General features: G+C 37.5%; 9 protein-coding genes across 14 annotated transcripts; 4 read left to right on the forward strand and 5 right to left on the reverse strand.

The window, feature by feature from the left end:
• Positions 1–14,364: 14,364 nt before the first annotated feature.
• LOC128202663 (toll-like receptor 2) lies at positions 14,365–21,316 on the reverse strand. The gene is made up of 2 exons (XM_052903701.1): positions 20,507–21,316; positions 14,365–17,022 (listed from the first exon to the last, which is right to left on the reverse strand). Exons 1-2 carry the CDS (start codon positions 21,128–21,130, stop codon positions 15,562–15,564), a joined length of 2,085 nt encoding a protein of 694 aa, XP_052759661.1. The 5' UTR covers positions 21,131–21,316; the 3' UTR covers positions 14,365–15,561.
• A 5,498-nt stretch (positions 21,317–26,814) lies between these two features.
• On the reverse strand, positions 26,815–36,242 carry LOC128246566 (uncharacterized). 4 transcript variants are annotated; one of them, XM_052964843.1, is made up of 2 exons: positions 36,056–36,242; positions 26,815–28,949 (listed from the first exon to the last, which is right to left on the reverse strand). In XM_052964843.1, the coding sequence occupies exon 2, from the start codon at positions 28,925–28,927 to the stop codon at positions 28,361–28,363; it is 567 nt and encodes a 188-aa protein (XP_052820803.1). In that variant the 5' UTR covers positions 28,928–28,949; positions 36,056–36,242; the 3' UTR covers positions 26,815–28,360. The 4 variants fall into 4 exon arrangements, with proteins under 4 accessions (XP_052820803.1, XP_052820797.1, XP_052820812.1 ...); XM_052964837.1 differs by lacking the exon at positions 36,056–36,242 and adding an exon at positions 29,752–29,831; XM_052964852.1 differs by lacking the exon at positions 36,056–36,242 and adding an exon at positions 29,607–29,656.
• Positions 36,243–39,404: 3,162 nt separating this feature from the next.
• Positions 39,405–54,958, reverse strand: LOC128218505 (serine-rich adhesin for platelets-like). 2 transcript variants are annotated; one of them, XM_052926188.1, is made up of 5 exons: positions 54,920–54,958; positions 54,340–54,579; positions 50,504–50,778; positions 45,596–45,796; positions 39,405–45,097 (listed from the first exon to the last, which is right to left on the reverse strand). In XM_052926188.1, exons 2-5 carry the CDS (start codon positions 54,570–54,572, stop codon positions 42,828–42,830), a joined length of 2,979 nt encoding a protein of 992 aa, XP_052782148.1. In that variant the 5' UTR covers positions 54,573–54,579; positions 54,920–54,958; the 3' UTR covers positions 39,405–42,827. The 2 variants fall into 2 exon arrangements, with proteins under 2 accessions (XP_052782148.1, XP_052782139.1); XM_052926179.1 differs by having other exon boundaries at positions 39,405–45,796.
• A 3,425-nt stretch (positions 54,959–58,383) lies between these two features.
• LOC128242310 (isovaleryl-CoA dehydrogenase, mitochondrial-like) lies at positions 58,384–70,616 on the forward strand. Of its 2 annotated transcripts, none has more exons than XM_052959422.1 (12): positions 58,384–58,540; positions 61,536–61,625; positions 62,293–62,344; positions 62,819–62,988; positions 63,578–63,671; positions 63,987–64,123; positions 64,725–64,821; positions 65,172–65,265; positions 67,805–67,886; positions 68,384–68,488; positions 68,988–69,060; positions 69,612–70,616. In XM_052959422.1, exons 1-12 carry the CDS (start codon positions 58,400–58,402, stop codon positions 69,743–69,745), a joined length of 1,269 nt encoding a protein of 422 aa, XP_052815382.1. In that variant the 5' UTR covers positions 58,384–58,399; the 3' UTR covers positions 69,746–70,616. The 2 variants fall into 2 exon arrangements, with proteins under 2 accessions (XP_052815382.1, XP_052815375.1); XM_052959415.1 differs by lacking the exon at positions 65,172–65,265 and adding an exon at positions 65,654–65,747.
• Positions 70,617–74,505: 3,889 nt separating this feature from the next.
• LOC128245774 (uncharacterized protein C16orf52 homolog A-like) lies at positions 74,506–77,067 on the reverse strand. Its single transcript, XM_052964007.1, has 3 exons — positions 76,796–77,067; positions 76,278–76,490; positions 74,506–75,515 (listed from the first exon to the last, which is right to left on the reverse strand). Exons 1-3 carry the CDS (start codon positions 76,896–76,898, stop codon positions 75,328–75,330), a joined length of 504 nt encoding a protein of 167 aa, XP_052819967.1. The 5' UTR covers positions 76,899–77,067; the 3' UTR covers positions 74,506–75,327.
• A 157-nt stretch (positions 77,068–77,224) lies between these two features.
• LOC128225266 (peroxisomal membrane protein PMP34-like) lies at positions 77,225–85,877 on the forward strand. The gene is made up of 9 exons (XM_052935379.1): positions 77,225–77,474; positions 78,411–78,471; positions 79,007–79,073; positions 79,472–79,626; positions 80,598–80,723; positions 81,067–81,215; positions 81,991–82,089; positions 82,808–82,869; positions 83,454–85,877. Exons 1-9 carry the CDS (start codon positions 77,343–77,345, stop codon positions 83,608–83,610), a joined length of 1,008 nt encoding a protein of 335 aa, XP_052791339.1. The 5' UTR covers positions 77,225–77,342; the 3' UTR covers positions 83,611–85,877.
• Positions 85,878–90,172: 4,295 nt separating this feature from the next.
• On the forward strand, positions 90,173–96,608 carry LOC128221701 (cytochrome P450 3A4-like). The gene is made up of 10 exons (XM_052930306.1): positions 90,173–90,266; positions 90,555–90,651; positions 90,982–91,131; positions 91,527–91,723; positions 92,325–92,473; positions 92,709–92,836; positions 93,104–93,435; positions 94,328–94,468; positions 95,266–95,428; positions 96,229–96,608. Exons 1-10 carry the CDS (start codon positions 90,220–90,222, stop codon positions 96,310–96,312), a joined length of 1,488 nt encoding a protein of 495 aa, XP_052786266.1. The 5' UTR covers positions 90,173–90,219; the 3' UTR covers positions 96,313–96,608.
• A 207-nt stretch (positions 96,609–96,815) lies between these two features.
• On the reverse strand, positions 96,816–100,672 carry LOC128221713 (L-xylulose reductase-like). The gene is made up of 7 exons (XM_052930317.1): positions 100,526–100,672; positions 99,883–99,980; positions 99,419–99,573; positions 98,787–98,829; positions 98,184–98,348; positions 97,568–97,685; positions 96,816–97,069 (listed from the first exon to the last, which is right to left on the reverse strand). Exons 1-7 carry the CDS (start codon positions 100,575–100,577, stop codon positions 96,966–96,968), a joined length of 735 nt encoding a protein of 244 aa, XP_052786277.1. The 5' UTR covers positions 100,578–100,672; the 3' UTR covers positions 96,816–96,965.
• Positions 100,673–113,297: 12,625 nt separating this feature from the next.
• On the forward strand, positions 113,298–116,105 carry LOC128242496 (transcription factor Atoh8-like). Its single transcript, XM_052959663.1, has one exon. The coding sequence runs from the start codon at positions 113,728–113,730 to the stop codon at positions 114,826–114,828; it is 1,101 nt and encodes a 366-aa protein (XP_052815623.1). The 5' UTR covers positions 113,298–113,727; the 3' UTR covers positions 114,829–116,105.
• Positions 116,106–119,783: the final 3,678 nt, after the last annotated feature.

Here is a 119,783-nt window from a genome sequence, read left to right on the forward strand (position 1 = left end):
ATAGTCATAGTGAAAACGTACATGTAATACTGATACGTGCTGATCTGGATGACTATTACAGTTGTCATGAAGTGCAGTGCTCGATCTTTGTATAAATATGTACGTGGTATCCGCTCTATGTGTATTGAGGTTACTGTAATACCTGCTCTATGCATATAAACCTGGCCGTAATGCCCGCTCTATGAGTATGGAACTGATGGTATTGCCCATTCTATGTGTATGGTCGTGTACTCTCTCCGTTTTGCCCGCTGTATTCAAATGGACATGACCTTATTGGCCGCCCTGACGTAGACCATAACCCCGTATATAGACCCGATCGTAGTCGTCGATGTAAGGTCCTTTCTGTTTTGTGGACCTAAACGTAGTGATCTCTTTACGTATACGGACATGAACGTAGTGCTCTCCCTTTGTATGTGGACCTGAATGTAGTGCTCGCGCTTTGTATGTGGAATGGAAAGTAGTGCTCTCTCTCTTTGTATGTAATTTTCAAATAGTGCTCTCCCTTTGTGTGTGGAATAATTGAAAGTAGTGCTCTCAATCTCTCTCTCTCTCTCTCTCTCTCTCTCTCTCTCTCTCTCTCTCTTTGTATGTGGACCGGAATGTAGTGATCTCTTTACGTATACGGACATGAACGTAGTGCTCTCCCTTTGTATGTGGACCTGAATGTAGTGCTCGCGCTTTGTATGTGGAATGGAAAGTAGTGCTCTCTCTCTTTGTATGTTATTTTGAAATAGTGCTCTCCCTTTGTGTGTGGAATAATTGAAAGTAGTGCTCTCAATCTCTCTCTCTCTATATCTCTCTCTCTCTCTCTCTCTCTCTCTCTCTCTCTCTCTCTCTCTCTCTCTCTCTCTCTCTCTCTCTCTCTCTTTGTATGTGGACCGGAATGTAGTGATCTCTTTACGTATACGGACATGAACGTAGTGCTCTCCCTTTGTATGTGGACCTGAATGTAGTGCTCGCGCTTTGTATGTGGAATGGAAAGTAGTGCTCTCTCTCTTTGTATGTAATTTTCAAATAGTGCTCTCCCTTTGTGTGTGGAATAATTGTCTCTCTCTCTCTCTCTCTCTCTCTCTCTCTCTCTCTCTCTCTCTCTCTCTTTGTATGTGGACCGGAATGTAGTGATCTATTTTTGTGTATGGAAATGAACGTAGTGCTCGCTCTTTGTATGTGAGCCTGAATGATGTGATCTCTCTCTCTCTCTCTCTCTCTCTCTCTCTCTCTCTCTCTCTCTCTCTCTGCAAGTCGAATTGAACGTAGTGCTCTTTTATGTGTACCAGAATGAAGCACTCGCTTTTTATTTATATTGAGATGAACGCTGTGCTCTTTCTTTCTTAGTGGACATGAATGCAGTGCTCTCTCTTTGTATGTAGACCTATCTTGAGCCGATCATATTTCCATTTTCTTTGAATGTCGAGATGAACCGTATTGTCCTACTGATCTTTATATATTGATATGAATGCAGTGTTATTATTTTATAAACCTTGTTGTATGATAGCATAGTATAAACCTGACCATAATTTCCTCTATCTGGTAAATATATAGATCTGCTCGTAAGCTTAAGTGTGCATATATGAGCCTGGCCGTAGTTCCCTCTCTGCGAAAATAATCAGAACCATAATTCCCGACTACGAATATATGGACCTGGTCGTAGTTCCCTCTCTGCAAATATAATCAGAAACCTTATGCCCGACTGTGCATATACAGACCTGACCGAAGTTCCCTCTCTGTGGTGAATATACAGACCTGACCGAAGTTCCCTCACTGCGAATATAGTTATGACCGTAATATCCGACCGTGCATAAATGGACCTGACCGTAGTTTCCTCTCTGTTGTGAATATATAAACCTGACCGTAATACCCGACCGTGCATAAATGGACCTGACCGTAGTTTCCTCTCTGTTGTGAATATATAAACCTGACCGTAATACCCGACCGTGCATATATAAACCTGACCGTAATACCCGACCGTGAATATATAAACCTGACCGTAATACCCGAATGTGCATATATAAACCTGACCGTAATACCCGACTGTGCATATATAAACCTGACCGTAATACCCGACCGTGAATATATAAACCTGACCGTAATACCCGACTGTGCATATATAAACCTGACCGTAATACCCGACCGTGCATAAATGGACCTGACCGTAGTTTCCTCTCTGTTGTGAATATATAAACCTGACCGTAATACCCGACCGTGCGTATATAAACCTGACCGTAATACCCGACTGTGCATTTATTAACCTGACCGTAATACCCGACTGTGCATTTATTAACCTTACCGTAATACCCGACCGTGCATATATAAACCTGACCGTAATACCCGACCGTGAATATATAAACCCGACCGTAATACCCGACCGTGCATATATAAACCTGACCGTAATACCCGACCGTGAATATATAAACCTGACCGTAATACCCGACTGTGCATATATAAACCTGATCGTAATACCCGACCGTGCATATATAAACCTGACCGTAATACCCGACTGTGCATTTATTAACCTTACCGTAATACCCGACTGTGCATTTGTGAACCTGACCGTAATACCCGACCGTGCATATATAAACCTGACCGTAATACCCGACTGTGCATTTATTAACCTGACCGTAATACCCGACTGTGCATTTATTAACCTGACCGTAATACCCGACCGTGCATATATACACCTGACCGTAATACCCGACCGTGCATATATAAACCTGACCGTAATACCCGACTGTGCATTTATTAACCTTACCATAATACCCGGCTGTGCATTTATGAACCTTACCATAATACCCGACAATGCATTTATAAACCTGACCGTAATACCCGACTGTGAATATATTAACCTGACTGTAATACCCGACTGTGCATATATAAAACTGACCGTAATACCCGACTGTGCATTTATTAACCTTACCATAATACCCGGCTGTGCATTTATGAACCTGACCGTAATACCCGACAGTGCATTTATTAACCTGACCGTAATACCCGACTGTGCATAAATTGATCTGACCGTAGTTTCCTCTCTGTGGTGAATATATTAACCCGACCGTAATACCCGACTGTGCATATATAAACCTGACCGTAATACCCGACCGTGAATATATAAACCTGACCGTAATACCCGACTGTGCATATATAAACCTGACCGTAATACCCGACTGTGCATGTATAAACCTGACCGTAATACCCGACTGTGCATTTATTAACCTTACCGTAATACCCGACTGTGCATATATAAACCTGACCGTAATACCCGACTGTGCATTTATTAACCTTACCGTAATACCCGACTGTGCATATATAAACCTGACCGTAATACCCGACTGTGCATATATAAACCTGACCGTAATACCCGACTGTGCATTTATTAACCTTACCATAATACCCGGCTGTGCATTTATGAACCTTACCATAATACCCGACAATGCATTTATAAACCTGACCGTAATACCCGACTGTGCATATATAAACCTGACTGTAATACCCGACTGTGCATATATAAAACTGACCGTAATACCCGACTGTGCATTTATTAACCTTACCATAATACCCGGCTGTGCATTTATGAACCTGACCGTAATACCCGACAGTGCATTTATTAACCTGACCGTAATACCCGACTGTGCATAAATTGACCTGACCGTAGTTTCCTCTCTGTGGTGAATATATTAACCTGACCGTAATACCCGACTGTGCATATATAAACCTGACCGTAATACCCGACCGTGAATATATAAACCTGACCGTAATACCCGACTGTGCATATATAAACCTGACCGTAATACCCGACTGTGCATATATAAACCTGACCGTAATACCCGGCTGTGCATATATAAACCTGACCGTAATACCCGACTGTGCATTTATTAACCTTACCGTAATACCCGACTGTGCATATATAAACCTGACCGTTATACCCGACTGTGCATTTATTAACCTTACCGTAATACCCGACTGTGCATATATAAACCTGACCGTAATACCCGACTGTGCATATATAAACCTGACCGTAATACCCGACTGTGCATTTATTAACCTTACCGTAATACCCGACTGTGCATATATAAACCTGACCGTAATACCCGACTGTGCATTTATTAACCTTACCGTAATACCCGACTGTGCATATATAAACCTGACCGTAATGCCCTACTGTGCATATATAAACAATTTCCGACTGTGCATATATAAACCTGACCGTAATGCCCGACTGTGCATATATAAACAATTTCCGACTGTGCATATATAAACCTGACCGTAATGCCCGACTGTGCATATATAAACCTGACCGTAATGCCCGACTGTGCATATATGGACCAGACCGTGGTTCCCTCTCTCTGGTAAATATTTAAACCTGACCGTAATGCCCGACTGTGCATATATAAATCCGACCTATAAATATGGACGTCACCTTATTGCCCGCTTAACGAATATGGAAGTGACCATATTGCCCGCTCTACGAATATGTACCAGTCTGTTATGGCCCTCTCTATAATGGAACAGTCACTTCTGGCTCGGAACTTTGTCCTTGGATCTCCACTGAATTATGTTTTGCCTACCCTGACGTACATACGCGAAGTATTGGGCATTTGTCACCTTGATTTGTTGAAGCAATTTTATTGTATTTTTGCGCAGAATGTCTCGTACTACAAAAAGTACCCTACGTTGTATGCTTTCCTCAAAATTTGGAAGATATCCACCGAATGTCACACTATCAACTAGGATGAAATTTTCTGGGGTGAACTAGTTTCAACCCATGACCCGAAAAAGGGTCTCATTATTTATTTACATATGTTACAGAACCAAAGGTTTGTTTGGACTTATCAGATTAATGTAATACTTAACTCAAGTATTGTTTATGTTTATTAACACTTAACACCTAACCACACTGGGGTTCTTGAAAGGAAAGTTAGTTTACTATCAAACTCTACTGAGGACCATTTTCAGTATACATGCTTCGATTCAATAAGGAACAGTTGATGTTATAAAGTTTATAATTAATCTCATTTCAGCTATTGTTTTTTACGTTGTATCGTTTACTTGTGTGCGCATGTATATTAAGGACAAGTGTGTTTTGTTTCAATACAATAAAATGCTACAACGATGCGCTCTGCGTTGATAAAATATTTTAAAACTCCGAGTTATTTATTGCATCATTTGACCACATGTATACCACACAATAAACGCAGCTAATTGAAACCTGTCCTTCAAACAGCTAAGCAGCTAATTGAGATTTAAGCCTCATATGCGTACATCAAACCAGTATTTCTCGTATTGTTGTGTACGTCCAATTACTGATTATCCTTAAATGTGTACTTTCAATTCCTTTTTAGCATATTATTGCTGTATGATTATCTACTTTAGTTGTGACTTTCTAATACAGGGGACAAATAATTAGACCATATCACCACCCCGAAAAATCAGTTGTAGAGCGTTCGCTGCAGAAGGCCCCGGTTCATTTTCTGACCCTGTCATACGAGTGATATCAATAACCATTATAGAAAAGCGATCGTTTGTGTAAAACAATTTTCATATTATATTTAAAAGCAATGTTTTATCCATTTCGTTATGTCTACATGATGGTTTTTATTTTGCGATAATTTCAAATGACTTCAAACATGGGAAACAATCATTCCATGACTTACGTGATTTGTGGACTACTCAAAAGCATTTGATTACGTTGTAAGATATAACATTTGGTACATGCTTTACAGGCTCGGAATCAAAGAAAGATGTTTTCATGTAATTAAATGTATATATAGACATGTGAAAAAGTCATACTTATTGGTGAACTTGGGGACATATTTATAAGCGGTCTATGCGAACGACAAGGTTGCCAATGTACATCAAAACGTTTTAGAATAAAGATGCGCTCAAGGGATTTATAAAGAATTGTTAAAATTCTTCTAACTGATGTAGACCGACGATAAAGAGGATATTTGTTTATTTCAGTGTAAGATCGTATTTTAATTCACGAGTGTCATAGAAAACATATGTTCACGAGTGGGTTAGCCCAGTGGTAAGCACACTCGCTTCCCATCAAGGCGTCAAGGGCTCGATTCCCGGCCTGGGTGCCTGTGAGTAAGGTTGGTGGTCACCATGCCAGACAATTAGGCATTCTCCGGGTTCTCCGGTTTCACGCAAAACACAAGCTCACACTCTCGCGCAAAATCGTGACAACGGTGGCGACTAAGTATAAGTTAATAATACTTTCTTCAAAACACATAAAAAAGATAAACTTATAAATGGAGATAATAATACTGAAAAATAATCGCAATAAGTTCATTATTCTTAAACCATTCAGAATACGGTGTCGAAATCAATACAGACATGGATGTATGACATATTTATTATTTCAAGATCATTGTGGGTATGTTTGCCAGTTTAAATTTATTTGTTCAAGTGTTTTAAATGCTACGCATGTTAGACATTTTATATCACGAAGGATAACACAATGGCGTGTCTTATCAATTTATTCGTTATGTTAAAGGCGCACAATAGAAGTTCCTGACAAAATTATTTATTTTTTCAATTTTATCCATTATCGAGTTTAACTTATTTGACTTTAATGATCAAAACGAAAACAAAAACATATTTTGTACAGATAAAAAGATTAGATTATTATAAATATGGTTTTTAGCTACGTGGCCACATAATCTCCAGTAAAAACGCCAAATTATCGCTAATAATTTGTTTTTCTCTGTACACAAATCGTTTGAATTTTTTTGGTTTTTATCATTTAAGTCAAATGAGTTTATAATGGTAATGCATTGAATGAAAAAATAGCTCGGCATCAATCCATATTGAGCGCCTTTAGGTACGTATCGTATCATGTTCCTTTATGATACGTATCACACAGCTTAAGGTGAGCTTTGCCTAATTGAAGCAATTAATTTCATGCTTGAATCAATTGAAATTTTCTCCTAAATTATGTATATACAATTACACAGTATTTGGTGAAGAAAGCAACAACGGAGAAGGGGAATCAGTGCAGCGTAACATTGTTTAAGTTCATGTAAAATAAGAACATAAAACGAGATTTGGCCAAGGGTTTTCCACCATCAGTTACGGCCCTTTCCCAAAACGTAACACGATAACCAAAATGAGAACATTGTCACAAAAGCTTTGAAAACAAATATGAGCATATGCCTAAGGCTGCCCTTGACCTTGAATTTAGGGCTTAATTAATTGAAGTTTGGGCTTGAAGCAAATGAGGCTTCATTCTGAAATCAGTTGTTGTTGTTTTTTGCATGAAGTAATCGAATTAGGGATTAAAACAATTGAATTTTAGGCTTGAAGAATTTGGATTTTCGGCTCGAAGCAATTAAACTTTGGGCTTAAAGCAACTGTATTTTTTGGGGATGAACCCAGGAACTAAAACGGTACAATAAAGTTTGATCACGGATCAGCACGGAGCCAACACGGATTACCCCGGTATCACCACGATCGTCCCGGAACCATAACGGACCAACAAGATGTCAACACTAATGGCATCCCGGACCGTTGCGGCCCATCCCGGATAAGCTACGGACTGTCCCGGACCCAAAGCGGACCGCCCGGTGTGTTTCGTGTCCAACACGAGATGCTGGATCGCCCAGCATCAACACGGCCACTACGGACCTTTCCGGAGAGGCCACGGTCGCTACACTGACCGTCCCGGACTACCCTGAATTGTAAAATCCTCCCGGATGGTCCCATACGGTACCAGGTGACCATTTTAAACTGTTTAAAATTGCCGGGGTGGTAACTCGGACAATCCAGAACCAGCCCGGACAGTAATGAATAAGACCGGGCCCATCACGGTTCCAACACGGATCTGATCCCATATCGGCCAAACTTCAGTCCGGGATGATCCGGGACAGTCAGGGAGATCGATGGGAATGGTATGTGAGTTTTGCATTCATGTGGCCTTTATTCGAAATCAACCAAGACCTAATCGGGTAAAATTGTAGCCTTCTGGTCCCAATTTCTCGAAACTTCTTAACCTTAATGGGCTTAAATAGCTTTATTGAAAAAGTCAAAATACAGTCTTGAATTGGATTTTGATTAATGATTAATGGTTTATATTTTATAATGATTATCATAACGATTTTTCCTATTTAAAGTATAAAACTCTTAAAGAAGTAAATATTACGCAAATTATTGGAATACAAAATTAGTGAGTTTAGCTTAATCCTGTTGTAAGGGACTTAAGAAGATTCGAGAAATTGGGGCCGGAGTGTTAGTGAGGTTTATTTTATTTCAAATAGTTGACGTATTGCCCTTCTTTCTTATCCGACACGATCAAGATGGTAGGACAAACATTCTGTACCTCCGGCAAGACCAATAAAGGCTTTTAATGGTTACAGCGGACTACATGCGATAACAATACTTCACAATAGCTAACATTAATTTCCAATAGCTAACAATATCTCAAAACCGCTTACAATATTTCATACTAGCTCACAAAGGCTACACTACCTTAGACTAGTTGGCAATAGCTTGAACTAACTCCCAATAGCTAAACAAATAGGTTAAGTGACCTAGAAAGGGCAGTATCAATCAATGTAACAGGATCGTCCTCTTTGAAGAATACGAGTATTAATCATACGTAATTTGAAAAACAAGAAGTTGAGTCCGTTGAGAATACATACAGCATCTCACATCGACCATGGTCTGGAAACTCGGACACGAACAAAAAAGTAACCTTAAATATAATACATTGGCTGACATCATTTTTTACCTAATGGGATGGCAGTATCTTTCGAATTATTATACCTCTAAAGAGCGTATATATAGTAAAAAACGCCAGGGCAATATTTTCGACTATTACCCTGCACATTCACCCTCATCCGCACTGTTAACCTCTGACGGCATTAAATTGACAATACGCTACAAATACGCCGCCATGTTGGATGTTAATGTGAAAATACATGATTAATAAAAACTAGCGTTGCAACCTTAAAAGACACGTATAAGTATACCTCACTTCTATAAAACATATAGAATGGGCAATACGCTCCAAATACGTGATTTACTGATAGTATTTTACTTAAAGTATATATCCCCTGAGCGCTTTGTTAATCAGCCGACAATTGTTCCACAGTTTTTGTTCGGTATAATGAAATATATATTGACTTCTTTGAGGGTGACAGTGCATATTTATATAATATTCGACTTTTAAATTCCATATTGATCAACGTTTTTCTTACAGTACGTATTGAATGAATCGCCAATATGTTGGCCGTTCACATTAAAGTGATTAAACATAAAACAAAATAGTTTGTCTGATTATTTTAAGACGTTAGCGTCTTACTTCTATAACAGTAATCTACGAAGTACGCGGGTATTTGCAATAATTCCGTTCAGCTTAGACTACACAATAATTTAAAATGCTAATGTAATTTTGTGGTGAAACTGACTTTTAATTATATGCAAAAATCAACAACAAGAGTTCTGTATACAGACAACAACGCTCGACTGTTAGTCAAGGAGCACAGGTCAATATCTATTTTCGCCTGATTAACTCATAAGAAATCAATGAAAACGGCATTGCTAGTCTTTAAGATTCATATTCAGTTATGGGACTAGTCTTACAGTTACTTTTTCGTGACGACAACAATGCCACTTCGGCTGCCATGCATGACAACCAAGCCTACAAACAGCAACAACACAATCTTGAAAGCGACATAATAAATTAACAAAGAAGAAAACAAAATGCCAAGAACTAAAATTGTATGTTTAAAAAGGACAAAGCATACCTACATGTATTAATATTGCTTAAGTTATATACGCGTACACACGACACAGTGATGAACTAAGCTCCCAGGGAACTCACTTGGGAAACCGTCTTAGCGTTCTTGGATGATGTGTTGGTCCATGGTCAGAGCTTCGCTTATCTTCTTTTAAGTTTAAGGGAGTCTTTGCAGCGTTTCCAGAAGTATGGGTTAAAGTTCATGGCTATGATGTAACGCACTGTGTCGATGTTACGCATCGTGTCGATGTAACGCATCATGTCGATGTTACGCATCATGTCGATGCAACGCATCGTGTCGATGTAACGCACTGTGTCGATGTAACGCACTGAGTCGATGTAACGCATCGTGTCGATATAACGCACTGTGTCGATGTAACGCATCGTGTCGATGTAACGCCGTGTCGATGTAACGCATCGTGTCGATGTAACGCATAGTGTCCATGTAACGCATCGTGTCGATATAACGCACTGTGTCGATGTAACGCATCGTGTCGATATAACGCACCGTGTCGATGTAACGCATCGTGTCGATGTAACGCATCGTGTCGATGTTACGCACCGTGGCGATGTTACGCACCGTGTCGATGTTACGCACCGTGTCGATGTAACGCACCGTGTCGATGTAACGCATAGTGTCGATTTAACGCTTCGTGTCGATGTAACGCACTGTGTCGATGTATCGCACCGTGTCGATGTAACTGTCGATGTTACGCACCGTGGCGATGTAACACACCGTGTCGATGTTACGCACCGTGGCGATGTAACGCATCAAGTCGATATAACGCATTGTGTCGATATAACGCACCGTATCGATGTAACGCACCGTGGCGATGTTACGCACCGTGGCGATGTAACGCACCGTGTCGATGTTACGCATTGTGTCGATACAACGCACCGTGTCGATGTAACGCACCGTGTCGATGTAACGCATAGTGTCGATTAAACGCTTCGTGTCGATGTAACGCACTGTGTCGATGTATCGCACCGTGTCGATGTAACTGTCGATGTTACGCACCGTGGCGATGTTACGCACCGTGGCGATGTTTCGCACCGTGGCGATGTAACGCACCGTGTCGATGTCACGCATTGTGTCGATACAACGCACCGTGTCGATGTAACGCACCGTGTCGATGTTACGCATAGTGTCGATTTAACGCTTCGTGTCTATGTAACGCACTGTGTCGATGTATCGCACCGTGTCGATGTAACTGTCGATGTTACCGTTGTGTCGATGTAACGCACCGTGTCGATGTTACGCATTGTGTCGATGTAACGCATTGTGTCGATGTCACGCATAGTGTCGATGTAACACATAGTGTCGATGTAACGCATCATGTCGATGTAAGGCACCGTGTCGATATAACGCACAATGTCGATATAACGCATAGTGTCGATATTACGCACAGTGTCGATGTAACGCATAGTGTCGATGTAACGCACCGTGTCGATGTAAGGCACCGTGTCGACGTAACGCACTATGTCGATGTAAGGCACCGTGTCGATGTAAGGCACCGTGTCGACGTAACGCACTATGTCGATGTAACGCACCGTGTCGATGTAACGCATCATGTCGATGTTGCGCATCATGTCGATGCAACGCATCGTGTCGATGTAACGCATGGTGTCGATGTAACGCACTGTGTCGATGTAACGCACTGTGTCGATGTAACGCATCGTGTTGATATAACGCACTGTGTCGATGTAACGCATCGTGTCGTTGTAACGCCGTGTCGATGTAACGCATAGTGTCGATGTAACGCATCGTGTCGATGTAACGCATCGTGTCGATATAACGCACTGTGTCGATATAACGCACTGTGTCGATGTAACGCATCGTGTCGATATAACGCACTGTGTCGATGTAACACATCAAGTCGATGTAACGCATCGTGTCGATGTTACGCACCGTGGCGATGTTACGCACCGTGGCGATGTTACGCACCGTGTCGGTGTAACGCACCGTGTCGATGTAACGCATAGTGTCGATTTAACGCTTCGTGTCGATGTAACGCACTGTGTCGATGTATCGCACTGTGTCGATGTAACTTTCGATGTTACGCACCGTGGCGATGTAACGCACCGTGTCGATGTTACGCACCGTAGCGATGTAACGCATCGTGTCGATGTAACGCATCGTGTCGATGTAACGCATTGTGTCGATATAACGCACCGTATCGATGTAACGCACCGTGGCGATGTTACGCACCGTGGCGATGTTACGCACCGTGGCGATGTAACGCACCCTGTCGATGTAACGCATAGTGTCGATTTAACGCTTCGTGTCGATGTAACGCACTGTGTCGATGTATCGCATAGTGTCCATGTAACTGTCGATGTTACGCACCGTGGCGATGTAACGCACCGTGGCGATGTAACGCACCGTGTCGATGTTACGCATTGTGTCGATGTAACGCATTGTGTCGATGTCAGGCATAGTGTCGATGTAACGCATAGTGTCGATGTAACGCATCATGTCGATGTAAGGCACTGTGTCGATGTAACGCACCATGTCGATATAACGCATAGTGTCGATATTACGCACCGTGTCGATATAACGCATATTGTCGATGTAAGGCACCGTGTCGACGTAAGGCACCGTGTCGACGTAACGCACTTTGTCGATGTAAGGCACCGTGTCGATGTAACGCACCGTGTCGACGTAACGCACTGTGTCGATGTAAGGCATCGTGTCGATGTAACGCATAGTGTCGATGTAAGGCACCGTGTCGACGTAACGCACTATGTCGATGTAACGCACCGTGTCGATGTAAGGCACCGTGTCGACGTAACGCACTATGTCGATGTAACGCACCGTGTCGATGTAAGGCACCGTGTCGACGTAACGCACTTTGTCGATGTAAGGCATCGTGTCGATGTAACGCATAGTGTCGATTTCACTCATCGTGTCGATTAAACACATCGTGTCGATTTTAACACATCGTGTCGATGTAACGCATAGTGTCGATGTAACGCATCGTGTCGATGTAACGCTTCGTTTCGATGTTAACGCTTAGTGTCGATGTAACGCATAGTGTCGATGTAACTCATCGTGTCGATGTAACGCATCGTGTCGATGTAACGCATCGTGTCGATGTAACGCATCGTGTCGATGTTACGCACCATGGCGATGTAACGCACCGTGTCGATGTTACGCATTGTGTCGATGTAACGCATTGTGTCGATGTTAACGCCTAGTGTCGATGTAACGCAAAGTGTCGATGTAACTCATCGTGTCGATGAAACGCATCATGTTGATGTAACGCATCGTGTCGATGTAACGCATCGTGTCGATGTTACGCACCATGGCGATGTAATGCACCGTGTCGATGTTACGCATTGTGTTGATGTAATGCATCGTGTCGATGTAACACATCGTGTCGATGTAACGCATCGTGTCGATGTTACGCACCATGGCGATGTAACGCACCGTGTCGATGTTACGCAACGTGTCGATGTAACGCACCGTGTCGATGTAGCGCAGTGTCGATTTAACGCTTCGTGTTTGCATCGTGTCGATAAAACCTATCGTGTCGATGTTACGCACCGTGGCGATGTAACACACCGTGTCGATGTTACGCATTGTGTCGATATTACGCACCGTGTCGATGTAACGCACCGTGTCGATGTAACGCATCGTGTCGATGTAACGCATCGTGTCGATGTAACGCATAGTGCCGATTTAACGCTTCGTGTCTGCATCGTGTCGATGTAACGCATAGTGTCGATGTAACGCACAGTGTCGATGTAACACACCGTGTCGATGTAATGCACCGTCTCTAGGTAAGGAGGCGCAAGATTTGGTGTATACATGTTTAACTATGAATTAGATAAGTCATTTAAACGAGTTACTAAGTCCTTTTAACGAGATAAAAAATATACGTTTGTCGAACTCGCCACCGTAGACCAATTGTTCAGTCGAATTATCTTCAGTGGAACTATTGCTTAGATTTCAACGTTTATATTTGAGTAGTCGCGATTTATTTAAAATTGCAGTCACATACAACTCATGTCCCGTTGGATATTAAATGCACTCGTGAGAGGATAGCTCAGTGGTAAAGCGTTCGCTTCGGGGCGGAAGGTCGTGGTTTCAAACCCCGTTCGCATAAAAACGAAAGACTTTAAAATGTGGTACCAGTAGCCTCGTTGCCTAGAGTTCGGCGTTCAATGGGTAGTACTGGGGATTCAGAGTAAAACATTACTGGTTGAACCTAGGAAAGTTTTATCCCACTTAGCGGTGCTTTATATCGAGCACGTGAAAGAACCAAGAGGTCTCTTCGCAAGGAGCAAGGGTATTAAACCCGGATAGCTTGTATCTCACGCTGCTTCTTAAAGTCTTCTTATATCCGGATTTGACTGGGAATTTCAGTCAGTTCTTTCTCATGTAACATATGGCATTTTAAAACAATTTATATCGTGTCTTCGTCACGGCGGGGGTCAAGCCATTATACAACCCATAGGCGCGGGCAGATAAAGTCAAATTAACAAATCAATCAGGGGATGCACGGCATGACTTCATATTCTCTTTAAAAACAAACTTAAACCTGGTGATCTGAATACCTTCAACAAAAATGATCATAACTAATGTTGGTATTGATTGTCTCACACTTAGTAACTAAAACCACAGGAATTATAAATTGATTTATTATGTTAATTAATATATCAAATGCATATAAAACTGTTTGCAATATCACAAAAACATATCATTTTGAAACACACAACACATTTGCATTTAGGTTGTTTACATTCTTGACAAAATATACACATGCACGCAATGAAATAAAATTAATATAAAGTATAAAAAGTTAACAAATATAATGCCATCTACATGTTATTGCTTAAAGTGACACTCTTATTCAAAATCTATACACACACATGTATAACAAACATAAATTTTGAGTGATAAACCAGTAACTACTTACTAAACAATGCATTTATGAAACAAAACTGATAACAAGATTGTGGCGGTGTAATTAATAGCAAAAAACGTAAAAATATTAAATGACTAGTGGGTCCTAAAAGATTTACTGTGATCTACTATGGTCTCATAATGGAAGAAATACCGTGTTTTCTGCACCTATCTTTCAAATTGGAATCGGTATCCTTCATAGGAATCATTGTTTTCATCCTTTTTTGGTATATAAAACAATTGAATTAAAATCTTATTTGGGAGTAAGAGCGCATCTTTAAGGAATCCGATCCACAAATAAGCTAGTTCTCTGAAAGCGCCATTAAACTTTATGTTACATTTTGATACATGCTGACCCCATATAACTCTGATATTATTTGAAAGGTGTTCGCTTGCTGATTATTTATGTTTAAATAAATGACAAAAAGTACAATATACTCGTACATAGAAGAATTGAAGTTTGTATTTTTTGCTATTTTTTCAACTAAAATCAGACGTCTAATTACATACAATCGACCCCCGTTGGCTCGAACACGCATGGCTCGTATTCCTCGTTGGCTCGAACTGGATGTAAAGGACCGATTTCTATAAACTGAAGGTAAGCATTCCCAATCAGTTCGAATATCCCGAGGCTCGAGGTGGTTTTGCCGGTCCCTGGGAGTTCAAGCCAACGCGGTTCGAATGTACTTTATAATCATATAGGCGAAAAAACATTTGGTTTGTAATATGTTCGGGCTTTGTTTATATTCCTTCTGCACAAAAACATAAAAATGGGGTCATTATGAATATAAAATTAACATTGGGGGTGCTTTTATGGTCAGTTATTGTACTGGATATGCAATTTTTCGAATGTCCTTGTAATACTGTCTGATAACTTAGAAGCGGCTATTTTTATTTATCGAAATCATGTTTAATTCTAAACCTGGTACATATCTTGGTCAAACTTATCTTGGTGTCGCTCCCGTGCAGTTTTTGTTGGAGTCTTTTTGCATGGTTTCACAGGGAGTTCATATCGTAACTTTGACCACAGCATCTTATCGTTGACATTGAACACTTTTCTCTCCTTAAGTTTGGAACATAATGGTTCTTCCGTAGATTTTTTCATAGATTCCTCATCATACACAATAAACATCACCCTTCCTTCGTTCTGCTCCAGCCTCTCTGCGTGACACAAGTCGTAATCATTCCAGCGATGATGTTCGTAGTTTCTACTTAAGATAATCAAAAGTCTTCTACTTTTGTCTATTAGATCTATCCGACTTTCCGCCTCAGAACCCGCTTGTCCGTCTCTGATCGGAGTGCAGAGACGGTATAACGGCTTCTCATTTTCTAACTTCTTGAATAATATTTTCTTCACCCATTGCCTGACGTGAATGTCGTTGCTATCGAAGGACACGTACATATCGTACTGCATGTCGGTGATTTTGTCAACCAAATACTTGTCAGATGGGTGGATTCGTAACATCTTGTACAGGAGAACTTTTGTCTCGTACGGACACCGTTTGGCGGTGATTAACAATCCGATCACAATGACTAACGCTACAGAGAGAATGACTATGATGATTATGATGCTATGGTCATCACATTTTAGCGTCCCTCTGTCCAACTCCGAAATCGTGTGTACCTTACCCTCGAACGTGCAGCTTAAGCTTTTATCAGCGTGGTTGGGCGCCAGGTTGATCCAATCGACCATCCACAGCATGTCGCAAGAACATTCAAGATTGTTTCCATCAAACAAGGCGTTCTCGAACTTGATGTTCTGTGTACTAACTGGAATTGTTCGAATCTGATTATTCCTGAAGTCAACATCAGCGTCGTCATCCTTTGCAATTGTTGCCATGGCATACTCGGGTAGCGCGGCCAAAGAATTATTAGCCATTGTTATTTCAACGACTTTACTCAGGTAGCTTACATTCTTAAACTCTGTAATTTCATTGTGATCTAAACGTAAAACATATTTGTCATAAGTTGTCTCCGGTAGAGTGTTAGGCATTTCCCTCAAATGCAAATTGCGACAGTCAACGTAAAACCTATTTTCAGCGGGTTGTTCCTGGCACAAACAACCAGATGGACAATTGTCGGTTATATTGCAGACCAAATCCCTCTCTAATACGTCAATAAATATATGTTTACCAGCAAGTTCAGGCGGGGAATGACACTTCAACTTCAGGTACGGATTATCGCTGTATTTGTAAAATGACTGGCCGACAACGACGTTCACGTTGTAGAAATTGCAGTCACAGTGTATGGGGTTTTCGCGAAAGTCTGTGAGGAGCTCTACCAGCGCCGCCTCTATGGTTCCCGGCCCGGTTTTGTACTGCATTAGGTACCTGTCATGCCAAGTGACCAGCTGGTTCCAGCGAAGATCCGTACTGGCCTGAAAATAAAACAACATCTTATTTCAACGAAGTAGTTTACTAAAACGCCTTAATCAAATCTTAAATAGTTGATATTAAGCGTCGGATAAACGTCCTCTATCAAGTTTGTTTTATCTTGACCAATACTGTGATATCATATATATTCGTCCATAGAAAGTTCGATATTTTCGTCGAACAGAAATTCGTGATTTTTTTTTTTTTTCAAAAAAAAAAGACAAAGAGGCGAGAAAAATGCAACCCAAAAAAGCGTGCGACAGTGAAATAATAAATTATCTACAATATCACCAAACGCCGGGCGCATGACTTTCTTCATTTACGTCACGCGACTCACTATAGTATAAAATCATGCTAATTAATAGTTTTCCTTAATTACAGTGGCATTAAAGCTCTGATGAGCAATCCAGAGCCATCTGGTTCTCTTTGTTTTGCAGTCAGCTCCAGTAAAATGGAAATATATTAAAACATTTCTCAGCGCATGGTTTAGATGGTTGATTAATTCTGACGGAAAATTTTCGTAATCAATTTCATTCAAAAAGTACATCTTGATAAACATGAGACAAAACAATTGACCGAAACAGAACTGCAACCATTTTCTGCTCTCTCTGTTTTTAGACATAACAGGATTATACTTTTTAAGTTCGAGTCCCTGCACAAGTTATCTTTAAACAAACAATAAATGTTCAAATATTCGTACTTGTGACACTTAACACATACGATCAATATAGAGATATAAGTCATTCATCATGTCGTAAACACATACGATCAATAAAGAGATATAAGTCATTCATCAAGTCGTAAACACATACGATCAATAAAGTTCAATGAAGAGATATAAGTCATTCATCAAATCGTAAACACATACGATCAATAAAGAGATATAAGTCATTCATCATGTCGTAAACACATACGATCAATAAAGTTCAATGAAGAGATATAAGTCATTCATCAAATCGTAAACACATACGATCAATAAAGAGATATAAGTCATTTATCAAGTCATGAACACATACGATCAATAAAGTTCAATAAAGAGGTATAAGTCATTCATCATGTCGTGAACACATACGATCAATAACGAGGTATAAGTCATTCATCAAGTCGTGAACACATACGATCAATAAAGTTCAATAAAGAGGTATAAGTCATTCATCATGTCGTGAACACATACGATCAATAACGAGGTATAAGTCATTCATCAAGTCGTGAACACATACGATCAATAAAGTTCAATAAAGAGGTATAAGTCATTCATCATGTCGTGAACACATACGATCAATATAGAGATATAAGTCATTCATCATGTCGTAAACACATACGATCAATAAAGAGATATAAGTCATTCATCATGTCGTAAACACATACGATCAATAAAGTTCAATGAAGAGATATAAGTCATTCATCAAATCGTAAACACATACGATCAATAAAGAGATATAAGTCATTTATCAAGTCGTGAACACATACGATCAATAAAGTTCAATAAAGAGGTATAAGTCATTTATCAAGTCGTGAACACATACGATCAATAACGAGGTATAAGTCATTCATCAAGTCGTGAACACATACGATCAATAAAGAGATATAAGTCATTTATCAAGTCGTGAACACATACGATCAATAACGAGGTATAAGTCATTCATCAAGTCGTGAACACATACGATCAATAACGAGGTATAAGTCATTCATCAAGTCGTGAACACATACGATCAATAAAGTTCAATAAAGAGATATAAGTCATTCATCAAGTCGTAAACACATACGATCAATAAAGTTCAATAATGAGATATAAGTCATTCATCAAGTCGTGAACACATACGATCAATAAAGTTCAATAAAGAGATATAAGTCATTCATTATGTCGTGAACACATACGATCAATAAAGTTCAATAAAGAGATATAAGTCATTCATCAAATCGTAAATACATACGATCAATAAAGAGATATAAGTCATTTATCAAGTCATGAACACATACGATCAATAAAGTTCAATGAAGAGATATAAATCATTCATCATGTCGTGAACACATACGATCAATAAAGCTCAATAAAGAGATATAAGTCATTCATCAAGTCGTGAACACATACGATCAATAAAGAGATATAAAGAGATATAAGTCATGCATCAAGTCGTGAACACATACGATCAATAAAGTTCAATAAAGAGATATAAGTCATTCATCAAGTCGTGAACACATACGATCAATAAAGCTCAATAAAGAGATATAAGTCATTCATCAAGTCGTGAACACATACGATCAATAAAGAGATATAAAGAGATATAAGTCATGCATCAAGTCGTGAACACATACGATCAATAAAGTTCAATAAAGAGATATAAGTCATGCATCATGTCGTGAACACATACGATCAATAAAGTTCAATAAAGAGATATAAGTCATTCATCATGTCATGAACACATACGATCAATAAAGTTCAATAAAGAGATATAAGTCATGCATCATGTCGTGAACACATACGATCAATAAAGTTCAATAAAGAGATATAAGTCATTCATCAAGTCGTGAACACATTCGATCAATAACGAGATATAAGTCATTCATCAAGTCGTGAACGCATACGATCAATAAAGTTCAATAAAGAGATATAAGTCATTCATCAAGTCGTGAACACATACGATCAATAACGAGATATAAGTCATTCATCATGTCGTGAACACATACGATCAATAAAGTTCAATAAAGAGATATAAGTCATTCATCATGTCGTGAACACATACGATCAATAAAGAGATATAAGTCATGCATCATGTCGTGAACACATACGATCAATAAAGTTCAATAAAGAGATATAAGTCATTCATCAAGTCGTGAACACATACGATCAATAACGAGATATAAGTCATTCATCAAGTCGTGAACGCATACGATCAATAAAGTTCAATAAAGAGATATAAGTCATTCATCAAGTCGTGAACACATACGATCAATAACGAGATATAAGTCATTCATCATGTCGTGAACACATACGATCAATAAAGTTCAATAAAGAGATATAAGTCATTCATCATGTCGTGAACACATACGATCAATAAAGAGATATAAGTCATTCATCAAGTCGTGAACACATACGATCAATAACGAGATATAAGTCATTCATCAAGTCGTGAACGCATACGATCAATAAAGTTCAATAAAGAGATATAAGTCATTCATCAAGTCGTGAACACATACGATCAATAACGAGATATAAGTCATTCATCAAGTCGTGAACACATACGGTCAATAAAGTTCAATAAAGAGATATAAGTCATTCATCAAGTCGTGAACACATACGATCAATAAAGAGATATAAGTCATTCATCAAGTCGTGAACGCATACGATCAATAAAGTTCAATAAAGAGATATATATGTCATCCATCAAATCGTAAACACATACGATCAATAAAGAAATATAAGTCATTCATCAAGTCGTAAACACATACGATCAATAAAGTTTAATAACGTTATATAAAGTAACTCACCAAGTCGTAAACACTTCTAGAGGTGTAGTTCCAGTTGTCGTTGTTGGTGAACGTGGAGATGATGTTGTGGGTCAGGTTCAACACGCGGATAGGCGTCAAGGTATTCGCGAACGCCCAGGGCTCGAATGACGTTAGCAAGTTGAAACTGAGGTCAACTTCCTTGATCGAGGGAAGGTTATATTTTGTGAACACGTGAAGTGAGATATGTGTTATAAAGTTCGAAGACAGATCCACTTTTTTCAGATTTGGTTTATTTCCGAAAAAGTCCAGCGGTAACGTAGTCAAGTTATTATGAGAAACGTTCAAATATGTCAAGCTTCTCATTGAATAGAAAATTGACGGAGGGATTTCCGGAATTTGATTATGACTGAGATCCAAGTTCTCAACATTCCACAGTATAGAGAAGGATTCGTTGTTGATTTCCTGAATGGCGTTGAAGCTCAAGTTTATATGGGACGCCGCGACGCAGTCTCGAAACATCAAGTAGTGTACCTCAGTAAGGCTTGCATAGGTCTGTGTGAAGCCTCTTTTATCCGTGGTACACGTGCTTCTCACTAGTATAAATACGGTACTAAGACAACATAAAGTAACTGCGAGTTTTAAAGGATGTCCAAAAGTATCCATTTTGCTATTCCACTTATAGGTAAATTCTAAAATAATGTTATATTGGAAATGAAATGCTTTATTATTGAAATTGCATGTTGTAGCAATTTCTTTATTAAATAACGTTTTACATTCACTAACATAAGATATGTAAAAGGCAAAACCTAATGTTAAGTCTTTGAAAGATATCGAACAATATTTACTTGAGTGATATGGCACACTTTTAACTTTAAGATAAGTTCAGTACACGGGATTGGATAGGTAAAATCCCATCTGAAGGTGATTGGAAATTGATCGATAAACCAACCTATCATGAGGTTATGAAATAAGGAAGTAAACTTTTGAAAAGTCGTCTGCAATACCTTAACAGGGGTAAATCCAATGAGATTTTAAACCAGCTTATCTTTAGGGTATTTTCCCGATGATCGAGCGAAAACAAAATCTGATAACGCTACTTCCGTGTGTGCTCAATGCGGTATTTTTAGTCCTTCATACTTACGTTGTGAAATAGTCACAATTAAAAACAGATCAGGATAATTAGCACCTAGTGGAAACTTTCATAATTAAATATCTTAATGATTAGTTGAACTGTAACATTGATTTTTTTTGTGTTTATGTGTAAACGTCTTTGAAATAATCAACAATTGAATGTTATTGTCACTCAATCTCGAGAAAAAACCCCTCATCATTTGAAGATCAGAACTTCAGTAAACATTCGCAGGGTGATTGTTCGCATAAAATATACACGTCGAATGTGACTACATAGAAACGTACATGTATTATATTATTTATTGTAGTATCTTAAGTGCATTTCTTTCCATATTTTATCAAGCAAATGACGTACTTAAGTGTCCATAACACATACTTTTTAAATCTTGACAATTATATCTCGACGTTTAGATAACAACTAGACATCAATATATTTATATTTATCATATATCTACTATTTAACAAAGGGTGCCATTCAACTCAGTCTGCATGATATTACTAAGTCTATCATTCCATCTTACAGGGCTAGTTGGTGACCCGATATGGGATATATGGGGCAAAGGCAGGATACCATAAAGAGCGAAGCGCGAACCCGAATACGGTTTCATGCGCCCCGTATATCCCATATCGGTTTACCTCCCAACCAGGAAACGTAAATATCACGTCGACAGCCTGTTAACATTAATCAAGACGCCAACACTACCGGGGAAATGTTTCATTTGTTCATCGGAATCGGAAAATAGACGCCAATTTGGTACGATATAAAAAATCGTGAACCAATATGGAAATGAAAGACTATCTGCGGGCAAATATGTGAGAGCTGCAAATGTGCCGAGGGCCAAGAGCGCTTTTGCCCACACTGGGCGAGGAAACAACAACATCTTTACCTATTTTATGGCTTCTTGTGATATTTTGTTTATGTGAATGTCACTTCAATCGTCGTAAACCCCCCTCCCCATGTATTTAATGTGACAATGCATGCTAAAGATTTTTCGTTGCTTTTATTAGATATCATACGATAGGAAAATACAATACATCATATATCATTTCCTTTAATGAACATACACGTTTTGTTTAAGGAAAATCATTTTTTTACAAACATCTTCAGCAATAATTCCATTCAAGATGCACAGCTTATCACTTAAGTCGACGTATCCCCATGTATTTAAAGATACAATCAGAGGCGTAGCCAGACTTTACCGAATGTTACGCACTAAAGGGGGGGGATGGGAAATATCCCTGTAGCCGGTTGGGGGTTCGGGGGGGGGTCTACCCAGTGGAAAACAATGGAAAATGGAACGAACATGTTGAGCTCTGAGGTGTATTTGAAGGGATTAATGGGTTCGAGGCCGCCGACTTTGTAGTTACCAAGTGATTGATTTCGGCTTAGAAAGCTATCTATCACAGGGAAGCAACGTTTACTTTGGCTGCTCTTCCTTTTATTCTGATATCAATTTTTAGCTTAGCCCTCGACCTTTCATTTTTCAAATTAATGTTACGCACATGCGTAAGTGCGTAACGCTGGCTACGCCCCTTACAATGCATGCCCCTTTCAATCGCTTCTAAAGATTTTCAGTGCTTTGATTATATATCATACGTTATGCAAGTTTTATGAACATATAATACACGTTTTAACTGTTTAAGGAAAATGATTTTATTTTTACGAATAACTTTAGCAATTATTCCTATCCGATTGAAAATGCAGAGCTTATCAGATGGTCGTTTTCCCGCGATGAGCGTAAACATGTGGTCAGTTAATGTATGTAGAAACTATTTTTAGAAAATCAGTCAGTAAATGTAGTTGAAACTATTTCTAGATTATCGGAAATTGTCTGTTCTAAGAATGGGAATATGATTGTGCCTTTTCAAGTATTATTGATAAATAAATGTTTATGTTTTATGTAAGTATCTGTGTAGAAATAATACTAGTGCTGTTATGAATGCTTCGCAGTCTTTGGGTGTTTTACAGGTTAAATCCGCACTACTTTCTTCATCAAAAGTATGCATAACTCACTGTCGTATCAGGGAATGTGTGTTAGAATAAATTGAAAGGCTAATGTCCAAAACTATGCCAAGAATACACCGGAACGAAGCTTTATCGCAAAAAATGTGAACATCTTATTAGAAAAATATACGCCTAAAAATCATAGAATGAATAGTATTTTGTTTTTGTATAGCAGGCAAATCATAGTATTTGAAGCATTAGCAATGCGAAACCTGGGATACAACTATTTTGACTTTCAGACAATCATTTTTGTTTCTTATCTCATAAAAGTTATATTAGAAATACACCCTTACAAATAAGCGTGCTTCATGGTCACACAAGGTTATAATAACAAACCCTGCAGGCGATGGTACACTTGCGGTCGGTAATAATTTCTAAAACATCTTGGTCTGAACTCAGAGTGAATATCAGTATGTTACCTTCCTACCAGAACATCTTTTATTTTGACCCACACTAATCTGATAAATATAACGATCTATAAATAGGTATATTCTGCTAAAAATAAAACGCCGGAATACAGATATACAGCGCGGAAATAGCCGAACAAGCAAGAACTCATACTCGGATAATCTATTTTTATGGTTTCGACGTCATTCTGCTACTTAACATAGAGCGCATTGAGACAAAAAATGGGTTAAAACGACATGAATAGAAGTAGTTCTTGGGAGTTTGCGGTCTTAAGAATACTTGCGCGCATGGGCAGATAGTCTAAAAATATGGGACCAGTCCTGGACCAATGGCGTTGCGTCATTCATGTTGGAAGCGTGTTCTAAATATGTACAAACATTCGAAACCCGTTGGCTCGATATCGCTTGGCTCGATTTCCTTGTTGGCTCGAACTTGATTTCAAGGACCGATGTTTTTTACTCTAAGTTAAGACGCCCGTTTGGCTCGATATTCGCGAGGCTCGAAGTATTTTGGCCGGTCCCTGGAATATCGAGAAAACGGGTTTTGACTGTATATCTAGGCACGAAAGTGAAACGGTTATATCCGCTTCGTTATTTAATAATCATACATCATAATCGTTTTGCTTTCGCCCTCGATATGCAATCAAGTCTTTCGTTCCGAAACGGTACAGCGTTATATCGATGTAGAACCTAGGAATTAAGCCAGATGTTTTTGTTTGTTTGTCTTTCACCAATGATACGGCCCCTGTTATATAATCTTGTCAATGATAATAATTGACGAAACAAAGAGAACATCGATACCTCAATAAAACACGTTCATGCTGCTGTTTGAATAAACAACAGCATTGCACTTTTTTGTAGAATTTATCGAGAACAATCTCTTGCTTTTTCTCATAAATCTTCGCGGAAAGTAAACTGGAAAGAGATAACAATTGTAGAAAACAGCAGCAATCAATGCCTGCATACGGTGTCCCTCTTTGAATTGTACAAGTAATTAATACTTCATATTTTTCTCGCAATGCAGTTGTATGATATACTTGTTTAAGACTATTTTTATTTATTTTTATGATACCCGATTCTTTAATCGTTAAGTAGTTGACGTGTAGAAATACCAGTACCTCGTATTGCTAGGTATTGCGTGATGCGAGGTTGTGTTTCTATGGAAATACTTTCAGGCTCGTGTAATTAAGGATTAAAGGTGGTCGTCTGGAATTCATGTCACGTCTGATTAAAAGAAAATACAGAAGAATCATTTACATTCGGAAAAATGGTTCAAACTACTGAAGAGAATAGCATAGATTTGAAAGATGATGTCGTGTGTTTTATTACCCCAGAGGTCATGCGATTCGAGTTGGGGTATTTTATCCCCTATTTTCTCGATCAAGTCCCTTATAACAGGATGAAGCTAAGCTCACAATATTGGTTTTGTTATAATTTGTGTAATATTCTCATTTTTGAAGACTTGTAAATGAAATTATTTTGATGATAATCACAATAAACTATTTTTTGTTTTTACAGTAAATATTTAGTAAGTTTTTTGGCTAAATGGAATAAGGGTGGTACGGTCGTTATGCTAAAACTATTTCGAGAAATTGTGCTCACATGACGTCATGAAATCGAGTTCCGTATTTTGGGGCAATCCGTTGAACTACTGTAAACATACGCTTATTTCAAGAATTACCCGACCAACTAGGAATAATGCCATGCGTCTTGAACTCTTGCCTATAGAACTTGGAAATATTAAATATGAGCTGTTATATATTCTCCACGGATACCACGTCTTGTTTTTCAAACTTTGTATGATTCATTATCTTATTCGCCAAAGCGGAAGATTCTGTTGCATTGATTAATAATGTACTTCCTTAAGTGCACACTAGACGTGTTTGTCCTTATCAATCATAGATTATTGTTGAATCTGAATAGTAGGACACAACTCAGACCAATGCATTGTAAAGCGATGGAGCCTACACTTTTACCTGATACTTAGAAAACTTGCATTGCGATGTTCGAAAAAAGTCGGATAAGTTTTAAATTCAGGTACCCATGTCAAGTATATGAACAATTTAACCCGTCAAAGACAATGATTTACATGCATAGTTGGGGTTGTATGCACAGATATAGGTCAACTCAGTTTCAGTTTCAGCAAACTATGTATTTGTGTATTATCTGAGAGTAAATAAGAAAAAAAAAATCAATGTAGTTTGTAAGATATGTATAAAATTATCATGATCGTCATGAAATTGAACAATGTTGAAATTTAAACAATAACAAAGTAAACCTTTTCACCTTTATTTTTACCAATATGATTTTGTATCCTATGGTTCGTCAAATTTAGATATAGTCAATAATGTACAAAACAAATTCCAAAAGCAAACACGTCTCGCTTTTTTAGAACATAACATATTCTGATGTAAGCATGTACATCTTATTATCAATTACACATTTGTTTTCAAACATACATGTATTTAAATGGTATACAGACAAACTATAACATAAATAAGATACAAACAAACAAATAACAACTGAACTTGGAAATGCGGGCACAATTCCCTCAATTTCTATCAGTTCGTGCAAGCCTATGTGTCTCTTGGTCTGAAACCATCGTAAGTTCAGTGTAAGATCTCTCTTCAATTGACCGTCCGCTAAGTGCAGATTTTTAAATTCATCAAAATTTAATGTCCCTTTTCCAGTCACGTCCGATGCGTTCACAAGCTTTGTGGTGACCGCTTTAACAATCCTATGTATGACTACCCCCCACCCCCACCCCTCCCCTGTCTGACGAGAAGAGAGAGCGTCTATGAAAATCGTCCAGGGTTAGACTCCGACACCAGTCTTCCAGTACGTCCAGGAAAAGAAAGATGGAAGTATAATTTTCGGAATGTAGCTTTGGGTTATATAGTTACATACAATACATTTACTTAATGAACAAGACATGGAGTCAGCTTAAATGGGCAAAATAGTGTTGCCCATTGTTTTAGTCAATAGGAATTCGTGAAGAAATTCAATAACATTGTATTCCTAGACCCTTGCGTGCTATGAGGGTGTTCTGCTATAAAACTACTTGGTGGTTCGTGTAATTAAGGATTAAAAGCGTCATCTGGCATTCACATCTGGTTTTATTAAAAAAACATTTCCAGCACGAAAAACAACTGATGCAACTCCTCGAGACCAATACCATTTTAGTGGGCCGCTAGGTCGGGATTTTTTTTGGACTTAGTACTAAACGTGTGAACAACATATATTTACACAGATCGGATTTTTTTGCATACACAATAGGTCATAAAACTCAAGTTGCGTATCTTAGACAATAGACGGATTGCCCGGCTCATTGTGATCACAGTGACTTGGAGGGAATGTGCTGAATATATATATATATAAATAGAGTAAATTTAGACAAATCGAGATTTTCTGACTTTGCAAAAGTGCCGTAATTCATAGTCATTTATGCTAGATAGTTGGTATGAGTGACCCCTTTGATGAATCTGAAGAAAAATATATATTTTAGGTTTATTTTAGGTAAAATGTCACTAAATTTTGTAGAGGTCAAAATTCAGCACATCCCCTCCAAGTCACTGTGATTGTGAACACTGACAAACGATTTGTCTATTGCCTACACGTGTTATTATATTTAGGATTGTTAATTATGACCTGTTATATATTATCCACGGAAACAAGGTCTTATTTGTTTCAACTGACGTATGATTTATTATCTTTTTCTCCAAAGAAAACGATGCTGCTGTATTCATTTTCCGTGCAAATGCTCTAGCAGCCAGATTTATCAGATATAAAAATTAGAATTCGTAAAATTCATTTACAAGTAAGGAAGTTAAAATTAAAATGAGTTCTAAAAATCTTAATATAAACACAGCATTTACAGCCAATAAAATCTCCTGATGGCCCCCAAAAAGAACCATGCTTAATTAATAATTATTGCAGTCTTACAAGGTAACAAAACAAAAGTGACGTCATAATTTGGTTCCGCGCTCGCTGAAAACACGTTCTAATCACTAATGTTAAAGCAATAAGGAGAAACACATTGTAGTTTAAAATACCTGTTTAATAATAATAATCATCGTGTCCATAGCTTAAATTTGATGATGTTTTAGTTTAAACAATCACAACTATTGACTTCTGACACCATTATTTTTCACCGATATGATATAGTTTCCAACGGAACGTGAAAGTAAAAATAGACTAAACATATAAATCGAGTTAAAAAAAATGATAAAGCAACGTTTTTACAAACCATGTATCTATTTGAAGAGAAACAAATAGATAATTGAACATTACATTGTGGATACATGTTACTGAAATTATATCACTTTCAGCAATGCACATCCGCTGTCCCCACTACACGAAGCCAGCAGCGGCGAAGGCGGAGAGATAGCGGTCATGTTTCTCTTGATCTGAGCCCATCGTCAGTTCAGTGTAGAACTCCTCTATCTTTTCCGCAGGAACATTCCCGTCGGCGTCGGATTCGATCGTGTCATACATTGTCTTAATGAACTTCTTGTCCGTTTGACCAGCCGCCATGTGTAGATTTTTAAATTCATCATAATTGAATTTCCCTTTTCGGGTGACGTCCGATGCGATCACAAGATGTGTGGTGGCCTGTTTTACGATCCCGTGTATGGCGGCCCTGTCTGACGAGAATAAAGCGCGTCTGCTTGAAATGAAATCGTCCAGGTTCAGACTCCGAGACCAGTCTTCCGGTCCGTCAAGGAATAGCGACTTCTTCCAGAAAGCATCCAGTTCCTGCATCATGTTTCCGGCCTGGGCCTCATCCGGCTTAAATATGGCTTTAAACGCCTCCTTGCACGCATCCTTGTCGGCAACGGACAGGACGCCATCTTTGTTGAAGTCGAGCAGTTTGAAAGCAATCTGCCATTTCTGCGTCATCATCTGACCCTCAGCCATATTGGGCGTGGTTTAGAAACTTCTGAAATAAGACTGATTTATGAAACAATCGTATTGACTTCGGAATCAAACTTTATATAGCTTTTAAAAAAAAAAACATTTACTTAATGAACAAACAATTAGATCGGCTCAAATGGGTAAAAATGTGATGACCTCTACTTTTCCGACATTCCAAGTTAACTTTAATTATAAAGTAGTTTAAAACGTATGCACGATTAATTGCTCGATTTAATTTCCGAACATAAAACCAGTATGCATTTATAAACTAGTGATTTTGTCAGTTTTACTTGCAAACCCATTCAGATATCTAAGGAACTGATTCGATCCTTATATTTAAATATTTGATAAATTCTCATCATAATAAACACAAATTGTGCAGCTAAATATTGATTGTTAAAGAAAGGGAATCGAAACCTTCGCTCGAATAAAAGAATAGTCGTCAATTGTTATGGTTTTGAATCATTGGTATGACGCGCTTATCAATTCAGAGGGCAATAACAAATTTGATATTGACGAATTACTCCTCGCGAGTTTTGAGGATTATTCACTCTGAAAGTCAGGTTTTCCGTTAAAATAACGATTGCAAAAATAAGGCAATACAGTATGTTCTCTTACATACGCAACACATCAAAACCTTGAAAAAATAAATACAATCCAACCCAGCAATCACAAATCGTACTTGTAGATGATATCCCTGGTGATTCAATCAATACGAGTATGATGTTCTAATTACATTATGCTTCATCAAACACTAAAGAACAAATGAAAAAAATAAACAAACAACCACAGTCAATATTACTTGTAGATACAAGAGTCTTAATTACTTGTAGCCGGTAGATCCTGAAGCAGGTGTTGCCTGATGTTGTATCCCCGATGGTAGAATCACATATGATGCGTTCAGCAGTTGGATAGCAGCCACGCCGGTCACACGACGAATATATTAATGGCTTTCATTGTCTCATTAAAGTTGCATAGAATCACGCACTTGGGCCAAACATTGGTACCAGATACTTTGACAAATGCGATTTTGTTGAAATACAGGACACCGTTTGTAAACAAATACCCTTTGTTGGACGTGTTCATATCATTCTAATGAGGAAACTGATGCCTGTTTACTGCGTTTGAAATGTAAAGACAATACGCTAAACAAAACAGATTGTAAAATGATGAAACGCGCATACCTTGTGTTTTACATGATCCCTGCGCTTGATATACAATATCGGTGTTACATGTTTGAACTGGAGTACAATTACGTAAATCTTCGCTGTTAATCATACTGACTTATGTAGCCAATTCAAAGGCATTCCTGCCGAATCTCTTTTTAAAAAGGGATTGTTCTGCATATGTGCACAAGTATATCGAGGTATTCACATACAATTTCTATAAATGGTAAAAAAATGCATTAGGTATAACGAACAAAACATGCCACAATTCTCCGTTAAACTGCTGCAAACTTCGCGTTTGTGTTTACTAAGCTATTTGGTGGTGTATATGAGAAGCTTGTATCGTAGCTAGATTTGGTTGCATCAATTTTTAATAGGTGATGGGGTGGCATTGGTTATAGTCATATATAGCTTTATGTTCAGTTGTGTCGTAAATACTACCAAGTGAATTATACTTGCATTCGGCTCGTTCCAAAATGTAACATACTGAAGTATTCTTAGTATAACGGTGCAGTATTTCTTTTCAGTACAGTGTATCGTGCCACTACGGAGCTTTTTCAAGCTTCTTAGACTTTTCTTCACCCGTAATTATTGCGTATAGATGGAGACCAGTTATATCATAACGCTATTATGGTCATGAAAATCACAACTAGGCACGCCTGAGTGTGTGTATAATCCAGAAACATGTATTACTAGTAATAGGTTTTGGCATAACATGCAAATTTAACTGAATGCCAGTCTTTGTTAAGCAGCAGATATTGTGTTAGCTAATTACTTTGCGAGGTGATTGTAATTAACATGAAAATCAATACGCAATGTTTTATGCAAGCAGTTTGCTTACGAAGAACAAGTAATTTTCTAAGGTTTGGGGTGAGTAGCGATAACATTCAAATTAGGTAAGTATGACATACTGTATATTTCCATTTTTTCAACTTATTGAAACCAAGAGTGGGTCCCGAACCGTCCCAGCGCCACGCGTAAAAACAATTGAAAACAAGCTAATGACAACTGTTTTGTGTATTACAAATGACAGACCCCCACCTCCGCTGTCAACAATGTATTGTATAACAATTGTTAAAATATACAACAGAGGCAATATTACAAGAAAAAAGGAATCAATATCAAAACGCGGTATGCAAACTAACACGCAAAGCTTGGATGTTTCTTTTTCTATTACCATTTTCAAATCGTGCAATTAAGGATTAAAGGGGTCGTTTGGCATACACATCTGGTCTACAGTAATAAAGATTAAACAACCTCTTCCATCAGGAAAAGGTTTCCAACCACTGGGGCAGTTCCTCGAGACCAGGACCTTTCAGTGGGTCGGTAGTTCTGAAATTATTTTCTAGGACTTATTACTAGGCGTGTGAACAACACATATTTAGACAGATCGGATTTGTATGCTTGCACTAGAGGTCATAAAGCTCGAGTGGTGTATTTTAGCCAGTCTGGACCAGTGTAAATATACGCTTGTTTTAAGGATTGCCAGACTCACTGTCAACAATGATATGTGTCTTGGACTCTTGCTTGTGCGTGTTATGGTACTTGGAATGTTAAATATGAGACGCTGTAAATTCTCCACGGATAGAATGTACAAAACGATCCTGTGACATCGATTAATTTTGCTCTTTTAACTCGACTAAAATTAGCCCGAACCATTTGTGTTCGTCTGTCGTATTTCGGAAACAGTTCCCGTACAAATACTCCAGCAGCCAAATTTACTTACAAACTTATAACAGGCACATGAGCTGCGGTATATATATCAAATAAATAAAAAAAACGTAAAGAAATGCGTTTACAGGGAAAAAAGTTAGTCTTGAAATGATTTCTAAACATCTTAAAATAAGACACCTACAGGGTGAGGAATCACGTGGATTCACAGGGGTTTTCACAGTGGTCACCACGGGACTCAACCGATGTAAACAAACAAGTTAGTGACGTTAATTTCTAACTACAGAAAATATATAAAAATATTTCTTAGCGTAAAAAAGACTATGCTATTTTCTGCTTCTACACGTGTAAAATATTTTAAATTTGCTTGAATTTTGATGGTGCAAACCTTGGCAAAAAATAACTTGACAGATTTTTGTAGAACTATGCAATGGTGAAATTTTGGCAAAGGATTGCATCATTAAGATACAAGCAAATCTAAAATATTTCACATGTGATTCCCCACCCTGACTATCAACCAAGAAAATCGCCTATCGGCCTCCAATAAAATCCATGCGTTATCAGTAAGAATTGCAGTTTTACAGACATGACGTCGTAATTTGGTTGAAAAGCGTTCTCGTTGAAGTCAGTTGGAACATAGAAGTACTTAGTGCAAATGGAACAACACAATGTTATTTATAAGATGTGTATAATGTAATCATCTTGTAAAAATTGAATAATGTTCTAATTGGAACAAAAACAAAGTGAATTAAGTACATCTTTATTTATACAAATATGATATCGTTTTTAGCGGAACGTGGAAGTATATATATACATATATACATTGACCAAAGCTTTTTTTCTTATAAAGCGAGTTCGTAAAGTCTAATTAAGCAACATTTTGACAAAATGTGTCTCTATTTTCAGGAAAGCAAACGCATGATTGATAATTATATATCGGGATCATAACGCTGAATTGATATCACTTCATATAAGTCCGATAGTCTCTTCCGCTGTCCCCACTACACGAAGCCAGCAGCGGCGAAGGCGGAAAGATAGCGGTCATGTTTCTCTTGGTCTGAGCCCATCGTTAGTTCAGTGTAGAATTCCTCTATCTTTTCCGCAGGAATATTCCCGTCGGCGTCGGCTCCGATCGTGTCATATATCGTCTTGATAAAATTCTCGTCCGTTTGACCCGCCGCCATGTGTAGATTATTAAATTCATCAAAACTAAATGTCCGTTTTCCAGTCACCTTCGCTGCTTTCACAAGATGTGTGGTGGCCCCTTTAACTATCTCGTGTATGATGCCCCTGTCTGAGGAGAAGAGAGAGCGTCTGCTGGCAATGAAATCGTCCAGTGTAAGACTCCGAGACCAGTCTTCCGGCCCGTCAAGGAATAGCGATTTCCCCCAGAAAGCATCCAGTTCTTGCATCATGTTTCCTGTTTGGGCCTCATCCGGCTTAAAGATGGCTTTAAAAGCCTCCTTGCACGCATCCTTGTCGGCAACGGACAGGACGCCATCTTTGTTGAAGTCGAGCAGTTTGAAAGCAATCTGCCATTTCTGCGTCATCATCTGACCCTCAGCCATAGTGGGCGTGGTTAAGAAACTTCTGAAATAAGACTGGTTCATGAAACAATCGTTGCTAATGTTAAAGCGATCGATGAATCTTGGAATGTAAATAAATTTGATTAAAATAATTTGTATACTTGTTGCTGTAGTGTAAAACAAAACATTAAAGTTGTTTACGTTTTTGAGGAGGAAACGAGCTATACCATTGGAAAACGGTATTTTTGTGTCGTTTTTCACAAAATTAAGGTTTTTCATTTTTAATAATTAAGTAGGTTGGATACACTCGAAATTATTTGAACCATTTGTTTGTGGGCTTTAATGACTGCGACAACAATTAAATATGGTTTTACAAACAAAACTTCTTCACTAAAAAAAACATTTGGGAAAATACCCATACTTATTTCTATTGAAAACATAATCGAATATCGGCTTTAAAAATCGCCGATAAAAACCTGAAATAAGTTTCTTCGGAATCGAGCTTTGGTTTATATCGTTATATATACTACTCAAAATTTGATAGGGATCATGTTTTTTAATATAAAGTACATACGTATTTCGAGAAAACGATACATCAACACTAAATGTTATCAAATGGCATTGTTTCAGGTTTCAAATGTCATAAGATATCAGTACCAAACCAATTCTATGAAAGCGTAACGGACTCCTAAACATGATAGGGGACAAAATCAGGCCTATATCAAGTTGTCAACAAATTTAGAAAGTCAACAGAATATCTTTGAACTTTTCTTAAACCAATGTTAGTAGCGTGTGTGATGTCCAGGAGCCTCAATAACAGCTTGACATCGCCTCCGCATGTTGCTGATAAGCCTCCGGAGCTGTTGCTGAGGGAGTCTGGCCAATTCCTCATGAAGCTCTGTTCTGAGCTGAGGAACCGTTGTTGGCTGGACCGGACGAGCAGAAACAGCTTTCTGAAGCATGTCCCAGGCATGTTCGATCGGGTTCATGTCGGGGAACGAGTTGGCCAGTCCATTCTCTCGATGATAGCATTTTCCAGAAATTGGTTTGTGATGTTTGCTCTGTGTGTGCGCGCATTATCATCCATGCGAATGAAATCAGGACCGATTGCACCTGCATACGGTCGAACATAAACGTCCAGGATCTCGTTACAATAACGAACAGCCGTCAACGTACTGTTTTCAATTACGTGTAAGACTGTTTTCCCATGCATGCCCATACCATGACTGAGCCCTTGCCATAACGGTCATGTTTGGCGACACAAGCTGGAGAAAAACGTCCATTACGTCCCCTCCACGCTCTGGAACGTCGATCTGTAAAGTCAATACAAAACTTTGACTCGTCTGTAAAAAGCACTGTGGTCCATTCGTTTAACGTACATCCAACGTGTTGACGTGCCCAGTCCAACACTCTTGGGTGTGGTATCGGGTCAATGGGATGCGAATTGCCGGTTGTCGTGCCATCAAGCCAGCACTATGCAAACGATTTCTGATGGTTTGCGTTGAAACTCTTACGTTTGTGGCGTTCTGGAAGTCATTACGTAACTAAGTGGCGTTACGAAAGCGGTAACGTCTGGCTAAAACCGCAATGTAACGATCCTGAACGTCAGATGTAGCCTTTGCACGACCACCACCATGTCGATTTCCATTCGTTTGATAACGATTCCACATCCTGCAAACTACACTTTGTGACACATTCAGGTGTTCTGCCACAGTCCTCTGAGACAACCCTGTCACCAGCATTACAATGCCAACATGCATTTCATCAGGAGTTAAACGTCTTCTGTTTGGCAAACACAATGTGGTAGATGGTCCGGGAAAAAATCGAATACACGAAGCGAAAAACAAGAAATGACCACATGTTTAAGTTGTTACATGTATGCCAAAATGCCTTATTTCGTGGGTATGCAGTTTTCCGTGCCGCCCGTGCACGCGCTGGTAGCAATACAATCAAAATAATCGAACATTCTAGAGGCCTACGAAGGAATAAAACTAATGCTTTGAAATTAAATAAGCATGCTTATTTGGTTAAGTTTTTATAAATAACTAATTAAGTGATCCTTATCAAATTTTGAGTAGTATATAATATATTCACCTAATGAAGAAGACATGGAAACAGCTTAAATGGGTTAAAATGTGATGACCTCTTTTTTTCCGACATTCCAATCCAACTTTAACTATAAAGTAGTTTAAAACGTATGTATGATTAATTGAGCACTCGATTTAATTTTCGAACATGAAACCAGTATGTTTTTTTTTAAACTACTGCGTTTGTTTTACTTGCAAACGCCTTCAGATATTTTAGGAATGAAAGAATTCTCTTATTTACAGATTAAATAGATATTCGTAATGATAACCAATATTTATATTTTCGGCAGCTGAATATTTATTGTTAAAGAATGATTTTCGACAACATGCGTTTCGTATAAAATGATTCATTAAAGCTGGGCTTATCAGCAATATCGGCGTCAATCCACAAGGGCATTGATTGTTTAATGTGAACGTCAAGATATGTCTATACAAAATACCTGCTGAATGATAATATGAAACAATACATTCTTACATACGCTATATATCAAAACCTTGAATAAATCATCTTAATCCAGTAATCATGAGAATAATTCTTGTGGATGATATCCTGGGTGATAAAATGTAAATCAATCAATATTATGTTCTTATAACAGTATGTTTCATCAAACACTTAATAACAAACTAATAAATTGAAAAAAGCAAACGCACCAATATAACTTGCAAATGTAAGAGTCTTACTTGTAGCCGGTAGATCCTGCAGCCTGTGGAGTCTGCTACTGTATCCCCGATGGTGGAATCACAAATGATGCGTTCAACGGTTGGATAGGAGCCACGCAGGCCGCACGACGAATATTGATAGCTGACAATGTCTTATCGAAGTTGCACAGAAACAAATAGTTGTGCCAAAGTCCTATGCAGTAATGCATTGATACTAGAGACGTTAACACGCCGTCAGGACACCGATTGTAAACAAATACCCTTTGCGGAACATTTCCTGATTATTCTAATGAGGAAACTGATTCCTATTTTGTTTGTAAAACATCTTAAGGCAGTATAGATTTATCAAAACAGCTTGCACAATGGTGAAAGGAGGGTAAGGGTTATCCGGCTTGCTATTTTGATACGCAAGAAACGTTGTCACATTTCTGAACGGATATGCAACTAATTAAGTGATTTTTGCCTGTTAATCTTTCTGCATGAGCCAGAAAATTCAAATGCATGCTAAATCTTTTATAATCAAAAAGCAATTTTTCTGCATATAATTATGTAAACCGGTTGTATCAATTATTATGTTCCTATACAGTCAAAGTACGCGTATATGAGGTATTACAAACATTTCAAAGAAGTTCATGGACATTCTAAAGCAGTTGTTAAGAGTCATGGACGTGTATTTAATTGTGACTTTTGAGATTGACCCAATGAATTATTTATGGTAATCAATGACTGCATATGACACAAAAGTCAATATGTCTAGGATTATTTTTTTTAAATGCACTTATTTTTGTATGATTAAATAATTAAAGTGTGGCAAATCATTGGGAGTGTTAAAACAAAGTTACTGACGGCTGAAACACTTCAACAAGTGTTGATATTGATATTGTTCCATGTTTCTTGTCTGTGATTTCTTTGTTTTTGTGTTCTATGTCTTTGGCGTTTACCCCGAGCCATTAAACGGGGTTTATGTTTAAGCTTTTGGCTACTGAGCTTGCTTCTGTGGATTTTCACATACATATTGTCTTCGAGGTCCACGAATTTGAACGCAAGTAACGAATCGAGTCATACAGCTCCCCAGTGTTAAGTCATCAGATACTACCTAGGTCAATGTTGTAATCATTAGACTTGCTTCATGAGGCTTATACTTTAAATTATGTTATTTTTTGTAAATGTTGGAACAAGTGTAGGTTACGTTCATATAAACGAGTTCAAACCCAGTAGACCCGACAGTTTCAGTCATGTTCTTTTTTCACTGACGGTAATCCGATCATGTATCGGTAAAGCTATGTTTGATGCATGTGTGGCCGGTTTGGGGTGTTTGTATTTGTGTGTGTGGTGTTTATACGCGTGTATCTTTAGTCAATTGTCGTTTGGGTCGTTGCCTTAAGTCTCTAAACAGGTTTAATTACATATTTATGCACCAGTCACTTGTAACCGCGGCCCCCAGGTCCGGAGAATAGCGGGGACTTTGACTTTCGGTCCAACCAAGCCCGGGTAAAATCCCCTCCCTGCGGGGACAAACTGCTGGTAAAATCCCCGCCAAATGCCCCCGCACCCAAGGGACCCTAAGTAAGGATCATTCCCCGAAATTGTTTGCGCGAAGACAAAACCACCGCATTCACCCGGCACTGCGGGGCCACCTAAAAGGTAAAAAACGGCCCACTTCCCCCGGTATACCCCCGGACCTTAGGGGGGGGGGGGGCGTGGGTTACAATTGACTGGTGCATTAAAGCTTGACTATGGGGCTAGTTTATGTAGTTATCATCGCAGTATTGTTCCCCACTGTAACATAGTCAGAAATGATGACTGCTATATTATTATGCACCAGTCAATTGTAACCACGCCCCCCCCCCCCTCCCCGGGTGTAGCCAGGGATATGGGCCGTGTTTTTACCTTTCAGGTGGTCCCGCAGTGCCGGGTGAATGCGGTTGTTTTGTCTTCGCTTTAAATATAGCGGGGAATGGGCCTTACCTAGGGTCCCTGGGGGGCATTGAGCGGGGAGTTTACCATCTGTTCGTCCCCGCAGGGCTCGGATTTTAGCCGGGGTTGGCTGGACCGAAAGTCAAAGTCCCCACTATTCCCCTATGAATAACCCCACTATGTGCATTGTCATTGTGCCACTGCTACGTAAGGGCGCCGCCTGATTCAATACAGAAACTAAAATTGATAGGTTATGTTATATCACGCAAGATGAATTGCATGTCAGCCTTTGATAACAGAAGATATTTTATTAGCTAATTATTTTGGGAGCTGATTACTGAGATACGCGTAATTAACACAAATGCAATCTATGCTCAGTTGAATACAAATTGCAAATGAAGAAAAAAAAATGAACTAAAAGATGCTTAAAAGTAATTAAATATGGGATTTCTTTACCGTATAGTGCCCATTGAAACAATTTCTCTTATCATGAACATGTACATTTCTTATAACGCTTTACACCTTACCGATAACATTTGATTGATTAGGTCATATGTTCATTACAAACGCATGATCTTCCATTTGCTTATGTACATGCAGTTGTATTACCGCTAAAAATTAGCACATGCGGCAGTTGCATAAACATGACCCACCCTTTGGACACACACCTCTCCTAAATATCATTCAGAATTGTATTGCGTTTTTAGTGTACATATATTCCAAAATGCACTAAAATTCCCAAATAGAACTCTAATAAAATGTTCCCAAAGATAAACTTTGGGCAAACTTACGGAAAATGAACGCCATGTTGTCAGGAATATTTGGACAATTGAATGAAATATGCATGGACCGAAATGACAGCTGATTTGTAATTGACATTGGGTGCCTTCGAGGGAGGTTTTAAGAGAATGACTATTCTAAGTGTGAGTATAGAAGGTACAGTTTTTAATCATGTTCAGATGATGGCTGATATTTGCAGATAAACATCTATCCCGTGTGCAGCAGGGAAAAAGTATATATGACGTCATTTTAACGACCAATACGAGTTGTGACCTTGACCATTGACTGTATAACCTCAAAATCAATAGGGATCATCTTCTGGTCACACCTACCTAAATGTCAAATTTGAGGGCCATGGGTGTAGGCGTTGTCGAGTTATCACTCGGACAAGCTTTCTGCTTTCAATGTCACAGTGACCTTGGCCTTTGACCCGATGACCCCTAAAATCAATAGGGGTCATCTACTGGTCAACCTCAAAGTCAAGTTTAAGGGCTATGGTTGCAGGCATTGTCGAGTTATCACTCGGACAACCTTTTCCCATTCAAGGTCACTGTGACCTTGACCTTTGAGCTGATGCCCCCTAAAACCTATGGGAGTCATCTACTGTTCAGACCCAGCCTTCATGTCAAGTTTGATGAAAGCAAAAAAGATGAATGTAAAGAATAAAACAATATTCTATATGGGTCTAAAGAATATTATTATTATATACATAATGAAACTTTGGAACATGATTTAACAATGTATGGCAGTTCAGCAATGGTCAAGATCAGGTTTCTGTAAATCTGGTGTACAAACATGTTCTTGTTTACTATTCTACATATACAGCATAGAGTAACAGTGCATACAAACATACATGAGAGTATAACACCCTACCCCCTACCCTTGCGTATAGAAAACTAATGGATATTCCATTTTGTATTATTGAACAATTTTGAGATGTAATTATTGCCAAATTGGAGTTTATGCGTACATCCCAACAAAACTACCTTGAATATTGCTTACTCAAAAGAGGGGTTACAGTCTGAAACAAGTGAAAAATAATGTTTCTTAAAGCTGCACTCTCTCAGATTGAACGTTTTGACAACTTTTTTTTTGTCTTGGAATGAGCCAATTTTAGCGAAAATGCATGGACACCAGTTATATAAGACTGCTGACAAAAAATTACATGCCAGATTTTTATATTTCAGTTCAAAAATTGATGATTTATGCATTTTTCTTAAACGGTTTAAGCCATAAAACATTAATTATCAAACGGAAATATGAAAATCTGCGATTTGTTCTTTGGTCATAAGTCTTAAATCACTGGTTTGCCAATATTTACGCCAAAATTGGCTCATTTCAAAGAAAAAGAAAAAAAAAGTTGTCAAAATAGTAAATCTGTGAGAGTGCAGCTGCTTTAATAAAGAGAACTAGCACATACATGTACTTAACAAACATACTAAACAAGAAATTCTCTCAGTAATCTTCTTTATGTAACAAGGTTGAAAAGAGAATTTAAAATCAGTTTCTTTTGTTCGAATGACAATTCCATTGAAACGCTTTTAAATATTTATTTATTTATTTTTTTTTAATCAATTTTTTTTTAGCAATATTACCATTTTATCTGACATATGCCTGTCCAGGTGCTTACAATTTATGAGGTCATGATTTTATCTGAACATTCTATTCCTGCATACAAAAATGATAATTGACAAAGATAAGAAAATATTGACAAGTATTCTTCACTATGGTTATAACACGATTACAACTCTTGAATAAAAAACAGCAACGTTTCAAAATCATTTACATAAGACCTGTCACTTTAGTTTTCATATTTTGGTAATAATCGGTCCTAATTACCATTGTTAATGGTTTTACTATTGAGCAATTATAGGAAGAAGCAAAACAAGCCATAACAGTTTTATTCCTTTAAAGACATTACTTCTTCAAGATGCACTCTTACTCCCAAATAAGATTTACCACAATTAATACTCTTGTTTTATTATTCCAAAAAAGATTAATAAATGTCGAAAACAGTGGTTCTTATGAAGGATACCCAGTTTAATTTGGAAAAAATGTGCATAAAACACGGTATTTCTACCTCATGAGACTTAAGTAGATTACAATAAACCTTTTAGCATTCACCAATATATTTAATATTTTTGTGTTTTCTGTTATTAACTACAGGGCTACAAACTTGTTACCAGTGATAAATATTTTCCATAACTGCAATATTTAGTAAGCAGCCAAAAGTTTATCATTCAAAATTGATGTTTTTTATACATGTGTATGTACTGATTTTGAATAAGAGAGTAACTTTAAAAAAAAACACACCTTAGTATGGAAGTACAACAGAGTAAGAGTTAAACATCTTTAATCATATGTGGAACTATTAAACTAGTCAGGGGTTCTAACAGCTAATAAGTGTCAATTCTTAATGATAGCTGGGGGTAAGTTTGAGTATGAGGGATTCATGTCCTACTCTGGGTAAGGGGCTTATATCTGTTTTAAAATTGTTCCAAGTTATTTTTATATTAATTTTAATGTACTTACAATGCTTTTGATGCAAATGTCTGAGAAAAAAATCAACATTTGTACAATAGTTTAAGTTAAAATCATTCAACCTGGTTTTAGAATTGATCCTGAACTTAAGAACTCCTGTCTAGTACTTGCTTCAAGACATATTGCACTGGAATAGGTTTTTCTTCTTCTATATCTATCTACTGAAAACAGTGTTTTCATATCTTTCATGGTACGATGAAAGAGATCCATGACAAAAATTGCGACACAACTTGTGAAGCCCCAATTATATTTCTTTCTTTTTTTGGCTTAATTTAATTATAAACAAACTATTGATCACACTAATTCATAGACAAATAACAAAACTCTAGACAAAAACACTAAGAGGTCCTCAAATAAATAGTCAGTAAATGGAAAATTGCTGTTTATCACTGAGGGCTTTCTAGTTTCTTTATTACAATATTGTGGTTTGTCTTGAAGTAAAAGGTTTTATAATTGTGAAATAACTCCACATTTCCGAATATAAAGTAGAGCAACTATAAATACAAAACTTTTAAATGCTTCTATGAGTAGAAGCAAACAAAATGAAATGCTAACATTTTAAAAACATATGTGTATACTGGCTTGTTAACATCAACATTGAAAATAACGGGTTAATTAAAGACATTTCAGGAACAAACTAGCAAAGGTCTTAGTTTCCATTATTCATTCCCCTTTCCTTTATAGAAAAGTGGACATGGAATACTCCCCTAGTTAGGACCTCTTTTTTAAAAATGGTATCTATGACTTTACAGATAGAGATGTAACAAGGCATACCGGTAATATGCATGAAGAAATCTTGAATCTCAACAAAATCAAATAAGCACTTTGGCAGATATTGGTATAATATTATATGTATGTACACATTTGTATGTACATATGTAAATATCTTAAAGGAAAAAACAACAACAATGCCAAGCCTGCCCATTCCTTACACAGCAGTTAATAAGAATTTTTCAAGGTCATGACATAACTGACATGATGTTAAACTATATTAGGACCACCCTCAATAATCACCTTCTTTGTTAAACAAAAGAATACATTGAATCCAAGTCCATGTACATCTGGTGTGTCAAAGATCATCATGTGAATGGTAAATCTATAGAGTAGTTATATGTATATCAGGGTGGTTTGCTGTCATGACAATTATGTCAAGTACCTTGACTGTGCTGTTTAAGACATGATCATCCAGGAAAATTCCAGCTGCATCAGGGTTCTCCATAAACTTAAAAAAGTCCCAAAGCAAAATTTCAGAACAAAAACATGAGGTGATCATTATTCATGTGATATGAAATATTCAAAAAGTGTGAGTCCCACAGCAAAAAAATAGTACTAGAGCAAAAGTGTGAGTACTACAGCAAAAGTATGATTTTTAAAGCAATACTGTGTGTCCAGGGACGGAAAAATGAAATTTGGTGAGAAGTCACTGAGAACCCTGAGCAAATATGTGAAAACATGGGAAATATTGCATAAATAAACATATGTGAATATAATCATATGTAATGCATGTTTTTTTTAATTGCAAATAAATAAAAAAATATCATTATTATAAGCTAATTTATGCCATTCCAAAAGTCCAGCTTCCGTCAGAGGAGTCGGAGGCGTACTCTTCCAGAAGGGCGGCTGTGGACTTCGGGACCTGGACCTCATAGCTAGAGTCTGTCTCACACTCGCCCCCCTCCGTAATGCTCGCGTCTGACTCCGTTGCAAGCGATCCTGGTGCCCAAGTTGCATCCGAACTGCTGTCTGAATTATCCTGTTTCTCTTCGGAGTGAGTCATATTGTTTGGATTAATGATTGTGTTGGATTTATTTGCAATACTTAAACTAGCAGTGGGTCGACTAGGACTAGAAACATGGCTTCGATTAGATGAGTTTCTTAACACTTTTCTGTTTTCTAATCTGTTAGGACTCGAACGTTGCCTATGACTAGAATTATTTGTATTTGCGTCACTTTGTCTAAACAGGCTTTTATATGGTGTAGTGGAGCGTCCCGGTGAAATGTTCGCACTACTTCTTACAACTGTTGCGCTCGGCACGGCCGAGCTGGGCTCTGTGACAAGATGACCAGAATAATTTATTAATGACAAGTCTATCTTAACGTTCAAGCTCTGTCCATTAGCCTCCTGTTGAATACCATCGCTCTGTACGGTACTTGACCTTTTATGACCCGACCGTGTTTGACTCTTACTTGAAACATTCAAGGAGTCCTTATTACTTTTATACCGTGTCCCTCCATGACTGGGTGAATACCGTGTCCCTCCATGACTGGGTGAATACCGTGTCCCTCCATGACTGGGTGAATGCTTGGATTTTGTAAAAGTCTCTTCAAGTTTCTGTTTCTTACTCTGACTACCAGCTGAGAAATCGTCATGTGTTCTCTTTCTAAAAGAATATTGCTTAGACTGACTTTGTCTACTGGAAGAGTCACTAGCTTTAGTCTTGTCAACTTTCTCATTTTCCGCCCTCTCCTTCCTAGTTTTTGACTCATGCTCTTCAGGTCGTAAACGTTTGGTAATATATTTCATTGATTGGTCACTATCACTTGAATCGGACAAATAGTAATTGTGTGCTGAACGGTCCGGTGAGTCACTTGACCTCCGTGTTTCAGACTGGGTAGGTCCTTGGGTACTGTCCGGCTCGCACTGGTTCACATGTGCTTGGTCCATACTATTGCTCATGCCTGTATTCCTTGGATTTCCTGAACCTGTCCCCAATGCTGTAGAAGAAGTTGATGTATGTGACTTTAACGGACTAGTGCACTGTGTGGAAGGCATGGCACTCACTGCATTACATCTCGTATATTGGTTATCATATGAAGGATGCAATTCGTTATGTAATGTAGAAGCACTACTTCTTTCCTTTCTCGTGTTTTTATCAAAAGTATATCTACCCGAATGATTGTCTTTATCTACAATATTTGTGTACGTCTTATGACCGAGACTAGACGGTTCTGAATTACTCCAACCCTCATAACTATTAAAGGACGAGTTTAAATCTATGTGGTCACCAGTTTGATCTTCCCTGTCACCAGGTGTTGAACTAACATTGTCCTCATGATCATCATCAGTATCATCATAACTGTAATTAAGTTCAGTTTCACTAACATCTGTTTCACCAGCGCGTACAGTATTTTTTTCATCAAGGCTACTTGCTACATCACTGTGTTCATCAACATGTTCATCATGTCCTGACACACTTGGTGTATGTATTCGATCTTGAACATCATTTTCTGCTGCCGAATCTGTTGTCCCAATAGTGAAATGCACAGAAGAATGATCTTCACTGTTATAATTTACAGACTTAGCTTCTGAACCATCATTATCACTACTTCCATAATCAAAAGTATTGTTGTTGTCACTAGGAATTCCATTACTTTCATCACAACTAAAGTCTGCCCCGACAGAGTTAACAGGACTGTCTGGTAGCTGGTAAGATGATACGCTACTGTGTCTGTCAGAGGTTATAGGAGACAGAGACCTTGCCCTTGACTGCATAGAGGCTATAGATGATACAGGACTTGATACGGCTGAAGACAAGTTGTCCGGTGAGTGTGGATTGGAGATTGGAGAAGAAATTGTAGGTATACTTGATGAGTTGTCAGAGGTCCAGGACAGTGTCGGTGACCCTGGGGGTGATGTCAGTATCACATGGCTGGACATGGACTGGTTTAGTGGCTGGTCATTGTAGTCCCTATGTGAAGGCGAGCCAGAATTGCTGCCTGTCAGGCTGCTTGCATCATCTTCACCGAGGCTTACATCATGACCTTGATCCGAACTTTCACCAGCATGACTGGGAGTATTCTGTTGATGGCTGTCTGATTCAGAGTCTGAAGGATGATAAGAGGATATTGAAACTGAAGGAATTGGCTCAGTTTCTGCATTGTGATTTTGGTACTCAAAATTGTCATCTGAATCATCACTACTACTACTTTGCATAGTAGCAGTCGCTGTTGCTGTAGCATTAGTGGAATTTCTGTGGTTATTTAAATTACTGGCACTTCTATTCTGGTTAACAATAGAATCAAGTGTTACAGAGGGTAGTCGGACTTCATCATTAAGGTGACTTTGCTCCTGCACCAAGCCAGAATTGAGAACCGCTCTCATCTGGTTTCTGACCCTCTCTAGGCGTGAAGACAGCTCAAACAGACTGTTCACCACCGTTCTCTCTACCTGTTCAACGACATCAGCACCATCATCATTGCCTGCAGTATTTGAAGCCCCAGTGATGTGACCCTGTGGTGCAGAGTCATTACCACTCCTTTCATTATCATCGCTGACATTACCAGCAGAATGGTTAGACAGAGTGTCAGGAAATGAATGCTCACTGATGCTGTCTGAGAAGATATCAGACATATCAACAACATCATCATCGCTGGAATCACTGCTGGAGTCGAATAGGGAGGGAAGGTTTGGGGGCCGCTCATTCAGCTGCTGTCTTAACTGCTCTAGCTGGTCCTTCAATGACTGTGACAAGTTGTTCAGCTCCTGAAGCTTGGCTTTCAGGATCTCTATCATGTGGTTTTTCTCTGAAAACAAAGATGGTAGTTGTTTTATTTACATCTTAAATCTAAAGCATTAATGATACGATGCCGTTTGAGACTAGATTTTTGGATTAACAAGCTCAAATTTTTGCAATGTCTTCTGTAACATTAAAACTTAAACAAGGCTTCAATTAGATTTGAAAAAATAGGAGGTTGACCTTCCTGATATTGCAATTTATATGATGTCGTTAAGGATCCAGAATTGTTTGAAACAAATAGGAATATTAAGAGTAAGATGAACAAGCTTGTATATGTCTCAGGACTGAGTCTGTCGAGTTTGTTTAGAAATTATTTTTTATACACTTCACATCTAGATATACCCATTATTTGTAAATCCACCTGATATGGCTGCAATTTTAAACAATAATGTTGGAATACACAAATTGTTTTGGTAAGAAGTAAACTTTTTGAAAGAATGATTTTAGAAAATAACTATATGATGGTTTGGGACCTCTTTTCGAAGGAAATGGAGGTTATTCGGGAACAACGTGATTATATAATTCGTAAATTATAATCAGAACAAGAGCTGTCACAGTATGTGACGAATGCCCCCGAATGTGACATTGACCTACGAACAAGGTCAGTACATGAAAAGTTGATCTTGCCTTTACGTGTCAAATACATATGGCAAGTTATTTTAAATTGCCTCTGAACATAAAAAAATACCACCCATACTTGACAACCTACACTGTTATGTCCTTATATTCAGAATTCCCTTGTGAACAAACACTTAGTGTATCTTTCACCTTAGAGGTAGGGACATGGGTCTTGCTCACGACACGTCGTCTTCGTATGTGGAACACATGTAGCAAGTTATTTTAAAATCTGTCCATACAAGAGAAAGTTACAGCCCGGACACGACAATCTATACCCTATGTCCTTGTATGCAGCACTCCATTGTGAATAAACACTAAGTGTGACCTTGACCTTTGAGGTAGGAACACGGGTCTTGCACGCGACACGTCGTCTTGGTATGTGGAACACACGTGGCAAGTTATTTTAAAATCTGTCCATACAAGGGAAAGTTACAGCCCGGACACGACAACCTATACTCTATGTCCTTATATGCAGCACTCCATTGTGAATAAACACTATGTGTGACCTTGACCTTTGAGGCAGGGACACGGGTCTTGCACGCGACACGTCGTCTTGGAATGTGGAACACATGTGGCAAGTTATTTTAAAATCTGTCCATACAAGAGAAAGTTACAGCCCGGACACGACAACCTATACTCTATGTCCTTATATGAAGCACTCCATTGTGAATAAACACTAAGTGTGACCTTGACCTTTGAGGTAGAGACACGGGTCTTGCACGCGACACGTCGTCTTGGTATGTGGAACACATGTGGCAAGTTATTTTAAAACCTGTCCATACAAGGGAAAGTTACAGCCCGGACACGACAACCTATACTCTATGTCCTTATATGCAGCACTCCATTGTAAATAAACACTAAGTGTGACCTTGACCTTTGAGGTAGGGACACGGGTCTTGCACGCGACACGTCGTTTTGGTATGTGGAACACATGTGGCAAGTTATTTTAAAATCTGTCCATACAAGAGAAAGTTACAGCCCGGACACGACAACCTATACTCTATGTCCTTATATGCAGCACTCCATTGTGAATAAACACTAAGTGTGACCTTGACCTTTGAGGTAGGGACACGGGTTTTGTACGCGACACGTCGTCTTGGTATGTGGAACACATTTGGCAAGTTATTTTAAAATCTGTCCATACAAGGGAAAGTTACAGCCCGGACACGACAACCTATACTCTATGTCCTTATATGCAGCACTCCATTGTAAATAAACACTAAGTGTGACCTTGACCTTTGAGGTAGGGACACGGGTCTTGCACGCGACACGTCGTTTCGGTATGTGGAACACATGTGGCAAGTTATTTTAAAATCTGTCCATACAAGAGAAAGTTACAGCCCGGACACGACAACCTATACTCTATGTCCTTATATGCAGCACTCCATTGTGAATAAACACTAAGTGTGACCTTGACCTTTGAGGTAGGGACACGGGTTTTGTACGCGACACGTCGTCTTGGTATGTGGAACACATTTGGCAAGTTATTTTAAAATCTGTCCATACAAGGGAAAGTTACAGCCCGGACACGACAACCTATACTCTATGTCCTTATATGCAGCACTCCATTGTAAATAAACACTAAGTGTGACCTTGACCTTTGAGGTAGGGACACGGGTCTTGCACGCGACACATTGTCTTGGTATGTGGAACACATGTGGCAAGTTATTTTAAAATCTGTCCATACAAGAGAAAGTTACAGCCCGGACACACCAACCTATACTCTATGTCCTTATATGAAACACTCCATTGTGAATAAACACTAAGTGTGACCTTGACCTTTGAGGTAGGGACACGGGTTTTGCACGCGACACGTCGTCTTCGTATGAGGAACACATTTGGCAAGTTATTTTAAAATCTGTCCATACAAGGGAAAGTTACAGCCCGGACACGACAACCTATACTCTATGTCCTTATATGCAGCACTCCATTGTGAATAAACACTAAGTGTGACCTTGACCTTTGAGGTAGGGACACGGGTCTTGCAGGTTTCACGTCGTCTTGGTATGTGCAACACATGTGGCAAGTTATTTTAAAATCTGTCCATACAAGAGAAAGTTACAGCCCGGACACGACAACCTATACTCTATGTCCTTATATGCAGCACTCCATTGTGAATAAACACTAAGTGTGACCTTGACCTTTGAGGTAGGGACACGGGTCTTGCACGCGACACGTCGTCTTGGTATGTGGAACACATGTGGCAAGTTATTTTAAAATCTGTCCATACAAGGGAAAGTTACAGCCCGGACACGACAATCTATACTCTATGTCCTTATATGCAGCACTCCATTGTGAATAAACACTTTAGTGTGACCTTGACCTTTGAGGTAGTGACACGGGTCTTGCACGCGACACGTCGTCTTGGTATGTGGTACACATGTGGCAAGTTATTTTAAAATCTGTCCATACAAGAGAAAGTTACAGCCCGGACACGACAACCTATACTCTATGTCCTTATATGCAGCACTCCATTGTGAATAAACACTAAGTGTGACCTTGACCTTTGAGGTAGGGACACGAGTCTTGCACGCCATAGTCGTCTTGGTATGTGGAACACATGTGGCAAGTTATTTTAAAATCTGTCCATACAAGGGAAAGTTACAGAGCCGGACGAACGGACAGACGGACAGACGGACGGACAGACGGACGGACGGACGGACGGACGGACGGACGGACGGACGGACGGACGGTGCGATTTTAATATGCCCACCTTCGGGGGCATAAAAACTAAGGCTCCTGATCTAAAATTCAGATGGTAAATTTATGTAAGTAACAATGTATGTTTATTTAAAGAACAAATTTACATGCCAAACTTAATACCAAAGTCCCAACGAAATGTCAGTACACTGCACCAAAAATTTTCAACTGTAGAAAAGTGGAATTATTTGAAGAAATCTCAAAAAAGTTCCCGATTGATTCATTTTAAACAAAATATCATTTGAATGCAAAACAATCACAGAAGAATTGCATTATAAGGGTTTTGCATCAGGGGCTTTAAAATGACCTGGCAGCTGGGTTGAACTGGGCCTCATCCCTACCCTGCTACCCCTTTGAAACCTCAAGTGAAAGGCCATCAAATCCCAGTCTACTTTCAGATACAGTAAAACTGCGATCGCTCGAGGTCGCCAGGGGCCGAGCCAAATCCTCGAGGGAACCGATGTTTCGAACGACCCAATTATCAATTTTCCAGTTTGATATGAAATATCTTTCAGTGCATTTTAAGTTTTGAAGTCGTCAAACAGACTGTTTACTAAGACACCGATTACGTGCTAATATGTTCAAAGGTTGTCGTAAACTAAATGTAAAACGCAAAAGAAAGAAAAAATGAATATATAGAAATGTTTATTTAAACAAAGAAGCACATTGTCGTAACAAGCAATATTTGAATGACAGTAAATATCGTGGTATTAGTCAGATTTAAGTTTCGCAAAATCAAGGATTGTTAATTGGCGCATCTTGTCGGTTTCGCGAAACTGTTCAATCGTAAGGTGATGCAAAGTGACAAGAGGGAAGTCCTTTCAGAGATTCTGATGTTGGATCGATATGGTAGTGTTTTATTCATATTTTTATTACTCATTTAAATTTATCACAATTAACTTCTCGTCATTAACTTCTCATAATTATCATCTCAAATGCCCATATCAACTAATATCAGTCCTTCACACCATATCAAATTGCCTTTCAACTGTCATTGCAATTTTTACAACTTGCGAAAATTTTAATACCTAGCAATTGTTTGTTTATTTTGGAACACGCGTTCGGGAAAAAGTGTGAAATTATGTCCTCGAGGGAGCCATAAGGTTTTGTGCACGATTTGTGTACTTGGGTCCGAGGATATTGCTCGACTGCTCGACATAATTAGGTTTCGATGCAGCGTGGGTATATTTTATATGAAAATAGAAGGAAAAAAGTTCGGGACCAAGCTCCGACCTCGAGGGAACGCCGGTTCTCGAACGACCGCTTGTTTGAGGGAACGCAGTTTCACTGTATTATCCAACTACTTTCAAACCAAATGAAACCTCTGAACAGGGTAGGCGAATTATAGGTACAGGTCAAAAAGTGGTCCATAACCAGTAAATAAATATGAACAAACCATCAATGTTTTCCTTGAGAGCCCGTACACAGTTGTGCGAGGGCTGATCACTTAGGGCCACCATCAGTCCACATTCTCCCGTACAAAGCATCTCACGGTGATCACAGCTTGATGTTTCGTGTGCCTCTATCTCTCTACGTTGTAGCTGGCGCCCACACTTGGTGAATCTGCACGTTCTCATTTCAAAACCACAGTTTGAAACATGGCGATCAAAATGCTCCAACATAATCTTCTCCACGCAGCCATTCATCCGGTTATCACATATCATCAACATTCTGCAAAGGACACAGGTTCATCACAAAATTGAATGAAGGATGGTTTCAACTTAAAGCCATTAACTATATACAATTTCAAATAATATTCTCACTCCTCCCAAAGCAGGACAGATATGCAAAGAATACCAATTAAACTTTCTCATCATGGATATATTAAGACAAGGTCCAACTGAAAGTTCAAAATTAGATACATATAATTTTTCGAGAGAAAAAAGCATAAGGCCAAATAAAAAATAGGTGCGTTTCAGGTAACGCTGCCAAAAAAATAGGGTAGGTAGGTCGGAATATTTTTTTTATTTTTTATTTTTTATTTTTTTTAAATATTGATTTCAGTAACTGTTGACTCAGAAAGTAACAAAAATAAAAGTCATCAATTTTCAGGTTTATCAGTAGTTTTTAAACATGTTCCATGCTTCAAAGGAAACATTCTTTATTTGTCTGGTTAAATAATTTGACAATGATGGTTGGATTTCAACTAAGTTATGGTACATCACTCTGCTATTATTTAAGACTTTCCAGGAACGGTTTTACTTTTCTTTATGCACCCTTTTGCTTTCAATCACCCTCTGTAAAATGCTTACCTCCCTGTAACATAATAACATGAAAAGTGGGACAGCAAATTTACCATATAAGCCATCAGCCAAGGAACCGCAATGCTGTCAAGAGGACCTGGGGGTTCAGGTTTGAAGAACAAGTAACATGCAGGTTTTATTGCCAAAATTGCACACTTAAGTCTGACATATCAATCCGAAAGTCAGTATCTGACACATTTGTATCTGACAAGAAAATATAGTTCAAGAATTAAAATATACCTGCCACACAGGCACAAACTACCGGTAATTCACCTTAGAGTTCGGACAATCTAATAATTCGGACATCCATTATTATTTTCAAAAATAATTTATTTTAGGTACCTAATTTTCGGACACCCAAAGGACATCGATTGTAACTTTTACAGTTACTAAGTCTCACAGACAAAAATTATTGATCTTTATCGTTACAATACCTGGCTAGATTACCTAACCGTATACATCACTGTGATAAGTATTTTTACTTTACAGCGTTTCGCAGTATAGCTGGAAAGTATTGTCTTTACTGTACGGTCAGTTTGACCACAGTTGACCAATAGGTGATCGAGTTTTGTTATGAGGGGTCGTGTTATCCAATAGAAAAGATTAACGGTATAGACCGTGATTTTGGAGTCGAAAATTGATTCAGTTCTAGCATGCACAGTAGTCTGGACATTTCGGTTTTCTTTAATTTTCAAAATTGATTTTGTTGAAAAATGTATGTTATATTGATAGCTTTACTAATTTTTGGGGTTTTCTGTTTTTGATAAATACATGTAGTATAATTGTTTAAGAAAGGATGCCTTAGATATATTAGAATAATATTAATTAGAAGTGTTAAAAAGAATAAACGGGTGCAGTTTTCCAGAGCATTTTTACACCATACTATTTGTGTGAATTTTTATCTCTGGTTTTTACTCTGGCCTATTGTATAGGAAAAGCTTTCATTTGAATATATATGTTTTCAAGATATCAGTGATTTGTGTACAAGAAAATTTGGACTAAACCTACTTTGTCATATTGTCAAGGAGCATGTTTCATGATTTGTATGCAACTGTGAAAGCTCTCATAAATATATAGATTTATTATCTATACATATTCCGATATTGACAGACATGCTTGCTGAATAAAATGTGCTTAGCATTTGTGCACGCTATCGGCCAAACAGATATATTTGTTGAGTTGTTGATTTAAGTATAGATATTAGGGTGAAGTAAAGTATAAACTGAGTAATGGAAAGACAGTTAGTTACTACCCATCCTAAACGATTTATTGCCTGTTGAAAAATATGAGTGATATATCTAATGGAGGATTAAAGAAACAACAAGGGCAATCAAGAGATTAAGAAAACACAGACATGACATGTTTGTAAAACGATCCGCCAATAAACTTTGAAACTTGTACCACACTTTAAATATAGACTTTATGAAGCAATAATCGTACAGTAATACTCATTGTGACATCAAATCGACACATTCAATGCTACAGGTAACTATATAATGTGATGAATTAAAGTTAGAAATGAAATACTTAAGTTACAATCGAAAACACCACTCAGAAACATTAATCCTGCATAGCAATATGCATGCTCTCCATGTCAGAGATCCTCGTGGGTATAACTGAGAGTTATGTGACGTCACACAATGTGACTGTTTGATCTGAAGCCGATAAAAGGTGTTTATTCATTTCAATGCATGTATAAAATTGTGTTGAATGGGATTTAAATTAACTTGATGAAGGAGTTACACTTATAGGCGTAATAACCATTGATAACTACGGATACATTAATAAGTGGTAAAATGGCAAACATAAAGAAAAAAGGCAGGTTTACCATAATGTAAAAATGGTTATTTTCTATGAATTCGGAGAGCGAAAAATTAATTATTTTAAGGTGTCCAAACTCTAAGGTGAAGTACGGTAAATACATTCAGAAATCTAACTCTAATATTGTCAACTTTACGTACATACATTTCGTAACAAATGCTTTTCGTACCCAAATCACATTTTTTTCAGGGGAAAATAGGTTAGGATCGGCGGGAAAAAATAGGGTCGGTCGGGTAACTTGAAACAGACCTATTTTTTTATTTGGCCTAAGCCTGCAAGCCATGCACTAGTAAAATGCTTCATGGGTTTGCTCAAATTCTGGTTTTTATATAGCTGGCTTTGCTGAAATTTATTAATGGCAAAAACTAGTCAAGTCAGGTATTTTCTACAAGTCTGACTATCGGACCCATTCCCCTTGCAAAATATCTATTTTACCCATTTTAAGAAATCTTCCAATGTAAATAAAAAAAAAAAAATGAAAAATGATAAACTTTTTACTTGTAATTTATCATTCAGCACCCTCATCAATTGTGTGATGTAAAGTTTTGAGGATATTTGAATTCAGAATTCTTTGTTTTGCATCACATTCATGATTCAGAGATCAGTATGCAATATTAACTGTCTTTTTGAAGCAGAGATTTACAAAGGTCTAATATTGAAAGGTTAAAGAAACTAATATTTCAATAATTTCCTCATTTTTCTCAGAAAGGCTAGTTTCCTATTCTTTATGAATCAGAATCAGAATACGTAAAGCAATTATTTTTTCTCAAAAGCTTTAGTTTTCACAAGCCAGATGTAGTATTCATTCTGTTTTCTAAATCAAAATCACTGACTTTTGACAAGACCCTGAACCATGAAATATTTTTCTGAAAGTCTAAAAAAGAAACAACCTTCATGATTTTGTTTACATCATATTCATCATTGTTCTTAAATGAAAATGCAAGGGATTTAGAAATTCTACTGCTTTTGAACCCAATCAACCGGCTTGGAGACCCAAACCTCTCTTTCTGACATTGCCAGAGGTTGACATGTCTTCAAAATGTCATACTTCAAGCCACAAATTTTCCCAATAATTATGTCAAGTGTCTTTTTCCCAAAATTGAGATAAAAAAGACTAACAAGTTTAATTTCAATGCCTGCAATGTGGAATGACAATAGTGAACTAAACCTGTTGAGCATATTCTGGACGAGAGGCAGTACAGGTTTGAGGTCCTGTTTTTTCGTCCGTGTGCGGCAAGTGGGGCAGGTGTGCCGGTTCGTAAGCCATCGCTCAATGCACACCTGACAGAATACATGCCGACAAGGGCACTCCACTGCACGGTCTAGTACACACTGACAGATACAGCAAACCAGGTCAGGATCTGGCGGAGGATCAAACTTCTCGATGTCATACCGTGACATATTGGATCTGTAAATATTAGAATAATCGCAAAATTACCATCAGCTGTGCTAAGACTTTTCCTGTCAAAATGTATAATTTACAAATAACAATATTAATTACACGTCTAGTTCTTTAAAGTAATAGAAGATCCTTTCATAGTATCATAGTGTTAAAAACGTAAAAACAAATCTCCCCACCCACTATCTCGATATTGAAACCAATTTCTCACTATTTTATTTCGCCATTTACACAAAGCTATCACCGCAATGAGTTAATTAATCGTAAATAAATGGACATTCCTGTTCATTGTATTGGTTCTTTTATATGCTGCTGTTTTAAACTTTCAATAAATATTAAGAAAACTTACATTAATCAATGCATTTCCGTCAGTTTTTTTAAGGTTACGTTCCACTCTTTATATAGGGAGCAGCCAACAATTTTAATCCATATTCAGCAACATAATTATAGCAGTGGTGAGCAAGTAAAGTCTGTGCAATGTCAAATTTTGGAGTTAAGTGAAATGATTTTGGTGTTTAGAATATTGAAGTGAAATAAGTCTTTAATTTTTGTTTCAAAATGCATGTATTGCAGGCACGCAAATTATTCGTAAATCGATGCCCAAAGGCATTTTTCTTTTGATATACAGTACGGTTGATGAGTTTTGACATTTGGGTGCCCATGTATTAAATGAAATTAAGTAAAAGCGAGAAGTACGTGTATGTTCAGTGCATGGTTTGAAGACATATAAAACAATGTGCATGTACCTAAAGCGATTGCTGTTAGCCAGATATGTGATAAAATGATGTCCATGAATACTATTGATTTGCACGACTCAATTAATAGGTCTAGAACGAGGTCTGATTTGGAATTCACATGCTAAATTGATATATTGTACAGTTCATGCTAATATAAGAATACCATTATTAGAAAAGGCGAATACCATTGACTAATTAGTCCGGAACATTTCTGAAAGAGATAAGCTGTCTTTTATTAATACACCGTATGTTTAGTAATAGGATGTTACACGTATGTATTGTATTAACGTAATGCATTTTAACCTTTAATATTTTGCTATTTTTCGTCAATATTGTGCGGCGTGTACCATTAAACTGATGACAAAACTAACAAGAGATGAAACTATACAATATTTTTCGTCAAGGTTACTTAATCTTTGTGGCTTTTTGCCTATGATTGATTTTTAACAGTAAATTGCCAACTTTACTGCTATTAAAACTGCTGTGAATTAACAAAGAAATCTGGGCTTTCTTGGATGAAACACGGAGCTGTAACTTGACTGTTTTTATTGAGTTGTCACTCTTTGAAAATCAGAACGCTTAATGATAAATAAAATAATTACGAAATACCAGACAGTCGCGCTTTCTTTGTATATTTATACATAATGGAAGGTTACTTTCTTTACTACTGGAAACACTCTATCTATAAGTACGCTCCAACTATCTCAAATAGGAAAGAAGACCTTTTTCTGGAAGATCGTTGCAACTCACTATGCCTCACAGGATAACAGATTTCCAGCAAGAGCATAGAAGTGTAGGCTTTTAAACAAACTATCGTACCTCTCAACAAAAACTCGGTCCAGTCGTCAGCTATTAATTAAACAATACGTCAAAGCTGAGCTTTTCAGTAAAGACAGTTAATAATTTAGATGAGCGGCTACAGTTCAAGTCGACTTATACTAAATATTGTTTGATGTTCAGAGGTTGGTGGCTGCATCTAAAATAATATATATATATATATTATATATTAAAACTCGGCTTTATATAGGCCGCGTAGAAGCGCCCGAGCAACGCGATGCTTTCATTGGTTATTAAAAATAAGCGTCGATTGGTTGAAAACCAAGCACTTTGATTGGACGTAATCAGCATTCTGGTTGGTCAAAACGATTCTTATAAAAATAACTATCAAAGCCGATTCTGGCCTGCGATATTCTCTATGTACACGGCTGTGGTAAAATTCGTCGCAATATTAAAATGAGTGCTAGTCAGTTCATCTTAAGTCTGACGCGATGATAGCGATCTTTACTTTCATTTTCTAATTATGGATGCTAGTGCGGTATTTTAAGTACTCTTACTTCTTTGTTTTAATTAATTTTTATCAAGATTTTATCTTTTTTAGTTTCTTATTGTTTCAATATCCATACATTGCAATCACAATCCATCGCATTAATTTATGTTATACAGTGTGTATATCAACCGTTGATTGTAATTGTAATGTTGTATATAGTGTTGTAACTATACACATGTAGTCTCATATAACTTATATTTTGATTGGCAATCAAAATCACTGTTTCTAATCAAATTATGTTGTGTTGATGAGAATTTAATTAACTAATCAATTTAATGTCTTCTGCATTGTGCGAGTGCGAGACTACACTGAAAAACTCCATTTTAAACCAACTACGATAAAGTTTGCTTGTTGTTTTACTGAAGTTGAGGATGTTTAGTTTTCTGTTCTTGAAACTGATGGTCTTGTTTGATCTAGTTGATATAATGTTGATTTGTTGGCCCGAGTTGTATTCACATTTGAAGAGTATCCCGAGTCTTTGGCAGAGTCGACATTGCTAAAGTTTTTGTAGTTTATACACATACTTGATTTGACCTTTATGCCCAAAAGGTGGACATATTGAAAAGTCCACCGTCCGACCGTCAATCCATCCGCCAGTGCGTCCGTTATTTCCGGCCATCCTTCCCGTTTTCCGTGTCCGGGGTGTCACTTTGCCATGCACGGAGGGGTTCAAAATAAATTGGCGCGTGTGTTCGGTACATACAGGCGATATGTCGAGTGCAAGACCCACGAACCTACCTCAAAGTTCAAGGTAACACTTAAATCATTATGGCTTGCTGCGAGTATACACATAAATAACGTATATTTGGTCGTGTCTGGGCTGTAACTTTGTCATGCACGAAAGGATTTTAAAATTTGGTAGCACATATGTATATATAGACGACGTGTCGCGTGCAAGACCAACGCCTTTACTTCAAAGGTGAAGGTCATACTCACAGGTTTATCATTATGGAAACCGGCATATACATGTATGCAGATAGTTAGTCTTATTCGGGCTGTAACTAAGTAAAATACGGCGGACTTATATAATAAATTGGCACATGTGTTAGGTTCGTACAGACGAAGTATAACATGCAAGACCTATGCACCTGCTTCATCACTTTCCTACACTTGAGGTCAACCATCATTGGGTTAAGCGAGGTCAACCATCATTGGGTTTAGCTAAAAAAATATTTTATCTCTTCCTGAATGGTGTCATAATTAGTAATTACATAATCCATTGAACTGAAGCGGACAGTGATTGTACTTTCTGGATATACAGAACAGAACATTTATTGTTAACTTGAACATATATCAGTGCATCGTTATTACAATAACGTAACACATGACATGGCAATAGTTGATAAATGCGAGAGTGCATACACATATATATACACATATAAATTATCAATGATTTGAACATGTTAACAGCAATAAAGTTAAGCATTATTATTTAAAGCATTATATCGTAGCTTATATAGTTACCACCAGGCGCTTCTAGGGGTGAAAATCCATTTTCAATTGTTGCTCCTACCTTGCAAGTGTATCTATGGTTTATTGTAGTAATCTGCAGTTTGATTCGGGGGTGATTGCTAGGTAGTGTATATTACCATCACCAAAGAGATGTACTGTAGCTTGAATGAAACTAATATAGTACTTAAATTTCGACTTTTATACCTAGCGATCTACATTACAATACGTCCGAGGTCGCTTTAAAAACTGTTGCATGCTGCCAATCTTTTCGACCGATTCGTACAAAGCCGACTTGACTCAAGTTGGAAACAAAATGGCTGCCTTACGAAAGCTAACCTTGTTGGGGAAATCTAGCCTTTCAAACATAAATAGATGCTTTAAAAATCAGATACGACTCTCTTCACATTTTCCAATTGATGATAATTTATATGGCCTGTCAGATGAACAAAAACAGGTATGCTGTCATCTTCTTGATCATTCAGTGATGGTGTCAAGATCTTGTTTACTAAAATAAAACATGCAAACACAGTTACCTAGTACAGGGGACAGAGGTTTATAAAATGAAATGTGTTTTTGAAATCACTGATGTATAAAAGAATCCACTTTTGTTCAAATTGTAACATGCAAGGTCAGCAAGGCCAACACATCCCTTCAGAGTATAGCATGCTGAACCCTGAAGGCTGAAGGGGTCGTCTGGTCTTATACATATATAGACCCTAAACCTCCACACGGTGAACTGGATAATGCAATTTGCATATAACCAACGAAGGACACCATCGTTCTAAGAACTCACTTCACCTACAGCACTCATCAAAATTAGACTTTTGGATCAACAAGCCCGAATTATTATACTATACTGGCTAAGGTCACAAATCCGAACACTTCTTGAGGTTTTTCACAATTATCTTGGAGAGTTTTTGTTGTAGTAAGTTAAAACTGCGTATGAAACATCTTTGGTTAATGTGACAAAATCTGTCAAAGTACAGATTCATGATCTCATCAATTTTATGTCGAAAATCGTTCAGTTTATGGACAGTAAATCACCCTTAAATTTATGCTATGGAGGGCACAAACACCGAACACTTGCAAAGCGAAAATACATGGTCATACAATTATAATTTATAAGTATGCTATATTAAATAAAAGCTGTAAAGTTATTTATTGTTGCCGATGTTTTTCAAAACATGCAATTCAAATGTAAAGCGTGATTTCTATTTATAAATATCTTGAATGTGGGTCAACATAACTGCAAAACCTAAAGATGTGCGTGCACTCTCTGACGTCATTCCCCCATGTGCTACATTTTGATCTTTAAGCGTAAACACACTGAATGGCATTTTTTAGAAAAATACTTAACAAAACAAGATGAAACTTCGCAAATGTGACCAAGGCAAGCCTCTGTATTGATCTAGATCATTGAATAATCGATCACGTTAAACAAACGCGTGTTTTAGCCGGTGTTCGGGATTTGTGTCCTGTTCGGAAATGTACCGTCAACCAGTAGCTTGGCATCAATTTTTTTAACTAGCCCTGCTGTATAAAATTCAGAATTTGAGCAAGCCCGAAAGACATTTTACCAGTGCAGGGCTTACGGGCTTGTGCTTATTTCGACCACTGCCTACAGCGGAACATTATATTACTTTCCCCACCGAGAAGACTCATACAGAGTCTTAGCCAGGGAAACTTGTGGGTAAGGCAACTCTGATCTGGCAGTTATCTTCATCCAAATGCTGCCACCGTTTGTAACGTGGGAGGCCAGCCAGGCCAACAGGTCCCTTCAGAGAAAAGCATGTTCAACCCTGAAGGGGTCGACTCGTCTTATATATGTATATAGACCCTAAACCTCCACACTGAGAACTGGATACTGGTTGGGAAGCAGTTTCCGACGGAAAGCAGTTTCCGACAAATCACATTTTCGCGTACTTTCTTTAGATCTTCATAAAGAAGGTACTGCAATTCAACTATATGGTAACTAGGCAATCAAAAGTTGAAATTTTTACCGAGACACGTAAGTAACTTTTATTATGATTTAATGTTTAATGGTTTTTTTTTCATTTTGTACACAAACTTGCACGTGGGGGATCGACACGCGCAGCGTATTGCGCATGCGTGTGAACCTAATTTGCATATCTATGAATAGCTACAAGGTTTTCCTTAATTGACTTATACAAACGATGATCAATGAAATTGTGTACATTTTTGTGAACATTGGTGTCATGCTTGTTTCGCACCCGCATTCACTTAAATGTATCCAAACACAAGTTTCTATCAGAAATGAATCAAAATATGATTGATATTCAGTGTCTGCCTGATTTCGAGTATGAATTGACGGTCGTAAATTTTAAAGTTTAAATTTTTCGTAAATGCTGAAAAATTAAATAATATTTCTCTTTTAACAGTCTTATATTTAATATATTAAATAAACAGATAATAAAAACACATAATAGGCACCTTAAATCTGCCCCGAATTCGATTTGTCGGAAACTGCTTCTCATCACAAGCTAATCAGAATAGTGTAAGTACCCTCTTTGCGCCCCTATTAGATACACTATATGTGACGTCACACATGTGAAAAATATATCGACAAAAGCAGCTTGAGCTGTAGTTATCTAAAAAGTGAACAATTTTAGTAGGTGTTTAAAAACGTATCAATAATTCAATAAAAACGTATAAAAACTGTCGGAAACTGCTTCTCAACCAGTATGCCAATTTGCATATTACCAACCAAGTACACCAACATACTATGAACATAGTTCTGCCTACAGTATATTCTGAAATAGTTAGATAACATGAATTTTAATCTTAATTATTAAGAATGGGGGGAGTGAGCTAACGATTGAGCCATTCTTAATCATTAAGATTTTAATTCAGGTCATCTAACTGACTAAGAAGTCAACCTAATTAGCTGACACATTGTCAAAACAAAGTCTGACACAGGGATTATGTATAGGATGAGTGGCAGTGAGCGGACCTTTACACAATCACAAAAGTTGAGATTCTTAATGATTAAGCATTTAGTACTTAATAAATGCCTATCTGCAATTTCATTGGCTGTAAATGTTGGTTGTATTCTTGAACATATTAGAATTTTAATGTTTCATTCTACTCTTAATCACTGAGACAAACCCTGTTAATTTTATCCATGGAAATGTTCTGTAGTCTGCGTTATACATGAAGGAGAACTTTTCATTTTTAATTTCATGTATGTTTATGTAGTTGTAACCCTCTGTCTTCTGCTGTCTGCAATCTGTATTTCTACAATAAAAGGAATGATTGTACAACTATTTGAGGTGATCTGTTAGAGACACAACAAGACATCAGTGTCTTTCCATCCCTTTTAGTGAGAGGGGTCATGGTAAATCATAAAAAAGCAACAAAAACATATTTTAGACTTCTCAACATTCTATTCTTGTGAATTATACAGTGAATGTTTCTTTTTTGTTTTTTAGCTTCGAGAAACAGTATTTCAGTTTGCTCAGAAAGAACTTGCTCCGTACGCAGATGAGATTGATAAAACCAACTCCTTTCCTCAGATAAAGGTTAGTTATTCATATTTGAAATGATATCAAATGAAGTAACGGAACAGCTTCTAAAGTCAATAAAATATCATTTTGTTCAACTAATTTGAATTTTGTTTACTGTATTGTTATTTTTGATTTTATTCAGGTAGATAATTTGAATGAGTATACAAATTGAATTTGCATAGAAATAAATGAATGTGCTATTTGCATTTATAGAAACTTTGAAGATATCAAGGAACACTATCATGCTTTTTGTCCAGGACTGGTCCCATATTTTTCATATTGGGTCAATAAATTATATCGTACCAAAATGGTGTCTATTTTCATTCCCATGATAAATGAAACATTTCAAGTCAATTTACCAATGTAAACAGGCTATCTATGTGATATATACATAACAGGGTTACCGGTAGTAGGTGATCCAATATGGGTTATTCAGGGCACAGGAAACCATGTTTAGTGAGAACGATGGTTTCTTTTCCACAGTATATCCCATATTGGGTCCTCTACTAACCCCCTAACTTCTAATATCTAAAACCAGTAGGCAATTATACAAGTAAATGATGAAATTTGGTAAAATTATGGTCTGTAAGTTCTATAGAGACTTTCTTGTGTGATACCTGAACGCCATGACTGAAGGTAGTGATCTAATGCTGCGCCTTTATGTTTCTTTTGTTTAATGCAGGATTTCTGGAAGAAATGCGGAGAACTCGGACTGCATGGAATCACAGCCCCTGGTAAATATACTACCCGTTACATTAACTGTATAATTGTTAGTTACGTGATTGTAAATATGAATCTAAACGTTTGGATGAACAAGCTCTAATCTTGGACTTGTGCTCTGCTTAAAAAAGTAATAGTCAGTAGTCCATGTTATATAAAATGAAAAATTTAGCAAGCCTGGAAAACAGTTTACCAGTACAAGGTTTCTGATCTTGTTCTGATTTCAAACACTACATATACATGTTAATGTAATAAATGATCATATACTCCGTCAACAAAACAATCCAGTGGATCCATTCTACCAACGGTGTTAGCCCTCATTGTCATATTGCATTGTGCAAGGTTGTTGATCAATTTTGTACTGTTACATATGCTCTTTTATGATGTAAATTAAGAATTGGAATGTATGTTGATTTAAATGACAAGCCTAGTAAGTGGGTATTATTTTCTTTAAAAAAACACAAATTATACCCTCCTCTCTTGTCTAGTGGAGTATGGCGGATTGGAGTTGGGATATCTAGAGCACTGCCTTGTCATGGAGGAGCTATCCCGCGCCTCAGGGAGTATCGCCCTCAGTTACGGCGCTCACTCCAACCTCTGTCTCAATCAGATCGTCCGCAATGGCAGTGAGGAGCAAAGACAAAAATATCTTCCAGACGTGAGTCTATAAATAGATACCGCTTTAGCAGTGTAAACAATTCCATCACTAGCCTGAAATTCTATATTTTTTATTTGATGGCTCATCGAAAGACTGTTCTTATTTCATTCAAAGTTGCATTCATCTTTTGAAAGACCCTTGTTATGTAAAGTACCAAAAAACAAACTAGCCCTACAACATAAATCACTGGAATTCTGGAAAATGTGTTAGCCTGCAGCTATATAACAGATACATGATTGTGTATAGATTGTACACTGTAAATGTTGAATGCACAATAAACCATTCTTCACATGTATACAAAAGCATCATTTGAACTTAAAGTTTTACGATGAAAGTCTGTAGATAACAGTTTATCAAAGTACATGTCAGTAATTTTCTATTGGGAAGTGTGCTGCATGAGTAGAAACCACCACATAATGGTTACATATTCGAAATCAGTGTGTTTGTTTGTTAATGTTGATTACTGAAAATGTAACGTTTTACAAAGACAGATCCTGGTTTCATACAGATGGGACAAATAAAAGAATTCCATAGCTTTACAGTGTTATTGTTTATAACTTTGTCATTTCTGTTTCTTTCTATGCTTTAGTTGATAGCAGGAAAAACCATAGGAGCCCTAGCCATGAGTGAACCAAATGCCGGGTCTGATGTTGTGTCCATGAAGCTCCGAGCAGATAACAAAGGTTTGCTAAATGTCAGAAAAGACTGGAATATATGATTATATCTGTCTGTTTGTTTATCTGTGTGTATTTTAGAGTATTCATGTAGAAGGTCAGAGATTTAAGCATCATATGTGTATCATTTCTGAGATAGTAGGTTACTGTTAAGAAAACGCAGATACCTTTTGTATACTTGAGCAGTCAGTTATAAATGGATATCAAACAAACATTGATACTCGTGAAGGTGAGTAAATGGTTAACATTAGCTCTTTTGAAGTGTTCATCTCATTGTGGCTATTTTTATATGTCTAATTGTAATGTCTAAATTTGTGTTTTAAGGGGACTACTATGTGTTGAATGGCAGCAAGTTTTGGATTACAAACGGTCCAGATGCTGACGTCCTAGTGGTGTATGCCAAAACAGATTTTAACACTGACAAACCCCAGCATGGCATTACAGCTTTCCTCATAGAAAAGGTATTGGTTTTCACTTTAAGACAACTATGAATTAAGTCCTAGATTTTCATCTCGCCTGTACCCTCTTTTTTTCTGCCACCCCTTGATTTTTATTGACTCAAATTCAAATGTTGAACTGGGGTATGGGTTCGGTACTGTAAGGAATGGCGTTTATTCTATCCGGCCGGTGTTGATGTAAACACTCGCGCATAAAAACAAAAGAAAGAATATGAACACATATTCAACAGTGAGTCATAGAAAAAAATGTTACCCATTCATACGTGTCTACTATCAGATTTCAAAAGAAAAATCAATGAAGCTCAGTTTCAAAACTTCGAAACACAGCCACTTTGTTCTTCTATTTTTCAAAAGTTTTTTGGGGGGAGTCACATAGCGTTGATGTTCTGCAAAAACCATGACTAGAATAAAAAATGTTTCCGAGATATTCACGTGAACTTTTGTTCATAACACACATTTAGAGCAAGACTGGAACTCTGGCTTTAATAATTATTTAGTTATGCCCCTTGTTAGACTGTAAATACAACAACTGACAAGCCTTAATGTTCACTCATTGATGTTCTTGTCCATCCTTCCTGTCAGTGCTTTGATATCTGTTTTACAGGGAATGGAGGGATTCAGTACTGGCCAGAAACTGGACAAGTTGGGTATGAGGGGATCCAACACATCAGAACTCATCTTTGAAGACTGTAAAGTGCCAGGTAGTGAATCTTTTGTTTCAGAAGAAATGTAATCATGAGAGTATTTTTGTGATGGAATTGGGGAGGATAATTTAGATGATGACAAAGCTCCCCCTATCTGTTACATGTTTCTATACAGATAAATCCCAAAACGCATTGTGATTTACTCTAGGATTTGACACTAAGGGTGGCTGTTTGTGTGAAAGGAACATGCTAATGGAAAGGCCTTATGTTGAGAGGAAAACCACTTGCATCTAGGGGAATAGATTTGAAAAACATTCCTTATGCAAAAATAAGAAATATTTGAAATATAAATATGCTAGGAGATGGGGTTTAAGAATTTTTCTGTGATCTGTATTGTTTCATTGCAGTAAGCCAGGTGTTGGGCAGTGTAGGTGGCGGGGTGTATGTTTTAATGTCAGGACTTGATGTAGAGAGGGGTGCGGGGTCGGCAGGAACCCTGGGGTGAGATATAGCCTTTTTTCTGTATGTATTACTCACCTGGTACCTTGTCGGAAAAGCAGCCACTCTTACTATCATTGTCTACTCAGACTAGAGTATGAGAAGAACAAACAAGAACAAATAAAATAACAAAATTGAATCTATTCCCTCCACTACTTTTGCAGAAAAGTATAATGAGTTGAATGTATTACATGTATATATATATATTAAGTGAATGTTTGCTAAATATAAATCAATTTTATGGAATATTGAAATGTTTCCTATCAAATCTTGTTTGTTCTTTATCATACTGTATATGTCCTTGTACACACCCCTCTCTGTATCCGGGCTAGTCTGCAGATAGTATTTTAGAAAGATAACTATATTACTCCCGTGCTATTTTTCCTGCTAGCCTCCCAAATGCTGGGCAAATCTAATCGGGGTGTGTACGTGTTGATGAGTGGCCTAGATATAGAACGGTGCATCCTGTCCACAGGACCTGTCGGGTAAGTCAACTGTGATCATGTCATGCCAGGCATAATTATTAACACTATCATCATACATCTAATATCAAACATGTAGGTCTGAAGCATACATTTAATTAATATCATTTTTTGCCATGATGCTTAAATCTAATTATGTCTGTTTTTTAGCTCACCTGAGCACAAAGTGATCAAGGTGAGCTTTTGTGATCGGTCAATGTCCGGCGTCTGTCGTCAACAATTGGTTATAATAGTCTTTTTCTCCTAAACCCCTTGGACAATTCTGATGAAACTTCATAGGAATGATCCTTGGTTGGTGCTTTTTCAACATTGTTCAAAGAAATTAATTCCATGCAGAACTCTTGTGGCCATGGTAACCTAAAGGAAAATGTCAACAATAGGTTATCATCATCTTTCATAAAGGCAAGATCAACTTTTTATGTACTTGTTCATAGGTCAATGTCACATTCGGGGGGCATTTGTCGCATACTATGACAGCTCTTGTTCAATATTCTTTGAGAAACAAGCTATTTTGATAAATAAAGGTTAAACTCTTTTACTCAGTGAGCGATTTAGGGCCATCATGGCCCTCTTGTTTGTCATTTATAAATTTTTATTTTAATATGAAATAGACCAGGTGATCTTAAAGTTATTTTTGGTACAAATATTCTTACAGAACATTTATTTTAGCAAAACTATTGCTATAACATGGAACTGTGAATTCTACATGATTTAAAAGAATTTGCCCGTTGGCAATGGGCAGAATTTCTGACCAGTGTGACATTTATGCCTTCAAAATGCAGTTATGATCATTCAATTCAGGGCAGCTTACTAGGCGTTTGCAACATGGGGGGTGGTCGGTCGGGTTCCTGTTCAAGGTCTTCATACTTAAACTTGTTTCAACAACAAAAAAACTTGTTTCAACAACAAAAAATATCTTTGATGCAATGTATCAGTATGTTACTGTGATCTGACAGTAAACATGCCATTCTCTTCATGTTCTCTTTTGTTTAATTATCTAAACATTAATTCAGAGTTTTATCAATGGTTCAATTGATGACGTATTCAAAGCATTTTTGACACACCGTTGTATAGGCCACTCATCAAAATATTTTGCTTGTCACCTTCCTTCTGTATATGGTAGCTTATCTGCGCAGTCATATTTGTAGTACTACATGTACTTACAGGATCATTTTTCATTTATAAACCAATATTACACAACTTTAATATTCTTTATATGACTTGTGTGCAATTTGAATTTAATATCTTACTTGAATACTACAAAGCATAAAAAACTGTTTGTTTGATTTTGAAAGTGAATATTATTATTTTATAAGTGACATTAACTCTGAGTACTATTATTGATCTTTAGATTTTTGTAGTATAAAGGCCTTTTCACCATTCTTTGCTGTAGTCCATACTCCAGTGTGTGTATACCATGTGATAGATTACGTCATATATGCTACATCGGAAGGCAAAAATTTGCTTAAAATGAAGACTTAAATCAAAGGTAACTTTTCATTCACAACACCATTTTAAATGAAACAAAGGGCAGTCTATGCTGGTTAAAAGAGCCCCGCATTTGTATTATTTCCGAAATTTGATAGGTCATTAGTATCATCAAACACTTCGACAAACCTGTTTCCAAAATAATGTTTTGACAGTGCTCCGTCAGACGGCCGTATTGTGAAAAGGTTTGTTGAAGTGTTTTAAAAACTAAACTCGCAATCAAATTCTGGTAAAGACCGAAGGTGGGGCTCTGTAAGCGGTATACTGCGCTTTGTTTCATTTAAATGGTGAAGAAATAGTGAAGTTATCTTTGTTTATAGTCTTTTTTCAAATCAAAATATTGCCTTCCGACATAGCATTTGTGACGCAATTTATCATGTGGTATTCACTGAGAACACACGTTGATACACCCAGTTGTATAGCAAGTGCCATAACTCTGGCTAAATCAGTTATTGGGTTATGCCTCTTGGTGGAATAAGAAAAACGGACAAGCATAGGTATCCCCATGGAGTGCTCTTGTTATTTAAATAATGAATTTTTAATGAGATATTTATAACTTTGTTTCTTTTCAGGATCATGCAGGCCTGTTGTGATGTTGCCTTCAAGTATGCGCATGAACGCGAGTGCTTTGGTTCGAAAATAGGACACTTCCAGGTAATAGAAAATAAGCAATTTATGGTTTTTAATCTGGTCAAACTAAATCAGTTTTGCTATCAATAAAATCAAGTTCAAAACCTTTGGATTGGCTTTACCTCTATTTGGACAGCATTCCACTGATAGTATTGTATATAGAATTATTCATTTTATAATCTTAAGCATGTCTGTTTTCTTTTGAATAAATGGAGAAGTTGTCATAGTCTTAGTTTTTTTGTTGGTCACGTTTAAAGAATTATGATTATAACTCTCAGTGGGGTTTCTGGTTCTCAATTTAAGTTTATAATTGGGGTCTTAGGGATGTGCATAAAGTTTGAACCTGGTGTCACTAGACAGAAAATTGTGTCAGGGGTTCATCTGTTTTTTGAGGGACAGAAATTTTCGCATGCTCGCTTAATGATAAAAAACATAAAGCAAAAAAATCAGATTTTATATGATAACATTGTTTTAGCTTTTGAATTATGATTTTTGATTCAAACATTTATATAATATTTCAGATGATACAGGCCAAGTTAGCTAACATGTACGTGACACTGAACGCGAACAGGTCGTACGTGTATAACGTGGCTCGGGCTCTCGACCGCGGAAACATAAGTCCCAATGTGAGTATAGAGGCTGAAATATATAACATTGTTTAATGTGTGAGGAATATGATGGCATAAAGATGGCCTTTAATAGATATCAGAACTAAGAGGTGGGGGATGGTTTAATCACCCTGAATTTTTGTATCAAAACTAAGAGAAATTGTCATAAAAGTGTTAAATTTGCAAAAGGGCTATTCCATTAAAAGGTAAAACCCTCCACACAAAGTGAAAATAAAGAAATTCTATACGGGGAGGTTCTTGTGCATTTTTTGCTACAAAAAAAAAAAAGGTGAAGTTTATTTGAAAGAGCCTTTTTAGGGAGTGTTCTTTGTTTAAATGGAATAGCCTTTACTTAGCATTGAATTTGTAACAAATAGAATGTGTGAGTCAAGGTACATGCAGTTGGAAATGGTTATAATTTATCTTCATTTTACAAGCAGAATTACTGAACACTACAGTACAATACTACAGTACCTTTTATTGATTGTAAATGTAAAAAATGGAGATTTTATTTCAGGACTGTGCTGGTGTGATATTGTATGCTGCCGAGGCAGCAACACAGATGGCGCTGGATGCCATTCAGATCTTGGGTAATTAGCTTTTTATACATTAAGTTTGAACATGGGTTCATATAGTATCGGTATTATTAATGAATATGTGGAACACTCACTTCTTTTTAAAACTTACTCAGTGTGAGATGGAGAGTTTTCTTGTGCTCGCCATGACTACACAAAAAAAAAAAATAGACACGTGCTTCCGTGGTGTTCACAATTGGTAAATTAATGCTTCATACCTAGCTTTGGGCTGTGTTACTCTAAAAAGAACAGCTGTTTGCTTTTTGAATCACTTCATATATTCCAAGGCATGTGCCATAGTTCTACCTTAAGAAATTAACAAGAAAATGAAGCCTCCTTTTGAAATCTTTTAGCAAGAATGCTTATTGATTAGTCTATATGATTCTAAATAATTGTTCCTATGAAAATATTCATGTCTATTGTACAAATTATATTTGTAAATGCTATAGGTACAAAAAAAACCTGAATGCATTGATTGAATAAATTGTAAAAGATAAGTCAATATTTATCCAAATATATTTGAGGCTTCAAGAAGCCATTGTTTCATTATTAACATTTTTTGCTAGGTGGCAATGGATATATCAATGACTACCCAACTGGCAGATTTTTACGCGACGCCAAACTCTACGAGATTGGAGCAGGGACGAGTGAAGTGCGCAGACTAGTCATCGCCAGGGCGATTAACGCTTACTATAAATAACTCTCAGGGCTTGGCTATTAAATGCATGTACTAAGGTTGTTGAACAATAATGTTCAAAATTTATGGCAATCTTAATGTGATACTTATGTATTGATATTTTGGATTTAAAAAACAAACAAATGTCCATTGAATTTGATATTTCAGATGTAATAATACTTTTTTGTTGAAATTTACACAAATTTATAACTCTTTGGATGCTCTCTTATAACAGTGTACTCATATTTATTAATTAAATTGGCAGTATTAATACTTTAAAAAAAAATAACACAGGTAATCAATGGCTCAAATTTAATTGTTCAAAAATGAGTAGGATTAAGCTAATGTTACCCTACAATATTTGTAGTAATACTCAGTTGGAATTTTTTTTTCCATAAAAACAGCTTTAAAAAATTAAAAAAGCTTTAAAAAATAATGAATTTAATCTTTTGTCAGTATTAACATTTATAATATTAACATTTATAATGTGTTCTAAATAGTCCTGTATGTGACTTTTGTAGAACTTATTCATTTATTTTTATATTTGAAGTTCTACTTGAAAAAGAGATATTATTGATTTTACCATTGTTATTGAACAGTTTTTGATGAGATGTGACTTTTGGATCATAATTTTATACAATTATAGAATGTAAGAATCTAGTTTTAGAACACTTGGTTGTTATTTTCTAACACACATGAATCATTTTTATATGTTTAATGAAATTTCTGACTACCCGTAAAATTATATTCAGAAAAAGTGTCAATGTATATAACTTTCTTGTTTTACTGTACATGTACATTTTTGAACAGAAATGGGTATAGAATTAATTGTTTGTGTGTACATTCTATTTATTGATACAAACTTAAATAATGACAATAAAAACATTTAATTGGTTTCGTCAGTTTCTTCAATCAGCATTATGTTCAATCAGCATTATGTTCAATCAGCAATTTTTAGCTCCACTGGCCGAAGGCCATGGAGCTTATGTCGTCACAGATTGTCCGTCGTGAGTGCGTGCGTGCGTGCGTGCGTGCGTGCGTGCGTAAACTTTTACTTTAAACGACATCTCCTCTGAAACTGATAAGCGGATTTTGACAAAACTTCACAGGAATGTTCCTTTGGTGGTCCTTTACCAAAATTGCTCAAATGGTTCCGGTCCATTGCACAATATGGCCGCCAGAGCTAAAAATAGCAAAATCTTTAAACGACATCTCCTCTGAAACGGTTCGGCAGATTTTGATGAAACTTGACAGTAATGTTCCTTGGGTGGTCCTTTATTAAAATTGCTCAAATGGTTCTGGTCCATTGCACAATATGGCCGCCACAGCTAAAAATAGCAAAATCTTTAAACGACATCTCCTCTGAAACGGATAGGCAGATTTTGATGAAACTTGACAGAATTGTTCATTGGGTGGTCCTTAACCAAAATTGCTCAAATGGTTCCGGTCCGCTGCACAACATGGTTGCCAGGGCAAAAAAATAGAAAAACCTTTAAAGAACATCTTCTCAGAAACCGATGATCAGATTTTGATGAAACTTAACAGAAATGTTCCTTGGATGGTCCTTTATCAAATTTGCTTCAATGGTTTCGGTCCACTGCACAAGATGGCCCCCAGAGGTAAAAATAGAAAAACCTTTAAACGACTTCTCCTCAGAAACCAATGATCGTATTGCAATGAAACTTGACAGAAATGTTACTTGGGTAGTCCTTAACCAAAATAGCCCAAACAGTTCTGGTCTGCTGCACAACATGGGCACCAGAGCTAAGAATAGAAAAAAACGTTAAACTACATCTTCTCAGAAACCGATGATCAGATTTCGATGAAACTTGACAGAAATGTTCCTTGGGTGGTCATTAACCAAAATTTGTTAAATGGTTCCAGTCCACTGCACACCATGGCTGCCAGAGCTAAAAAATAAAAAAAACTTTATACGACTTGTCGTCGAAACCGATGACCTTTTTTCGATAAAACTTGACAGAAATGTTTGTTTGGTGCTGCTTTACTCAAATTGCCCAAATCATTTCGGTCCACTGCACAACATGGCAGCCAGAGCTATTAAAGTAAAAAAATTTTTTTAATAACTTTTCCTCAAAAATTGATGATTGTATTTCTATGAAACTTGACGAAAATGTTCGTTAGGTGGTCTTTGCTTGAACCTTTTGGCCAGTGGAGCACAGGCACTGATGTGCCTCTTGTTATTAAAGGGGCTATACACCATATGATGAAATAGCGAAAAAAGAAGAAAATTGTCAAAAATTGACATGAACTTGGTATCGATATGTACATGTACAATGCATCGAAATTAACTATTAAACTGAAGTACCACTTAGTTCACAATTGATTTATTTCTCGCATTTATTTGTACTTTTCCATTAAAAAAGATTACTAGGTATGTATACCTTGTAGAATTCATTCTTGTGCGTGATTGGCTAGTCGATGTTATCACGTGATATTACCAAGTTAGGTATATAGCTTTAATATTCCAAAGGATTAGGGTAAGCCTTCGTAATATAGTGGATACAACACTGGTCTGCAATTTGGCGACACTGGTTTGAATCTGGTCTCCGAATCGATTTTTAGCTTGAATATTCGAAGAATAAGGAGAGCTATACTACTCGCCCAAGCGTTGGTGTCACACCTTGGTTAAGATTTTGCATGCAAGCACACATAGGTTTATATCTCGGCAACTACTTGAGGTATTGCAATGAGACTTTATACAATGGTACTCAACCATCTGACCTACTTAATTAACCAAGTTAGATAACTCTAGTTTGCATTTAATGCAAATAATAGGCCTTTATTATTTGACTTAGAAATTCTGGTTAAGGTTTTGCATGCAAGCACACATAGGTTAATATCTCAGCAACTACTTGAGGTATTGCATTGAGACTTTATACAATGGTATTCAACCACCCAACCTAATTGAATAAACAAGTTAGATAACTGTATTTTGCAAATAATGGCCTTTTATTATTAGACTTAAAAATTCTGCTTAAAATTTTGCATGTAACCACATTTATGTTAGTATCTCAGCACATCATGTATTGCATTGAAATCTAATCTAACAGTGATCCATGCATGTTTCGCCAAAACATTTCAATCCTTACACTGAAAAGCGGCGGAATAGTCGAGAGCGCAGTCTCTGTGACAGCTCTTGTTTTTTTACATTTTGGCATTTTTTTTACAATTATGATATCAAAGAGTAAAACATTTAATTAAATAATTGTCCTGAGATTCGTTATAGAAAAAAAACTTTTTTTGGTGCCAATCTGTATGTAGTCCCTTAACTCCCTTTCATGTTCAGATTTATCATAAAAGCTTTCATAGGCTTTCAAGCACAGTCCCAGGGAATGGAGCTCGTTCGACAAAATAGTAGGACAATAATAGTTTTTCACGACAAAAGTATGATTTTTTACATTCAATTTTCAAATTAAATCTAGTTTTAATACAAATTTGAAAAAACAAAACTGTTGTTGAAAACAATTTGGTAAGTCAACCAGTATTACATTTTATCCCATGAGATAATCAGTAAAAAGTTTTAACAATCATATAAAGCTCACTGTCCCGAGAATTTGCTATGATGACTAAACAGAAGAAATAATGAGATGTTTTGACAGAAAGTGGGGAAATGTAAGAGGCATTTTAAAACAGTGGAAAACTGGTCAATGTACGGGCTTACTTCCAATGCTTCTGGTAAACTTCGTTTAATATTGACAGTTTGAAGTGAACAGTGATGGCCTCAATGGCACCACACTTTTTATATATTACTGCAGATAAATATCATTTGTCATGACAAGTCAAAAGCATAATTCTTGTAGAACCAATGGCATTTGTAGTCTTCTTCTGTCACTATGTTATCTAACCACTGTTATTATATTACCTTTGACCTTTCGGTAGTTGTTATGTTCCAGTCGTAGGCATGGAGCAAGAGTAGGGTGTTGGAAGAAGATAAATGTTGGGTGAGGCAAACTCCATGCAGCAGTTGCCTTTGCAGTACAGTAATTACTGACAAAATCATGACTGCATTCATAATGTGGATTCTTTTTTTCAAATGAATTTTACCCTTGTGATTTGAAACATTCATTATCCCCCACGGACGGATATGGATATAGGCTATATATTATAGTAATCGCAGGAGTGTTTGTGTGTGCGTCCCTGCAATCTTGTCTGGAGCATAAATTTAAGTCTTCGACATAATAATTGACTTTAAACTTCATATACAGATATATCTCATTGAGGACAAGTGAAGTGCACAGGATCCATAACTCTGGCTGCAGTATCTTTTGGGTTATTACCCTTTATTAATTTTCATACATATTATTTGTCTGGAATATAACTTGCAAATTCCTTTAAACACTAACTCCAAACTTTATAGACTGATACATCTCATTCAAGAGAATTGCAGAGCACCAAAACCATAATTCTGGCTGCATTACTTTTACTTATTGCCCTTTATTTATTTTCATACTTTATCCTTTAACAAAAGGTGAAGTTGATATCGTACTGTTCTTAATTCAGCTGGAGGGTATGGCAGTCTAAATAGATAATTTGGGAATGAAATGTTTATGTTGATGAAAAATATTCAGATAAATTTTGTAGATTATCACTTCTTCCCTTGTAAACGTGGGTGGAGTTAATTTGGCAACTTATTTAGAGCAATTGGATAAAAGTCTGAGGTGCATAAGTTCTCCTACAGCCATTTATTGGACCTCAATTTTTGTCAAAGTGTTTTTGCAAATCAATGATCTTTAAAAAAAACAGTGAGATAAATTACAAAGAAATTTAAATTTTAACAATACATTTATTTCATAAACACATTTGAATATCAGATTAAAAGAACAATATTTGGCACAACACCTATTATACCAGTGTAATAGGAGAATTTAGAAAGTACTGTTTTACAATTGAACACAGACATTGTCCATTTGCCCTATGTATGACAAAACCAACTTCTGTACACTCTCAACATCGTAGTATTTGATGCAATGTCTATCACCTGCATATAAATCACTTTGTATTTCATTCAGAGTGCTGTGTATTTAAACTGCAGGTTCCCCAATATAAAATGTATTATGCAGGTAGTACTCATGTATTATGCAGGTTGTACTCTACATTCCAAGAGTAAGTAAGGTACATGTACATGATTTGCGGAATAATTAGGGTTTTTTTACATTTTGTCACCAAATGATGCACAGTTTTGTAACTAGCCGACATATATCAAGAACATTCCTTGCAATTATACATTGAACATCGATTTCTTGTCTTTCACATGTCTGCCACTTGCCTTCAAGATTATTCATTAAGTACCAAAACCTCGTTATTCACTCACCCATTTTCATGCTTGAATTATAAACCAGCTGTTTGAGATTAAATGCATCTTTTGAAAGTAACTTCATGTACATTCTAGTGACTACACATGTGTAAGGTTGATTTAACCATTATTTGAAAGTTATCACTGGTAGAATGTGTAAATTCATTAAGTCATTAACAAAATCTACAACGTATACATTTCAGTCTACAGGTGTAGGTGAGAAACTTGTGTGCAGAGTGACATCCTGTATTACACAATAGCTCCAAATGAATAACATTCCCTGTCCACCATATCAAAACATTGGGAGGCAAACTTTGCCAGCAAACAGCTCAGATATGACAGTAAAAAATATTGCCAGTATAAAGAGTACGTAGGATGTGCCGACTTGCGTCTGGTTAGGCAGTTTGTATGGCTGCCCTCCTATCTCTTCGATGGCAAATCCAACAGGAAAGATCACTGCAGCTAGGCAAAATAAAGTCACTGAAAAAAACCAAAACATAAATAAACATTGAGCTAAGCAAAACAAGTGTTTTTGTGTAAATTAATACTGGTATGTAATCAATATAAGTTGGACATTGGGCCGATTGTACATAACTTTGTTAAAGTTAACATCTTGATAAACGACATCGCTGTTAACTTTTAACCTGAACTATTTGATGATGTGCTCACACATATAAACAGTACAGCTGTCTGCTGAAACAGCTGTCTCAAATCTTAAAGAAGAACTGCACATCGCAAGTGTATCCATTAACCTCTAATAGTTAACAATGGTGGCCTTAACAAGATTGTTAACTTCAATAAACTTCTGAACAATCTGCTCATTGATGATCAACTGCAGAGCTTATTTCTTAAACTACGGCTTTCCTGAAAAGTAAACGGAACAGAGTGTATAGAGAGGATATAGGGAGATAGTGATTGAGACATGAATTTGGGACTAAAGCTGTTAAACTTGACAGCCTGACTATCATGTGGTGATACATTGTATATCGACAGGAAAACATGGGACATGGGGCTGGACCCAATCAAAAGGAGATTTATCTGTTCAAAAAATATGATCAATATTGAGTAATTTGGACAAACTTAGTAGAGTAAACCATGGCAGAGATATTCAAGACTACATCATATCAGACTAATTTTAAACAAACTTGAAAGTGTTATATATACTTAATGTTAATAGCATCTGGCCCTCCGGTTTTCAACTACATTTGTCCTACATTTTAGCACTAAGCCCTGCATACTCACTGGCTGTGAATGCGATCCATCTGGCATACTTGATAACATCACGTTTCCATTGTGATATCAGTTGCAGGACGCAGGTTACTGTGAGACAGAAGATTCCTAGAGAGATGAGGATCAGTGTAAGCAGCCACTCGACTGACGGGCGGGGAAATGTGCAGATCTCTGGCCGGCCGTAGATAACCTGACAGTGCTGAGTTAGCCCTAGTCTCATGTTACCTGGAAAATAGATGACGTTATTGTGTTTAGGTTTTGTAACACAATGATTCTTTAAATATGCATAGCTAAGTGATAGTTCTAAAAATTGCCCCTGCTATTTCCAGGACCTGGGGCTTGGGGGTATTAATCAATGTGTAACCATATAGAAATCACTTGGTCAAATCCCAACTGAGAGATGAACAATGTTTCTGCAAAGCTATTTTAACAAGGTAATAACTAATAAGTGAGTAATTAATATATAAACTGATAGGACGAAACCCAACATGTCAGTTTTTCTTAATTCGAACATTTGTTTGCTATGTTACCATTAACATCACTGACAATCCACTCCGGGTGAACCAGGCTGGCAAAGGCGAAAACATCAGCGACGAAGAAGAGAATCCCCGACACAACAGTCAATTTATCCATTTTATCGTCAAGGAAGGTTTACATGCTTCAGCTGGTTTATGGAATAGTATACATTGGAACGTCATACACTTGACATATTTTCAAATGTAGAACATGACATAGACTAAGTAAAAAGTATACAATTTTTCTAAGTCAAAATTATAATTTTGATTGATTTTTTGTCGAATTAGCTTAGACGAAAAAATAATTTGCAATAATATAATTTTTTATATTTTGTGATAGGTAAGAGTAGTTCCTTTATGAATGATTTCGATCATGCAATTAATGAAATAATTTATAAAATACATTATCCCTTAAACACTGCTGCCTTCGATTTTCTTCAAAAACCGTTTTCGTTCAATACAATTTTGATACTGCACGGGCAAAAATGTAAACACGGAAGTGAAATTGCTCTGCTACACAGACATGTGAACACTAGGTCGCCCGTGTAACTTGGAAACCGAAATGTCTAAGAAAAAACTTGCAGAATTAAAGTTTCTACCAGTGGTATATACAGTTGAAGACGATATGAAAAATGGAGGAATGTCAAACGTCTTTTCTTACAACAACTTGGTCCATGCTGTGGCTGGAGCTGTGGTGAGATTCTATCAAATTAAAGTGTAATATTAGGGTCAGTAGGACATCCTCATAACTGAATAATTTGGTGTTGTCATTTTGGTAAAGTCATGGTTACCATACCTCTGAAACTTTTTCGCTGATAAATCATAATTGGCTATTCCGATGCATTAATGATAATAATGCAAGAGTCATTTGTAACCACGGCCCTCGAGGTCCGTGGGTATAACAGGGATAGCCGGGGAAATGGGCCGTGTTTTTACCTTCCCGGTGGCCCAGCAGTGCCGGGGTGAATGCGATGGTTTTGTATTCGCGCCAATTTTAGCGGGGAATTTGCCCTACTTAGAGTCCCTGTGGTGCAGGTGCATTTGGCGGGGATTTTACCATCAGTTCGTCCCTGCAGGTTGGGGGTTTTACCCGGGCTTGGCTGGACCGAAAGTCAAAGTCCCCGCTATTCCCTGGATCTGGAGGAGCTGTGGTTACAAGTGACTGGTGCATAATATGATTATTGTCACAATAGTTTTACTAATTAAAGCCTTATTTCTATCAATTAAATTAAAGATTTTTATCTATGTGTTTACATTCAATAAAACCAAACTGTCAAGGTTTCATCAAACCTGATCTTCAAATTTTAAAGATTGATCTCCATTATTTCTATGACCAATAACAATGCTCACTCCCTGATCATTTATACATCATCAACATCTTAATAGGGGACTTTAGAGTATGGATGATTCCCGACATTAAGAATTTTGACAGTGTCAGAAAGACCACTGGCCCGGCAAATTCACCTGGCCTGAAAAAAAGGATAACCCCTCTAACCCATTGTGGGATTATGTAAATTTCCTGCAGCTTGCATATATCCAGTTGAGTCCAACATCGGAAGGTGCATCAAATTATAATCAGTTTAAAGTTTTGGGATGTAGGTCACAAAAGTATTGCTTTCTTTTCTTTCAGGGAAGTGTTGTCAGTATGACAGTGTTTTACCCATTGGACACGGCCAGGACTCGACTGCAAGGTAGGTGTCTACTTGCATTCAGAATGTCAGTGTCTCATTTTATCATTACTAAAAACCATTCAACACAAATGAAATATTGATTAAAGAATTTTTTATGCATAGGCATACATGGACATGTATACAACACAATGAAATTATAGTATAAACAGGGTTTCTAAAGTTCATGATTGAGAATTTTTAACTTTTGGCTATTGTACAGTAACTTTTGTGAAGATTTTTTTGCTAATACATTTGCATTATAGGAGTTTCTCTCAAATATTTTTTTAACCCTATACCGTATATAATTTATAGACAAGAGATACAAGACAAATTGTTAAATTCTCAAAAGATTAAAATTATGAATGAATACGAGTAAAAATAAAGGTTGTTTATTTACAAAGTTACTAGTAATACTATAAAATTAATCACAACAATATTGAGTTATCAATAAAAATATTTATATGATGGCCTTTGCCCATGATAAGGACACATGTTCGCAAAAATCCAAAATATACGGGTCCCTTATTTAAAGAGTTGTGTTCTTTTTATGTTTCAGTTGATGACAAGAGGAAAGCCAAGCACACACATTCAGTGTTAGCTGATATTGTACAGCAAGAGGGATTGTAAGTTTAAAACAATTATTTATTCATAAAAGGCATTCTTGGAAAAAAAATCATAATGCCCTATTAAAGTACAATTTATAATGTTTTCATACAATTTGGAAAACAAAAAAAAAATTATAAAAAAAATCATTTGAATTTATTATCTCGTACATACAAACAATGTCTTAGAAAATTACTTTCATGTTTGAATTACTGTTACATATATGTATATCATATAAGAACATATTTTGAATGCTTGCCAGCAGCGAGATATTATCCAATATGGTTTATATGTCTGTAGTATACTGGAATTATTTATGTTTGGAACTAGACTTACCAACATCTTGGTGAAAAGTAAGATCTTTCTTCAGACTTTATATGCATTCAATTGACTAAGTACATCTTTTTTTGTATTTCAGCCTATCCTTATACAGAGGTCTAGTTCCCGTGGTTACGACCCTATGTTGCTCAAACTTTGTCTACTTCTACACATACAACAGCTTGAAGACGGTCTTCCTTGGTGCTGATATGAAAACCAGCCCTGGGAAGGACCTCACAATTGCATTTGTATCAGGTAGTACTTTTTGAATAATTGGTTTTAAGTTGTGTTTTAGTTTAAACATTATCTATTTGACAAAGATTGTAAAGAAAGCTATGATAGCTTATACTAAGTCACTCTCATTGGCAAGATGTTGTATGAGAGTGTGGTCTTGTGTTGTGGGGGAAACCCGAGTACCTGGAGAAAACCCACTTGTCCGGCTTGGTGATCATTAACCAAACTCACATGTGTCCAGGCTGGGAATCAAACCCGGGTCGTCTTGGTGAGAAGCGAGTGTGCTAAGCACTGTTCTAACTGGACAACCAGTTGTGTTTTAAATATTTATACAGGTATTTGTAAGGGACCTTTTTACAGATCTTATGTTGGCGATGTTTTTTTAAACTTTGTTGAAATTTAGTTATTTTTCTTAAATTTATAAACAAACCCCAAACAGCTACTGGCAGCCTTAAATCTCTCAATTTTCAATAGAATTACTATATTCTAAAATAGAGCATTTTAAAATATTTAAAAAGCTTTTATTAAACTTTTGATGATATTTTATCCTCGAAGCGAGCACATTGCACTTGAAATTTATATTTTGATGTCTGATCCATGTCCTTTATGTTTCCAATCCCAAACCCTTGTTGTGCAAATGCCTTGGCATTAAGTAATAAGGACATAAGCACTTAAGTAGCATCAGTTGCAAAACAAAACGGATGAAACTTGTAAGGACTAGGGAACGAGGCTCTTATGTCGGTAGCTGATGCATTACATCAAAATTTGCTAAACTACCTTACATTGTGATGCGCCTTTAAGCTTATGTCAATATTAGAATGTAATGTGTACTCAGAAATTGGAAAAAGTAACCAGAATGTCAGTGTTATTTTTTGTTACAAATTATTGTTCAAATGTTGTTGACAAAACATTGAAACAAGGATAGAACTTCATTTAATGTCTGCTCCTTACAAAGTGGGCAATTGTAATAGATATGATGTTTTTACCTTCAGGTGTGGTGAATGTGTTGGTGACCACACCACTGTGGGTTGTGAATACACGACTCAAGCTTCAGGGTGCGCATATGGAGACGGAGGAGATGCATGAGAATACGGGCAGCAGATACAAGGGCATTCTAGGTACAGCTGTTTTGCTTTGTTAGGGTACCTTAAATGGAAAAATAAAACAGGGAATGAATGTAATTTTGTTCATTTAGGCCACATTTAAGTGATGTTTTGTTCCACAGTTTTACCTATTTGTTCTGATGACAATTTCAATTTAATTATCAATGATGAGTTTGTTTGTATTTTGTTTTTTTAAAGACTTTTTTTTCTAATATCTTTTTTTAAAGACTTTTTATGTCAATATTTATGGAGTACAGTCTTTTTTATTAAATTTGTATATTTCAGAACACAACAGTACCGTAATTTAAGTGCATTTTTAATGTTTTTTAGCAATAAGCAAACTCTGTCCTCATTTCAGACTGTCTAATCAAGATAGTGAGAGAGGAGGGTTTGTCTGCATTGTGGAATGGGACCAAGCCATCGTTAGTGCTTGCCACAAATCCTGCCATTCATTTCATGGTGTACGAGGCAGTGAAACGTTACTTCCAGCATTACTTCAGGCAAACTGTAAGAAGTTAAAAATGTTGTGTTGGAGTGCCAGGTTTTGATACTGGTAAGGGTGCATGAAAGTTTGGTTGGTGTTCACTAACTGGATAAGTGGGTTTCTTCCAAGAACTCCTAGTCCTATTGACCCCACACTCTGACAAAAAACTCAACATTTTCTCATGAGATGATGCCAAAGAGAAAATTTACCTCTAAGACATAAGATTTCATATTTATGAATATAAAAAGATTATCTAACTGATCACAGCAATCACCTACCAATATCTACTATCAGTAGCTATATAATAAATGTCTTTTAGAGCTAATAGGATTAATGTGCCATGATAGCATAGTGATTGAGTGTTCGCTTTTGGTGCAGAAGGTCATGTGTTCAATCACTGGCCATGAAAGACTTTAAAATATGGTACTAGTAGCTCCCTTGCCTGGTTCTCGGCACTAAAAGGTGGTAGTTTGCAAATGGTGTACTCAGTACTGGTTTAAACCCAGGAAAGTTGAAAGTATCAATGCTTTACACCAAGCACATTCGATAACCAAGAGGTCTATTTGCAAGGAAATAGCGAATCACACCTGGACGTCCTTGTATCTCACTGTTTCTTCAACTCTGCTTATATCTGGATTTGACTGGTAATTGCAATCACTTCTATCTCATGGCACTTATGGCATTTATGGCATTTAAACAGTAAGTCGTGATGGCTACATGGCAGGATCAAAGCAAAAATGGACTAGGGCAGACTTTCATAAACTCTATGTGATGATGGGATCAATGCGTCTGTTACAGGAGTTGAGTGGATTCATGTACTTCATTATCGGTGCCATAGCGAAAACTGTAGCCACTGTTGTCACATATCCACTACAGATCATCCAGTCTAGAATGAGGGTGAGTCCAGTAATTAAATAGTGATAGTGCCTCTAGATTAATTGGAGGTTTATCATAAGAACATAACGTAAAGTTTATTTTCATGGAATGTATAGCTTACTATCGCTTACTATCGAAATCAAAATATTTAGAAGCATTCATATAAATGGTATATAATTCTGAAACAGAAGTAATAGTACAAAACATTATAAAAATTATTTCAATGAATTAAGTTTTTAATGAGAGTGTATATTTAACTATTATATAATATTATACCAATAAAAGTGTTCAAAGGCTCGTCACACATTCAAAAAATTGTCTTTGGGACACTTATAAAAATGAAGTATAATGTCTGATTGATTGATGATGGTCATAACTGACCACCCCCCTTGAGGACTTAATATCGCTTTATTTTTACCCAATTTCTGCGTTAAAAATGATATTAAACAATTTTTAGAGTGTGCAATGCCAAATTTTTAGTCCTTGCATAAAATGTACAACTCTCTTCTCATTTATAAGTCTGCTTTAGCAGTATAATGCAACAAGCTTCAGTTCAATTATGGCTACATGTGTTTAACCCAGGGTATCTTTGATTGGTAATGTTGAATGAACATGTGTTTACTGGCTTTGATAAACTCTAAATACTTTTATAATAATTATAAAGGAAGGAAAGTCATGGATAAATTGTTGTAAGCAGTATTAAGATGTGAACTTTAGTGATATTCGTTTTCTATTTCAGGCTAGTTACAAAAAGGAGAAAAAATCCCACAGTATTATTGGTGCTTTGTCGGATATTATGAGGTACCAAAACGCTTTCCGAGATTATATTACTTGTCATCATTACGATGTAAAAAAACTTCTATCTTTAAGTACAGGTTAAAATAGTTCAAGCAACAATATAGGCAAGTAAGAATATTTTTTGGTGTTCACAAAGTAATAAACTACGGGAACAATGTTTTGAGCATTTTCATGACTGTAGGAATTTGTACACTGAGAAAAAGTTTTAAAGAAATGTTTTGAAAGTTGTTTATGCTTTTACAGTTACAATTTACAATATAGATCAGAGATTTGTATAACAGTGGTAAACAAACAAGCATGAAAATGTCAAATTCACTATATATAGGACATATTTTTCCTTGATGCATATAACAATTGTGGTCATGTAGGTTAATTGGCCAGGTGGTAAACTCACCAGCATTTCGATCAAATCGTCCAAGATTTTATCCCCATTATGATATGTTTGGGTTATAACCTTGAAGGGTAAAGGTCTTTTAATCATATGAACCAGTATGTAGGTTTTTATGTATGTGTTTGTGCAAGTTTATTTCTTTCAGAGCTTGTTAATTTATAATCGCAGTTTAATATGACTTTTACTTTATCTCCAGGGTAAGTGGGCTGACGGGTCTTTACAAGGGTATGGAAGCCAAGCTTCTACAGACTGTGTTGACCGCAGCCCTCATGTTCATGGTGTACGAGAAGCTTGCATCCGCCACTTTCAGGGTTATGGGGCTGGAGTATGTCCGCCCAGCCACCGTCAGATAGCGCTACCACACTGCTCAACATTAAGCGGAAAACCAGCATTAGATAACTTTACCAAAAACCATCATGAATGTATTTTATCGATTCATCTTGTCTTGTTTACTTTTTTTAATGAATATTGAAATGGAACATTTTTTATGATTTTTTATGATCTGAAATTCATGAACCTTAACCAAAGGCTTTTGTTTAAAAGTAAATATGTATGTAAATATATTTGTTAGTAATTAAAGCTAATTTACTCCAGTTTAAAAACAAAAAGTCAATGTGTCAATTACATATCACTGAGTAATGGACTCCATAGTATATGACATTATGTAATGTTCCTTGTTTCAAACAAATAAACACCAAGTTCTGCCCTTTTATGTTGCCTGATGGTAAAAATAATTCAAAGTCAGTTATCTTTAAAGGTAAGAAAAAATTATTTAATGTTTGGAAAAAAATATATAGTACTTGTAATGTTGTGGTTATGTTTAATCTGAGAGAGAGAATATTGTCAAAGTTTGATTATGATAAATTATTAAATATGGCCGGGAATTTATGAAAGGCTTTTTCTATTGATATCAGTGTTGTAAACAATTCTGAGATATTTAAAATATGTGCTCAAATCAAATTTAATAATTATTGTTTTCATGGTCATAGTGACCAACGTATCAAGGTTTTTTGAAATTATGAATCAAATTTGCATCCATAATATTCTACATTTCAATCATAACTTGAGTGTGAAAAAAAGATTGAGACTTTGTGATATCCTTTTTGTTGTTGTTGCTGCAATTGTTGTTGTTGGCATGCAAAAAAAAAATGTTGGCCATACATGTATGATCTCGAATATTAAAGTATTCAAGAAGTTAATGTAAACCTGGTTCACTAGTATACCTCAATATATACATATTAAAATAAAGTATTTTAACACCTTTAATAAACCATTTTAGACCAGCACTTTATCAGTTTTAAATGAAACACAATTATTTTCAACTTCATCATGTGTGCTGCTATTTTGAACATAGCAGAGAATTTTCTATGCCTGTAAAATATATTTTAACTTGTTTAAAATGACTTTATAATTGAATTACTTACTTTCCTATAGAGGATAACAAAGAAATTGAGAATCAGCATATGTGTAGTAGGACTCTGGCCAAAAATGTTAAGTTGAAATATGCCTGTTATGTTGACCACCTGAGAAAAGAAACAGAAGAGCATTTGCATCCCCTTGTGGTGTTCTTGTTTCACTTTCAATCAGTTTTGCAATCCATCCATTTGGACAATTTTATTGCATTATTTTTAGCATTATTTTTATTATATATACTATTCATGATTGTATCTATTCAGGACTTACATGTACATTGAATCTGTTTTAGTTTCTACTCAAACAAGTTGAGTTATGTAAATCAGAATGAGTGTTTAATTCCATTCACTAGGAAAGTGGGTGAAGTTATTTTTGTACCATGTTGTCAATTTGAATAGTGGTATAATTTATCCACAATATAGTTATAGCACACACTAAAGTAATTTCTTGGATAAGCTAAGCCTCCTTTTTATCATTCTTATACAGGTTAATGAATAGGCGAAAACGAAGAAAACACCTAACAACATGGTACAAAATATGTATGTGTCTTATATACACATGATGTGTTTAACTTGATTATAGATGCATTAGTTGTGAGGATAATCCTGATATAAATTTGTTGCTCAAAAGTGTGATACAATCTGCTGTTTAAAGCTGAGTTTAAAGTATCTTCACTAAATAGTATCATTACTGTTTCAACTTTTTTATAGCCTATTTTGGGGTTGTAGTTGACATAATAATTATTTTCATCATGATTTAGTTAATTTACACATTATATAATGTCAAATTATATTAAACAATAAAAATATTAATGAATATTTCACAAATTATTGATAAAAAGTGTATTCATGTATTGTATGTAATACATGTTTAAACAGAATGGGACGTTTCCCATATTAGTGCCATAATCAGATCACACTTTACTCGCTGGAATGTTTTTATATATGTATTTTAAACATTGGTTTTATAAAGTGCACGTATCTTACGTTTATTTTTTATATTCTTTCACTGTTTCAGTTATAATGTTATGGTCATGACATAATTGTTGTGAATTAAATGCTTGAAAAATGAAAATCATGATTGACAACTGTATGTTGGCACAGTGTTGGGGTATGATGATGTTTGTTGGTCTCAAGCACAACATGATAGTTTTTTAAATGATTTGTTTAATATACACATGCTTGACCAAATAAAACATTTTCAGATATATTTTGTTCTTGTTTTGAAAATATTACATAAAGGGCCGATTATTCAGACGGTCTTGTCAGTGGGACAAGGTAGCCAGAGATAGGTATGGCTATTAGGTTATGTGTTACTTTGTACATAAGAGAAAGCCTGTTATCTAGTCTTTCATGATCAAGCTTACACCACTGTATAGACTGCATCATGTCAGTGACATTTGATGTTTGCCCATAGGCAGCCGTACGTTGGACAGATTTGAATTGGTATATGTGGGTATCAGCGAAAGGACACCAAACTGTGGTGCAATATTCAAGCTGTGGGCCGACAAGAACTTTGTAGGCAGAAGTTTTTAATGGTTCAGAGTGTACCTTAAGGTTTTTCCCCAGGCAGCCCAAATGTGCTGTTTGCCTTCTAAGAGATGCGATTTATGAGAGTGTCCCACAATAGATCTGAGGACAGATCAACACCATGATATTTTGCTGAGGATACAGATTCTGATAAGCAATGGTGAAGTGTGTACTGTGTTGGAATTGGATTTTTGGCCCTTGTTATGTGAAGGACTTGACATTTAGATGGGTTAAATTCCATGTCCCATTCATGGCTCCAATGTTCAAGTGTATCAAGATCTTTTTGGAGAATTTCTGATTGTGTTGCCGTTGACCGAGTTAAATAAATGGCAGTATCATCAGCAAATAGTGACGTTGGATTGAACATTCGGAGGAAGGCCATTAATGTAGACTAAAAAAAGAAGTGGCCCCAGTACAGATCCCTGTGGGACTCCAGATGAGACAGGTATGGGTTCTGATGGCAGGTTTCTCGTGACTGACTTTGTCGAAAGCATTGTAAAGTCAAGCAAGTTTTTTGTTATGGAGGGATTTGACAAGATCATCTACCAGCATAAGGAGCTGGGATTCACAGTAGCGCTTTTCCCTGAAGCGATGTTGGAGTTCATAAAAGGCATTGAGCTTAGTAAGGTGTTTTGAAATAGAGGATGCGACTATATATGTTGTGCACATAATACATGTGAGGGAAATGGGCCTGTAGGTAGCGGGATCCGAGCGCTCCCCCTTTTTGTAGACTAGATCCACATTTGCATCCTACCAAATTTTGGGTTGAATTCCACAGTCAAGAGACTTTTGGAAGAGATGTTTCAGAATTAGTGACACTGAAGTCGAAAGGTTTTTCTAAATAATAACACATATTATGTGAGATGTATTGTTGGCATTCATGTTTCAATTACATGTATGTGCTCATGTATTGAAATAAAACAAGTTCAGCTGAAACGGTTGTCTATATTGTTGTCAGAAATACTTATTTAAGCAATAACTAATATTTACACACCAACTTCAATTCCTGATATGAACTGCCGTTCGGCAATTGCGAATATTTTCCGATAAACGCAACATCTTCGGATATGTTTGGATCGCAAATTATCGCATATTAATATACAGTAGGTATACATATAAATATAAAATTGTTCATCTTGTTATTGTTTGTATTGTGTCACTGCGGCAGGTATCGAAAAAAATCAACATATTAGAAAGTGTTAATTTATAATATGTGAAATGTATTGTTGGTATAAATGTTTCAATTTTACGTTTAAATGTGATGACTTTTTTTGCCGCGTTAATGTGACGTCATTTGATAAATGTTTCCGGTTACGGTCGGGGCGTTCTATTTACAGAATGGGTGTAAAATAATTACTGTTTGGTTTTCTTGAAATGAAATGAAGTATTTTTTTTAACAATTCTTGAATGAAGTAATGATTTATTAGCGTAAATATAAGTAATGATTTGCGTGATGGATGTCATTATCGGGGATATGAACGCAGTTGGGCTGGCTAAAGTATGCGTGGAGACCCCTGCGTTCATACCCCAAATAATGATATCAATCAAGCAATTCATTCCTTAATTTCCGAGCCTAATTTTGGAAGGCCGATTTCTATCTGCGTTGGTTTACCTGGTAAAAGGAATACTTTTTGGCGTATTCAATTCAATTTGATATAAATATATTTTATAGTACACCGATTTCCTGACATTTTACTTAGAACCTTATATTTATATGTCTGGGATCTTTAATTTTTCGATTGTTTGGAACGATAGTATTGCCTTGAGCATGCTATGCCCCTGATATATTTATTTTATGATAAATAGATTATGAATATTTCACAAGTGTAAACAAGAAACATGTTCACAATGTTGTAGACATAAAATGAACCAATCATTGCATATCAAAAAATAAGTTGTCTACGTTTCAAAATATAGAATATTGCTACCTATTTTCACAAACATGATTAATCATATAACATGCATACACTGACCCACTTCTGTTCAACAACGAGTTTCTTGACATGATATTAGCTAAATCTATCTTTCATTCTAACCTACATTTCATTTTGGAACCATAGTTTAGCGAGATCAAGGGTTCATGTTGTGTCAAAATTATCAAATTTGTGTCAAGGACAACAGAACCTCTTGACTAATAATAAAAATAACCCGTATTTATAAAAAAGAAGATAAAGTTCAGGTATCCGGGCAGTAATGTGAGAATGCTTGATGGCTAGTGACCCCATATTATTTGGTATCAATTGAAACGACGTCGAGTGCAGAAAAAGGAAATGTCATCAAAATACTGAAAATAATATATCAACCATTTTTTCTTGACCTATTTTTTTCGCAAAAAAAGCACGGTAGATCATTCTACTCCCGATTTTGGTTCAAATAAAGAGCAATAATGCATCAGACACGTGTGATAGGTTTATGTATCATTTGCCCGTGGTTATTAAGTTTACATATCAGTAATCAACAGACAATCCCTTTCAAAAACACCGTCATTACATTGGGTCACAAGGTCTCAACATTTATCATGAAGTGAATGAAGTTATCAGATTATCGTTGGCCCAGTCTAAGGTTCGACAATGATCGAATTGCATCATCGCATGCAATGAGCCGACCCAATCGGAACACCTCGGCCATTTACCATCGAAAACAACCGGAACACCTCGGCCATTTTCCATCGAAAACAACCTCGGATGAATATGGGCGGTTTACAATGTCAGAAATCTTTACAGTTAACCGCGCTGCAAGTAGATCGCGCATTAATTTTAATTTAGCAGTTAAACTTAAAGACTTAACTCTTGGGAGTCTTAATTATTTCTGCAATAATACATTTCACTGGCAATCAGTTCAAACTTAGTAGTACAAAATACACGTTTTACATAATTATAATTGTCCGTTCATGTATCCACGGTAAGACGAAATACTGTTGATGACGAAGTGTGAAGGACCCTTTGTATATAAACAGACGACAGAAAGTCCCAGTAATTCCATGATATTCACACTAATGCATTCATTTTCTAGCAAACAGATTTCCTTGGAAAATTATATAAGTTGTAAGTGCCAGAATCCGATATTCATTTTTAAAGCAAGTCTAAATATGGTATTTTTTTCAACAACCCTTGTATCAACAACTTGTTTTCAGATTTCAGCGCATGTAATCCATGTTTGGTTATAAGGGAAAACATGGGTGTTTTTTTTTTTCGAGTCCCCGCGTGAGTTTGGTGCGAGGGCGAGTCAATTTTTGCGAACGGGGACAGTCATATGTGTGGGAAATTGTGAATTCAAGCATAAGTAATAAATGCATATTTATAAACTGTCCCCTCCCCTTCCTTGAGGGTAGTGAAGTTAAAAAATATTTCTGACAAAGAAACAAATGTTAACAGGAAATTATTCAAGAAAAAATGAAAGTTAATTACTGAGGTGGGAACCTGACCTCCAAGAAAGTTGGTATTGTCCGTCTTAAATTTAATTCATCAACTACACAAAACCCCGGTTTCTAAATAAGGCATCCTTTGAAGTACTGTTTCTATAAATGGACTAGTTATCGTGATCGATGATAACTTTGTTTACGATAAATAGTTACTATGAGTACCTATCGTTGTGATAGCGACTGATTTTAGCCAAAATTTCAAATTTGATTGAATTTGGATTACTGTTTCCTTTATTTTATCAAGAGTGTCTGATTACGAAGGTCGGTGCTCCCAGGGACCTTAAGGCCCCAAGTCCCCTCTCCAACTGGGTCAGACCATAAGGACCTAGCTCCGAAAAGGGCCAATCCAGTCATAGTGTTCTATCAGTGCCTACTTGAAACCAAGTCTCGTTGGTTGCACGCAGACTCTATCGGGGCCAGTTTTTGGGATGGCGCATGCGCAGTGGTTAGTAAAAACTGAATAAATTGACAGTTTTTCTGACGATATAACCGCGAGAAAGCCCGCACCCATGTCAAAAATTTCGTTGTCAAAAATTGGTTTATTCTGAAAAAGGAAATATCAAGCTTAGGCATTTAAAGACAAAACTGAAAAAACAAAAATGTTTTTCATTGCGTTACTTCTTGCTGTCGTTGTGTCTGGTTATTTGTGAGTAATTAATTTCTTACTATTTCTTTTCCCGAGGAATAACAAAAATTACTATATTTTTTTTTTTTAAATATGTTTTTCTTAAACCGATTTTTTTACCATTATTCATATTCTTATATTTTTTATTTTAAATTAATAATTTTGACTAACGTAAGAAGTCAAGAATGAATACACCGCTTGGATGTTAAAAAAAATATATAAGCGAAAAAATAGGCGTTTTTAACTTCATTTCAACGGTTTTCTAAATATTGAGGAACACGTCCACAATCGATGTAAATGTGGTTCTAGGTTCCTAAAGTGGCATTTCTCGGTGTTCAAACGTCTGGCTATCCCCGGGCCAGACCCATGCCTGGTGACCGGGAACCTCCTACCCATTCTGAAACGGGTGAGTAGAATATTGGATGGTATGCTTCACATAATCTGAAAATATATGATGTACGGACACATACATATTACAATCATGAATATGGCTACAATGAGATTTATCAAAACAGAGATTCTAATTATATAGTTCGCACATTGCGTTGTTCTCAGCTGAAGTAAAGAAAATGCTGAATTTGATTTAGTAAAAGACATTTAGATGAGCGAAATTTAGAGTAGCTAAAATACATTTAAATGTGTCTTCAGTGAAAACGTTTTATTTTAAGATTTTATTTCGCTAATTGGTTGCGCTGTAAAGTTGAGTTGGTGACCATGTGTATTCCTCCAACCCCAGGGTCAGCTGGAGGCGATGTGCAGCTGGGAGCGTCAGTACGGGCGCGTGTTCGGCTACTATGAAGGCTGGACGCCCGTCATCTCCGTGGCCGACCCGGACATTCTTCGGGAAATTCTCGTCAAAGACTTCAACAACTACCGCTCTAGAAAGGTAGGACAACATACGATGCATTTAATAATTGTTTACGAATGATACCCATTACCTGATACAAATGATTGAAATTACTGTGCTGTGTACACTTAGATCAACGCCCGCAACCACGCTACATTTTCCGTTGCACTTCATAATGTAGTGTAACGGAAAATGTACCATGGTTGCTGAAGATGCATTATGATATATGTATATGTATTCTTTAACTGTTTTGAACGGTTTTCTGTCCACAAACAAAACTGTCTTTAAATTCTTACGTATGAAAAAGTTTACTTTGTGTCGGCAGTGAACGACGTTTCGCTCCAACTGCATTGTTTCGTCAAAAATGAACACATAAAAATGCCTCCTGAAATATCTGAAGGTTTTTTTGAATTTATTTTTATCGAACATTTCAGCCATTTCCACTGGCGCCGCGGAAATCCCTTGGTCTATTTTTGGAGAACGGTGACCAATGGAAGCGCAGTAGGGCATCCTTGACCCCGGCGTTCAGTACTGGGAAACTCCGGCAGATGTTCTCACAGATTAATGACAGTGTGGACCATCTCGTTTGTAACACTGAGGGAAAATGTGGAGAGTCATTTGATATTTACAAGTAAGTACCTACTGGAAAAACTCTTTATTAATCGGTTCGCTTTAAATTACAATGCAGACACAGCTCAAGGACATTTTGAAAATTTGAAAACCGGGAGACAAAAAACGACTCATTGGTTAATTTTAAAGTCGTCTGTTTTTCGAAGAAAACGGTCGAAGTATTGCGACAGCTTTCGTGTCGTCGTCAGTGACGTCGTCGGCGATGTTCAAAAACTGTAACCTTGGCCATTACTCAAAAACACTTCAGTATTTAAAACGGAAACATGGTACACATGTTGTGAAAGACAATATGAGCATATATGGCAAGGCTTATAAGTCATTGATATATGTCTAGTTGTGCCCCTTTTTTCGATTAAAAAACAACAACAAACAAGCGTTTGACGGTCCCCCGCGGTGCTCTGGCTAAGCCTTTTCCAACTTTGAAATTTTTTTGTTAATGATAACGTCTATGGATAAACATATAGCTATATTAATGTCACTTGCAACTTATAATTCTAAAAAACACATTCTGGTTGGAATACTGCTTTTAATTTCGTTTTGTATGGTCGTTTTTGTGATTAAGTAAGTTTTCTAATAAGTTCTATAATTTCTTCACGTTTCAGTCTGTACCAGCGACTGACCCTTGACGTCATCGGCAGGTGCGCGTTCGGTCTGCAGACGAACGTTCAGACGGACGAAAATGACGACTTCCTACTGAACATCCGGGTACTGTTTGACGGGCTCTCCAAAACCATCATACAACCGCTTGTCAGTAAGTGGGGAATAATCTTTATTTCAACAGCAATTTAAGCGATATTCCTATAACGAAAATTGAAATTTACTTTCAATTATTTCTTCGCGTAAAACCCATTTTGAATGGGATGCTATCAAGCATTAATCTCTCTTAAATTTGTAAAAACACAAAGAAGTTGAAATGAAACCAAATCACTTACTGTTTGTCAAAATGGTCGATTACCTATAAATGATAACATCTTCTTCACTTGCAGTGTTGGTGCCGTTTTTCTCCCACTTCCTGTTCGCGCTGAAGAACCTGGTGTTTCTGTTCGGAATGAACCCAGTCATGCGCCTCCGGAATCAGATGCGGGAAGTGGTCAGGGTCAGGAAACAGATGGGGGTACGTCCAACACCCGCTGATACTTGCTTCCACAAAAATATAGCTTTGTATAACTTGTCTAAAAAAACTAATTATCTCATCGTATAAACTTGGTTGACATTTCCAAACAAGAAAACCCATCTTTTAAGTATGAAGACATGAACGAGAGTCTTATACTTCTGATTTTGCAATTGGAATTTGTCGCTTATAAATTGAACTTCATGACATCAACGCACTCAACGTTTCGAACGGTTCCAATTAACGGTTTTATCTTTTTTCATCATTCAGCACGAGAACATTATGCCAGACCTAGTTCAATTGATGGTGTTTCCAAACTGCGAGGGTTCCAAAAGCACGAGGAAAAACATCGAGCCAATGAGCGACCGAGAAATCGTCGCACAGAGTATGACTTTCCTATTGGCTGGTTACGAAACTACGTCAGCAGTTCTTGCGTTCTTGACGCACGCGCTCGCAACAAATGACGACGTACAGAACAAATTATGCGAAGAAGTGGATGAGGTTTTAAAAAGCAAAGAAGTAACATACGAAATGGTGAACAAAATGCCCTTCTTTGATACAGTCATTGATGAAGTCTGCAGGCTCTACCCAACCGCCTCAATGTAAGACATTCGAATGTTTGATTATTTCTATTAGTATTTCGATCAACGATGAGGACTCAGGCCTGCAGAATTTAGTACCGCGATTCGAAATAAGGTATCATCTGATCTACTTTTTGACATGCCACGTTAAAAGAATGAATGCACCGTGGTTACAAAATGGGACGTATGATGTTGTGCGATTTAAAATAGGGCGAATTAAAAAAAAACACTTTATTTAAATACGTTCGATTGCAACGCAAATGTGGATTTGAAAGATAGCCGAAGAATCAAAAATAAATCTTAATGAGGAATAGGTATTTAATTATTTATAGAAAATAACGCAGAAAATGGAAATGTGTGAACATGCCTTACTTTATCAACCACACTTAGTCAAAACGTCCTCAGCCAATATCGGGTTTCATGTAATTAACTTTATACTAAAAATCCACCAATTAAGTGAATTTACGTTACCCTTTTTTAGGTCATGTTAAGCACTTATCGGTAACAGTTGAGGGCCACTCAAAATATTTTTTGGAATCGATTTTTTTTGCCTGTGAACAGAATTGTAAAACATGTCAAACTACGCTTGTTGCGCCTACAGCCTTTCAACGCTTTCAGCGCTTTGATTTATTGTAGTGCAGTAGGCACAAGTTTTTTACTACAAAAACACGGTGTATTTAAAGTCAACGAACTATTTATTTAATTGTATGGTATAAATGGAAACTCCGTAGATTTTAACTACTTCTGGCTGATCTACCATTTCGTCGACAGAATCGTTGATCGATTTGCAAATGATTTTTGATTGCTCAAACCTTTATTTAAACCGTCAATGGATTTATTGGAATAAAAAGCTTCGTCACCGAAGTTGGTATTATATTGATCTGTAAGACAATGTTCCACCTCCTTCCCCCAGGATAGTAACGCGTGTCGGCGCCAAGGAGCGGGTGTACAATGGCGTACGGCTCCCGGCGGGCATGGCCATCCAGGGGAACGTGTGGGCCCTCCACAGGGACCCGGAATTATGGGAGGAACCTGAGGAATTCCGACCGGAAAGGTACGATTAAAGTATTGAGTACAGTTGAATAGCATAAAGGTGATCACAAAACCGGCAAACGGTACTCCACCAGTCTTGGACAAAGGTACTCAACCAGTCTTGAACATGGGTACTCAGCCAGTCTAGGACAAGGAAACTCCGCCTGTCTTGTCCAAGGAAACCCTGCCAGTCGTGGACAAGAGTATTCAATCAGTCTTTGACAAATGTACTCTGCTAGTCTTCAACAAGGGTTGACCGCCAGTCGTGAACAATGGGTACGCCGCCAGTCATGGAGAATGGTTTTCCGCCAGTCTATAACAAGGTTGATCCACCAATCTTGGACAAGGGTTCTCTGCCTGTCGTAGAGAAGGATACACCGGTAGTCTTCAACAAGGGTAAGCTTGCCAGTCTTGGACAAGGGTACTCCGCCAGTCGTGGGGAAGGGTTCTCTGCCAATCTTGGACAACAGCACTCCGTCACTTCTTATGTTCACCGCAGCAAACTTGACTAAATCCTGGCAAAGCCGTGTTGACAACACGCGATTGATGTAATCTTACTTAGTTTATTTTACAGCGTTCAATATCACGGTAGCTCATTTCTTCAAATACTAGTAACATGTTCACAATGCAATGCCCGTTGAAGTTGTTTAAACTTTATTCACAAGTTTACATACTTCAGCTAATGAGACCCCTGTTAATGCGTTTGCCCGTTAAAGGTATGGTCGCTTTGCCTGAGTTAGGACAAATAACTGTTTTTGATGCAGCCTTTTGCATAAGTAGAAAGAGATCAATAATATCGCTTGAATTTTCTCCCGACAGATTCAGTGCTGAAAACAAGCCGAACATTAAGCCCTACAGTTACCTCCCGTTCGGGGCGGGGCCGCGCATGTGTATTGGGATGAGGTTCGCTCTCCTTGAGATCAAGGTCGCGGTTGGAAGGATTCTTCAGAACTTTACGTTCGCCAAGTCCTGTGAAACTACGGTAAATACCTGATGTTTAACCGTTACTGTCGAAAATGTGTCCTACGTGCGACATCGCTCTTAGTACTCCTGAAAAATGGCCCACTTTACTACTGTTAAAATTTCTCCCTGGAAACGAAATCGCCCCTAGTGTTTTTGATACAATTGCTCCCTGTACTACTGTTGAAAACTTCCTCTATTCTTCATATCGCTCCTAGCATTCTTGTTCCCTAGGTACATAATCGATCCTATGATTCTGATATAACGACCTCATTTACTATAGTGCAAAAATGTTTCCTATTTAGGTAAGATATCTCTCCTAATATTCCTGATAAATAGCCCCCTGTACTACATGTACTCTTCCAAATGTTTCCTAGATACGAACTCTCTTCTATATGGTTCTTGATACAATTGTCATCTGTACTACTTTAGTGCTATATCTCTCCTAGGATTCTTGATAATTGCACCCCTCCCCCTCCCCCCTCCCCCCCCGTACTACTGTCGAATATATTTCCTAGGAACGGCATCGCTTCTTTGTTCAAGGTCATCTGTACTACTTTTGAAAATGTTCCATAAGCACGATATCGTTCCTAGGATTTTGGATAAAATGCCCCCCCCCCCCCCCCCCCGATAAAGCTCCCCGATAAAGCTAAAAGGGTTCTTTATGTAATTTTCCACTGGCTTCTAACCAGGAACCCAAGAGTGATGTTTGTAAACTTATAAGCTGTCTTAACAATGGAGTTCACTAGAAGTTAGAGTACATTTATTGTCATGCTTTGTATGAATGAAGCATCCGTGCATATTTCGAAATTCCCATTTCAGGACAAACTGACCTTGATCACACGTGGCGCGATCGTTCCCAGAAATGGTGTGAATCTAAAAGTCATGAGACGTCACTCCATTTAGACGTCGCACTTTCTACTGTGTAGTGATGACGTCATATCTATAACATACATGTCGGGCGGAGGTGTCGACATCTTCCAAAACGTTTCTTGATAATATGATATCATATTCATTTTTGTGTCAGATATGTATTTTCAATACGGGTAAATAAAGTATATACACCGACAATTTGTAAATTTACAATTGCAAAACTTACGGCGCACCAATTAATGTACCGTATCTGTGTATTTAGCATTTATTAACCCTCTATTGATAAAATATATGTACAGCGAGCTTTATTAAACTAAATGAACTTTTAAGAGTTTTTTTTATGTTTTATAAAAAATCATATATCATTGTATTGTTCATTTCGCCGTATGAGATTATTAGTATATGTTTTGTTTTATTTCAAGAGAAATATATATTGTTGTAACGTTAATATTTAATTGTAAGAAATAAATTGGAAAAAAAAACACTTATCGGTTGCACTGTGATCATAAAATAAAATATTTATGTTGATGTTGACATTTGTATTTTTAAACCAAGATTTTATTCCATGCAAGCGCACAAGACAAATTTTAAATTCAATGTACTTCAAGTCAACGTTTATGATATGATTTATGCTGCAACTGAACCGGAACTGTTGACTGTTCCTGCCTCAACGCGGCTGACGAGGGTTAGTTGGACGTCAGTCCGCCGTCTATATGAAGGATTGTACCGTTAACCATTTTGGCCATGTCACTCAGTAGATACATCGTTCCGTCGGATATATCCGTCGGCTCTGAAAACAACAATAAGTTCCGTAAGAGCGAGTTTTTGTTTCCTTTCTTTGACAATTGACGGGATCGGTAAACATTGAGCTCGCCGATTGTGAAAGATCGTATACCGGTCGTTTATCTTCTTGAACGGTCATGTCGCTCAATAGGGCGAAAACATATGTCTGTTCCCGATTTCACTGCCTACCAACACACCCACCCTCATCCCTGGCCTCCCTTCTAATACCCCCCTCCCCCCCCCCCCCACACACACACCCTCACACACACACGCCCAAATAAAAAGGGTTGGTAGGTCGGGATTTTTTTTCTTGCTGTGTCCGGATTTCTGTGTCACACTTAAAAACCGTTTCATTTACCTGGTCGATAGATGCATCGTCACGTGAACAATAGCTCGTCAAGATTTTAATATTCACATTGCTATGTGATAATTACCAAACCGTTTGGGTACATTAAAAATTATCAACTTCCCAAAAGCACAACCCTGCAGGACAGAAGCATCTCACCTGCAAAGTGACCCATGGGAGTACGGACGAGGTATTTCATGTGCTTCTTGGGGTCCTCCCACGCCCGCCGCCCCATGTCCGTCATCACGATGGTCGGGTGAATGGCGTTCACACGGATCTGTAATACACGTCAGCATGTTTTAATGTTTGACAAATGGCCGATGTTGAATAGTACCAATATATGAGAAATCTGAGTAAAAAAACATTATTTTTTGTAGCTTTGAAATGCCGCCACCAGAAAACAGCGATGAACGGAACAATAAAACGATGGACAGAGTGTTCAGAAGTTTGTACAGTTAACGACGGTGTTAATATCATCTTCAAATCTTTACTGCTCTGTGAGTTTAATGGATCTGTAGTATTTCACATTATCAAAACGTTCTCGTTTACAATGTAACAACGATCACGTTAACTCTCACAAAGTTCGAAACAATCTACCCAATGAAAATCTAACTTGGAGCTAACGAGCGTCGTTGGTACCCATTAAATACCCATTAAATACTAGAAAATAATGTTTTGACTCAATCGAAATTCATATGATAAAAAGAAGTGCGCTATCAATTGCCGTGGTCCTTGTCTAAAATTCAAGGTGCACGCCAGTGACACCATGCCTTACCTGGTGTGGGCCCAGTTCAAGTGCCATTACGCGGGTAAGAGTGTCCACGGCACCCTTAGAGGAACAGTAGGAAGTGTGCTCGGGGAAGGCCACATTGGTGGTCATACTTGAGATGTTAACGATCGCCCCGCCCTCCCCTCGCTCCACCATACCCCGGGCTACCACCTGCACAAATATGGGCTTAAATGAAACTTAATTTATATTTAAATCAAAGCGTATGTCATATGTTTAGGTTGCCATACTGCACTAAATAGGCAGAGGCGAGTTAGATGGGGCGTATCTTAGGGGCGTAACATTTCGACTGATGAAACTCCCTCAGAACCGAAATTTATTAAGTTTAGTGTTTGAAGAGGGGGTATTGGCATTCCCCAAGAAAACAAAACAATTTCTAGTCCGAAATGGTGCATTGTTTGGTGTATTTCATTACTAATTCCTCCTCTATTGAAATAAAAAGTAAACTTGGACGAGTTAAGAAGCGCTGAGGGCGCGCGCTGGGTGTACCCCACCCCCTGCATCCGCTAGTGAAAGGAGTCTTCCACTACTTGAATGTATTAAATTATTTAATGAGTTGATTTGATGATTAAAATAGTTTAACATACTTACCTGTGACACATTGACGATGGCTTGAAAGTTCACACTGAACACCCTGAAACGTGAACCCCAACGATCAAGAACAGTTACGTGGCTGTACTATACACCAGTCAATTGTAACCACGCCCCCTCAGGTCCCGGGAATAGCGGGCACTTTGACTTTCGATCCAGCCAAGCCCAGGTAAAATCCCCGCATTCACCCGGCACTGCGAGGCACAGGTAAAACACGGCCCATTTCCCCAGCTATCCCCGGTATACCCTCGGACCAGGGGGCCGTGTTTACAATTGACTAGTGCATAACTAAAACAATAACAAATGCAACACTTTTATTTTACTACCGTATATGAAGCAATAAGTGTATAGATTTTTTAAACTGCTCTGGGATTGAGTAATGTGACTGTAATACAAGTAAGTTTATTTCCGCCCCGTCAGTTCAAATACTGGTCCTCAAGGATTTTGACGTGAACGTCAACGCAACGGTCCCCATGTTTCAGCTTCATAGATTTGCTACACTAGCATTCCTATACGAAGAATGCAGCAGACACTGTATAGTTGATGAAATTTGACAAGTATATATTTACTAGAAACTTGCACCAGAAAATATTTAACATTTTTCATGCGGGAGAAATATGTATATGTTTTACCAGTCGATTTCCTTCTTCGTAACCTCAAGAAACGGAGTGATTGCGGCGACACCGGCGCTGTTGACGAGCAGGTGCACAGCTCCCGCGGCCTCCACAGCCCGCCGTGTCGCTTCCCAGTCTGACAGGTCCACTGCCACCGCCACGATACTCGGTTCCTGCAGGGACGTGGTACGTTTTGGATTTTTCAAAAAGAGTATAATTTTAGTAATCAGATTGGCTGTAAATAAAGATTGTGCAAATACGAGCTTGGAGTCCTTGATCTAATCTTGACTACGTCATTTGACATTAAGTGCCCGTAATCATGAGAAATGTATTCATATATATGTTCTCCAGTGTTCTTACCTCTTCGCTGAACTTGTTTATTTCTTTCCCGATGTTTCAAGCATAGTCAGACCCCCCACTACCCCGAGCACTAGCACCGCCTGGGCAATACAATTGCTGTTGGTAATTGGATTCTACCCTACCTCTTGTTTAAACTTGTTGAGGTCTTCCTCAATCTTCTCAAACACGATCACCTCCGCCCCGCACTTGAGTAACGCCTGGGCAATACTCTTCCCAATACCTGCAAACCACAAAAAAAGGGCGGGGTTATAGTAATACACGTATATGTCATATGTGTACACATGTATATTTGCAATAGCGGATTGGATTCACCGAGGCGCTCCTAAAAGTTTCCAAGGAAACCTGTTTTGTTGGAAAAAATGCTACATCTGAATGAGCAATTTAATGGTATTAAATATTGATATAAAAATACAGTTGTGTCCGAAGAAATCATGTTGGACGCGAATGTTTTTTGTTTAAAATGGATACGGGCTGGGGCACGGATCTCTGGAACTTTCCCAGTAGTTTAATACAAATGTCAACGCTTGGAGATCATTCCAGGAACATGTTTATCGTATAAATAAAAATATATGTATGAGTTTGCAATCTGGTTCATCTTGTTATGCACACGTGACTGTGTGCAGAATATATCAACACAATTTGAGTTGAAAATTGATACGTCTTTAAACGTTACAAAAAAGTATAAAAGTTTTATACTACTAGAATAATTAAATCCGATATAATAACTATACGGTAAGCGGACTTGTCGGAAACAATAAGTTGTACCTCTGCCTCCGCCCGTCACGAGGGCCCGTTTTCCTTTGAAGCTAATTTCCATTATTTTTCGAGCAAAAGAAGTCCACACTCGTACACTACCAGCCAGCTACAATATGACTTTATTTTCGACCTATCTTAACCATAGGGCTTCTGCCTTTATCAGCCTAATACCTACGGGTCCCCATAACGAAGGTATTCTCCTGATTTTAAACAATTTCCTAGGTATATGTTTAAACATTGATACCACACCAGGGCGCAAGTACATCTGTATTTCTAAATGTGTTTAGTAATGTGTGAATTAACTAATATATAAAGATAATAAATAGTGAAGAAAAGAATAAAAACAAAAAGATGCACATATCTGGGAATATAAAAACAACCACATAACATAATTACTTGTGCGTGTCTATCTCTAAATCTAGAATCTATTTTTATTTCTAAAAACTTTAAAGACATATGTTCAATTTAATTTAGAAATTGAAGAAAAGATAAAAAAAATCGATTTCGGAAGGATTCGAACTTGTGATGCACCAGTCAATTGTCACCCCCCTCCCCAGGTCCGATGAATAGCTGGGGCTTGGACAATCCCGGGTAAAATCCCGGCGCAAGAACAAAACCACTGTATTCACTCGGCACTACGGGGCCACCTGGAAGGTAAAACAGGGCCCATTCCCCCCGCTATCCCCGTTATACCCCCGGACCTAGGGGTGGGGCGTGGTTACAATTGACTGGAGCATAATCTCCTGATTCGAAGTCAGGAACCTTAACTACTGTGCTACGAGACTATGCGCTGTCAACGATTTAGTTGTATATAAACACAATTAAGGCAACGAATTTTTAGGAAATGCATTCAGAAGATGAAATATTAAAAATATATATGAAAATTTCATTTTAATTTTATAAATCAAAAACAGGTATGGTCATATATATCATTTTAGAACCATTGACTAGCAATGTGTCAAATCTATTTTTAGAATTGTCGCTTGTACGGAACGATAATTCAAGCATAATTAAAATGTGTCGTATATAGTGTTACCTCCCTTACAACTGAAAATTGATCATATTCCCACAATCAATGTACTGTTGCATTTTATTATATGTTTTCTTGTGGTTTATAAAGATAATTAGATCAGTTAAAAATGTGATATATTTCAATGTTTTAAACAGTGTAAATATCAGTTTATTTTTTTTCTTGTGCCCTTTCTCACATTAAAATCAAACAAGTTCTATTTCTTTTTCAATGAATATTTCAGGGTTGTGTGGTATTTCTATTCCTGATTTAAGATTGGAGTTAAAGGGCTATGTTCTGGTGTTTTGTACAAAGGCATACATTCCTGCTTAGATAGCTTGTCAAACGAATATGCTTCGGTCTCATTCGGCATAAGGTTGAGGGAGACAATTTGTTTGCTGGATCTTCCGCCAAATACTTTTGGTGAAGGTTAGCCATATAGTCAACGAACTTGAATACGATTTTGGATCTTTCCTGTTTCGCACTTTGTGGCAGGCTGCATTCGGCTGTTGTCAATCTTTTCCAAGAAATTTGTAACACTCTCTTTCAGTTTAAGAAATACAATCCTTCTTCTGACTTTAGCCATTCTCGTTCACCAGAGTGATGATGCTAGAAATATTCTTATCAAACCTCCGATGAATGAGAATTGCAAAGTCCAAACCATTTTTAATAGCTTTTGACAGTTTGTTTCTATTCAGAAGGAGTTCATCTGCATTCTTAGAATACAGCGGTATTTTCTTATAACATCGCCGGCAAATTCACTATACAAACCTTTCTTGTGCTTATTAGTACTTTCTGTTTCCAGGTGATGCAACAACACATTGCCCAACAACAACTGCTATCTAGCTCGTTCTCCTGTTATGTATAATGACTTCATGAACACGGCTGTTTTCCTCCTTGGTGTTGAATTGATATCTTTGGGTTTAGATTTAGATAACCGTTGCAAATTTCTTTGCAAAGTTTTGACCCTTTTCTTTGCTTCAATATTATCTTTAATAACTTTTAAATAATTTTTAATTATAAAAATAAGTTTTGCCGTTTCAGTGAATTGCTTAATCTCTTCTCTTGCCCATTTCTTCTTGTAAGGTACCTTACTAATAATTGGCTTGGCTTCTCCAATTGCACGCATGTATTTCTGTATGCGTTGCTCAATGTTGGCGTTTCGTTTCTTTCTTTCTGGTTCTGACAGCTGTGAAACATGATTATAGTTCTTCTGTTGCCTTATTCTCTCCTTTTGAAGAAAAGCTTCGCCTTCTAACAGCTTCTTCCTCTCTCTACATTGCTTCTGAATCGCGAAAGCTTCATTCTGAAACATACGTTACCAAATATTATGAAAAGGTTTTAGTGGGTTTTAATGTTATTTAGTTATTTGGGGTTTTTTTTCAAGGTCATTAAAAAAATAAAAATGGTATACCTATTGCTTGAAAACATAAATTTGCTTCATATCATCCGTTTCGAAAGACTTGTATCGAGTCTTGTATGATGCATATTTTACATAGGGTTAACTTTTTTACCAGTGTCACATGGTATAGCCAGGATGGTTTTGTTGTGCATATATTTGCACATAAATATAGTCATAAAACTGTTAAACTTAGTTTCACTTCAATATGTAAATGTGCAGTGTTTTTGGTGAAGCCAGATTCGGAGATTTATTCGAAACATACGTTACCTGTTTCAGGACATGGAACGAGCCAGTTTAACGATAGCAATGAGTACGAAAAAAAAAGTGTTTTTTTCATCAGCTAACATAATGCAAGCTTAGCAACTAAATTAACTCACTAAACACAACACGTAATTGCCATCACGACAACTATGCATTTAATCGATCAAATAAATAACTGCATTTAGAAATAAATCGCTTTCAAAACATGGCTGATATGTCATTGATGAAGTCATTGTGAAGTAAATCCCGTACTCTTCGCGTACATCAATAATTGAAATAAATGAAATAACTTGGTAAGGTATATTTCATAACGTATGTTTCATAACGTATGTTTCATTTGCCAGTTTGAGATGGTAAAGAAAGGCTATTACTTAGTGTAAAATAAGTGTATTTGCCTTATAATTAATTCTAAGACTAAGCAAATATAATATATAAAGAAAAAATAAATGCATATATTATTTGCTCATTAAAGTGTGGTAACGTATGTTTCATTTTAAAACGCCCATGTTAAAAATTCAAGCAACAACATAATTATGCAAGCAGTTTAAAACAGGACATTTTGTCAACTTTATATTTAGTTAAACGTCATTCAGGCTAATAATAAATGCCAAAATAAGTCACAAAAAACGTTTCAATATTTAAATGTTATTGACCGAATAACATGCATAACCTTCTTCAGCAGTTTGGCGACATTTTATGAAAACGTATATCATCTAAGATTTTACCTGAAACAGCCACTGTATTGTTTATTTCCATTACGGAAACATGATTTATAAAAAGCATAGCAATGGGGACGCCATTGAGAGCGTCAACGTTACCTAGCAATATTACAAAGTTGAAATATCAGAACTGTGACAGTAACGTATGTTTCATTTCAGAGTTGATTAGAAACTATCATATCAAAATTTTGCATAGTAGGAAAATAAATGTGTGCTCCCGAGTTTCCCTATATTGATTCCCACATCAGAAATACAAAAGTTGTGGATCGAATCCAAAAGAAAAGGAAAATAGCTCGGAACATTGAATAAGACGTTTTATTGAGAATCAGCGATCAGCGCATACGAATTGGCGCGTTTTTTTCTGATAAGGCGTAAAAAAGTATTGTTTGTTTCCACTAACCTGACCGACTCTATTCTTTCCTCTCGGACCTACACTTTTTTGCTCTAGTGTGGATTTCTTGCTTTTCGAAATTTGAGTGATCATGTTAAAATTTGACCATGTTTTATTTTTATTTTTTTACAATAGTGATATACCCAGATAAAGGTCGGTTTGGTTCTAAATCCCGGTTCTAAAAATATACAATAAACATAATGCCAACCTACCATCCAATAAAAAGTGAGAAGTTTATGAAAACAAAGATTTCTTATTTTTTGGCCTAAAATTTATTAAAATGCTCGTGACCGGACCTTGGGGTTACAATTGACCGGTGCATTATCGGAGCACTCGCCGTATGGGCAAGATTCGAGTGCGAGTATAAATAAGCTTACTCACCAATAAAAATAAATTTATACCTTTTTGACAAATTTGCTGATAACTTAAACGAAAGCATGCGTCAAAGTGAAAAAACTATAGATGGGTCAAATTAATTGGTAAAAAAAAAACAAGTAAAAAGCTGAAATGAAAAAGTTTGTTTTTGCATCTGTCTTTCAGTGCGTTGCCAACATTTTATTATTACCATGGTACTGTATAGACCCTGGCAAGCCGTTGATACAAAATCACATGGAAGCCTTTTGCCAAGAATAATTCCACGGAAATGATAAATTACTTTCCACAAGATTACAAGACGAGCTTGCGAACAGGTGGGAAGAATCGATATCTTGATACAGAGCGTTTGTGTCTCTCGTTATTATCAACTGCCAACATTTTTCGGGTGAATTTGATGAAATTGTCGATGAAAAAATTAATCTGTTGTTTTATTATAGATGCATTCATGAGCATTAAACATGCCCTTCTCGTTAAGACCCCTGGTGAAATGATGTATAAAAATGTCATTAAACCCGAACAATCGGGAACAAGTTCGCAATTACAAGTGTAAAGTTTATTGTGAAGTTTTTGCAGTGAGAAAGTGCAAAGAAGCAAATGTACTGTACTCAGCGAAAGTTAAAGCGACACTCTTATTCAAAATCATTATGTATAACAAACATCATTTTCGACTGATAAACCTTTAACTATTTCTAAATAATGCATTTATTGAACATATTAATAACAAGATTATTTCCGTGTATTTAATAGCTGAAAACGCTAAAATATTAAATGAGTGGTGAATGCTAAAAGATTTATTGTTATCTACTATAGTCTTTACGGTAGAAATACTGTTTTTATGCTCATTTCTTTCAAATTAAACTCGGTATCCTTCATTAGAACCATTGTTTTCGACATTTATTTATCCCTTTTGGAATATTAAAACTATAGTACTAATTGTGGTAAATCTTATTTGGGAGTAAGAGTGCGTCTTTTATGCAAAATTTGTAGTGGCATTTTTTCTCCATTTTCCCGTCCCGTCGGACCTCAGGTGCACGCGCCACGAGGAATCCATTTCCTTGGAAACTTTGTAACAAAGAAACATATCCATCACAACATCTGGCCAATGGAGTATGGTATTAGGATTCCATGCTAAAAGTCTGCTGGAACAAAGACCAACAAAATCGACAGCATTATTTGAGCCACGTGTGGGGCTCGCTACCTTTCACCTGTGAAAAATCCACGTACCTGTTAAATATCAGTTTATTACAATAGGAAACAATTTATTGTAATTGTTTTCTTGTATGGGATTAGAAAATATGGCCATAAAATAGTGTGCCAAGTGCTCTTATTGATATTTATCGTGAACGAACAAACAGCATCTGGTGTGGAACAAATTAATTCCCTTCCAGAACTGAATCCCCCCGCGAAATATTCCATGTGCGGGGCAAATCGTTCAAACCCTATCCAATTCTTATAAATGTGCAATAATGTTTCATATATGTAATAAAATGAAATACATTCAAAACTGCCTGGTACAAGGGAAATAGTAGGCGACCCAATGCTGAATTCGAGCCAAGCGAATTCGAGCCAACGGGGTTCGACTGTATCATAAAACGTTGCTTACATTTTTACGTTGATAATATATACATTGACCCTTTTTTGACTTGTTGTCAGTATTTAAATGTTATCTATATGTTTATTGTTGTATGTTAATTGAACCAGCGTTCCTATATTCACATATTGGTCTATTTCAAATATATATTGTGTGTTATATTTCCTTGAATAAACTTTCTACTTGTTCATATAATTATAAGACCTTAATATTATAGAATCTCTGATTGAAACGTACTTAATATTGTGTTACTGCGGAGGTAGTAGAGTGTTACTAAAAATGTATAAAGAAGCGTCCAAGAGACTTAATATTATAAGTTAATATTCAACATGATATTTATTCATTTTATGCCTCCACCCCCCACCCCCCCACCCCCAATAAGCTCGCCAGTCTAAAGAATAAGGCTTTAATTTCATGATGTCAGAAATAGCTTAGTCACGCTATAAATGGTAAACCTAATTATGATGCACGAGATTTAAAAATATACAAATTTCCAACTTCGATGTCTTCAGCGACGACGGAAGTTTCAGTTTTAATTTCCATATTAAATTTTATTAATACTTATTAGACCAATGAAATTCCTGCGGTGCATAAGTATACTATGGATATAAGACCGTATGGTAATTAGATGTATTCGTGTTTATCTTACTCCTATGTATAACTTTATAAACCATTATCAGCTATTTGAGAGTCAACCATACCGGCACCTGTCATTAATGATAAAAGGCGGGCGCGATATTTTTGTCGTCTGCTTCAAACCACCTGTCGCCAACTGTCAAATAAACCAAAGTTTTAAATAAATCAAGTTTTTGTGATAATATTTTATTTTACCATTTTACGCCTGCTTAAGTTGCTGTCAGGTATTTATCGTTATAGTTTGCCGTTTGCTTTCGCGCAGTAAACTGTGAATAGGTACTCGAGGCAAAAGTATGCTTAAGCCTGTTGATAGCTCTATGGCCAACACGAAAATTTTCATTTCGTTTGGTATGCAGACACCACGGCGCCCGAACGATCCGGTCGTCATTATTCGGCCTAAAACGGGAAAGGTGTGAATTGGATATACTTTTGAAAAGACAAATCGCATTTGTTGAGTTTGTGTATTTATTAAGTACGGTGCAAGACGGCTTTTCGGTAGTTCTCAACACTTGGGGCAGATTGGATCAAAAGAACAGGTGATAATCGTCTGGCGGACTCAGACTATGCGGCGACGGGCGAGATAACTCGTGAACAAGCCCACAGCCGCTTCTTGTGCATAGCTACCTTAATCACTACTGAGTCAACAAAACGCGTTTTAATTGAGTACAATTTAACAATCCTATGAATGTTGATTATATATTTTCAAAAGCCAGTTGACAAAATTTAAGTCGAGCCCTGTGACAGATGCCATAACTCCGTCTTAACGTCTGGCGCCACCGACGAGATGTATTGAGCTCGTAAAGTGATATTAGGGCGAAATAATTTATTAGCACCTACAGCAAGTAGGGCTAAATGCATTTCATAACCGCCGGTAATTGAAAATAATTGCAAATAAAGCAACAAATTCCCAATGAAATCAGATGTACAAATCTGATTTTATCTCCTGTTTCGCTCAATTTCATCTTGTCTTTTATTCCCCCGTAAAGAAAAGTTAATTTAGATTTACAAGATGTGTTCAGCGGTAATAATAATTATTTACATCATACATGATGCAAAATGTTATTTGAAACTACTATTGTGACTCGTTTTATTATTTAACAGTATATTTTGGCATAGACGTGCACCCTCTTAAATATCATATCGAATGCGCCCTCCCCCCCCCCCCCCCCCCCCCCCCCGACTCGAAGAAAAATACGTTGTACCTTCATGTTTAATGGACAATACGAGCCCTCTCTCCCCTGTAAACGGCAACAGTCCCCACGGAAGAGATGTACTTTACAATGCTCCAACTAGGCCGAAATAGCAGGGGGGGAGCAAACTGCTGCCCTTTTCCAGCACCCTGCTGCCCTTTTCCTGGCACCCTCCTGCAATTTTCACTATGCCCCGCTGTGCCCTTTTGTTTGTCAGAGCTCTTCTTGATGATTATGAACTATATTTGATTCTGTATTTGACATAAACGTATTGTCATGTAAATTTTCAGAAATAAGAATAAAAATAATAAATATACATAATTTTGACAATTAAGATAACAGCTAAGGTATTCATAACAAACTATAAATATTTATAGTAGTTACACAGTATGAATTAAACATTTTCCGTTGCAAGTGCCCCATTTAGGCCCATCCAATGCGCACCAAAAGTGCCCTTCCTAACCTAGCACCGTACCCTTTTTTCAAATCCAGGCTGGAGGACTGCTTCACATTGGTGAGGCCGGGTAGAATGCCAGAGGTCCGCATCTTGGGGCTGACTCGATGGGAACAGTCCATAAAGTCATATAACCGCTGAACTGCTAACGCTTGCTTTAGTGGTTTGGGGTGTATGGGTAATGTCGCACCCACTGTTATTTTTGAACCGACACTTGTAAGAAATATATTTTACTCGATTAAGATGTCTCTCGATTAACAGAAAAGCTACGCTCTTTTTGCCCGCGCCAGCTCAAATCATCGCTGATGTTTGAAGCAATTAAGGAGGGCGAGTGAAGTTTATTTGGTGGTATCTGCATGTCGGCGCCGGTGTGCCGGCCCGTCGTCTACTTTTATGATGAAGTATTACAACCACGTTGCGCTCACTGGTGAAAACCTGGCAGCCTGTACCTACTACCTGGATGGGAGACCTACCTAGCAACCTGTTCAAACATGTGGTCTCCATCGTTAACATGGCATCACATGCTTACACGTTATTAAGAGAAAAGGTTTCCACTGATTTACCTGCCAGAATCGCGAATTATGGATATTTAGAGACAGATGGAACAATACGTTACAGCATCAGTAGTAATTATCTGCATTGCGATGCACCTTGAAGATGATAACAACAATTTAGTGAAAATAATGGCTAAGATTATCTCGTTAACATTGCAGAATGTGTTACTTGATTGTGTTGTTTGTCTTGTGAAACTTTTTGGTATCTTTATCCTGTTGCACCCGACATGTACCTCATCAATGATGGTGTCCAAGAAATATTCTGTGACAACTTCATACATGTACGTTCGTAGAACAGAAAAATGGTAAAAGGTTACATGGGCCTTATCACCAAGAACCATCCAACTGATTTTGTGGTGCTCGGGTTCTCCTCACCAAGAATCTTAGGGGCTATTTCGTATTATTGTGTCCTCGTCACTAAGTATCATAGAAGTGATTCCGTAGTGCCAGAGTCCGTTTCACCAATAATTTTAGGAGCGATACCGTAGTGCCAGAGTCCGGTTCATCAATAATTTTAGGAGCGATACCGTAGTGCCAGAGTCCGTTTCACCAAGAATTTTAGGAGCGATACCGTAGTGCCAGAGTCCTGTTCATCAATAATTTTAGGAGCGATACCGTAGTGCCAGAGTCCTGTTCATCAATAATTTTAGGAGCGATACCGTAGTGCCAGAGTCCTGTTCACCAATAATTTTAGGAGCGATACCGTAGTGCCAGAGTCCGTTTCATCAATAATTTTAGGAGCGATACCGTAGTGCCAGAGTCCGTTTCATCAATAATTTTAGGAGCGATACCGTAGTGCCAGAGTCCGGTTCATCAATAATTTTAGGAGCGATTCCGTAGTACCAGAGTCCGTTTCACCAAGAATTTTAGGAGCGATTTGTAGTGCTAGAGTCCGTTTCACCAAGGATCCTAGGAGAGAATTTTTGTATACCTTTTGAGGAGAGATACACCACACAGTGGAACATTTAGGATAAGTTCAAAGCCACTCCGAGGATGATTGTAAAACGGCCTCCTGCACTGTTGAAAATTTCTCCTTGATACGAATAGGAAAAGGCCACCTGGTCTTCATGATACTTGTAACTAAATAGAACACATCGTAAAATTTCTACTAGTTGAATATTTCCCCTCTTTTAGGAATGCTTCGCACCTCTACTTGGATTCTTATCTTATCTGACACATGGCAGAAATATTGCGGGTCACATGGCCACTGTACCCATTAGTTGGTCGTGTAATTACCGGTCGGACACATTGTTTCAATCCCACCACTATCAGCCGAGATCAATCAAAAGGCGCGCTGGTCAAAATGTAATGACCATTAATTCACCCGCACTCCGGTGGGACAGCACGTGGCGGCTGTGGTCAGTCGGCGGTTACGGAAATGTAAGGTCAGAAAGCCGAGCGGCTGCCACTGTACAGCTGGTCTACACGTTGTCGAAGGGCCCAGGGGTTTAACGTGTACAGGCGTCAGTGTTTCAGACGCGAATAAAACAGTTGGCTGGTGGATAGTCATCCGCGGAGTCCGACAGAGTACCATTAATTTTGTACTTTCTGAGAGACCGGTCATCTACCATCGACGCCAGTATTGAAAAAACCCATTTAAAACCAAACAAATATTAAAAATATACAATAGCTTTATAATTCCTTTTCCATATACACAGGTAGCTGACATCAATGTCCTTAACAAACATAAACACATTTTTTCTGGAAGACCGGTCATCTACCATCGACGTCAGTATTATATTAACATTTACAAAAGGACTTCTACAAAAACTATACAACATACGTCCGTTTTATACGTAGTTTACTCACAGTTTTCGTAAATCTTGCAAAGCTGTGATGCAAAGAATCCGTCGATATTCAAATACTACTATCATATAGAGCTAGCTGTGATCAGTGTCCTTTATAAGTATTTACATATTAGCACTGGCCACAGTGACGTCAAATGACACTGACGTCTTTCAGCATATTAAGGTGTCCGACCTACAAACAACTTCTCTTATAGGTACATAATCCTAATTTTAAAATGTTGATACCCGTGCCTCCTTAAAATTTAGGTATCATTTGAAAGGCAATATCAATGACAAAAGTACGTTATACAGTCAGAACAGTTTTTTTTATAATTGCTTTTTTTCAAATGAAAGGTTATTTTTTTAATATTATTATTATCATTTTATTTCGCTTCACATACCACCTTTTCAGATGATACCGACACAATATGGGGTCACAAGGCATCCGAATTCCACACATATATGGATCGCATACCTCAAAAGTTTTGACTTCAAATCAAACATGGTATTGAAAATTCATCTTGTGAAATGCTTTGGCGTCATTCACCTTACAGTTGCTAGTCATGACGTTACGTCTGTTGTGACAAACATGTAAGATGTGTCATCTAGGTTTAGAAGAAAACGCACTGAACATTTTGTTATTGTTGCTTCTATAAATCGACATGTTAAGATACCAAAAAATAAGATAAGATCTTTTTTAAGTCAACAAGTAACCACCAGTAAAACATCAGCTCAAAAGAGCTTTTAAGCTTTGGGGTAGATTTGAATTCCTTTTGAAAGGCAGTCTAACAACTTATTTTTTTTCTGGTGACGGCGGACGAGCAGATTGCCGCTATCTCCCCGCCGCCCAGCTCCATATTGATCTCATGGAGCCTGTAATTTGAATCGATTTGTGAGTGGAGCACAGCCACCTGGCGCGAGCGCGGAGGCTGGTAGAATAATAGGATTACAGTTCTGCTGGTAACTAGGCGCGCTTGATTGCAATCATTCACTGGAAACAGTCATCGATCAACGAAACATGTGAATATGAAGCCAAGGAAAGGAAACAATTCCGTTTCCCGCTTTCCCAGTGTCAAACAGCAACAGCAAACATCGAGCCATACATTAGATTTCTGTCTCCGATGTTTGTAAAAAGTGGTCAATACCAGAGGGCTGTCGACTGCCATAGGATTGTTTGCACAACACCCCATATTTACGTGACTGCGTGTTGCCAATTAAACGTCCAGAAAATGCTACTGAATCACTCTTGAAAATTAATTACAAGAGACCTGAAAATTTATCGAGCTTGTAAATGCCTAGTAGAGCGGTTGTTAACTGAAAATGGCATACATGTACATTCTGATGGTTTGCAAAAATGCCGGCAGCAAAACACATTACGTTGTTGGTCACTTAAAATATTTCCCTGCCTAAACTGGTCCTTAATTTCGCGTACCAGGGGCCGGTGGGTGCTCGTTCCACTGAATCAGTCATCGCGTAAGAAGAACCAACGAATGATGAAAAAAGAACGCTCCAGTTCGATAACAATCACCTGATCTGTGGCAATGACAATGGCACATCGATCCTGGAACATAGCGTCACATGCTGGCAACATGGAACCCAGTGAGATTGATGAGAGGAGCATTGAGTACAACCATCGCTTGACAACGCAGGGCGCCGGCTGTAATTGGGTTTCAATATAGATATACATGTAGTTACACTAGCGTGACAGAGTGCGGGGAAACCGACTACATGTTGACAGCGGGGGTGGTTACCCATAAGTTCAGTATACACTGGTACTTGCCAATAACTGCACTATAGAGTAACCCTTTCCCATAACACCACTCACTACACAGTGGTCCGTTGTCAACCCCTGACACCGCTCTCCGCTTCTCCCCCCCCCCCGCCCCCATACTTTGAAATTGAGTCGGTAAGGCCAAACAAATTCAGAAGTTTAAAACTACTTTTCTAAAGGATGAGCATTGCGGCCAGGGGAATGTGCAACTTATTTTTTAAAACCAATTACAAACATTTCCCTTTAATCTTTAATTGATTTAGTTTTTCACATTTTAACGGGATCTGTCTTTTCATAGATTTCGTAAGGTTCGTGCACGTTGGTCAGAGTAACAGTCTGGATCCGAGATATTGACCTAAGAAGGCAAATTGGGTTCGACCTCGGCATTAAACTTTAATATTCGACAAACTGTCTGTCGTTAAAAGAGTTGCGGTTTACATGCGTATGGTGTCGCTCCATTTTTCTGTCAAATGCCGAAACGAGCTACAACATATTCGAAGAGATGTCGTTGGAATGTCACCAAATCCTCTACGGACGTTTGTAATCTTCGCGGCTCAGCCAACTGATTAGTCAATAAATAAGCTGGATTGGGGAAATACCGCACCGTAACCATCTGGCAGACAGGCTGGCGAGCGCGCTAATGTAAACACGTTCACGCATTGCTATTATATTATTACCACCGGGCGAAATGTAGCCTGATCAGTTTTCGATAGGCATTGCTAGCAGTCACATCGGGCAGAGACGATTTTGGTTCATTATAAACTGTTGACTGTCGACTGCCAGAATAAATTTTGAGGAAAGATATTGTTTGTTAAAAAAATTGTGATAAAACTCATTTCATAGATATTGGTTTTATTGAAACAGTTGACATTATTGGTATTTTTGCGGCTTGATGGAATTGCAATATAAATGAGTTCTGTGCAGTTCCGAGATTGTTTCGGAGACCTCTACAGTGATGTTGATTAGATAGGTGCTGGACATCGTTGCTACGTGGGAATTAATTAATTAATGGATTCAATTTGGAATTAATTATTCAGAAACTAAGTGACAGTCGTGTGAATAGTATACAAGATGGCACTTGAACTGACCGTTCGACATGGGACCGTGCATTCACCCGTGCTTGTTGTGCCGACACCGGATTTTAAACGTTACCAGAGACAGACTAGTCTAGACTCCGAGCTGTCCCCTTCGGATACTCCCCGGAAAAATAAACGGAAATTAAGTGAGCCTAAAAGGCGGACAACGGATTTTAGCATTAAACGTTTGTGTCCGGACTCCCCGGGCAGTGCGTGTTCGGAAAGTGGGCGAAGCGAGGGAAGTACCCCAGAACGAAGTCCCGACGACACCAGAGAGTCTTGTGACAATGTTAGTCCGCCGGATATGGCGGTTGAAAGAGACCGACTGTATCCACATCACCCTCACCTTCGACCGCCAGTCATGTACCCCGACATGAGGCACAATCCATATTTCATTCCTCCGTTCTATTACGGGCGTATACCACCAGGATTTCCGGCGCCCGTTGGACATTTACCTGGCTTTCCGGGCATGGGCGTCGGTATCCCCGGCATGGCGACTGTACCTTCATTGAGTGCACCCAGCCAGGCTCCAGGGCACCACCACCATCACCACTCTCGGGCTTCTAGTCAGGAGGACGCCGGTCGTTCCGGTTCTCCGCCCTCACCCTCCCCGCCACCTAGGTCGCGCGCACAGCAGCAGGTGCACAAACATAAAAAGTCACACGTGTCTACCCCGTGTTCATCTCAAACGCCACAACCAAGTGCTTGTCCCCCATCCCCCGCTCAGGAGGAGGGGGATACGTCCAGTATGGCGTCACCGGACAGTCCTAAGGACGGGAAAAAGTGCAACAGGAAAAACTATAAGAACATGACACGTGAACGTCGCGTGGAAGCGAATGCACGTGAGCGTTCGCGCGTGCATACCATCAGTGCAGCATTCGATGGACTCCGGCACGCCGTGCCGTCATATTCCTACAACCAGAAACTTTCAAAACTGGCTATTTTACGCATTGCATGTAGTTACATAAACGCTCTTAGCAAACTGACGGACTCCGACGTTGGTAGTCCAGAAATTAAAGATGTGTCGTTCGCAGATTGTGTGGACAACTGCACTCGGACAATACAAACTGAAGGAAAGGCGCGAAGGCGTCATTAGAAACTAAGTGCTATTTAATTCTTACGGGATATTCATATTGCGTCAAAGACTGTTATATACTTGTTATTAATGTTTGGCCATCGTAACGATGCTGTTGTAACGTTGCTTAATTGTTAATTAATGGCAATTAACGTTATGATTATCGATCTGTGATCTTGTTATGGAGTAATTTCAGTGTATAGGGTTTTGTTTCTATAAAACTACGTTTTAATTAACGAATAGAAAATCTTTATTTGAAATGCCGACGGCCAGAATTCTCGCCAGTTCAACGGTTTCTTATCACTTAGATCAATAATCTGTAATTTTTCACATTGAAAAGATTTTTAACTGCATTGAAATTATAATTTGCTGAACTAGCAAAATTGATGTTAACATTTTTTCTGGTTGTTGCTTTGTAACTCGTTCAGCTTGTCGCATTTTTTTTTTTTTTAAATAAAATGCTTACGTGTTAAATCGCCATTAACAACCGTAAACGTTACTTCTTCAAAATATTTTAACTTTAATTAAAAACCTTACAAAACATACTTCTTGAAAAGTTCCTTGTCAGTAAATTGTATCGCATCTTTAATACTCTAATATGAATTTCTGTAGAAACATCTTGTACCTTGCGTCTATTTTTTGTTATGAAAATGCAAAGAGTATTTAAATGAGCTTTAAGTTTAGTTTAATTAAAATTTATATAAAGAAGCGAATTTGAAAACGATTAAATTTTCTAGGTTTTCGGCTAAGTTCGAAATTTGTTAAACTCTGCGTTTTGTTCCAAAGTCGTGTTTTCAAAGTTCTCATTATATTTTAATGCTAACATATCTGTTCAAGTACATATTTTTAAACCCTCAGCAAGTTAATGCAGATTCCACAACGTGTAGATTTCACACCGCGCTCCTCGCCATCTGGCCGGGGCGTTTTTTGTTGACTGGCACGCATGTAAAATCCAACTGGCGACAGAATGTCTGCGGATTAAAATTGATTAGACCTTGCCGAAGTGGCGACGCATTTAAAACATGAACAATTTCATTCTCTTCCCGGGCTAAGGTGCAATATGTAAGCATTTGTTCTCACATATTCCATCATGATATTCAGGCTGAGAAAATAAAATAATCATTGACATTGAAAGACGGCGTCCTTTGATCTCTTTCATTCCTTAATTCGTCATTTTTGTCTCGTCTTATAAACATGATCTATCAATTGATGTTATTCTATTCTTCCTTGGAACATTGTCTCTTAGATTGAAATTTTGGAATGAAATATTGATGTTTATTAAAATGTTGAAATTCTAACCTTGACTTTGCTTACGTATTTGTAACCATTGGATGGAACCATATGCAGACACAGACGACAGGCCATGGGGGCACAGTAGCAAGGAATGATAAGCCATTTTGAAATCGTGAGGTTAAAGCTGCACTCCCACAGATTGACATTTTTGTGTGTCTCAGAATCAGCTGATTTTGGCCTTAATGCCTTCAATTAAGTAAAAGTTAAAGTAACTCACTATAGAACAGATCCGATTGTTTGGAAAACAGCCGAAAATTTGACTCTTCTTTAAGCGTATTACACTTTTAGCTTAAAACATCACATTTCGAACATAAAATATGTCTCTCTTTTTTGAACAGTCTTATATCACTGGTTTCCAGACGTTTGCACTACAATTGGCTCATTCTCAGACATTTTTTTTGTAAAAATGGTCAATCTGTGAGAGTGCAGCTTTAATGCTAAAAGCAACCGAGCGATATTCAAATATGAAAAGTTTTTGAACATTCTGGTAGGAATCCGTTTTGTTTTGACCAGATTAGCGCAGTCGAGATTAAATAGTTTGTTTGGCCTTACCAGAACATTGGCACACATGCAGGTTTGGGGATTTTACCCTTCTTTTTACGAACAAGTATTAGATTTAAGACGGAAAAATACCACTTGAGAACCTTAAACAAATCGGCTAGCGAGTAGGTTTTTTTTTGAGTCGTGGTACAAACAAAATATTTATTAACCGTGGCCTCCAAAAATACTGGAGGACAATTTAAGTAGGCCTACAATATTGAACTTAAGATTATTTTGAGAATTTACGGCTTAACATTAAATGGTTTGCTCCTTTCTATAAGTTGTGAGGCGAGGCTATTAAGGACAGCAAGCTTGAACCATAGGTGGCAGTCATGAGTATCAGTCAGAAATAATGAAACAAATGACGCTGAACATGATTTTACGTATGGTTAAACCGTATTATGAAAACCGTCATGGAATATAATAACAAGTCGAAACTCGCTTTGTCGAACTCTGTTATCTCGATGTTTCGGCAAGGTCCAACTTTTCGAATAGTCTGGATTCAGTTTGACATGGTTTTGATTTCGGTTATCGAACATCTGTTTTCTCGAAGTTTTCCTTAGGTCCCCACGACTTCGACATAGCGAGTTTTTACTGCATGTACTGCTCTAATATAAATATAAGAATCTAAGTATATAAATGGTCGCCTTCATAGCTTAAATATACGATACCAAGGGTCAATGCAATACTGGTGTATCATGTATACCAGCTTCCGTCAACATGACTACTTCTATCAATCGAAGCACCACAGCTTTATTATTCAGTCTATCCCGGAGCTTGCCGGGGGTGGCCGAGTTGTTACGATTGAACTTTTATTATTCATTCCTCCGGCAACTCAACTGTCCAAGAAATACGATCCTTTCACTGCTACTCATGTATTGTCTCCTTTTATTCAAAGGCCAAAGTTGGCGGGCTTTCTTGTCGGCGCATATAATGAACCCACTATAATGTGACAATGCTGGTCTCTAAATAGGAGACGGACTTTACTGTAGTTTCAAAATCCAGAAGGTTAAGATGAAAAGTCACAAAAACGCAGAAACTCACACTCATATATATGTCTCTACTGGAATTTCCGAGTCGAGCCATTCACTATTGACACAGCGTGTGCGTCAAGGTTTGATAGACGACAATTCAAACACTCTCTAAAGGTCATAAGTCACCAACAGTCTATAACAATCCGTCTTATACTCAAACTGTCGCACTTTACCCTTTTCTGACGTACATCATCTTTGAAAGATAAATATCTAAATCATGTCTATAAAGGATTTGAAATTTGAAAAGGTCAAGAAATTAAGATTTTCCACAATACTGGCACAACACTAATGATCTCGAAAATGTCTAAAGGTTGTATGTCATCATGACAAGTTAAAAACTATAAACCATTGTATTTATTGCCTTTGAAGAAAACGATAAGTGCATCTCAACATATGGCATTGTTGCCACTAGAAATGAGTAAATGTTTAACTGTGAACTGTGACAGTTTTGTTCCTAAGACTGAGACCATGTTAAACTCTTAATAGTGATACTGTCTCTTTAATGCACCAGTCAATTGTAACCACGCCCCCCCCCCCCCCGATCGGGGAATAGCGGGGACTTTGACTTTCGGTCCAGCCAAGCCCGGGAAAAATCTCCGCCTTGCGGGGACGATCTGATGGTAAAATTCCCGCCTCATATCCCCGCACCCCAAGGGACCCCAGGTAAGGCCCATTCCCCGCTATATTTGGCGCGAAGCCAAAACCACCCTGCACTGCTGGGCCACCAGGAAAGTAAAAACACGGCCCAGTTCCCCCGCTATCCCCGGTATACCCCCGGACCAGAGGGGGGGGGGGGGGGGGTTACAATTGACTGGTGCATAATAGGGACCGAGATGACTGATGCTATTAAACTAGCGATCTTGGTTCTAAATTGTGATGCTAACGTTGCTAAAGATGTGACACTAGTGTCACGTTACTTACTCGCATAGTTCAGGGAGTATGTAAATTATCCGGGCCGCTATGCTCAGTTGGTAAAGAACCAGTTTTGTACAACGGGGGTCTCGGGTTTGATATCCAGAATAGCCGAACACCTTTCTGGGTATGTGACATTTGGCGCCCAGCGTGGTACCGTGACAACAATATTTTGCTCCCATTGTTTAATTGTGTAATCCACTGGTGTCCAATATTTCGTGCTGGTCGCATACTGGTTGCGTGCTTTTCCGAGTACATGCAGGTTGCAATGTTACCTGTGATGATTCCAATATTTTGATAATGATGAAAACTTTATTTTGACGATGATTGTGATACTATTGCCTCAAACGAAGCTATGACACTATCTGATGCTCCTAAATTGAGACAGTCTTTAAGTTGTGACACTGTCTGATGCTCCTTAATTCTGACGGTCTCAAAGTTGTGACACTGTCTGATGCTCCTATATGGTGACAGTCTCTAAGTTGTGGCACTGTCTGATGCTTCTTAATTCTGACAGTGTTGATCACTAAGGTGTGACACTGTCTGATGCTCCTAAATTGTGACAATCTCTAAGTTATGACACTATCTGATGCTTCTTAATTGTGACAGTCTCTAGGTTGTGACACTCTCTGATGCTCCTAAAGAGTGACAGTCTCTAAGTTGTAACACTTTGTGAAGCTCCTAAATTGTGACAGTGTTGATCTCTAAGTTGTGACACTGTCTGATGCTCCTATATGGTGACGGTCTCTAAGTTGTGAAACTGTCTGATGCTCCTATATGGTGACAGTCTCTAAGTTGTGGCACTGTCTGATGCTCCTATATGGTGACAGTCTCTAAGGTGTGACACTGTCTGATGCTCCTAAATTGTGACAATCTCTAAGTTATGACACTATCTGGTGCTTCTTAATTGTGACAGTCTCTAGGTTGTGACACTCTCTGAAAGAGTGACAGTCTCTAAGTTGTAACACTTTGTGAAGCTCCTAAATTGTGACAGTGTTGATCTCTAAGTTGTGACACTATCTGATGCTCCTAAATTGTGACAGTCTCTAAGTTATGACACAGTGTGATGCTCCTAAATTGTGACAGTCTCTAAGTTGTGACACTGTCTGACGCTACTTAAAATGGGATAAAAAAGATCCATGATACTGATACTCTCAAATTTGCAATAGGATTTATGCCTTTGTGTGACACAGTTGC

This window comes from Mya arenaria, chromosome 2 (assembly GCF_026914265.1).
Source record: "Mya arenaria isolate MELC-2E11 chromosome 2, ASM2691426v1".
NCBI lineage: Eukaryota > Metazoa > Mollusca > Bivalvia > Myida > Myidae > Mya > Mya arenaria.

What these genes read in the sequence shown, in the direction of transcription:
- LOC128202663 (XM_052903701.1), bottom strand. Translation starts at nt 21,130, where the DNA reads ATGGATACTTTTGGACATCCTTTAAAACTCGCAGTTACTTTATGTTGT. An exon ending in CTAGAAGTGTTTACGACTTG is followed by an intron (nt 17,023 to 20,506) that starts GTGAGTTACTTT and finishes TTTTATTTTCAG; the next exon opens with GCCAGTACGGATCTTCGCTG.
- LOC128246566 (XM_052964843.1), bottom strand. Translation starts at nt 28,927, where the DNA reads ATGGCTGAGGGTCAGATGATGACGCAGAAATGGCAGATTGCTTTCAAA.
- LOC128218505 (XM_052926179.1), bottom strand. Translation starts at nt 54,572, where the DNA reads ATGTCACGGTATGACATCGAGAAGTTTGATCCTCCGCCAGATCCTGAC. An exon ending in GTCCAGAATATGCTCAACAG is followed by an intron (nt 50,779 to 54,339) that starts GTTTAGTTCACT and finishes TGTCCTTTGCAG; the next exon opens with AATGTTGATGATATGTGATA. An exon ending in TCTCAAGGAAAACATTGATG is followed by an intron (nt 45,797 to 50,503) that starts GTTTGTTCATAT and finishes CTTTGTTTTCAG; the next exon opens with AGAAAAACCACATGATAGAG.
- LOC128242310 (XM_052959422.1), top strand. Translation starts at nt 58,400, where the DNA reads ATGGCTGCCTTACGAAAGCTAACCTTGTTGGGGAAATCTAGCCTTTCA. An exon ending in GCTCCGAGCAGATAACAAAG is followed by an intron (nt 63,672 to 63,986) that starts GTTTGCTAAATG and finishes TTGTGTTTTAAG; the next exon opens with GGGACTACTATGTGTTGAAT. An exon ending in GGATGCCATTCAGATCTTGG is followed by an intron (nt 69,061 to 69,611) that starts GTAATTAGCTTT and finishes ATTTTTTGCTAG; the next exon opens with GTGGCAATGGATATATCAAT.
- LOC128245774 (XM_052964007.1), bottom strand. Translation starts at nt 76,898, where the DNA reads ATGGATAAATTGACTGTTGTGTCGGGGATTCTCTTCTTCGTCGCTGAT. An exon ending in GATTGTCAGTGATGTTAATG is followed by an intron (nt 76,491 to 76,795) that starts GTAACATAGCAA and finishes TCTATTTTCCAG; the next exon opens with GTAACATGAGACTAGGGCTA. An exon ending in ATGGATCGCATTCACAGCCA is followed by an intron (nt 75,516 to 76,277) that starts GTGAGTATGCAG and finishes GGTTTTTTTCAG; the next exon opens with TGACTTTATTTTGCCTAGCT.
- LOC128225266 (XM_052935379.1), top strand. Translation starts at nt 77,343, where the DNA reads ATGTCTAAGAAAAAACTTGCAGAATTAAAGTTTCTACCAGTGGTATAT. An exon ending in ATGCTGTGGCTGGAGCTGTG is followed by an intron (nt 77,475 to 78,410) that starts GTGAGATTCTAT and finishes CTTTTCTTTCAG; the next exon opens with GGAAGTGTTGTCAGTATGAC. An exon ending in AGCATTACTTCAGGCAAACT is followed by an intron (nt 81,216 to 81,990) that starts GTAAGAAGTTAA and finishes CGTCTGTTACAG; the next exon opens with GAGTTGAGTGGATTCATGTA.
- LOC128221701 (XM_052930306.1), top strand. Translation starts at nt 90,220, where the DNA reads ATGTTTTTCATTGCGTTACTTCTTGCTGTCGTTGTGTCTGGTTATTT. An exon ending in GAGTCATTTGATATTTACAA is followed by an intron (nt 91,724 to 92,324) that starts GTAAGTACCTAC and finishes TTCACGTTTCAG; the next exon opens with TCTGTACCAGCGACTGACCC. An exon ending in CTCTACCCAACCGCCTCAAT is followed by an intron (nt 93,436 to 94,327) that starts GTAAGACATTCG and finishes TCCTTCCCCCAG; the next exon opens with GATAGTAACGCGTGTCGGCG.
- LOC128221713 (XM_052930317.1), bottom strand. Translation starts at nt 100,577, where the DNA reads ATGGAAATTAGCTTCAAAGGAAAACGGGCCCTCGTGACGGGCGGAGGC. An exon ending in ACGAAGAAGGAAATCGACTG is followed by an intron (nt 98,830 to 99,418) that starts GTAAAACATATA and finishes TTCACGTTTCAG; the next exon opens with GGTGTTCAGTGTGAACTTTC. An exon ending in CCATCGTCAATGTGTCACAG is followed by an intron (nt 98,349 to 98,786) that starts GTAAGTATGTTA and finishes ATATTTGTGCAG; the next exon opens with GTGGTAGCCCGGGGTATGGT.
- LOC128242496 (XM_052959663.1), top strand. Translation starts at nt 113,728, where the DNA reads ATGGCACTTGAACTGACCGTTCGACATGGGACCGTGCATTCACCCGTG.